Genomic DNA, 128,587 nt, shown 5'->3' on the forward strand with positions numbered 1-128,587 from the left:
AGCAACTCTAAACAGATAAACAGCACCTATTTATTACTAACTGACTATTTTCAAAGCATTGACGAGCTGCTTAAAATACATTCTTTTACAGCTTTTGTCCGCCATTCACAACATTCAACCATGCACAATAAAATATTAGGATATTTTGGGCAGTGAAATGTTTTGTTTATAATTTCATTATAGACAATAAAATAAATGTTTAATTCGATGACAGAGTTTGAGTATGAAGCTAAACTTCATGTTACGAGATGAATTTAGATGGTTATGACGTTTTATTTAAAAAAAAAGTATTTTATTTTATTTTTATTGTAAACCACCGGGTAACTTATGCGCATCTTTTTTAGCCTACATCTCTGACACTTTTGAAGGATAATTCTGTTAAATTTATGACTCAAAATTATTATTCTGCATGTTTTTGCGGTTAAAGAAGAGCTCAATTAAAGGTGCAATATGTAACAATTTTCATGTAATATTCACCAATTTTGCCAATGTGTTAACGGCTTGTAACGCAACTTAAAAAATGAGCCCTTCCTGGACTTCCTAGGTTGCCTATTAAAGCCCGTAGACTGATTTTCATGCGAAGGGAGTGGGTCGCTTTTGCCGGGAAAATCCAAAGGATGTGACGTTTATGCGTGCTCCCGAGAGCCTTGCCTCAGTAATTGCTTCTCTTCCGCTTTAAACAAACTGCAACACTAGGTAACGTTATCTTAGAGATGGAATCCAGCAAACGTCCGGCTCCCAGCACAACAACAACTCCTACACAAACTCCGAGTAAGCCAAAAAAACAAACATAAAACATTTATCTACTGAATCCAGTCTGGCTAAGCGGAAACGTGATCGTGGTCGAGCGAAAACTAGAGTGAACATCGGAAGGGCATTTAATTCCTGGAGGGAACTTCCATCGGTTTTGGGGATCAAAACCGACCCTGAAATGGCGTTCTTCTTACTGGACAGGTATAAGGATTGATCTGTGTAATTTTAGCTAAATTGATCTTGCCTGCACAGTAACTGTCATAAACAATGTTAATCTGTAATTATTCAGCAAGGTAAACTACAATAACACATTAAATGAATGCTAGACAATGTTCAAGATAATGCAAAAAGACCCATTCATTAGTGTAATGTAACTTGATTATACAGAAAATATATACAATCTATTATTATAAAACAGTAGCACATCGATATATCAAAATGACAGTTGTGATGGAATCACATCACTACTGAATTGTGTCAATACATTTATAATGTACAGTCTATTTTATAAACAGCTACTGTCATCATCTACCAAATTTAGCTAACAGCTATTGATAAAGCTGGCTAGCTAGCTAACGCCGACACAGTCTATCGTATAAATGCAGTCAAGGTATCATGCAAAGAAAAGTGATTATTTCAAACTACAGTCTCGCATAGTCAGACCTATATCCACACTTGTTTTAGCCCTGTTCCAGCACTGGAGAGTCAAATATAATACACAGTCTCAAAGTTTGTAGTAAAGCACTCATAACTGTGTAATTTTAATTACGCTACCTCATCTGTCAGCATGATGCCGGTGAATCATGTTGTCTCTTTGTACGTTACGTCATTGTTTTGGCCGATGTTCGCGTCCCTGTGGAGTGTGTGCATGAGCGCGAGCACGAGCAACAGGTAGCTGGCTGCAGTTCACTTAACTGCCACAGGTGTTATTATTAACAAGGGTTTCTGAATCTTACATACTACACCTTTAAATTTTCTTTGGTTGGTATTTAAAGATTGATTCAGACTGATTACAGACCAACGTGGCTGCTGCTCAAGCAAATATCAATTATTATTATTTTTTTATCTTCTGCGGCAGCTGCTGTGAGATGCACATGGACGCATCAGGGATTTAGGTACATGAGCAGCACGTAGAACTGCCCTGCATTGTGCGGTTTCCTGCAAATTAACTAGAATGTCCGTGACGACATGGCCCTTATATTATCAGTGGGCTTATCCAGTGTTTTTGGATGTAGAATTTGCAGTCAAATCGTGAGACGTAACTTCTCAGCGAGTACTAATTACTACTGTGTTGACTCATTTGTATGTACTGTGTTTTCCAAAATCAGACAGCAGATAGAGAAAAAAGATTCAGAAAGAAATCTCAGTATAGACTATTATTTCTTTAGATAAGGATAATTTTAAATAAAAACTAAATTAAAATTCGAAACATAATAACCTTGGTTGTAATGATTAATGCAGCTTTCACTTTCTTTAGTCTATGTTTGAGTGGAGGGGAAAAGCAACAAATAATTGAAATGCCAACAGAACGCAATAAGAATTGTGTTGAAGGACAGTTTTGTCTTCATACACCTAAAGCATATGCTTTCATTCTGAAACCACTTTGAAGTTTGTTCAGCAGGATCCTAATCAAACTGTTTTTCTTAGTTGTGAAGTTTAAAATAAGCTTAAAATATTGATGTTGAGTTTACGGTTACAATTTTAAAACAGATTCATTCGGACACGGATTCGACTCGGACTCGGCCTGTTATGGACTCGGACTCAACATGGACTCGGTTGTTTAAAGACTCGGACTTGACTCGGACTCGACTAAGGTGGACTTGGACCCAACACTATGTCATTGTATCCCAATGATCAAACTAATTTAAATATTCTTTAAACATGTACAGTATAGCAGATATTAAAAATTGGATGGCATGCCATTTTCTGCAGTTAAATTAATGTAATGTAGGCGAAGAGACGATGATGTGTGATGAACCCAAGTGCAGTTTTATTTACACACGTGATATCCAAAAAACATAACTCCATACGTGAACAAAACAAAAACATGATCTTGACTAAACTTGACTTGAACAAAACATAAACATGAACTTGACTTGACTTGACTTGACTTGACTATGAACTTGGCATAAACAATAACACAACGTTACACAAACAATACCTGACAATGGACAAAGGCAAACATGAGGCTTAAATACATGGAAAAGGGAGAAACTTGACAATGATAACCAATGACAAGACAGAACTGATAACAAGGTAACAAGACAATAAACCAATGAAAACAAGACACATGAACATGGAGGGCAACATGAAATCACATGACCAGGGGACCACATGACAAGATCACATGACAAGGAACAAACATGGCATGAAACAAAACACATACAACCCTGACAATTAATCGGTCATGGTTTTAAAAAAAAGTCAAATTGAGTCAGCACTTAATAAGGTGGTCCCATATACAGTGGTGTGAAAAAGTGTTTGCCCCCTTCCTGATTTCTTATTTTTTTGCATGTTTGCACACTTAAATGTTTCAGATCATCAAACAAGTTTAAATATTAGTCAAACATAACACAAGTAAACACAAAATGCAGTTTTTAAATGAAGGTTGTTATTATTAAGGGAAAACAAAATCCAAACCTACATGGCCCTGTCTGAAAAAGTGTTTGCCCCCTAAACCTAATAACTGGTTGGGCCACCCTTAGCAGCAACAACTGCAATCAAGCGTTTGCGATAACTTGCAATGAGTCTTTTACAGCGCTGTGGAGGAATTTTGGCCCACTCATCTTTGCAGAATTGTTGTAATTCAGCCACACTGGAGGGTTTTCGAGCATGAATTGCCTTTTTAAGGTCATGCCACAGCATCTCAATAGGATTCAGGTCAGGACTTTGACTAGGCCACTCCAAAGTCTTCATTTTGTTTTTCTTCAGCCATTCAGAGGTGGACTTGCTGGTGTGTTTTGGATCATTGTCCTGCTGCAGAACCCAAGTTCGCTTCAGCTTGAGGTCACGAACAGATGGCCGGACATTCTCCTTCAGGATTTTTTGGTAGACAGCAGAATTCATGGTTCCATTTATCACAGCAAGTCTTCCAGGTCCTGAAGCAGCAAAACAGCCCCAGACCATCACACTACCACCACCATATTTTACTGTTGGTATGATGTTCTTTTTCTGAAATGTGGTGTTACTTTAACGCCAGATGTAATGGGACACACACCTTCCAAAAAGTTCAACTTTTGTCTCGTCAGTCCACAGAGTATTTTCCCAAAAGTCTTGGGGATCATCAAGATGTTTTCTGGCAAAAATGAGATGAGCCTTAATGTTCTTTTTGCTCAGCAGTGGTTTTCATCTTGGAACTCTGCCATGCAGGCCATTTTTGCCCAGTCTCTTTCTTATGGTGGAGTCATGAACACTGACCTTAACTGAGGCAAGTGAGGCCTGCAGTTCTTTGGATGTTGTTGTGGAGTCTTTTGTGACCTCTTGGATGAGTCGTTGCTGCGCTCTTGGGGTAATTTTGGTCGGCCGGCCACTCCTGGGAAGGTCCACCACTGTTCCATGTTTTCGACATTTGTGGATAATGGCTCTCACTGTGGTTCTCTGGAGTCCCAAAACTTTAGAAATGGCTTTATAACCTTTTCCAGACTGATAGATCTCAATTACTTTCTTTCTCATTTGTTCCTGAATTTCTTTGGATCTCGGCATGATGTCTAGCTTTTGAAGATCTTTTGGTCTACTTCACTTTGTCAGGCAGGTCCTATTTAAGTGATTTCTTGATTGAGAACAGGTGTGGCAGTAATCAGGCCTGGGTGTGGCTAGAGAAATTGAACTCAGGTGTGATAAACCACAGTTATGTTTTAACAGGTGGGGCAAACACTTTTTCACACAGGGCCATGTAGGTTTGGATTTTGTTTTCCCTTAATAATAACATCCTTCATTTAAAAACTGCATTTTGTGTTTACTTGTGTTATCTTTGACTAATATTTAAACTTGTTTGATGATCTGAAACATTTAAGTGTGACAAACATGCAAAAAAATAAGAAATCAGGAAGGGGGCAAACACTTTTTCACACTACTGTATTCAGCAGGTGGTGAGAAATTTGGGCGTCTATTTTGGTACTAATTTAAATTTTGAATATAATGTCAGGAAGTTAGTTCAGTCTTGTTTTTATCAGTTAAGGAACATTTCAAAGGTTAGACATGTTTTGAGTTTTAGGGATACAGATAAGCTTATTCATGCTTTTATTTTGTCTCACCTTGATTATTATAATGCCCTTTTTTCATTGTTAAATCAATGCACTTTAGCATGGCTACAATCAGTGCAAAATGCTGCATCTAGACTTTTGACACATACTTGAATCATATACTATACTTTTAATCATATTACTCCAGTTTTAGCTTCTTTGCATTGGTTGCCAATTCATTTTAGGGTTGATTTTTAAGATTTTATTAATTACATCTAAGGCATTACATAGTTTGGCACCAGATTATTTACCAGAACTTTTAATACCCTACGAAACAGGTGTTTTGAGGGACACCATGCGAGAAGCAGACGTGTGAGCGACTGGCTCTGCGCACTTTGCTAGTTTTTAATTATTTTCATGTTTAATCCGGTGAGATACGATACACTCAGTTACATATTTGCTCTTTGAGGTAAACATGGCAAAGAAGTCAAAATCCTCAGACTCTGGAGACATTAAAAGACACTTACGCGCTGAAGATGATGATCAATTTGGATAGCACGTTGGGAGATTGAATCCAGTGTCAACTGTCCAACATCTCTGTGATGCTGACGAAGGTTGTTGCTGACTTGGAGAATCTCGCTGTAATACGTCGATCGATTACGGCGATGGAAACAAACTTCTCTGAGCTGGTCACAAGAGTCGCAGACGTTGAGAAACGAATCGATTATTTGGAGTTGTCAGAAAGGGAATTATCCGCTAATCCGCCCACATCCAAAACAGACTTGGAATATGTTTGGGAAGAATTGGAAGATCTCGAAAATAGAAATCGTAGGAACAATATTAGAATTGTTGGAATTCCTGAGCGTGAAGAGGGCAGAGATATGGTGAAATTCCTGGATGAGCTCTTCCCGAGTCTGCTCGACATAACAGGCCATAAACTGGAAATCGAGCAAGTTCACAGAGCCCCGGCTCGCAGAGGGAGACAGGCCCGGATCAATTCTGGCCAAATTTCTGAGATCATCCGATAAAGATCTCGTGTTGCGCCAGGTGAGGAGCAAAGGAAAGCTTTCTTGGAAGAATCACAATATTTTCTTGTTCCCGGACATTGCGAATGTGACAAGAGAGAAACGCGATCGGTTCAAGGAATGCAAGAAACTATTACATCAATGGAAGATCGCTTTTGCAATGATGTTTCCAGCCAAACTGAGAAAAAAAACAAAGGATGGTCGCAGGGTATTTACGTGTCCAAAGCAAGCAATATCTTATATAAAACAATGGGTGAGTAAGCCATTTGGGGTTTTTCATGTAGCTCCAGAGTGGATTAACTCGCTATACTTACTCTGGCTTTTCGAGGAAGCTGGGGCCATTTTTGTTTTTGTTTGTGTCGGTTCCGCCTAGCGGCTGGAGTTTGTTTTGTGGAATATCACTCCAAGAAACTTTTGCATGGACGGAAGATCGCTTTACACTGAAGTTCCCGGCCAGATTGAGAATGGATATTAAGAAGGACTGCAAAATATCTACATGCCTACACAAAGGATGTCTTTTATAAAGTTGACGGACTGAGTAAGTCATTGTGTATTTTGTTTATGCGACCTCCGAGTGATTAATACACACTTGACCATTCGAGAAACCAGGACGCCTGTTTTCTTCTTTTTGTGCTGGTTCCGCCTAGTGGTTGGAGCTTGTTTTGTGGAATAACACTCCTTCGGTATAGTTATGGATGAATCTGTTCTTTGTGCTTATGCCTCCTGTTGGCTGGAGTTTATTTTTATGGAGTATTTTTAAAGGACATTAGAATGGTTACGTCATCTGCTGCACTCATAACTGCCGGCTCACTGAACAATTGTTTATCTGTTCGAGGAAACTAAACAGCTTTATATCAGCTGGAGTATATTTTGTAGAGGAACACACCTTCAAGACAGTTCTGTGAATGAATCTACTCGTTCTTTGTGTTTATTCTGCCTGTTGGCTGGGGTTTGTTTTACAAAATATTTCTGTTATGTAATTTTAAGCAAAGGCAAAGTTGTCGCAGGGGCTCTCGTATGCGTACATGGACCTTTTGAGTTTAAAGGGATTGATGCCGGTTGGCGCTGTCTGTTTGTTTTGTTCGGGGGGAAGTTTGGGGTTTGATTGTTGCATTTATGGGGAACGTGGTCTGTGTAATTTTGTTTTTGACACACAATTTATTTTTTCTATTATATAAATATGTCAAATGTTAATATGAGTGGATTGTCTCTCTCCACATGGAATGTGAATGGGTTGGGGCACCCCATAAAAAGAAGAAAGGTTATTTCTTTTATTAAACGTAAGAAATATGATATAGTGTTTCTTCGAGAAACATATTTTTCCCCGCAGGAAGCTGAAAATTTTGGGATGATATGGGGTGGACATGTTTTCTTTAGTGTTGGCTCAAGTAAGAGCAGGGGGATCATTACATTGATAAATAAACATCTATAATTCAAATGTCTCAAACAGATTAAAGATAAATTAGGGAGAATCATTACTGTTTTAGGAGAAATTCAGGGGCAAAGGTTGATTTTGGCTAATATTTACGCACCTAATGCTGATGATCCGGGCTTTTTTATAGATCTCAAAGGGATGTTGCAAGCCGCTGGCACCCCTCATGATGTAATTTTGGGAGGAGACTTTAATCTTTTGATGGACTCAGTCCTTGATCATAGTGAAGCAAAATGTGTAAGCCCACTAGAGCAACACTGACACTTCATAGGATGTGTAAAAATCTTGGTCTTGCTGATATCTGTTGACTTTTGAACCCATCTGGTAGGGACTATTCATTTTTTTATATATCTAAGTCCCTCATCTCATCTGTGGTTGATTGTTCAATTGGAAACATTTTAGTCTCAGATCACGCCCTGGTGAGTTTAGAGATATTGCCACATACGGGAAAAAAAAAGAAATCACACAGCTGGCACTTTAATGTATCCCTTTTGCAAAATCCTGATTTCCAACAAATGTTAAAGACTGAAATCAATATTTATATGGAGACCAACTGGTCCTCAGTTTCCTCCGTGGAAGTAGCCTGGGAGGCACTTAAGGCAGTTCTTAGGGGTCGGATCATACAGTATGCCTCATTAACCAAAAAATCCAAAGCACAAGAACTTGTGGAGTTGGAAGAGAATATTAAAAGTGCAGAGGCAGAGCTGAAGCTCCGTATGTCGTCTAATGGCCTCAGAGAATTGACTCGATTGAAATACAGATATAATGCTATTTTGTTGAAAGTTGAGTTTTGGTTATTCAGGGCAAGACACATATTTTGAGTCAGGGGACAAAGCCGGGAAGCTTTTAGCTAGATATATAACAGAGAGAGTCTTTTTCTACCATTCCCTCAGTGAAATATGCTGGTGGTGAAATATTTACCTCAGCCATCGATATTAATAATGCTTTTAAAGAATTCTATCTTGATCTCTATAGTTCCACGTCTTCGTCTACTGATGAGGATATTAGAAACTTTGTGGAACCATTAAAATTCCCTAAACTGACGACGGAGCAAAAAAATTCTATTGATTCTGAGATAACCTTGGAGGAGCTTGACGAGGTAATTAAAGCCTTGCCTACAGGCAAAGCTCTGGGGCCAGACGTTTTATTTTAGATCTTATGCTACAGAACTGGCTCCACTTTTTTTAGAAATTTATACGGAATCATTAAAGAATGGAAAGCTTCGTCCAACCATGACACAAGCCCGGATCAGTCTGATTCTTAAAAAGGACAAAGATCCAAGCGAGTGTAAGAGTTACCGTCCAATTTCCCTGATCCAGCTAGATGTAAAAATTTTGGCTAACTGATTAAGTTATGACATCTCTTATACATATAGATCAGGTGGGGTTTATTCGGGGCCGCAGCTCTTCTGACAATATTAGGCGTTTCATCAATATCATGTGGTCAGTAGCTAATGATCAGACTCTGGTCGCTGCCATCTCACTTGACGCCGAAAATGCGTTTGATATGGTAGAATGGGATTATCTTTTTAAGATTTTGGAAATGTACGGGTTCGGGAATACTTTTATTGAATGGATTAAGTTACTTTATAGACACCCTGTAGCAGCGGTACAAACAAATGGACTAATTTCAGATTATTTTACTCTGAATAGGGGCACTTGGCAGGGTTGCCCTCTTTCCCCATTATTGTTCTGTCTTGCCCTGGAACCATTAGCAGCCACGATAAGAAGGGAAGATGATTTTCTAGGGGTGGTGGCGGGAGGTATGGCGCATAAACTTTTGCTTTACGCAGATGATATTTTATTATTCATCTCTGACCCCTCTAGATCTATGCCTTGCCTCCACAGAATTATTAATTCCTTTTCTAAGTTTTCAGGATATAGAGTCAATTGGTCTAAATCCAAAGCTTTGTCTCTGACAGCGTATTGCCCAGTAACGGCTTTCCAGCCGGGCGCTTTCCAGTGGCCCAAACAAGGCATTAAGTATTTGGGCATCTTATTCCCAGCAAAATAAATAAAATTTATTTAGAGTTAATTTTGACCCCTTAATAAAACGATTTTCGAGCGATGTGGACAGGTGGGCTTCATTACATTTATCTATGATTGGGAAAGTTAATGTTATTAAAATGAATTGTATTCCAAAATTAAATTACTTGTTGCAGTCTCTCCCTGTAGATGTCCCCCTCTCTTATTTCAAGCAATTTGATAGCATAGCGAATTCCTTCATTTGGAATGGTAAGCATCCCAAATTACATTTCAATAAGTTACATAGGCTGATTGACAAAGGTGGGCTAAGTCTACCCAAGATTTTATTTTATTATAATGCTTTCGGTCTCAGACATTTGGCTCATTGGTCGGTTCCACCTGAGAGAGCCCCTCCCTGGTTCTGTATAGAACAGGAAGTTCTTGCCCCTATTTCGCCATTGCACAGCCTCTCTATCAAATTAATTGGAGAAGTTAAGTTACATCCCGTTATCTCGCACTTGAACTCGGTATGGATAAAAGTGTCCAGACTGTTTAATTCGGACACTTTTTTAAATGTTGCCTCGAGCATATGGCTGAACCCCAAATTATGCATCAACAAGTCCCCTTTTTGCTGGTCAGAGTGGATTGGGAGGGGGGTTACTAAACTCGGTGACCTATATGAGAATGGAGTGTTGAGATCCTTTCAAAATTTGGTTCAACTTTTTGGGATTCCTAGATCTCAGTTCTATAAGTATTTACAGCTGCGCCACCTGCTCTGTACTGTTTTTGGGAGTGGTTTACACCCCCCTAAAGTGGCAGATACTCTGGGAGTGGTGATTACTGCTTTTGGAAAAGGTCATGAGGCATCAGTGTATTACTGCCTGCTAATTCAGAGTCTGGGGGATGGAACTTCAACTTCTCTTAAGAGATTATGGGAGAAAGATCTAAACTTGGCATTGGAGGAGGGAGTGTGGGCTAGGATTTTAAAAAACTTCATATCTGCATCTAGAGATGCAAGGGTTAGCCTTATGCAATTTAAGATTTTACATAGAGTCTATTGGACCCTCTCTAGATTGTATAGGCTTGGTTTTAAAGACACACCCACCTGCTGGCGATGTCAATCAGAAGATGGAGACATAACCCATGTCTTTTGGGGATGTGTTAAAATTCAAGAATTTTGGTCCAGAGTTTTATGGGCGATGTATTAGGTACTCAAATTTCATTTTGCCCCAGACTCTGTATTTTAGGTGATGGGGCAGTCGTTGATGTAGGGGATAAGAACATGAAGAATTGGATCCTGGCTGGTGTTATGATAGGCAGACAGGTTATCCTTAGAGGATGGAAGTCAGCTGGAGCCCCCTCATTTCGTGAGTGGTACGAGGAGATGGGCAGGGTAGCGGCTTTAGAGGAGTTGTCATATAGAAGGCTAGGCAACATGGATATGTTCATCAGGAGGTGGGGTGGCTATTTGGCCTTTTTGGAGGCCTCTCGGGGAGGGGCAGTGGAGGGAGACGTGTTGTTTTAAATGTGTGCGTTGTAGCTTTTTTGTTTTTGAATGTATACTTTCCATTATGTATTTCTAAATATTTTCTACTGTATTATTGTCTTTTTGTGTGTCTTTGTCAATTACGTTTGACCACTAGGGGATCTGTTCGTGTTGGGGGGGGGGTTGATATTCGGGAGGAAGGTTTGTGATTCTATATATTTTGTTATTTTTTATTATTATTATAGTTATATATGTTATATGGAATCAATAAAACTGTTAATAATAAAATTAAATACCCTACGAAACAGTTAGACCCCTTAGATCTTCTTGTCTAGTCATGAACTGTTGGCTGTTCTAAGATCCACATACAAAACTAAAAGTGATAGAGCTTTCAGAGGTGAAGGCCCCACGATTATGGAACAGCCTGCCCAGGGATATTAGATCTGCTGAATCTGTGTCTATGTTTAAATCTTGTATAAAAACTAATTTGTATAGACTTGCTTTTACTACTTTGTGACTTTTTGTTTTTACCTTGTGTTTTACTAAGTGTTTTGATTTAATGTTTTGTGAAGCATTTTGTGCTAAATTGCAGAAAGGTGCTATAAAAATAAAGTTATATATAAATGATGTGCTTGAGTTAACAGTTTAATATATCCAAATGCAATGTGTTGGATGTGCGTTATATGTAAACCCTAAAATGTAGTATTATAATGCTGCGGAGCTTGTTCATTGAGTTTCAAATATGGTTATATTCGAGGGGCTGCACAATGTTAGCCAATCATTACAGTGGATGTTTACATTGAAGTTTAACCCTCTGGGGTCTGAGGGTGTTTTGGGCCCTGAAGAAGTTTTGACATGCCTTGACATTTGTGCTTTTTTCAGTTGCTTAAAACATATTAATGGCTAAAGTCTGATAACACTGTATTCAGCACAAACTGGGCTACAATAATATGTGAACAACATGTATGTTCGTGTTTGTATTTGTGAGAAAATAATGTTTATGCGTGGTTTTTGAAAAAACAAAAATCTTAAGTCACTGAAATAAGGCCATATATCACATACTAAACATTTGTTCACAAGACTTTTAAGTCTTTTGCTACAAAATGATGTGAAAACCATCCTGATTCATACAAAACAATATAGTCATTTAACTTTTGTAAGACACTTTTAGTGTTAGAAAGGCCATATGCGAGGATGCGTGGATGATCATGAATATTGTTAATTAATGACTGTATGTATTGTTTGTAGCTTATTCACAAAATCAAGTTTAAGGTAAAAGAAGTAATCTGACTATACATTTTCTTTACATAAAGACTTTACTTAAAAACTTTAGACCTACACTACCGTTTAAAAGTTTTAGATCTGTAAGATTTTTTAATGTTTTTAAAAGAAGTCTCTTCTGCTCACCAAGGCTGCATTTATTTGATCCGAAATACAGCAAAAACAGTGATATTGTGAAATATTTTTACGATTTAAAATAACTGTTTTCTATTTTAATATATTGTAAAATGCAATTTATTCCTGTGACCAAAGCTGAATTTTCAGCATCATTACTGCAGTCTTCAGTGTCACATGATCCTTCAGAAATCATTCTAATATGCTGATTTTCTAATATGGGCATATTTACAGCACATTTTACACATTTACACCCGAACAGATATTTGCAAGAACAAGCTTCGTTGATGATAATGAGGCAGCATAAACACTAGTTAAAATATAATCTAAACATTCATATTATTTTTATATCATATTACATATCATATTTATATCATACAGCATACAATTTAAAAACCTGCTTTAGCCGAAACAACATTTAAATGTAACTAAAACTTGCCTATTAGGACATATTTCGTATATATGTACGTTTATATAAAATAGCATGTCAACTAATGTACGTAAAACTAAAAGACTTACTCATCCGAAATGGTATCCTTGGCAAACGTTCCTCGTCGGATTCCCCCTCATCTTCTGAGGAAAATGTGAACTCTTCGTCACTATCCAGGAGCTTCCTCACCTGTGTAGCGTGCCATCTTCCAAATGCGCAGAAAAGTGAATGAACTTGATGCTTTTTAAGGCATTGTTGGGGGCGTTTACCATTTGCATTGATCGCCTCAGCACATTACCGTATGAATAGCGCCCTCTGCCCGTGGGTGTGATCACATTAGCGATAATTAGCTGAGCCAGGAGAAACTGTACATCGCTTTGTTTCATACAGATTACATTTCAGGAGAATATTTGTTTTAAATTTGAATTGTTTTATTTAAAAGTAGACATTTTAAGCTTTCTTTAGACATATGTTTCATGTTGTCTGATAAGTATTTGCAGAGTTTCAGTTCATTTTTGTGACGTGTTTCAGAAGATGCTCGCGGAGAAAGAGACAGCTGAAAGCGCACTCTGTTTATTTTCTTTATTTTACAAAAGCACATGGTTTTGTTGTTATTGTGAGTGTACACAAATAAAAGTAGACCCTTTATAGTTTCTATTGATGTCTTACACTTATCTGTATGCCCAAAAATGACGGAGTATTTTAAGTTGTTTCCGCTGTTATAAGGAAAACATCCAGCAGGACACACCGGTGCGTCCGTCGACCCCAGAGGGGTAAAGGAGGTGCTTAGGACAAAACCGAGCGTTTCAGACAGAGGGCCACAGACAGGGTGGAAAATGTTCATATTTTTCTAAATTATGACTGTTTTGGTGCAAAAATACTTTACTAGAATTATCAGTGGACCTCAGGGAAGATAATAAAATTATAAAAAAAGAGTGTCATGACCCTTTTAAATACAGGTCTTCAGAAGTGATATGATAGGTGTAGGTAAGAATCAGATCAATATTTAAGTCCTTTTTTTCTATAAATTCTCCTCTCTGCCCAGTTGGCGGCAATATTCACAAAGGATGCGAATTGCCAAAAACAAAAGAAGAAGGATGTGAAAGTGGAGATTTATAGTAAAATAAAAAGGACTTAAATATTTATCTGTTTTTCACCCACACCATCAAATCACTTCTGAAGACATGGATTAAGCCACTGGAGTTGAATGGATTACTTTTATAATGCCTTTATGTGCTTTTTGGAGTCCACTTGTACAGCTACAGAGCTGAGATATTTTTCTAAAAATGTTTGTGTTCTTAAGAAGAAAGACAGTCATACACATCAGAAATGGCATGAGGGTGAGTAAATGATGAGAGAATTGTAATTTTTAGGTGAACTATTCCTTTAAGTTATTATTCACAGATAATCTTCCCTGTTGCATTCGTACTTGCATTCAATTAAAATATTGCACATCAAGATGCCAGGTTTGACATCAAAGATGTGTATCGCAAGAACAAATGATAGTTTTGGAACGACATGAGGATAAGTAAATTATAACATAATTTTTCTTTTGGGATGAACTATCCCTTTAAATGTGTATGTGTATCACTTAATTTAGCCACATGTCTTCTTCCTCACACTCCTTGTTGCTGTGGAGATTCATCAAGGACCATTAAATGACAGTGTTCAGTGACATTGCATTTTCAAGGCTGTATTTTGAGTGTGTTGATTCAGGTGTGTCCCTCATGATGTGCAAGAGCCATAGTTTTAACCCTGCAGCCATGGTTTGAACCCTGCTTGAGCAATCCAATTACGGGCTGTGATTTGATCATGGCTGGCCATCAAAGCTCAGGCCATGTTCTGAACGCTGTGTGCTGCTGTCTGGCTGCTACTCCAGTGCTCCTGTAGATCCGTATCTCTGTCATCATTACCAGACACATCTCCACTCTCCTGTTAAACAAAGGCCCTGGTTAATAATGGCAGATGTGCAATGCTAAAAACTCAATTTGTACATCAAAAGGAGATAAGTTTTGTGCCCGTTGCCTTTCTGTAGTACAAACTGAAACTTATTTAAACAACAACAACAACATTAAAGGAATAGATCACCCAAAAATAAAAATTCTATCATATCATTATTTTCACTAATGTCAATCCAAACCCATTTGACTTTCTTTCTTATATGCAACACAAAAGGTTAATGTGGAAAAAGTCTAGTCTGTCAAGCTTGGAAAAGACAAAGAAAAAAAAACATAAAACCACAGTAAAAGTACAGTCATTGATATGACTCGTGCACTCTATTCCAAGTCTAATGAATAGATACAATCACTTTGTGTGATGAACAGATCACATAAATCAAATATGGCAGCTACGTCGATAATGTCAAACTTCACTGGGAATCTCACCTTGATGAGAACCAAGGAGTTTTTATGTTATCAATGTAGCTGCCATATTGACAGGGATCGGCAACCTTTTTGACATGGAGTGGCATTTTTTATTTTCCTGGTCAATGACTGTGCTGAGCCAAAAAACAAAAAACAAAAAAAAAATGCGCATGTATGCGATTTCCCGAAGTTTGAGTCCGCTTGTGAAAATGTTTCTATTTTGCATTTTTCTAATTTAATCTTTTATTTTTAATTACAAATGATATTATCAGCATAACATTTTAAGTGAAAATTTTGTGCAAAACATGATGATTATGATATAATCATGATCCTGCATGTGAATTTTCACAGAGCATTTTGTAAAAGTGCTTTAATGAAATAAAACCTGTCCTTTTGTACAAAATGAGTTAACACAGTTAATGTCACAAATCTGCTTATTTCATTACTGATCACAAAATTTTGTGGAATCTTAAATATTTCTTATTAAATTCCAAACATTCTTCAAAATCACACAGAGGTGTAGTTACTAGTACGCAAGCAACAGCGAGAGAGGAGCAGGCTATTTTATTTATATTAAGTTTTCGCACCTGCATTCCAGTCTACATCTTGATGTAATCCTTCCTCATGATAACGCAGCGTGTTTTCATCAGCTGAATGGGAGGATAACCACTATTAAAGTGTGACGAGACTCACGCGGTGCGTGCAAGCCATTCGCGAATCACAAGCCAATCAACTATTTAGCCCTTTTCGGTGAATCGCACCTGCAAAATCCTAAAACTTTATTTCCAGGTTTAATTTATATTTTGAATAGACTCCAATTTTTGAACCCCACAATGTGGGTTTATGTTTTTTATTTTAATCGTTTAATGTAGCCTAATTTTGAATGTGACTGGTTTAAAGAGGGTGTGTACCTGTATGCTGGGTTGGAAACCTCAAGTATTAATAGTGGTGTTTTCCTTATTTCATCACGTGTTGATTTGAAAGCAAAATGAAACACGGAATGTAAGCTGTCATCCGCGCAGCCTGACCGAAGCAAAGCAGGAGCGTTTACCTGACATTTTAAGCACTGCCGGCTCGTGATGCGCGAATGACTTGCGCACGCTGCACAAGTCTGATCGGTATACTTAAGTTTTGTCACATTTTAACTTTTTGTTTAGCCTCACATTAGCTCAAGAAAACACGCTGCATGCTGGCACCCGTGCCATAGGTTGCCGACCCCTGGCCAATGATTTCATTTGAGTGTGTATAACGACTTAAGTTTCATTCTGTTCATCACACAGAGTGATCATATAACTTCAGAAGACTTGGAATATATTGCATGAGTCATATTAATTACTTTTATAGTGGTTTTATAATGTTTTTTGTATTTAATTTTTTTTCGAGCTTGACAGACAGGAGTCACTATTCACTTAAATTATCCCTAATAATAGAGTTGGAGTACTCGAGTTCGAACTTGGACTCAAGTCTGAGTCACGAGTCCAATTTTAATGGACTTGGACTTGTCACAGACTCGGATGCATTTTTACTCGGACTTGACTCGGACTCGGACTCGAGCCTTTGGGACTCAGTTCCCATTTCTGCCTTTAAACCCTCCAAAAATTGGCCCCATTCACTTCCATTGTGATTGCTTCACTGTAACCTCGATCTTTGCTTTTTTTTTAAGAAAAGGAGGGACGAGTTGAGATTAATTATTGTGATAATCAATATTATGCCACAAATGCTGTTGATTGAGCTTAACTTGTATTGAACCCGGAACATTACTTTAAATGTTGAGATGTGGGGATTGTGATTTGAATTTTAGGTTCCAGTGTTGTGAATTTTGTGTTAAAATGTGTACCTGACATGAGAAGTCTACTCATAATTACATATGCAATATGAAATTATATGGATAGAATAGGCTGTGGAATTTGTAAATTAAAAAAAGCTAAAATGTGGTTAAATAGTGAAAAACAAAATATAAAATAAAATATAAATTTTCACAAACTATATATTGCAGAAGTTTGCATACCACTTTTGTTTTAGGCTTATGAGTTTTCACACCCCTTTCAGAATGTATGCAAATATAAAAGATTAAATATTATATATTTTATGTAGTACTGCCCTTCAAAAGCTACATTACAGAAAATGTACTGTAATTTACACAAATCATCCTGTTCAAAAGCAGTGGCGCCTGAGCTGTACGGCCGTACGCACTGTGCGTACCATGAGCGCTCCAACTGACCTGAGAAATATTTACCCTCAGAATATTTTGCCAATCATGAAGTGAGTTGCGTATTTCTGTTGGCTGTTTAAAAGAACTAGCAATTCCCAGTTTGTGAATGAATAATTCTTTCGAGTCAGTTCTTTTCAGTGAAATGACCAAACAGGCTTGCAAAACTGTTTGAATCGATTCGTGATTCAGTACAATTCCTTCAGAGCACTCTCTGAATCATTTGTAGCGGTTTCTCACAGAGTAAAACAGTATCGGGATATTTACGAATACAGAGAACAAACAGCTCTGAATACAGGGGAAATTTATCTACAGTCAACTGAAACAAAATGCTGTCTTTTCGAGAGGTAACATTGAGAAACTTCAGCTAGTGCTGTGCCATGTGAACAAGCTGTTCAAACTGAACGTGTTTTTGCGTCTTTTGACAACTGTGTCACGCTTCACAGTGTATTTAACATCTCTCACAGGAACACTTTTAGACGCCATGTCAAGTTAAAAAAAGCTTCTCTAACTGATAAAAATGTGTCTTGAGACACTTGCGTTCTGCTCTATTCGTTGTGGTGCATTTTGCTTTTTTAGCACGAAGACACGTCTGTCTGAATGGTTACTGGAAGAAATGCTTTAGCCAATAGTTGCATGAATGCCACTCATTCTCGAGAAAATAATGAATGCTTATTTTAAAGTCATTAGAATTGAACGCTTTGGTGTTGTTTTTTGCAAAAAATAAATAAATAAAAATAAAATAAATCTCACGGTGGAGCATGCCCCTGGACCCCCCTGGATATAAGGTTTATTAGGCAGATTTAGGGTACGTTTACACGACAACGATGTACTAAAAACGGAAACGTTTTTCCTTTGCGTTTTTGAAAAGTTTCGTGTACAGATGACAATGTTGTCAAAACGATCCCTGTTCACACGGATCCGAGAAAACGACTAAAAACGCTGTATTATGCATGCCAGGCTAGTAGTTGGCGATGTCACTTTGTAAATAAACACTACGCGCCTGCGCACATAAGCATTCTTCCACAGAGCGGTGAATACAAACAATGAAGATGGAGAAAGCATCGAGCAATTTTGTTTGGACGTACGATGAGGTTGCTTTATTACTACAATTACTTTGCTGGAGAAGCGTCAATAAACTCTAAATCTTGAGCAGCACAAACACAGTCCTGTAGTCCGCCATTGTAGTTCTGAATGTCTCGCGCATTGTTTTGAAGTACTCGCGTGCATGCCTATAGACTGAACATGTAATACGCGTGCGCATGACATCATCGTTTTCATAAATTCACATTTTGTATGTTTACACGGAGACGATAACGGCATAATTTTCAAAAACTTGCACTTTGAAACTCATTTTCAAAAGTTTGCGTTTTCAGGCCCCAAAATGCCGTTGTCATGTAAACTAACAGCCAAAACGCATAAAAAGTTTTCCGTTTTTAGTTGAAAACGTTGTCTTGTAAACGGCCCCTTAGAGGTCTGCAATCTGGTGTGAAAGGTCCCTAATTTTGTCCGTTTGCGCGTGTCTGTGAGTGAGAGCATGTGAGCGAAACGAGATCGGTAGGCCTGTTTATTCTTTCATTAATTACAAACCTGTTGGGTGTTTTTGCGCACATCTGTTCTGTTATCCCATTGTTTAAACACTTGCTGAACGAATGTCTTTGACATTTGCACCGCGTCTCGCTTTTACTTAAGCATCTCGTGCAGGACCGGCACTTTTTAAACACCATGTCACGTTGAAAAGAACTTCACATTTTCAAAAACACATGTTGAGACACCTGCGCAATCTAGATTGATTTTAGCGCAGTTGTCACAAAGTTTCAACAATCTGAACAAGTTCAGGCTGCATAGAGGGGACTGTTACATTGATTCATATTATTCCAGATTGTTCTGCACCAGGTGAAGTTTCAGCAAATAAACAGCAAGGCAATGCTTTTTTCCCTTCTGCTCTAGTGTATTAAGCGGCTGCTGTGCCTTGTTAAAACTGTGTATGTTTACTGTTTCAATACTGTTGCGAATGTTGCCTATATGCTTACATAAAATACAGCTATACTAGGAGAAAATACTAGGAGAAGAAATTAGATAGTAAGCGATTTCGTGTCGGGTTCAGGCTTAAAATCTGATGGTATCTTTTGGGCCAGGTAGGGTCGGGTCACACGGTCTCGGGTTCGGGTTCGGGTTGGGTTCGGGTTTCATTTTAAGGCACGTGCAGACCTCTAGGCAGATTTCTGTGCGTACCCTCAGATTAAATCCTGCAGGTGCCCATGTTCAAAAGTTTGCATCCCCTTGGTTCTTGGTTCTTGTGTTGCCTTCTTGAGCATCAGTGAATGTTTGCACCTTTTGTAATAGTGTATGTGTCCATCAATTGTCCTAAGTGTCAAAAGATGGATGTCTATATCATTTAGCCACTGTTGAGAAGAACTCAAATGTGCAGAAGATGCTGGGAAACCAAAGAATGTACTGTATTTATCTTAAGAAAAGTGGGCAGCTTTACAGCTCAGGACAAAGTAGGGACTCAAGAACAATTATTACACAAACAGGCATTAATCATAGAGAAAGCAACACACCATATTAAAGGGTTTGCTCTTGTGCCAGTAGCTCTAAAGCTCGCGTGCAGTCTGTCTCATGAACACACACAGGAGATCAATGGTCGGTGACGAGATTCACTTAATAATACATCAGATTTCGGTTTGTTTCTCACCAAACCTTATCGTATTCCTTGAGAAGAAGGCATGAGTCTCATACAGTAATTAGTTAGACTTCTGAATTATACTTTTGTAAACTTTTGAAGCTTGAAGAAGTGGTCACCATAAACTACCATTATGTGACTTCACTGAGCACAATTTTTATTTTTTCACAATTTCTCCATTTGTGTTAAGAAAAAGAAAGAAAATCATATGGAGTTATAACAACACGGGTGAGTAAACAATGACTGACTTTTCATTTTTGGGTGAACTAATCCTTTTAGAACCATGGGAATGTAAACTTTAGAACCGGATCATTTGTTTAAATTCAGTTACCATTTTATCTTGTAGAATATACAGTATGTGAATATCTGTTGTCAAATAGCTTCTTCAAGGTAGTACTAAATAAATTATGATACCTCTTTTTTTTTTTTTAAACGATAACACACGGACGCATCAGGGTTTTAGGTGCACAAGCAGTGCGTAGATCTGCCCCACATTTTCCGTGAATTTACAATCATGTCCAAGTTAAATGGCCCTAATTTTAGCAGTGGGCTTTACCAGTGTTTTCAGATGTAGCATTTGCAGTCAAGTCATAAGATGTAACTTCTCAGCGAGTGCTAATTTCTACTGTGTTGACTCATTATTTTCCCAAACCAGTCAGCAAATAGAGACAAAAAAGAAATCTCAGTATATATTATTTCTTTAGATAGGGATCATTTTAAAGTACACTAAATTGAAAGGACAAATTGAAAATGAAGTAGAAATAAAAAACAAAATTAAAATTCAAAACAATAATAACTCTGGTTTTAATGACTAACGCAGCTTTCACTTTCATTAGACTATGTTTGAGTGGAGGGAAAAAATCAACAAATAATTGAAATGCCAATAGAACGCAATAAGAAATGTGTTGAAGGACAGTTTTGTCTTCATACACCTAAAGCATATGCTTTCATTCTGAAACCACTTTGAAGTTTGTTCAGCAGGAAACTAATCATAAAATATAGAGGTGTTTTTGTTACATTTATTTTTATTGTTTTCTTAGTTGTGAAATTTGAAATGAGCTTAATTTTGATGTTGAATTTACAGTTACAAATTGAATTCAGATTCATGAACAGATTAATTCGGCCTATTATGGACTTGATCTTGAGTTAGACTCGGACTCAACTCGGACTCGATTGTTTAAAGACTCAGACTTGACTCGGACTCGACTAAGGTGGACTTGAACCCAACACTTCCTAATAATAAATTGTTTGCCTTTAAAAATTCACCTTTTGCATTCCATTGAAGAAAGAAAGTCTAAATTGTTGGAGCAAGGTTAGGGTGAGTAAATAAAGATGTCAAAAGTATCTTGTTTACCTGCTACTTAGGCCACGACCACACTAATACAATTTCATTTGAAAACGCATTGATTTCGCTATGTTTATGCCTCCCATCCACACTAAAACAGTGTTCCTCCACTGAAAACACTTTTAAAACGCTTTCTTGGATCACATACTTTAGAAAACGAAGATGAAACTAAAAACTGAAAATATGTTTAAATAAAAAATAAAATAAATAAACTGTCAAATTGAACTTGGGTAAAACATTTTAGTATAATTACATATCTAAATTTTAAACGTCAGGGTCTCTTACTCAGCTTCATAACATCGGACTAATATTTTCATATCAAAACCATTATATGTCTCCTCTTTATATACATATAGCATCTTTTTGCACCCTTGTTGACATGCTACTCCTAAAAATCATTAATATCTTCATATTTACTGTTTAATAGCCCTTGTCAAACGAACACTGTTTGTTCCTGTGGAACAATATTGAAAATGGCAGACTGTTGCACCACACATCCATGTCATTAGAGTTTATAATTAGCAGAAAGTAAATGAGATTTATCTAATTAAAGAGAAACTGGCACTGTGGTGTTTTACTGGACTGTTTATAACTTTACTTTAGTCCTGTAGTACAGTGTATTTTATCACAACATTGAGGCATTCATTTATCATTAGCAGTTGTTGTTGATGCTGATAAATTTGCTTTCTTTGTTAAAGTGGCTATTTATGCAGCTGCAGATAAAAAAACCCATCTATGACTTTTTGAAAGAGAGATGTTTTATTACTTTTCTAGGTGATCAGTGCCCGGTTGCATAAAACACTTTCGGGCGGTTTCCCAGACAGATATTAAGACTAGTCCTAGACTAAAACGGCCTTTTAAACCAGATTAACAGAAATTTGCTTTCTTGGTCATGGTTTGAAATAGACCTAGACTTAGCCTCGTCCTGAATTTACTAATCTGATTTCCTGAAGGAACATTAGAGCTACTCCAGGACTAAATTGAGGCTTAAATTAAACCTCCCAGGGGGCAGGTTTAACTTCAGATTAATGTTGTTTGTCAAAGAAGACACATGGATTACTTGGACTATGTCAATGAAGATCAACGAGTACCACCAGCTAGACAAGTTCTTGCTGACAGAAGTGACCCATTGCAACATTTTGATGAAATTAGTTTTCGAGATCATTTTCGAATTCATAAAGTAAATGCAGTGGAGATTTCACTTTTAGAACCCAGACTTTCATCTGTGACCCAAAGAGGATGGCCTGTACCAGTTTGTCTCCAGGTGCTCATAACTTTAATGTTTTTGGCATGTGGCACCTTTCACTGAGAAACGGGTTTATGTGGTGTCAGTGAACCAACAGTATGTAAAGTCATTCACAGAGTATGCAGGGCTATTTGTGAATTAAGAGGACATTACATAAACTCCCCTGATGCTACGACCCAGACTAACTACAAGGTACAATTCCATGAATATAGTGTGGGGAAACATAGAATATATTGACAGATTAATTAAATTTTGTATAAAATTATTAGTAATTGTTGTTTAATTATTCAGCATATGCCTGTATATTTGTAGTATACTTACAGCTGTGCGATGAGTATCCAGTAGGTGGCAGTAGCCGGGAAGAGAATCCCAGAGTAGACCTAAAAGAGAGAAGAAAAGAGTTAGTAGAGAGTTAGTAGTTGTACACATTACGTTGACATGGCTGACAGTATTGTACTGAGCTCAAACTGTGACTAGATCTGTGAATGATAATGCAAATGATGCTGGCTGAATATAGAACCCAAAATGAATCACACGCTTGTTGAACCCTTCCTTCAATTGTAATGGGATCAGCGGTGCTGTAATGAGTGAGTTGTCAATGAAGACGCTGAGCATGGAGATTGAGCAACTGCAAGATCGGCTGAGCAAGGTGTTGCTCAGGCTGCGGCTTGATCAACTGCAAGAGGTGTGTGTACATGCAAAACTGTATACAGAGGGACAAAGATAAACGGCATTCACTGATCAGATTAATAAGTGAAGCGGTAGAGAGTGTTATAGAGACAGAAGATGGTGACGTAGCCTGCCAACATGTGAATGATTTGTTCAAGTTTTCCAGTGGGATAACGCAACGCAACGACCGCGCGGTACAATATGGTGGCGATGACGCAGACAGAAATTCGGCGGAGCTCGTGCATTTACAGAAACAGTACACAGAACTGCAGCAGTTTTTTGAGTCATCTACGAGCATGCTGAAAAGTGAAATTCAATGCTTAAGTATGAAAGTTCCTGATGTATCAAGCCCCTCCGTGTTTCCTCAACATCCTCAACAATGTCGTTCCTGAAGTCACTATTTGACGTGATTTTAAGATTAATGGCCAAATCAGAGAATGAGGACAGAAAGATAAATTGTCGTACAACAACTTGATGCACCAGGTTGACGCTGGAGTGAACAAGAGACACAGAGAATCTGAGATCACCAATGCTGTAATAAGAGCAGTCAGTCCAGGTATGAGCCTGCGTGATATGCTGGTGATCAAGACAAATTGAACCCTTTCTCAGTTTCGTACGATTCTGAAAGGCCATTATAAGGAAGAAAGCTCAACTGACCTTTACCATCGGCTGATAAACATAACTCAAGAAAGCCGTGAGTCACCACAAAACTTTCTGTTCCGAGCAATTGAATTGAAAGAAAGGCTTTTAGCTGCTGCAAGAGAAGCTGATGGAGAAGAATTTTACAGTCCTGATCTAATTCAGAAAAGATTTCTGCGTGCATTGGGAAAGGGGTTATCCAATGATCACATTAAATATCAGCTAAAAACCTGCCTTGATGATCATACAATCACGGATGAAGTTCTCATCACAAAGATGAACGAAGCTGCAAGTCTTGAGTGGGAACGACAACAAAAGTTCAAGAAAAGCGCTCACGTCAAAGAGACTAAAGTCAATGAAGTCCAGGCAGAGCTACATCAAAGTCAAGAAAGAATGGACAATGTCGCTGGAGGTAAAGAACAGTCCGCACGCACACAAGTAAAAGCTTTGAAAACCCCACAGGTCATGGACAAGAAAGACTCTGAGCTCTATGAGGTTGTCGAGCAGTTGAGAGAGGAGATCGGAAAAATGAGGAAAGTGATGAGCACTTACCGTTCAGTACCTCCACAGCCGCGAGAAAGGAAGCGGGGATGCCGTGGATGTCAGGAGAGTGGCAGAGGTGACCAATGCGACCATTGTTTCACATGTGAGCAAAGTGGACATCTTTCCAAAGGGTGCAATTTACTGTGGCCTGACCATCAAAGGGAACAGACTAAAAACACAAGTAAACTCCTGTGTGACAGCATGAAGCAGTTGGAAGCCCGGGAGGTAGCTAAGCAGAAGGAAAGCCATCTACAGCTTATCAGATCTGTAAGTGCTAATCAGCAGTCTACCAAACGTAATGCACAGTTACTGAACCTGATCATAGAGAAATGTTTTGTGAACTGTTTCTTCGATGGTGTGGCAACACAAGCGCTATGGGATACTGGCTCACAAGTCTGTCTCAGGAATGAAAAGTGGAGAAAAGAACACCTCCCACACACAACACTACGCAGTCTCGAAGAGATCCTAGGTGCTGGAAGCCTCACCGGTCGAGCAGTGAATCAAACGGTCATCCCGTTCGAAAGCTGGGTCAAAGTGACATTCAAGCTGGGAACAGGCAAAGCCACACTGTTGGGATTGGAGGTAGCTGTATTAGTATCTGTTGATGATGGGGTGGCAGAGAAACCCATAATTGGATACAGTGTCATCGAGTATCTTCTGAACAGTGGTGTAGTGACCTACCAGTGTAACGACCAAAGCCATGAGTACCGCACTTTCCTCTGACTGTAAAAAAACAGAGGTGCTGCTGAAATTAGTGAAGAGCCAAGACGACGGGTGCAGCGATGGAATAGCGAAAGCCGAAAGTTCAGTATCAAGAATTCCAGCAAAACAGGCTAGGACTGTGAAATGTTCAAATCAAATCAAATCACATTTATTGTCACACAGCCATATACACAAGTGCAATGGTGTGAGAAATTCTTGGGTGCAGTTCCGATCAATATAGCAGTCGTGACAGTGATGAGACATATACCAATTACAATAACATCAAATTAACACAACACAATTTAAAGTCTAATATACACATAATTACACACAACAGTATACAAATAATAACATACACTGTACAGTATACAATACGCACAATATAGATACACATTATTCAATAAAAATAAAAAAGTATAGGGTTATATATAGAATGTACAGTAGCCTGTATTGTACTGTATTGACATTCAGGCTGTCAGCTGATAGTAAGTTGTTAAGAGAGAATATATATAATAATAATATAATTTATGACAGTCCGGTGTGAGATATAAGAGTAAGAGTAATAAAGTGCAGTGCTGATGTATTTTGATCATGGGAGATCAAGAGTTCAAAAGTCTGATTGCTTGGGGGAAGAAGCTATCGTGGAGTCGGCTGGTGCGGGTCCTGATGCTGCGATATCGCCTGCCTAATGGTAGCAGTGAGAACAGCCCATGGCTCGGGTGGCTGGAGTCTCTAATGATCCTCTGAGCTTTTTTCACACACCGCCTTGTATATATTTCCTGGAGGGAGGGAAGCTCACCTCCGATGATGTGTCTGGCAGTTCGCACCACCCTTTGCAGTGCTTTGCGGTTGTGGGCTGTGCTATTGCTGTACCAGGTGGAGATGCAGCCAGTCAGGATGCTCTCTACAGTGGAGGTGTAGAACCGTGTGAGGATGTGGCGGTTCATTCCAAACTTCCTCAGCCATCTCAGGAAGAAGAGGCGCTAATGAGCCTTCTTCACAACGACTTCAATGTGGATGGACCATGTGAGTTCCTCAGTGATGTGGACACCCAGGAACTTGAAGCTGCTGACTCTCTCCACTGGTGCTCCATTGAGGGTGATGGGACTGTGTTCTCTGTCTTTTCTTCTGAAGTCCACCACAAGCTCCTTTGTCTTACTGTCTTTGAGGGAGAGGTTGTGCTCCTGACACCAGTGTGTCAGAGTGTGCACCTCCTCTCTGTAGGCTGTTACATCATTGTCAGTGATCAGACCTACCACCGTCGTGTCATCAGCAAACTTAAAACGGGCCCTTTACTATCTGACCAAGATGCTCTTTTTGTGCCAGATGAGTGTGTGAAGTGGCCAGACGGATTGATGATGGAGGAAAACATTGTCCGCCTCCAGAGAGGGATCTGTTCACATATCGGCATTCCAGTGATCAATGATACTGTTCATGACATCGACCTGCCTCCACGTGCAGTTCTGGGCCATATACAGTGAGTAAAAGCCATCTACCCTGCTGAGATGAGACCAGTGACAGCCCAGCTGTGTTACAATAGGAACTTCCCAGGAGTCATAAGCTGCATAGACGGAACCCATATCCCCATAAAACGTCCTTCTACTCCAGATGCTGAGGAATACAGGAACCGCAAGAACTGGTTTTCCATAAATGTCCAAGGTGTATGTAATCTCCAGTTACAGTTTTAAAACATTGTTGAACATTGGAAATGATTCCTGGATTTTCCTTTACTCATCTCTGTATACTCAATTTGAAAGAGATCATAATGGAATATTGCTTGGTGACTGTGGATATGCTCAGAAGAATTTTTTGTTTACACCATACTTGCACTCAACAACAGCTGAGCAATGGCGCTAAAAGCCGTGCTTGGAAGAGTCGTTTTCAGTGCCTTTGGAAAACACTTCAGTTCAAACCAAGAAGATGCTGCACTGTCATCATTGCAACAGCTGTTCTTCACAACTATATGAAACAGCATGGATGCCCAGATCCTCCAATAGAAGAGGATGACAGTCTAGATGTACCACCATTAACAACAGACCACAGAGAAGGACTTGCATACAGAGATGCTTTTGCATTGTGCACTTTAAGTAGATATATTTACATTATTTACCTTTTCATCCTTCTGCTCAGATCAGATATATTTTCACATGCAATGAGCTAATAAAATATATTTTAAAAGTTAAAGTTTATATTTTGTCTGGTATCTTACAGAAACAGCCATAACATCCAACAATATTTCACAGATTCATGTCATGATGTGACATTTGAGACAGTTGCATCTCTCTCTCCTTCATCTTCATTTCCAGTTCTACTTGCAGTATCTTCAATTTAATTTCATGCTCCTCCTGAAGATACTTTAACATATGTTCATGAAATTCTGTGGCAGCGGGGGGCGTGGTCAAGCATCTCTCCGGAAAGAGAGAAAGTGGTAAGGGCGCTTACACCTGAGGTAAATTATGTCTAACACCTGTCTCTAATTTCAGTGAGCACGGGGAGAGCAGCATAAAAGAGCCACACCGCCAGTAGACGCGGTGAGAGAGAGACTGGTGCAAGAAAGGCCACGATGTGTCATTCTGTTATATGACTAGTGTATTGAACTGGAAGTGTTTAAGTAAATGTTTGCCTGTAAAATTGACGAGTGTGAACTGTAAGAGTCAGAGTGCAAGATTAAAACTCCTACCTGAACCAGGAAATCTGCTTCTCGCCTCCTCCTTTTCACTAAGTAGTGTTACACTGGTGCCGAAACCCGGGAAAAGGTTTGAAGATGGACGGAAGTTGCCCCGTAGAGTCCTCCCAGTTGGCTGAGATCCTCCAAGCCCTCACTGGCTTACATCGGAACCACCAGCAAACCCTGCTTGAGCTCCGGCAAGATCAAGACCGCCGGTTTTTGGAGCTCATGCATGCTCAAGCAGAGGACCGACAGGCAATCCGGAGCCTCCTCAGCCAGGAGGCATCCCCAGCCGCGATCCCGGACACCCACACGCTGTTACCTCCACCTGCATTACAGAAGATGGGGACAGCGGACGACCCAGAGGCGTTCCTGGACCTGTTTGAACGCACCGCTGAGATCTGGGGCTGGCCGCTTGGCGGGTCTTCCCGCCCCTGAGCGCCCAGATTTGGCACAAATCCACCCCCGATGTGACAGTTTCCACAGGTCACAAGGACAGGCCTCTTCCTCCCCCACCCCAGGCTGTTCCGGGGTTGGTCACAAGGAGACAGATAAGTACTTCGATGTCCCTGAACTCAGCATGGCCACGACATGGTGTGGCACCTCGAGCTCCACCCGCCGTGAGGCCCCACCTGCCGGTACGTCTGACGAGATTGTCCCTTTGGTCCCCCTCGCGCAGAGCTTGGATGCGTGGTTTGCTCTTTCCAATCCGTCACGATGGCTGGTCCAGACCGTCTGACTCGGCTACGTGATTCAGTTCGCCAGGCATCCGCCCAGGTTCAGTGGTATCCACTTCACCTTGGTGAAGGATAAAAACGCTGCTACCTTGCGCATGGAGATCACCACCCTCCTACGGAAGGGTGTGATAGAACCTGTCCCTCCGGCCAGAATGAAGAAGGGGTTTTACAGCCCCTACTTCATCGTACCAGAAAAAGGTGGTGGGTTGCAGCCAATCTTGGACCTGCGAGTACGGAACCGGGCTTTACACAGACTCCCGTTCAAGATGCTGACGCAAAAACTCATTCTGGGGAGCATCCGGCATCAAGATTGGTTTGCGGCAGTAGACCTGAAGGATGCGTACATCCACGTCTCGATTCTACCTCGACACAGACCCTTCCTACGGTTTTAATTCGAGGGTCAGGCATATCAGTACAAGGTCCTCCCTTTCGGCCTGTCCTTGTCCCCTCACGTCTTCATGAAGGTCGCAGAGGTAGCCCTTGCCCCGTTAAGGGAAGTAGGCATTCGGATTCTCAACTATCTTGACGATTGGTTAATCCTAGCTCACTCTCGGGACATGTTATGAGCACACAGGGACTTGGTGCTCTCACACCTCAGCCGATTAGGGCTTCGGGTCAACTGGGAAAAGAGCAAGCTCCTCCCAGTTCAGAGCATCTGAAGGCGTTCAAACAGAAAACAGCGGTTCCACTGAAACTCTTTCAGAGGCTCCTGGGGCATATGGCATCCTCAGTGGTGGCCACCCTGCTCGGGTTGATGCATATGGGACCGCTTCAGCACTGGCTTCAAACTCGAGTCCCGAGATGGGCATGGCACCACGGGACACAACACGTGGTCATCACGCCGGATTGTCACCGTCTTTTCAGCCCTTGGACCGACCTCTCGTTTCTACGGGCAGGTGTTCCCCTAGAGCAGGTCTCCAGGCACGTCGTGTTCATGACAGGCGCCTCCAAAACGGGCTGGGGTGCTGTTTGCAATGGGCACACAGCCGCCGGCTTATGGATGGGCCCGCGACTGCATTGGCACATCAACTGCCTCGAGTTGTTGGCAATTCTGCTTGCCCTGCGGAGGTTCCGGCCATTGATCCAGGGCAAGCACGTGTTAGTTTGGACAGACAACATGGCAACGGTAGCATATGTCAACCACCAAGGCGGTCTGTGCTCTCGTTGTATGTCACAACTCGCCCGCCGTCTCCTACTCTGGAGTCAGCAGCACTTCTAGTCGCTGCAAGCCACTCACATCCCGGGTGACCTCAACACTACAGCGGATGTGCTGTCATGGCAGGTTACCCTCAGGGGAGAGTGGAGACTCCACCCTCAGGTGGTCCAGCTGATTTGGAGTCGATTCGAACAGGCACAGGTAGACCTGTTCGCCTCCCAAGAATCCTCCCACTGCCCGCTCTGGTATGCCCTGACCGAGGCACCCCTCGGCATAGACGCACTGGCACACAGCTGGCCTCCTGGCCTACACAAATATGCATTTCCCCCAGTGAGCCTACTTGCACAGGACTAACTTTACACTATGTTTTTATTTTAATATTAATGACAGTTAAAGTTTTTCTGTATCATTCATGTGTAAATTATTGTCCGACCACTCCTGAAGCAGCACGTAAACGGCGTTGTCACGTGTCACCTTTTAGTTTTCACAGCACTTTTTAGTATGCACCAATCACAGTCGCTTAGGATTACTGCATAAATATTTTTTCAAACTAATTTTCTGGAGGATACACAGGCGAATTTCCATTTGTATCTGAGGTACAATCCTCGAATTTAATCGATTCAAACACTTTTTTGTTTACACATTTTTCCTGTGTAAGCATCCTGAATTTCGCATGCAGACCAGTTAATTGAGGATTCTGCTTTTACGGCCTTTTGAGAAAGTCACATTTGAAAGACTGCCCAGTAAGAGTTGGATTAGAGGTGCAAGACATTAAGATGCTTGTATAACTGTGCAGAGAACTGATTGCCATCCCAAATTAAGAATATCAGTGGTCAGTAGGGGTGTAGGATATATATAAAAATTAGCGATATTTGTACAGTTTATAAAGATGCAGAGAGCAGGTAAAACTGGGTACACTTCTGGTTTGCGTGTGCTCCTATTAGATTGCCCTCCAGCTTGTTAGCGATTTCTCATATTGCGTGACCATCAAATCTATACTCCAACAACAACTGCAAACTTTTTTAATAGCTTAAATGGTCTAAACTGGGTTCTCCCTTTCATGAAAAATACACCTTGCACCTTATACTCTTCAATTGGTTGTATAAACGTAGCTATTTCTTCATTTTTATAAACCTTGAAACTCAACCTATACTTAAGGTGAAGTTTTCCTAACCTTAAGAAATACCCAAACACCCTTGCAACCACATAGCAATGCCCTAACAACTATCCACAACAAGCCTGGCTCTACAAGGGTGCCAGAGTGTGCCTGGCCCACCCAATCATGAGCTTCTCCCCACCTTGACAACCACACCCACCCCTCTAGCTGTTCCCCGAAACATCTGAGAGCTGGAGCCGGGCCTGATCCACAACACCCTAGCATGGTGGTGACGAGTTTTGCAAGCAAATGCACCACTAAGAAAATAACTAGTTCAGTAATGTAGTATAATAAAAATGTAATAATAATCTATGTATGGCTGGCAAGAAATGGATATGCTGTCATAGCACAACCCCAATGTTGGAGAGACAAGTTCCAGAAATTCAGACCGCAAGTAGACCTAACGGGTTATGCAGCACTAAATGACATTGCACACTTGAATATGAACATTGAGACTTACAGAATTATTTCTCATTACGAACATAAGGTTTTTACTGGCTGTTATTATCTGCACAAACGACCACTCTAAATCTCCCTAAAAGTAATTTGGAAAGTGTGAACTGTAATGAATAGAAGGAAGAAATCCAATTACAAGGACTTCAGTGCAATACATATCAGGGTATAAAGAAAGACGGTTCTGTTACAGACCGTCTGAAGATAATTTAAGGATGGCAGTTCTCCTAAATGGTTTCCCTAACATGTCCTATTATTTCCTGTCCTTGCGTTTTTTAAATGTATTGTTAGTATTTTATGATTTCATTAAATAATTAAATGCTAAAAGTAACTAAATTACATGCCAGTATCATCCAAGGTCATTGCACAAACAGTGTGGGACACATTATAATTATGTTTAATACTTAGGATTAGGGGCATGTTGAAATCTCTACCTCTAAGAATGATACTTGCCTTAGCAACACTATTTAGATTTTTTGAATATTTTAGAGACATCATGCTACCAGTAAGTAGTCATGTAGCATGGATAATATAAAGTATATCATCTCACTGTCACAATAAAATGCAGTACGTTTTATAAAATCTAGCTCCCGCAACTACAATGCATTTTTATTGCTTAGAAGATGAAGCATCCAAATTTACTTACCAACTCATTGAAACTCTGTGATGATCGAAGGTGGCATATTGCATCCTTGAAAGGCAGAAATCCATGTTTCTTCAAGAGGACTGTGGAATGAACAGATGGCTTGCAAGAGATATAGCAACAACTTTCTATGAGTATGTGTGTGTGTGTGTATGTGTGTGCTACACATTTCATGACATGAACACCTTCAGGGGAATGTTTGACACAGGTCTGAACTGAATCTACCGCCTGCTGCTGTGGACAAGTGCATGTTTGCTTTATTTATGCTCGACTGCTGTCATTTGCCAGATGGGTTGCAAAATAAACTGACTGTTAAAAAAGAACACACCTGCCAGTACAAGAATACTCAGTATTCATGAAACAGTGGAAGAATAATACTTGGATGATATATGTCAGCATGACAACAATGTCAACATGGTGGATGTATTATGTGTGGGAATTACATTACATACATACCTACATACCCAAAGAACATACAGTACTTCATCAATGCTTGTGCAGTAAGTTCTTCATTGAATTCAGTACATGCTATGAAATTATGAGCATTCGGATGGACAACGTTTCTGACTGCACATTCGTATCCTTATACCCAAGGGCATAAATTTGGCTTGAACATTGGGACTTGCTTGTTTTGATTATGGCCCACCTGTCCTTTCTTCTTTTTCACAGTTGATTGTTTTAGTCCCTGTTACCCATTACTCTTTTATATGCCAGTTTCTCCTTTGGCTGGTACTCTAAACCCCAATACAACACTTGCTTGCCTCTGATTCTGAGGAGAAGCCAAAGGGAGCTATGATTCAAATTTTGAAAGTTTTCCCGAGTATACCGTCACCTAGCAACTGCCTCCCTCCTTCATAGTCATGTAGCCTGTATCAGAATTCCAGAGTAGTAAACTCCAGGCCTGGACACTTGTGAAGTCAGTTGGGATGCTCTTCCACTCATGCCTCAGAGCCTTCGTTTTCACTGTTTTTCAGTTTCTTTTGTTCCCTTCTTTCACTTCAATATGTGCTTTGTAAGTATGAGATTCGGTTTATGATTGTACATGATGCCATTCCAAGATATGCTGCAAACAGACCCCACTAGAGGTCTCCATGTTCTGGGCAGCAAATATTACACAAATATTACACAAAGAGCACATATTATTACACAACTATTACAAATGCATTAGTATTACACAGATATTGCCAAAAAGCATGCATTATTATTACCAGGTTCGGACAATGCCAAATGGTTCAAGGAATGAAAACGAACTAAATTTTTTGCAAAATGTAACCGAAAACAGGAACAAAGTGATTTTCAATTGTTCCGGAGTGAAAACTTTATTTTTAAATGCTGGTAACCAGTTATAACCAGTTAATTTCGTTCCAACCATTTTTTCATGAAACCAAAGGACAAAGTGTTTATCAGAGTACATTTTTCTTCAACTACACCACTTCATGTTGACCAAAAAAATGAAACATGTGCTTTGATCCTGAAGGAAACTGCTGCATCACACGTTTCTTTGTCTAACTGCCCAATGTGGATGTCCCATTCTGTGAATGAAGACCTTTTTAACAACTGTGTATAATTACTACATATACATGCACAGTTAATCCAGATACAAGGAAAACATTATTAGAGGTAAAAAGTACATTCCTCAGTGGTTCCCAAGTCTTCACTGAATTATTGTTAGATATGATGCATTAATACAGATTTGATGCTGCCAGGTTTTGACTGAGAAGCAGATGTGTAATTAAAATTTTACTTACTGTAGCTGTTAATTAACTGTATGCTTGTTATGATTTGTATGCTGATAAATCCATCACAGAGGAAAAAAAAAAATATTGCTAATTTTTGCTTATTTTTGTGAGAAAAGTGGCTTATTTTAGGTTATTCTGGGCTTTCCAGACCAGGTTGCTTTTTTCTTTTGCGAGATCTGGCAACACGACAATTGGCATTTCACCCACCCCTTAGCGCAGAGTCATTTTAAAAAGAACATTATTAACTGTTCTTTTATTTAGTTCTAACCGGTAACCTTTTGGAAAGGAGACTTCTGAACTGGAACGGAAAAATATTGTTTATTTATTGTTTAATATTACCAAAAAGCATGCTTTATTATTACACAAATATTACACAAAGGACACAAAGTTGACTAAAAGGTTTCACCCAGTAGCACACTATGACAAGGTCAAAAGAAATTCCAGAAATGATGAGGAAAAAGTGATTGAAATACATCAGTCTGAGAAGGGTTAAAAAGCTATTTCAAAGGCTCTGGGAACTCCAAAGAACCACAGTGACAGCCATTATCTCCAAATGGAGAAAACTTGGCACAGTAGTGAACATTTCCAGAAGTGACCAACCTTCCAGAATTCCTCCAAGAGTACAACAACAACTCATCCAGAAAGTCACAAAAAATAGGAGAATGTTCTGTGGACTGATGAGTCGAAAGGGGAACTGTTTGGAAGACAGGGGTCCTGTTACATCTGGTGTAAATCAAACACAGAATTCCACAAAAAGAATATCATGCCTATGGTCAAGCATGGTGGTGGTAGTGTGATGGTGTGGTGATGCTTTGCTGCTTCAGGGCCAGGGCGACTCGCAATAATTGAGGGAAACATGAATCCTGTTCTCTACCAGAAAATCCTAAAGGAGAACTTCCGGTAATGAGTCGGTGAGTTCAAGATTATGCAGCAAGATATGAGACAAAGGCAGGCCTACATACAGTCATAAAGCCTGACTGAGGCCTACGTACAGCCTGATAACAACCATGCCAAAATCAAACAAAGGGAGTCCAAAACAGACTACAGATCCCATGAAGCCTTGCTCACTTTACACCTATGTGTGAAATTCTGAAGGATCAAACTCTCAACTCCTATTGGATGAGGCGCACGACAGAACGCGTCCCTCAGCCATGACGTCATTGGGAGTATAAAGACCTCTGAGATCTTTCTGCCCGTTGCTTCCAGCAACAGTATGTGCCATGTCTAGTTGCAGCCCTCCAGGTATAGCCTCGTTGCCCAAGGAAGTAATGTACGTACTTGAAACTTTGGCCATACAATCTCCCTCTCGCTGGATAAGTTGAGATTTCTCCGTGTTCCACCGAGCACACTAACGGATCCAAAGGAGACCGCCGAGCAGTCCGCTTCTTCACCCATTTGCCTGCAGAAGTGAAGAAAGAAGATTTTTCTGCCCTCTTTCTCCGCCAGCCCACTGAGAATCAGCCACCGTACCGCCCGCCAACAGAGCGAGGAAACGGCCTCCCATCATCACCCGAGCTTCGAGGAACCGAGTCGGTGTCAAACGATGGACGAACACACATTCTACCCACGTCCACATGCAATTCAGGTAAGAGGTTTACTTCTGGGTAGAGATAGATTGTTATTATAGTGTGTTATTCTTGTATAAAAACTCACCTGTCCCGACCCCAGCGGCTTCTAACGTGAACCACTCTAAGAGCTCTGTTTTCATATACCCAGAACATCATGTCACCCCTCAAACGTTGTTTTTACAGAGTTTCCTACCGGGGCAGGGGCCCCCCCGACATCTGGGGCCCCACGCAATTGCGTGGTTTGCGTGGTGGTTAAAACCGCTACTGTGCACACCTACTAAACAAAGAACATGCATTTGCATTATTAAACAAATATTACATAGAGCATGCGCTATTACACAAATATTACATAAAGAGTATGCATTATTACACACCCAATAAACAAAGATCATACAATATGAATATTACACACACATATTACACAAAAAGTGTATGCATTATTACATAGATATTACACAGAACGTGCTTTATTGCGCACATCTTACAAGAGCATGCACTATTACATGAATACCATTACACACATATTAAAAAAAGATAATGCATTTATTACACACTTACTAAACAAAGAGCATGCATTATTACATACATGTTAAGAAACATTTGTTATTACATGCCTATTAAACAAAGAACATGCAGTACCACAAACATATTAAAAAGAGAGCTTGCATTATTACTAAGTTATTGCACAAAAAGCATGCAGATTACTTAGATATTTCACAAAAACATGCATTATTACACAGATATTACACAGAGCCTGTATACACACGTATTAAACAAAGATAATGTAATGATTACACATAAAATTAACTAGGATATTATGGAAATTATATATAGACAATGAGGAAAAAATCATGCATTATTACGCAAATATTAAACCATGGGCATGCAGTATTGTACAAATATTAAACAAAAACATGAATAATAAGGCTATTACCACAGAAAATATAACAGAAAAGCATGCATTAAATTTTAAACAAAGCAAATAAAGACAACACAAAACATACAATTCATACAATCAAATCAAGATTCACTGACAGCTTTTGGCAAAAGTTCATGTTCTGTTACGCTGCATATGGAATTATTTAGTGCTGCATAGATTATAATGATACATTTACATTTCCCCTTAAAACCCTGTTTGAACTTCATGTATAAGCCAAAATTAGATTTTAATGCTAATTGATGTGTGTAGTCCCTTACAGCTAATACATTTTTATATCAAACATACCCATGGTATCTGCTGTGAAATTTAACCTTTGAATTACACAGTCAAATAACAAGTGCACAGCTTTGCTCTTTCTTAATCTTATGAGGGAATGTAGAAGAGATGCACTTTGTTCCAGTGACTGTCAACTCTCTGTTATAAAGTGTGCTATATTGTTAACATTAGCCCTTTTGATGTATAGTACTGAATGAATTCAGGTCACAGCCTGAGTGAATGGACAAACTGTAATGAAAGCTTGCTCAAATAACTGTGATATGCACACATGGAGTTCATTCCAACACACATATAGGTATCATGTAAATGGATTGAGGGGAGTGAGTGAATGAGTCAATTACCCTGTTGGAAAACTGTGTATGTTTGGGCTGAGAGCACTAAGGGTTCTTTCCCTTGGTGAAATTTTCCAAGGCAAACAGTGTTATGCCTCATTAGACACAGAATGTACACTTATCAGCTCTCATTTTAATGAAAAAAGGAGAAAAAAGGGGGTGTTGTTAAGGCTCCATCTCCAGAGAGACAGCGAGGTTGATCATACATCTGTGCTTCCATGGAACTGACTGCAAAATAGAAACAACAAAAACAAGATATTTATGTGAGGGATGGATATGCGCTGTGGATCTTGAACAGACAATCGTTAACCAGTCATAGCACCTGACTGAAATTAACACAGCAGTTTGTGCATTTCAGAGAGCAACACTTGCCAGGTATTGTTTTGCCACATTTGCAATCAGGAAAACAAGTTTGATAATACACTATTTGTATCATTACACAATTCCTGTGTTCAAAATCAGTGATTCCCAAATGGTTTTGCTGGAGGTCCCAGTTATTACATTGGACATCAAGCGACAACAATCAGAATCAGATTTATTGCCAAGTATGCTTACACATACAAGGAATTTGTCTTGGTGACAGGAGCTTCCAGTGCACAACAATATAATGCAGCAACAAGACAGAGATAATAATAAAAAATAATATAAATTAAATAAATAAAAATAGAATAAAAATAAAAATTTAATAGAAAATAAAGTATATACAGAATACAGAATAATATATATATATATATATATATATATATATATATATATATATATATATATATATATATATATATATACGTAGTGCAAATACAAATCTGTTATATACAGTGCATTGTTATGTAATGGCAGAAGAGGTAGGATGTGTTGGATAAATATAAAAAGACTAAACTGTGTATTGCACATAATTATTGCTCAGTTGGGTAGTTCTAACTGTTCATGAGATGGATAGCCTGAGGGAAAGATCTGTTCCTGTGCCTGATGGTTCTGGTGCTCAGAGCTCTGTACCGTCGGCCAGAAGGCAACAGTTCAAAAAGGTAGTTGGCAGGGTGATGGGGTCCAGAGTGATTTTTCCAGCCTTTATCCTCACTCTGGAAGTGTACAGTTCTTGAAGAAGGGCAGGGGGCAACCAATAATCCTCTCAGCAGTTCGAACTGTCCTCTGTAGCCTTCTGATATTCGATTTTGTAGCTGAACCAAACCAGACAGTTATTGAAGTGCAGAGGACAGACTGAATGACCGCTGAGTAAAACTGTATCAGCAGCGCCTATGGCATGTTGAACTTCCTCAACTGGCAAAGGAAGTACAACCTCTGCTGGGCCTTTTTCACAATGGAGTCAATGAGGGTCTCCCACTTCAGGTCCTGTGAGATGGTAGTGCCCAGGAACCTGAATGACTCCACTGCTGCTACAGTGCTGTTTAGAATGGTGAGGGGGTCAGTGTTGGGGTGTTCCTCCTAAAGTCCACAATCATCTACACCGTTTTGAGCATGTTCAGCTCCAGGTTGTTTTGACTACACCAGTGAGCCAGCTGTTCAACCTCCCTTGTGTATACAGACTCATCGTCATCTTGGATGAGGCCGATGACAGTAGTGTCATCTGCAAACTTTAGGAGCTTGACAGAGGGGTCCTTGGCAATGCAGTCATTTGTGTACAGGGAGAAGAGTAGTGGGGAGAGCACACATCCCTGGGGGGCACCTGTGCTGATTGTACAAGTGCTGGAAGTGAGTTTTCCCTGTCTCACTAGCTGCTGCATGTCCGTCAGAAAGCTGGTGATCCACTGACAGATAGATATGGGAACAGAGAGTTGGTGTAGTTTAGTCTGGAGAATAGCTGGGATGATGGTGTTGAAAGCCGAACTGAAGTCCACAAAAAGGATCCTTGCATATGTCCCTGGTCTGTCCAGATGTTGCAGGATATGATGCAATCCCATGTTGATTGCATCATCCACAGACCTGTTTGCTCGATAAGCAAATTGAAGGGGATCTAGAAAGGGTCCAGTGATGTCCTCCAGGTGGGCCAACACAAGTCTCTCAAATGATTTCATGACCACAGATGTCAGGGCGACGGGTCTGTAGTCATTTAGTCATTAAGGACTTTACACTGCTCCAGTGATCTACTGAAAATCAGTGTGAAGATGGGGGCCAGCTGGTTGGCACAGGATTTTAGACAAGTGGGTAAAGTGGGCCCTGTGCTTTCTTTGCCTTGTCTTTCCCTGTTCTTCACAGATCTTAAGTGCAGGTTGAGTAGCAGGAGGGGGGAGGAGGGGGGTTGCAGGAGGTGTTGATGTTGGTGTGAAGGTCAGAGCAGGTGTTGGGTGTGAGATTGGGCCTTTCAAATCTACAGTAGAACACATTCAAGTTGTCAGCCAGGTGTTGGTTCCCTACAGTGTTGGGGGCAGGAGTCCTGTAGTTAGTAAATTGTTTCAGGCCACTCCACACTGATGCAGGGTTGTTAGTTTATTTTAGCCACTCTGATTTCCTTATTCAGTGTGTTCCTGGCCTGATTGTACAATACTTTATCCTCACCTCTGTAAGCATCCTCTTTGGTCTGATGAAGCTGCCTGAGTTCTGCTGTAAACCACGGTTTGTAGTTGTTGTATGTTAAATAAGTCCTAGTAGGAATGCACATATCCTCACAGAAACTGATATATAATGTAACAGTATCTGTGAGCTCATCCAGATTGGTGTCTGTAGCCTCAAAAACACTCCAACCAGTGCAGTCAATGCAGGCTTGTAGTTCCAGTTCTGCTTCATTGATCAATAGCTTTACAGTATTTACTACAGGTTTAGCAGATTTTAGTATCTGCCTGTAGGTTGGAAGAAGATGAACCAGAGAGTGATCAGAAGTCCCAAAGCGCTCTAGGGACAGAGCGATATGCATCCTTTAATGTTATATAGCAGTGATCCAGTATATTTCTGTCTCTGGTTGGGCATGTAATGTGCTGTTTGTATTTGGGCAGTTCACATGTGAGGTTTGCTTTGTTAAAATCCCCAAGAATAATAATAACTGAGTCCGGGTATTGTTGTTCCGTGTCTGTAATTTGATCAGCCAGCTGTTGCAGCACTGCGTTCACACACGCGTGTGACGGGATATAAACACTCACCAGAATAAACAAAGAAAACTCCCGCGGCAAGTAGAAAGGCTTACAGTTAATAAAGAGCACTTCCAAATTAGGACAGCACATCTTCTTTAACACTGTAATATCTGTACACCAACTTTCACTGATGTAAAAGCATGTTCCACCGCCTCTTGTTTTCCCTGTTAAATCCATGATGCGATCCACTCTGAACAGCTGAAAGCCCGGCAGATGTAACACGCTGTCCGGAATGGCTTCACTCAGCCAGGTTTCTGTGAAGCAAAAGACAGCAGAGGTGGAAAAGTCCTTGTTTGTACAGGTGAGATGTATTTCGTCCGATTTGTTAGGAAGAGAGTGGAGATTCGCTAGATGAATACTTGGCAGGGCTGTTCGAAAGCCGCGCCGACGGAGACTGACCAGCGCGCCAGCTTGTCTCCCTCGCCTGCATCTCTTGAACAGCACAGCTGCGCCTCCGACTAAAATGTCCAGCAAATCATCCAAATAGTCAAAAACCGGGAAAAGATTGTCTGGTATGTACCGCTGAATGTTCAGCAGTTCTTCCCTGGTGAAACTGATTAGAAAAAGATTACTAAACACAGGACAAACAAACAAAAACAATAAAAGAATTGGAGCGCTGCCATCTGCGGCGCCATCTTGCTTCGTTTAACAACCATGTTTACTTTATGCAGTCTGTGTCATATTTTACCTTGCAGTCTTAATTTTCTGGATGAGGGCATGACATGCTACCTGGACATTTTGGCATCTACCTTATTTGAATAATTTGGCTACTCAGTGACACTAAGATTAACAGCAAAATAAAAAATTTGATTGCTCGCACAGCCTTTGACATCCATGATAAGCTAGTTATTATTATTTTATTTGAATTTTTTTGCTTTTATAACTATGCACATTTTTTATGGTTAGTTGCATTTTTTTTTTTACATTTAGCATCGCTTTTCCCTGCTGTTCGCCACCCTAGCAGAACAGACATGCAACCTATTTTTAGGTTGTGATCCACCAGTTGAGAACCACTGTGCTAAATTACATTATAATCATTATGGCATGTAATTGTAATTTTTCATGTTAACATACCTTTAACAAACCTCTTCCAAGATGATATAAATACAGTATACTGCCCAGATGCATCTGAGATGAGCAGTAGTTATAATTCTATTGATGCAAGCATTGCAGTCTGTAGGCTGTACCTAAAGGTGATTGAGAATCATCGCTACTGAGGTCACTATTGACATTATAGTGATTGAGAGCCATTGGTTTTGCCTGGAGTGCAGGATTTTTGCAGACGTGACCATTTTCCATGGCTGCAGGGATTACTTTGAGTGATTCGGTGTTTTTTTTACTATGCTTCTGACAAATGATGCTTCCTTACTTAAATCCTCTCTTAAGAGATTTAGGGACTTTATGAGAATGTATTTTTAAGTCTAAGTGCTTCTGGGTGTGTCCTTGTTATGATGTAAATACATAATTATAGTTCCCCCAAATATTGGGGGAAATTTTGTCATCATTAACCTCATGTCATTCCAAATCTGTATAACGTTACAATAACAGTGGAAAGGGAAAACCCCCAAAAGTGTCATAAAAGTGCATCATATTCTAAGTCTCCTGAAAGCATACTGTTAATAAGTTTTACCCTAATATCTAAATGCTGTAAAATAGCACCAATTCAAGAAACATTAAACGTTTCTCAAAGTCTAAGTGGGAGTTTGACATATTGAAAGAACTAGTGCACACATAGGTTGCATGTTCATTGCAATGGGTATTAAATCTATTAAACTCTCATCCTCCACAATATTAATAAGCTGGTAGACTGTGGTTATCTGCTTTCCTGCAGCAACCGTGAAGCTGCGTTCATGATTCACATCAGAGCGTTTTGGTGATAGTTAAAACTTGAAGTGCTTCTGTGGTAATTAAAACGCACCTTACATAGGTCCCATCTAGGCTTTTTTGTACATCAAATAGCATTAAGAGTTCCTTTCTCCATCTCCATCATTTCATGGAAGCACTGTTGTGTGTTTTTGTCCATCAGTGTAATGCCTCCAGGCGGACACATTACAAAGGTTCCACCCTCCCAAGAAGTGTTGGCTAATGCTGTATTAATGGTTAATGTGTTAATCGCGATTAAGAAAAATGTACGTGTTAAACTTTTTTAATTAATCGAATGCGTTAACATGTTAACGTGTTAACGCCAACAGCACTAATTCTTAGGTAAACTGTGGTTCTAACAAACATACATTTGCTTATGTTTGCATGGACACCAAAACGTAAAATATTTACATATTGACAGCATCTAAAACGTAATCACTTTATGTGTTAACAACTTATGTGCGACATACAAATGTTTACATATCCTTACTGAAACCATGAATATGGGATTCATGGAATTAATCAGTTCATTTTATTGCAATTTTAATAAATGAGATTAATTAAAAGTTCAATGCCATTATATTTATTTAATGCATGGACGTAATTTGACATACATTTTATTTGTGCGCTATAATCCAAGTCTTTAGATAGCTCTGTGTGAGGAATATACCTAAATTCAAACGTTTTATTCAGCGAACTTCCCTTGCATCCGAAAACGCTATACGCTATACACTTGTCATTGCACAGTTTACACATACCTTTGATGAGGTAGCTTTCTTCAGTTCCGGATACTTCTGGAACACTGTATTGTTTTAACTGAGTGTTCTTGTGTATGGGACTCTCTTTTTTATGTGTCTACTAAATCGTTACAATGTTACACAAGCACAAAACGCCCTGTGTTTTCTACCTTTTTTAAAACGGCGTATTGCATTCAACATTGTGTGACTTGAAGAGTTAAGTGTAAAAGTTATTTCCTCATCCCCAATAATAGGATACAAAGCAATATTATTCATTATCCTACTTTGTCTAATGCTGCTGACTTTATGACTCAATCTCGTCTTACTGTGAATTAAGTCAAATTTCCCTCTTGAAAGAAGAATAACACGAAACCCACATAGGTTTTAAAACCTGTTATTTTACGTGATAAGCTTGATAACATTGTGCAAACAGTATTTGGTCATTCTACAACTATCAAATAAGACATATGTGGTGATGGGGGCATGGCCGAGCGACGTCTGTGGAGAGAGAGGCCGAGAGAGATGAAACGGTAAGGACTGACACATGTAGGAAATCACCTCTAACAGCTGGTTGCAGTGAGAATGGAGAGGGATAAAAAGCGGCAATCCAGACTGCTGGGAGGGGAAAGAGAGACACACGAAGCTGTGTGTGTGTGTGTGTGTGTGTGTGTGCATGCTGTCATAAAAAGTTCTGAAAAAACTGTTTGGGGGTGTTATTAATTAACATTTAAAAGTTATTGGGGATTATAGTTATGTTTTAAGTTCCATCAAATGTTAATTATTTCGTTTTATGTCATGACATAGGTTTCTTTTTAGTTACCCTGGGTGAGATTAGTGTTCCTTTGAGGTAGTCTTGTTCAGCATTAGCCGTGAAGCTTTATTCAAATTATTTCATTCATTTCCTTAATTTGAGCAGAATTAAATTAAAATTTTACATTTTCAATAGCCAAATCCCCCCAACACGTCTATTTACGCAAACTTTGATTATATTCCCAATAAGGAAAAATTATGAGAAACAGAAATTATTAGTTCACCTCTGGAATCTTCTTGTCCGAGTCGTTCGTTCTTTTGTCAAGTGACAGCCGTATGTGCATAGCGTATACGCGTGACAAAAGAACGAACGACTCGGACCAGATGACTCGAAAGGTGAACTAATCATTTCTGTTTCCTGTGTGAGCAATGCATAGCGTATACGGCTGTCACGTGACAAAAGAACGAATGACTCGGACCAGAAGACTTGAGAGGTGAACTAATCATTTCTGTTTTCTGTGTGAGCAATGCATAGCGTATACGGCTGTCACGTAATAAAAGAACGAATGACTTGGACCAAAAGAGTTGAAAGGTGAACTAATCATTTCTGTTTCCTATGTGAGCAATGCATAGCATATACAGCTGTCACGTGACAAAAGAACGGACGACTCGGACCAGAAGACTCGAGAGGTGAACTAATAATTTCTGTTTCCTGTGTGAGCAATGCATAGTGTATACGGCTGTCACGTGACAAAAGAACGAATGACTCGTACCAAAAGAGTTGAAAGGTGAACTAATCATTTCTGTTTCCTGTACAGCGACTATGCAGTTTTCACATAACAAATGAACGGAGGTTGCGCAATGCACATGCACGGCCAACACAAAATCAATGAATCACTCTCTGAGACTACTCGTTCTTCTGAGTCACATAAAAGATTCATTCAAAATGAACGAATCGTTCATGAACGACCCATCACTACTGTCTTTTTTCTACTGAACACAAATGAAGAGTTTTAGAAGGCGATAGACCTCTGTCAGGTCCTTCTAATGCAAGTAAACGGGTGCCAGCACTTTGATGGTCCAAAAGTCACATTTAGGCAGCATAAAAGTAATCCACACGAGTCCAGAAGATCACTGAATGTCTTCTGAAGCAAATCGATAGGTTTATGTAAGAAACAAGTTGGTAATTACATTTTTTTTAACTTTAAATCAGCACTCTGTCCAGCGCTCTGATGTTGTTTGAAATGGCTTAACTCTCGTGTGACGTTCATTCTTCTGTTGTAAATAAGCGCCACTTCTGAATCCTCACGTGAACTCGCCGACGCGCTTCTGCTACTGGATGTGTCGACTGCTGGCAGGAAGCACTTTTTAAAAGTTAATAATTTTTTAATTATCAATGTATTTTTTACTCAAATGTATCAGTTTGCTTCAGAAGACATTCACTGATCGACTGGAGGCACATGGATTACTTTTATGCTGCCTAAATGTGACTTTTGGACCGTCAAAGTGCTGGCACCTGTTTACTTGCATTATAAGGACCTGGCAGAACTCTATATTCTTCTAAAAACCTTTATTTGTGTTCTGCTGAAGAAAGACAGTCATACACATCTGGGATGGCATCAGGGTAAATGAATAATAAGAGAATTTTCATTTTTGGTTGAACTATTCCTTTAAAGCATTTCAGAGCGTTGAATAAAATTATTAGGTTTATAATTCACCATGTTGAAGTGCTTGAATCACCACACACTGGCGACACCTGCTTGCGAACTCAACCATTTTTCACAAAAGGCAAATCGATGATGAAAACCGAACCTTCAAAAAAATACACAGGAAAATTTGCTTTTTATTTTCCATTCTTTTTTGTAGTGATGTAAAAAGATTTTGTGAAGTGTCACTGAACTGGCATACATGCATACAGTGCATTCTGAAAGTATTCAGACCCCTTTGTTTGTTTGTTTTTTCACATTTTGTTATGTTGCAGCCTCATGCTAAAATGCTTTAAATATATTTTTTTCTCATCAATCTACATTCCATACCCCATAATGACAAAGCATAACCCAGATTTTTTTATAACTTTGCAAATTTATTAAAAAGAAAAACTGAAAAATCACATTGACATACACTATATTGCCAAAAGTATTTGCTCACCCATCCAAATAATTGAATTCAGGTGTTCCAATCACTTCCATGGCCACAGGTGTATAAAATGAAGCACCTAGGCATGCAGACTGCTTCTACAAACATTTGTGAAAGAATGGGCCGCTCTCAGGAGCTCAGTGAATTCCAGCGTGGTACTGTGATAGGATGCCACCTGTGCAACAAGTCCAGTCGTGAAATTTCCTCGCTACTAAATATTCCACAGTCAACTGTCAGTGGTATTATAACAAAGTGGAAGCGATTGGGAATGACAGCAACTCAGCCACGAAGTGGTAGGCCACGTAAAATGACAGAGCGGGGTCAGCGGATGCTGAGGCGCACAGTGCGCAGAGGTCGCCAACTTTCTGCAGAGTCAATCGCTACAGACCTCCAAAGTTCATGTGGCCTTCAGATTAGCTCAAGAACAGTGCGTAGAGAGCTTCATGGAATGGGTTTCTATGGCCGAGCAGCTGCATCCAAGCCATACATCACCAAGTGCAATGCAAAGCGTCGGATGCAATGGTGTAAAGCACGCCCCCACTGGACTCTAGAGCAGTGGAGACGCGTTCTCTGGAGTAACGAATCACGCTTCTCCATCTGGCAATCTGATGGATGAGTCTGGGTTTGGCGGTTGCCAGGAGAACGGTACTTGTCTGACTGCATTGTGCCAACTGTGAAGTTTGGTGGAGGGGGGATTATTGTGTGGGGTTGTTTTTCAGGAGCTGGGCTTGGCCCCTTAGTTCCAGTGAAAGGAACTCTGAATGCTTCAGCATACCAAGAGATTTTGGACAACTCCATGCTCCCAACTTTGTGGGAACAGTTTGGGGATGGCCCCTTCCTGTTCCAACATGACTGCACACCAGTGCACAAAGCAAGGTCCATAAAGACATGGATGAGCGAGTTTGGTGTGGAAGAACTGGACTGGCCTGCACAGAGTCCTGACCTCAACCCGATAGAGCACTTTTGGGATGAATTAGAGCGAAGACTGCGAGCCAGGCCTTCTCGTCCAACATCAGTGTCTGACCTCACAAATGCACTTCTGGAAGAATGGTCAAAAATTCCCATAAACACACTCCTAAACCTTGTGGAAAGCCTTCCCAGAAGAGTTGAAGCTGTTATAGCTGCAAAGGGTGGGCCGACGTCATATTAAACCCTATGGATTAAGAATGGAATGTCACTTAAGTTCATATGCGTCTAAAGGCAGATGAGCAAATACTTTTGGCAATATAGTGTATGTATTCAGACCTTAACTCAGTATTTAGTTGAAGTACCTTTGGCAGCGACAACAAAAGTATTTTTGGGTGTGATGCGACAAGCTTTGCACACCTGGATTTTGGGGATTTTCTGCCATTTTTCTCTGCAGATTCTCTCAAGCTCTGTCAAGTTGTATGGGGACCCTCTGTGGACAGCCATTTTTAGGTCTCTCCAGAGATGTTCGATTGGGTTCAAGTCCGGGCTCTGGCTGGGCCACTCAAGGATATTCACAGAGTTGTCCCTAAGCCACTCTTGCGTTGTCTTGGCTGTGTGCTTAGGGTCATTGTCCCATTGGAAGGTGAACCATCGGCCCAGTCTGAGGTCCTGAGCACTCTGGACCAGGTTTTCATTAAGGATATCTCTGTATTTTGTTGCATTCAGCTTTCCTTCAACCCTGACCAGTCCCCCAGTCCCCCAGTCCCCCAGTCCCCCAGTCCCTGCCACTGAAAAACATCCCCACAGCATGATGTTACCACCACCATGGTATTGCGCAGGTGATGAGCGGTTCCTGGTTTCCTCCAGACATGACGCTTGGAATTGAGGCCAAACAGTTCAGTCTTCATTTCATCAGACCAGAGAATCTTGTTTCTCACAGTTTGTGAGTCCTTTATTTTTCAAATTCCCAGTGGGTTTTCGTGTGTTTTGCACTGAGGAGAGGCTTCCATCTGGCCACTCTGCCATAAAGCCCAGATCGGTGGAGTGTTACAGTGATGGTTGTCCTTTTGCAAGTTTCTCCCTTCTCCACACATGATCTCTGGAGCTCAACCAGAGTGACCATCAGGTTCTTGGTCACCTCGTTTACCAAAGCTCTCCTCCTTCAATTGTTCAGTTTGGCTGGGTGGCCAGCTCTAGGAAGAGTCCTGGTTGTTCCAAACTTCTTTCATTTTATAATTATGGAGACCACTGTGCTTTTGGGAACCATCAATACAGCCGAAACATTTTTTGTAGCCTTCCCCAGACCTGTGCCTCGAGACAATCCTGTCTCTCAGCTCTGCAGGCAGTACCTTTGACCTCATGGCTTGGTTTTTGCTCTGATATGCATTTTCAGCTGTGAGGCCTTATATAGACAGGTGTGTGCCTTTCTAAATTATGTCCAATCAATTGAATTTGCCACAGGTGGACTCCATTCAAAGTGTAGAAACATCTCAAATATGATCCAGAGAAATGGGATGCACCAAATTTATCAAAAACCTGGTTTTTGCTTTGTCAGTATGGGGTATGGAGTGTAGATTGAGGTAAAAAAAATAAAATAAAAAAATAAATAAATTTAAAGCATTTTAGCATAAGGCTGCAACATAACAAAATGTGAAAAAAGGGGTCTGAATAATTTCTGAATGCACTGCATATCCTGATTTTGTTTGGTTCTACACAGTGGTGGTGGTGTAGTGGACTAAAGCACTGAACTGGTAAGCAGAAAGTTGTTGGTTTGATCCCTATAGCCATTACTATTGTGTCCTTGAGCAAGGCACTTAACTCCAGGTTGCTCCAGGGGGATTGTCCCTGTAATAAGGGCACTGTAAGTTGCTTTGGATAAAAGTGTCTGCCAAATGCATAAATGTAAATGTAAACTGATATATGATGTCACAGTATCTGTGAGCTTGTCCAGGTCTGTGGCTGCAGCTTCAAAAACACTCCAATCCATACAATCGAAGCAGGCTTGTAGTTCCCGCTCTGCTTCATTGGTCCATCTCTTTACAGTCCTTACTACTGGCTTGGTTGATTTTAATTTCTGCCTGTAGGTTGGAAGAAGATGAACCAGAGAGTGATCAGAGAGTCCCAAAGCTGCTCTAGGGACAGAGCGATGATCCACTATGTTCCTGTCTCTGGTGGGGCATGTAATGTGCTGTTTGTATTTGGGCAGTTCACATGTGAGATTTGCTTTGTTAAAATCCCCAAAAATAATAATAACTGAGTCCAGGTATTGTTGTTCCATGTCTGTGATTTGATCAGCCAGCTGTTGCAGTGCCGCATTCAAACACACGTTTGGCGCGATATACACACTCACCAGAATAACTAGGAAAACTCCCGCGGCAAGTAGAAAGGCTTACAGTTAATAAAGAGCGCTTCCAAATAAGGACAGCACTTCCTCTTTAACGTTGTTACATCTGTACACCAACTTTCATTGATGTAAAAGCATGTTCCACCATCTCTCGTTTTCCCCGTTAACTCTGCGATGCGATCCGCTCTGAACAGCTGGAAGCCCGGCAGATGTAACGTGCTGTCCGGAATGGCTTCACTCAGCCAGGTTTCTGTGAAGCACAAGGCAGCAGAGGTTGAAAAGTCCTTGTTTGTGTGGGTGAGGAGATGTAGTTCACCCGTTTTGTTAGGAAGAAAGCAGAGATTCGCAAGATGAATGCTCGGCAGCGTTGTTCGAAAGCCCCGCCGACGGAGTGTTGGTTGATATTGTCAAAGATACAGACTTTAGCAGGTCTAAATATTCTTTCTCAGTTTTCATAAACAATAACCCTACATTGTATGTTTTTATTTTCAAAATTAATCAAAACCTATCTATTAGTTGAGGGTGTAAGGTCATATTCATTCTTCAGCCAGATCTTAAGGCATTTACGGCCAGACCTTGAAAGTGATATTTAAATACCTTGTTAGTTACAATAAAAGTGTTGGGTAAAATAAATACGGGAAAAAAAAGACCCCAGTTCAGTTTATAAAATCCCAAGTTTATTTACTTATTTAAAAAAAAAAAACACACATATAAAACATCAACTAATATGATATTAAAATGTGTTATCAATGACTTCATGCCTCATTCTATGAGTAGAATTCCCACGAGATCAGGAAAATAAACTGTTTTAACTACTCGATGATCAGTTAAAGTAATATGCTATATGTGCAGTAGATAATGTGTCATTTGTTATGTTTACCTTGCAGATTCATGTCCCTAATGTGCTAACACACTATACACAGCCATAATATGCACCAGTTACACTCTCTTATTGTAATTTATGATTACACTGATCCGACTTCAAAGATGGGTGTGTAAAAGAGTGTTAATGGGTAGAATACAGACAAAAGAATGATGATAGACATTTCTTACTTTGGGCAGATGTGTGAATGTCTTTTGGCTACAAATGGCACATGAGTGAATGGGCACTTAAGAGTATTTGAGTAGATTGGATTCTTTTTAGATTAATTTTTAAAAAAAAAATCACATGACATGTTATTAGGAAAAGTCTCTATGCAAACCATCCTACAAATTTAGGTCATATTTGCACCAGTTCGCAAATAACTGCACACCTATGTGTTCATGTTGACTGATCAATTGGGAATTAGCTGTCGGCCTCAAAGTAGGTGGAGCTCCAGGTCACACCTATTGATGATGTGGACCAATGGCAGTAAGAAGGTGTTTAGCAGCCAGTAAGAAGTTTTCCTGAAAGTTTGTGCTGGCGAGATGTTACAAACCACCGAAACAAACTCAAAAACACCTTCTTTTTTTGGCCAGATTTTGTTCTAAATACCGTCACACTCGTTCCTCCTTCGATTTCGTAGGAAGTGCGCTGGGGCCTTAACATGTATCGGCTTTTGGAGTGAGCAACTGTGGTGAACGTGCATGTGTGTGTTTAAAATGATGAGTGTTAACTACAGTAAACAGCCCATACAGTTGTGCTCAAAAGTTTTCATACCCTTGGAGAATTGGTAATATATGTACCATTTTTAAAGAAAACATGAGTGAGCAGCCAAAACACATTTCTTTTATTTCTTATGGGATTCATATTCATCTGTAGGTTATAACAGAATGGCACAATCATAAAACAAAACATGGCAACAAAGAAAAAAATGAAATTACCCCTGTTCAAAAGTCTGCATACCCTTAGTTCTTAATACTGTGTATTGCCCCCTTTAGCATCAATGACAGCGTGCAGTCTTTTGTAATAGTTGTCTGTGAGGCCTCAAGTTCTTGCAGGTGGTATAGCTGCCCATTCGTCTTGGCAAAATGCCTCCAGGTCATGCAAAGTCTTTGGTCGTCTTGCATGAACCGCGCGTTTGAGATCTCCCCAGAGTGGCTCGATGATATTAAGGTCAGGAGACTGTGATGGCCACTCCAGAACCTTCACCTTTTTCTGCTGTAACCACTGGAGGGTCAACTTGGCCTTGTGCTTAGGGTCATTGTCGTGCTGGAAAGTCCAAGAGCATCCCATGCGCAGCTTTCGTGCAGAAGAATGCAAATTGTCTGCCAATATTTTCTGATAACACGCTGCATTCGTATTGCCATCAATTTTCACAAGATTCCCGGTGCCTTTAGAGCTCACACACCCCCAAAATATCAGTGAGCCACCACCATACGTCACAGTGGGGATGGTATTCTTTTCACTATAGGCCTTGTTGACTCATTCATGACAGCATTTTCAAGGCTTTGGATATCTTTTTATATCCTTTTCCATCTTTATAAAGTTCCATTACCTTGTTACGCAGGTCTTTTGACAGTTCTTTTCTGCTCCCCATGGCTCAGTATCTAGCCTGCTCAGTGCATCCACGTGAGAGCTAACAAACTCATTGACTATTTATACACAGACACTAACTGCAATTTAAAAAGCCACAGGTGTGGGAAATTAACCTTTAATTGCCATTTAAACCTGTGTGTGTCACCTTGTGTGTCTGTAACAAGGCCAAACATTCAAGGGTATGTAAACTTTTGATCAGGGCAATTAGGGTGATTTCTGTTATCATTATGATTTAAAAAGGAGCCAAACAACTATGTGATAATAAATGGCTTCATATGATTATTATCCCTAAATAAAAGACAGTTTTTTTGCATGATCAGTCATATTTTCAAAATCAATGCCACAATTTCATAATTTCTGCCAGGGTATGCAAACTTCTGAGCACAATTGTACAGTGTAAGAAGGCGCAATGCTTTAATAAAGAGATTTTGGTTACTGGGCAGGAAAATGTCTCCCTTTCTTCTTCTGTTTTCTCCTACCCCTTCTAATTATCCTTTCCCTGCTCTGTCAGTGCAGTCCTCGCCTTTAGTCTCCTTTGAACAGTGCCCCTCCCGAGATGCTGAGTGGTATGTTCCTATCTACTACACACTGCTGCTCTGCCTCCCAGTTCGTCAGACAGCGGAGCACTCCGTGCAAGCTGTCTCCCTCCTCCACACATCACACTGAAGCATCACTGGCCGTGTGTAGGTGTGTGCAAGTGCGTATGCTTGTGTGTTACAGCAAGACTAAATGTGTGTGTGCATGTGGCTATAACCTTCCAGTGCTGTCCATCTAGATGTTCAGGATGTGTAGCAGGTGGTCTTTGCTCTGAACGGACCCCCTCTTTCACACAGAACCCCCTGCCCACTCTGGAACTCCCACTGCAAGACTCCTGGTCAGAGCCAGCAGTAGCTCCGGGATGTCTTCCCCAGGATCGGCCAGTGGCAGCAAGAGGAATTCCTGTAAGTGGTGACTCTCTCATGGTTTGTTTTATTGATGGTTGTTGAAGTGTGTTCGAGCAGCATTGACCCACAGTGCTTCTGTGCTTTTGCATGGGTTGTTTACAAATGAGTGTGCTGAAACAGAGCAGCTGTTGATCAGGATTTTAGATAGCAGTTCTGTAGCAGACTTGACTTATTTTATTCATATGTGGTTGGTGGAAATCATGGGTGATGTGCTAAAATGTCTCATTATTTCTTATGTTTTTGAATTACAAGGGCTGTCAATTTAATGCATTGTTTTAGTAGAATTGAATTGAATTGTATTTATATTCTGCTGGCTGATATGGAAGTCGACTTGAATGTCTACTGACACCTAGTGGTGAGGATGCAGCATCATTATAGATGCATTTCATTTTAAATTAGTGTAATCAGATTACAGTTGATTACACTGATTTTCAATTAATTACTTATTGTTGTACATTATTTAGGTTACACATATTTCTAAAATAATATTTATGTAGAATACATGTAAAACATGACTTATGTTCACATGTGCATGTGTTGCATTAGTGTGACAGCTAAAGAGTCACAAACGAGTCATTGTAAGGGAGAAACATGTGGTGCCAAGTGTATGATTTGAGTGTGACAGTGAAAAAGGAGGGTGTACAGACATTATTTTAAATTTGTTGAGTGATAAAACAAAAACCTTTCTGTAAAAAGTGTTTTAGAAAGTAACTTAAAAGTAAAGTAATTAGTAATGTGTAATGTAATTACTTTTACCATTAAGTAATTAGTAGTGTAATCTGATTACAATTTTAAAATAAGTACTTAGTAATTTGTAGTGGATACATTTTTCAGTAACTGACCCAAACACTGCACAGGACGCATTCTTGCATTCAAAAACAGTGGGACGGAGTGCAACAGAATGGAAGAGAATGCAGGGGTCTTGAGTTTTTCAAAGTTGAATTACATTTAACTTGACATGGTGTCTTAAAAATACTGTGATCATGCCGCGCGATGCGATGCTATGTCCAAAGATGGCCATCTGATATATGTGTACATAGACCAGCAATTAAATTATGCAGACAAAAACGCATTCTGTGTGTCCACCTTGGGCTGATTAACAAACTCGATTGCAAAAAGGATTGCAGTGTACAATGAATACGGAAACAAGTCAAAGAAAATATTGAGTTCAAAAGTCACTTTTTGAAATGTTTATTTAAAAATGTACTTTTCTGCAATTTAAATAATAATGTAAAGTCTTTGAATCATTGGTAACACACATTAATGTTCCCTATGTTAAGGGTTTACAGTATAAAGGATTTTATTAATGACTAATAATTAATTTACAAATGAATCAAACAAAATCTTAAAAAAAATACAATAAATATGTGTGGTTATAACAACATAAATAAAAAAGAGCAACTTTGACTACTTTCCGAGTCAATACTTACAGTAATGAATATGAACATATGAACACGAGGCAGACTGTATGAAATGACATAATTCCTCCTTTTAATCTCACTATAATTTTTGCAGCATTGTGACAGCATTGTGACATAAATCAATGTAATAGGGTTCAATGGAAAGGAGGAGGCGGGAGCCGGACGAAGCAAATGTTTTTAATAAACTTAAACACAAAGACACACAAACGTAAACGCATACAAGGCAGCTGCCTGTAGCTCTTTCTCTCTCTCGAACTGCCACATCTCGTTGCACTTATTCCCTCTCCTCTGCTGATTAGCCCGTTTGGGGGCCGGGCGTGTGTAGTCACGGCCCGGCACCACCCTCCTCCTTGTCACACTCCTCCTTCCTTTGCCTCAGGCCGGGATATCCCCGGCCCCGCCTGCTGGCAGGCCTTCCCTGCCTTCCACGACCTGGGAGGGAGACAAGGGGAGGGAAAGACAAAACAACAAAAAGAGGAGAGGGAAAGTCCAACGTGGAGCGACAGGGAGAGAGAGAGAGAGGAGAGAGAGGGAAAACGTACTCACTGGTTACTAACGTAACCGCTCCAGGCGGTTGGCAGCAAGCCCCTCCTCCCCTCGTGGACGGCGGCCGTTCTTCTGACTCCGCAGCATTTTGGCGGCGGGTAGGGAACTCCTCCGCCCCTGGCAGCAGCCCCACCGCTCCAGGCGGCCGGCAGTGAGCCCCTCCTCCCCTCGTGGATGGCGGCTGTTCCTCCGCATCCAGGTGGCCGGTAGCAACTCCTCTGTCCCCACGGCGGATGGCCGCGGATGGCTGCGGCTGCTCCTTTGGGGTGGATGATAGTGGCGAGGACTCTAAGATGGCGCAACGTAACAGGGTTCAGTGGAAAGGAGGACGCGGGAACCAGACGAAGCATCAAAGTAATGTTTTTAATAAACTTAAACACAAAGACACACAAACGTAAACGCATACAGGGCAGCTGCCTGTAGCTCTCTCTCGAACTGCCGCATCTCGTTGCACTTATCCCTCTCCTTGGCTGATTAGCCCGATTGGGGGCCATGCGTGCGTAGTCATGGCCCGGCTCCGCCCTCGTCCTTGTCACAATCATGAATTAGGGCATTTTATGTTTTTGATTAATATAAGTGTGAATAAATGTATTTAATAAGCATTCATAATATGTACGTTAAAATGCTCACTATTTGGCAGGTGTTGCAAGAAAGTCGACCTTTTTATTCATGTTGCTATAACCGCATATCAATGATTTATAATTTATAATATATTGGAAAAATGAATGTAAAGCATTACCGAATTCTCTTCATTTGGGGAGTTTTCTCAGCAAATATTGATACATGCAATTGTGTAATTAATTACATTTTTTAATCGATTGACAGCCCAATTAATTGCTGAATGTATTGTATAAAGATGATTCTTTTTTAAGAAGGACGAAAGATGAGAAATCTGGAGAAAAAAAGACCTCTTTGATGTGTCTTTTCTGTACTCAGCACATTTCTGTTTTAGTCCTAAAGCCACTGTTGCTACCTTCTCCAGCTGCTGCTCAAGCTGTGCCCAGTGCTGAAAAACGTTTGTTAATATTTAATTACATGTGAAGATTTTGGTGTGCCAGCGAATGGAAAATAGCAGCATCTATGAGTCAGTGTGAAGGCTGTGTGTGTGAGAGAGCAAATCCTCAGAGGACGAAATTGAGTACTGAGTATTGATGGAGCACCAAGACTATGATCACACACACACACATACATAAAGAAAACCTTGCAACTCTACATGTGAACAAGGCATGCAGGCTTTCCTGTGTGTTTTACTCTGTTGACTTTGCACATTGAATAGAACTGCTCAAGAGCAGTTGAAGTCTTGATCTTGTGATTATGAAATCCCCACCCATCCCCTCGTCCATCTCAGGATGTGATTTACCGTCAAGCCTTCAACGCTCAAAGCAAGGAAACATCATCCCAGCACACTTTTAATTACCCAACCTACCCGCTCCCTATGACCCTCAAACCACTCTGTTATCAAAACACTGTCACAGTGATGGCTTGTTATTTTGTCTCTACAATGTTTGGACACAGTAATTTTGCTATTAGATCATGGAGTTGATCCATTATTTTTTCTTTATGATCTTAACGACCACATGAAATGGTTTGATGAATACATTTTTTTCTTTTCTGTGTTGACATTGAAATAGGGAGTTATATCGGTATTGCTAGTAAGTAATATTGCTATTGCTAGTTTTGGTATGTTATATTACGGGGAGGGACATTTTCACAGACTGATAACACTGTGAATTCGGCAACAGTAGGTCAAAAGTATTGCTGCTGAAATCGGGCTGTGCTTTCACCACTGAGTTGTTAAAAATACAGTATGGGCACGTGTGAGCTCCAGTTTTCGGGTGAAATGTTCACAGGGTGGCACCAAAATCGAGTTGTGGTTTTAGATGTAATTAATGTAAAACGGTCAACAGGAATGCATATTTCACTAACCCTACTCTTAACCCAGACCCCAACCCTCAACCTAACCATCAGTGGAGTAAAAATTTAATTTTAGAGCGAAAATGCAACCTTTGAATTGTGCTCATCGTTGTTCATTTGAACGTGACTACTCCTGGTTTCCATGGGACCAGAACCCAGGTCTCAGAGGTTGTTCATGCAACACATTGTCAGTAGCACAGGAGGGAAATGTATTCACACTTGAATTGATGTAAAAGTATCTCTGTCAGTAATTTGGCAGAATATGGTTGATTTCAGGGTACATGAACTTTTGGAAGCAACATGTCGATTTCTTGTGTGATCGTGTTGTATTCTCATTCCAGAGAGCATTTTATTGGACAATTACTGTATTTTTGTACGCCTCTATGAAAAATAGGGATCATCAATAATTTCAGTCTATTTCTCAGAAACTAAAGTTGATCATTTTAAATATGAATCCTAAATGTGGAGTTTATTTTTTCAACTGTTAGGGCTAGGAGTACACACATAGATTGCCTTAAAGCTAACAGACATGGACGAAAAGCCACAAAACTCCAATTATGATTTCATGCGGTCTTTAAAGTCAATATGAAGTGCCATTCACAATCACATCCCATTGTACTTCCTTAATGTGACATTTTTTAGAGTGAAACAGGATATTCAATGACTATATAAAAAAAAAGAAGGTTGGGCAGGACTTGATTTTATCAGACTATTTAGCAGAGATGGGTCACTTCTATTAAAATAAATGGGAGAAATGGGAGCACTGCTCTAATCTCAGAGAGACTTTATTCTCCTCTCAGCCTGACCTCCCTGTTTTACTTCCTTTCATGCGTGTCTGCCAAGATCACTTGGTTTTACTTTAAAAATTAATTCAATTAAAATCAGCATGCGACAATAATGATTAGTGTCTTTTTATTGGGATCATTCAGTGTTTAAACACTATAATTATATAATTAGGTTGACAGTTGGAGACATGCATTGGATTTGGAGCCCTGTGCGTGTGCGTGTAAATTTACTAAATAATGATTTAGCTAAAACCTAAAAATGCCCAAATGTTTGGGTGAGGGTTAGGTTTAAAGGTAGGATAGGGGTTAGGGTATAAAGAATGTCGTTAGCTCAATATTAAAACAATAGAAGTCAATTAAGAGTCTCCATAATGATAGTAATCCCATCATGTGTGATTGTGTGTGTTAGATTGAACAAAAGGCAGCAAGGTAGAAGCTTGTTTAGAGTCTTGTTGTCATCAGTAGCACAAATTAAAATGAAAAACCAGATAAAAGGATCAAAGCTTTTCTTCATAAACAGGATTTACACATTGAGATTGTTTAATACGTACTGTATTAAATGGCTTTATGCACATCTATAGCTGTTATATCTTCTTTATCTAGTACAAATATCCTCTCTGGCCTTCAATATAATTTTATGAGCCACACAGTGTGCAGTGTTTTGTAAGTGACTGTCTTTAAATCACACAGATCACAGAGCAGGGATGACTCAGATCATTCAACAGCGGTTTGCCAGATCCGATCCGTTAAGTTATGTTGTCACATAACGAATGCGAAATAAATCAGATCTCATGCACTATTTTCTGTTTACAACAATAATCATGTGCAAAAATATCCAATCTGTGTCAGATGTGAGTAAAAATTTAGATTTTTTTGTGACAGTGTGAATGCAGAATAGTATGGTAATTTGCAAATCCAAAAATATCTCATGCAATTGCTATGTGAGCGACACAACTAGAATACTTCCATTATAAACAACAAAGCTGTCTATATTCCAAGTGTGTGACATTCCAAAGCGGGAGGGTGCAGGAAGGATCATCGTTGGCTCTCATGTTGCACTTTGTTCTCTACATGAACAGAGACTAACTACTTGTACTACATCACAACAGACAACAGTCATGTGTGGAATAGAGCACTGTCTGTCATGCTGAATTACACATACAGTAACTGGTCCAGGGAGGTTGGCACGGCAGCACGCTCTCATTTGGAGAGCACCTGGCTAAACAGGTGCTTCTACAGAAAACAAGCTTGTGCTGCTCAAACTACTTAACCTCAGTGTGAGCAGTGAAGTGTGCTGGGGGCTGAAGGGGTATGTAAACATTTTGGGGTAATGGACATGGCTAGTCGGAAAGAGAGCTTAAAATAAAAGAAGGTAAAAGAGAAAGATTTTTTTTTTAATGGAAGATCTCAGCTGCTACTAATTAGCAGGCAGTGGATATGGCTGAGAGGAGGACTTAGCAGGAAATTGTGGTGTATGTGTGTGTGTGTAACTGTTATGCTTTGGATGGAAAGAGGACGAAGACGGGAGTTGGGGTGAACCCAAGTGCAGTGCATTTAATGACAAAGCAAACAATATGCAAATCTACAAAGAAAACACTGAGCACTATTAAAGGTAAAACGAAGAAGAATAACAACAACAACTACTAATATATAAGGGATATTAGCAGTGCATTAAGGGATAGTGATCTGAGACGGGACTCGATAAGCATTGAGTGAATTAGGTGAGTTTGTATAAAGTCCTTGATGAGGTGATTGTGAACAAGTGTGGCTGATTAGAGTGCATGTGAACTAGAGCAGTATTTCTCAACCAGGGGTCTGCGGACCCTTAGTGGTCTGTGGCATAATTTCAGGGGTCCTTAGAAAAATTTTAAAAATATTTGAAAATCGCATTGTTGAGAGAGAGAGAAAAAAAAACAAAAAACAGATAAGATGCATCTGATCTGTGTATAAGTCGCACTGACAGAGATTACATAAGATCACATCTCCTGCTTCTCTTTATCCCTCTACCAGCTGATTGAGGCAACTCAGCAGCAGGCGTCCTTCCTTACGGCCCAGCCACGCCCTCCTCCTAGTCACATAACCCCAACGCCCGATTCAGGGAGCCATCTGGCCTGACTTAACCCCCCTTCCGGTCATTCCACCACTGGATGGTCTTCCCCGCCTCCTGGGAACATGAGCAGGGTGAGGGGAGGGAGAGGGGAGGGAGAAAGAGAGAGCGGGAGAGCCAGAGAGAGAGAGAGAGGGAAAAGGGAGGGGGGGAGTTCGGTTCCCAACCACGCCGCCAGTCGGTCCTCAGCCAGCTGCACAGCAGTCCTCAGCGATGCCGGGCGATGGCACTGGAGCCCTCAGCCATCCCTTTTGGCCGTCGGCTGGCACACTGCTTCAGAGCCACCGAGTCGAGCACTCCCTCTGCGTCGTGATCCTTCGTCAGCGGCAAGGGCTCCCTGGCGGCACATCTTCCTCCGACTTCCGGGTTTCGGCACCACAGTGGCAGACCTCTGCCTTCCCTATCGAAGTAGGAAGGGGGAACCGGGTGAACACTTCACATAGGACTTTCATGACAGTCTGTTTAACTTAAACACAACATAAGAATGCTTTTCAGCATACAGGAACGCCAGCACACAAACACACACAGCTCCGTGTGATGCTCACACCGTTGGCTGTCCTGGCCCAACGCAGAATGCACACATTTAGACGGCTGCATGCGCCTCTCTCTCTCTCTCCCCCTAACTGGTGTCTCCGGCTCCTTTTTATCCCTCTGCCAGCTGATTGAGGCAACTCAGTGGCAGGCGTCCATCCTTATGGCCTGGCCACACCCTCCTCCTCGTCACATCTATAAAGCTAAAAAAACTCTGAATAGGCTATTTTAAAACGCTACCGTCTCTATGACTGATGTTAATGTTTGTGCAGAAGCATATGTGTTTTGGTGTGCAGCATGTCTGACCGGCTTACTTCATTTACATTTCATCAAAATCAGGTTAAAAGTCAGGTTAATGTTTAATCTCTTTAAAATACTGATCAGTTACAAGAGAAATTTAAAGGTAATTTAAATTTGAATCCTTGTCGACAAATTAACAAACAAATGTAAGACAAATGGTAGGAAATTCAGTGTTATAATACTCTTTTGTTAATGAAATTTAATGTTTTGATTAAATTTGATATTGGATGAAAGTTAATGTCTTTTTTGTGATTAATGTAATTTTATTGCAATGAAAATATTGAAATGGTAATATAACAATATAATATAAATGTAAATGACGGTGCTAAATATACACTCACCGGCAACTTTACTAGGTACACCTGTACATCTATTTATTCATGCGATTATCTAATCAGCCAATCATGTGGCAGCAATGTAATGTATAATATAATGCAGATACGGGTCAGGAGCTTCAGTTAATGTTCACATCAACCATCAGAATGGAGAAATTTTTTTTTTGATCTCAGTGATTTAGACCGTGGAATGATTGTTGGTGCCAGACAGGGTGTCAGGGGGTCCTTGAGACTGATTTGAGATATGATGGGGGTCCAGTACTCAAAAAAGGTTGAGAACCACTGAACTAGAGCAGTTGATGGCTGGGGCGGTGGAGACTGAAGGGGGCGTGACAGTAACAGTTACAGCATGGGAGAGGATGTTTAATTCCATTTCTGTTGGACCCACACAGATGTATAGATATAACCGTAAGATAAATAACTGGTGAGGCATATCTGGTCAAGACTGGTCGTTATTTCATATAGGACTTTATCCAGTGACAGTGAAATGTAAAGGGGAGGAGATGGACCATTCGTGTAAATGAATGGGAGAAATCATAAGTCCTGCATTACAATAAAAGAGCCAATTGCCCTTTTGATAGAGGCATTGCAAAACACTCAATATAGTGGCTTTAGAAATACAGTTACATTTTATAGTTTAATCTCACAGTTAAAAGAGCCAATAGCATGTTTGTTTACTCTGGAATGTGGAAACTCATTAGCTGGACTAGCCTAGAAATTAGCATTTTTTGATGCATGATTTGAGCTGAAGAATTACAATTTATGATTCTGTTGTTGTCATATTTTATTCCTGATTTGAAATGTTATTTCATCATAATCTTTTCAAACAGTTTTAGAGATTTCAGTCTTTTCCTATTCAAGTAGATGGAAGCTATACTTATAGTACCAAAATTGCTCACAAATACGTAAACACTTACCATCAATTTGTCTGTGAAATTCTGAATTAAATGAATGTGCACCTATTTGTACAAATAGAGACATATTTGTGAATACAAAGTGTGGTGGAAATTCTGTAATAAAAATAAGTATTTAACGAACACACCTGCAGGCGGACTCAAAACCGTACAGAGAATTTTCTCTCAGGTAATGAGCAATGAAACCCCCAAACTCCCCAGCCTATATGGGCTCTAGGATGCAGCTGGGCTCAATCATCCTGCACCAATAACATGCTGACGCACACAGTATAATTTGTTTCATTCTGGGGTTAGCCACCCCCACCATTGTGACAGCTCTAACCTCCTCAACACTGTCTGTTTGAGTTACTTGTTAGAAAAGCACAAGGATGTGGGTGTAGCGCAAGACCACTCTTGTCTCCAGAAATGCAGAGTTAGTGTAGCTGTCACAGATACGTGTATTTTCTTTCTAAATATTTCAGTTACTTACTTTATGGAAAGGTATCTTGTTTATTATAAATGTTGTGTAATATTATGAATATTCATTTAGAAATTGTATATTTGAGTTGCATAATAATTGTGGTAATAGTGACACCTACAGGTGAACAAATGAGTAGTGTTAGTTTGAACCTGTTATGTGATCTGGCTAGCTGTGTGAATACCAGAACCACAAGGAGATGCACACAGACTAAAACGTGTATGATTAGAAAAATGTCTCCTGAATTTCTGATTGGAAGGCACACACGGTATGTTTGGTTATTTTTGGTTCTCGTTCGTTAATTTATAAGTTAATGTACTGTGTGTTGATGTTAGTTTAATAAGCTACCTCATGGACAGAAAACTCACTCACATTATGTATCTAAATGCAATTTGTATTTATTTTCAGTTTTTTCACGGTGTCCATATGGTGTTTATAATGTTGACTGTGCTGACCATTTGAAAGAAGACATTAAATATTAAGGCATCAGTTGAAGTGTGGTTTTTCTGATCAGAAGAAAATGTTCGGGAGCCGTTATAGTTAGTGAGTTTGAGGCAGAAACACAAAAACACAGTATGAGAGTATAAGTTTTCTTAATTCTTATTATGAATAAACATGTATATATATTGTAACATTTCTATTACAAAATGTAACACAATTTGTGTGTCTAACCAAAGAAACACATTTCAAATTGGTCTTGTGAAGCACTGAACGTGCATTTGTGGATTAAGTGACACATGTGCATACATTGACATGTTTTTGTGTCTATTCCGTTTTATTTATTTGAATTCTGAGACTTTTGTTTAGCTGTTTTTTACCATGGCCGACCCACTACCAATGAATAAGTCCTAAATTCATCCATAAGTGGGGTTACATCTACCCATCAATTTGGGAAAAATGTGTGTTATTAGCCTTAAATGTATTTTTATGTATTTTTTACTTGTGTCTGTGTAATTTATTATTAAATGAATGTGCAGCTATTTGTACAAATAGAGACATATTTGTGAATATAAATGTTCCCTTTTGTACAAATAAATCACAGTTTGTGTATGCAACCAAATGAAGATGTTCCAAATGAAACACAAAATGGTCTTGTGAAGGATCAAATGTGCATTTGTGGATCAAGTGACAAGCGTGCATTCATTGATGTATTTTGTGTGTTTTCTGTTTCATTCATTTGAATTTTAAGACTTCCTTTCCGCTGGTTTTGCCTTGCACGATCCATATGCAACTTTGTGTAATAAAAGCAGCTGCCATTAGATGCCGGTCTCATTATCATGCGGACCGTAGTTTATTCACAAGTTCACTCAGCATACGCGGTATACAATTGCCACTTCAAACAAACAGCTTCTCAGATCAGCAGAAAGAATCAAAGTTTTGTCTAGGATAATGTCCTGTCACATTGTAAAAGGCACAAAAAAGCCCATTTTAGAGTGTAAGTCATTTGTGTGACATGTCAGTAGCTTTCTAGCTAATAAGATTCCAACACCTGGACTTACATTCTATATCACGTTAACGGTATATATCACAATATGATGTTTTTTTCCTGGGGGAAAAAAAAGGTTAAATAACCATGTGATGGGGTGGGTGATATAAGCAATAAAGCATATGGTGTAGCAGCGGGGGCGTGGTCAAGCATCCATCCGGCGGGAAAGCGGTAAGGGCGCTTGCACCTGTGCTAGATTATGTGTAACAACTGTCTCTAATTCCAGTGAGCATGAGGAGAGCGGCATATAAGCAGCCACACCACCAGCAGAGAGAGAGAGAGAGAGAGTATGGCACAAGGAAGGCCACGGTGCTCCTGAAGCTGTTGCGTTTAATCTGTTGTGTTATGTGAAGCTAATGTGTTTAAAAGTCTACATGCCTGTGAAGCTGATGAGTTTGTAAAGTTGTGAAGTATTGAAGTGGCCGATTAAATGTCTTACCTGAGCCTGGAAAACCACTTCCCTGTGTTCTCCTTCCCTTCTTCTGTGAAGTTGTGTTACATATGGTAGGAGTATTTACATTTTTGGTCAATAATGATATGTATGATATGGAATACAGCCTACACATTTTGATGGAAGTGATTCAAAAACTTATGAATTTTTTTTTTTATTATTATTATTTAAAATGCTTCCCAATGTAACCTAATAGAAGACCTGTCATGTCCATTAAAATGAAAAACTTTATCAAAAAATAAATATAAAAAATAATATTTGATCTGCTTTATCTACTCTGCATTGCTTTTCAATACAAGCACAAATAGGCTTTTCTATTTGAATATAAGCAGTTGCTTTGATTCTGAAGCAAAGCCCTCAATCATGTATTTGTTTTGGATTTTGTCTTCCATTAGATACTGGAAACCATTTTGGTAACTATACAGTCTACTTGATATAAATGCACTGTTGACAAAGGTGTTATTATTAATTCCTGATGTAATTGCGATCGCTTCTTTCTCTGTGCTTGCTGGAGAACAGTCGGTAGGAAAGCTTGAAGGTGTCACAGGACTCTCATCCAATAACGCGAGACTGCACCTTTTAATGCAGAAATATATTCCTCCTGCATTTGACTTGTTTTGGAGTCGTCCTGCATTCTGTTTGTTCATCTATCTTCATGTTTGTTTGTTTATCTCTCTCACTATCAGTCTCACCTTCAGCCAAATGAAGCACTGCATGCACAGATATTTGCATACCACGATATAGAAACATTTATACCGATTTACACTTTATTTCTTTGCCACTTCGCCATTCTGCCCAGCCCTATTGGATACTACAACATTAAGAACTGTACTCATGCTTTGACTACACAAACAGATATTTCCCATTGTGTAGACAGGAATTTCAGTCTAGAAATTTAAGATTAAAATTAAAGTAGCAGACTCTAACGCTGTCCTGGAACAAAGACCAGGTTGGCCAGGTGTTGGAATCCTATTAGCTAGAATGTTACTGACATGTCACACAAACGTATTGTCACCATAACTTACACTCTGTAACAGAGATCGCATTCTCAGGGCAAACGGAGGAGTCAGGAGGCAGCGGAAACAGTCAATATGACTATTTTACTGCTTTTCAGCTTCGTTCACAAAACTGAGGGTACTCGGTGGCTGAATAATCACACACATACAAGTCAGTCAGTCTTGTTGCACACACAGGAAGTGTTTCTCTCTGGTCCCTCTCTTTCTGCCAATTGATGCTCTTTGTCGGCCTTTTCAGGTCTCCCACCATCACTATAACAAGAGACAGGTGTTAATGATAATGACAGCCCAGGTGACAAGCCTTACCACTCTCCCTCTCCTGCAGACAGACACAAGACCACGCCCCATCCCCACATTCCCCCACTGCCCGACTCAGGCTGGGGCAATATCCGGCCTGCCAACTCCTCCGCCCCCCCACATTTCTGGAGAGAAAGTCAGCCACAGCCATCTGTGCCCCCGGTCTGTGGATCACATCGAATTTTAACGGCTGAAATGCCTGGTACCAGTGGGTGACCCGTGCGTTGATGTCTTTCATGCGGTAGAGCCACTGGAGTGGGGCGTGATCTGAGCAGAGGGTGAAGGCCCGCCCCAGCAGTTAGTAGAGGAGAGTGAGGACAGCCCACTTGATCGCAAGACACTCCTTCTCGATGGACTGTACTTTGTCTCCCTCAAAGGAGCTTGTGACTTATGAACATTACCTGTCATTCCTCCCCTCCCACCTCCTGCGAGAGCACCGCCCCCAGCCCCCTGTAGGATGCATCCATCTGCAAAATAAAGGGGAGAGAGAAATTAGGAGTATGTAAATCGGCCCCCCACAAAGTGCGGACTTTACTTTTAGGAAAGCCTGTTGGCACGACTCTGTCCACTGGACCGGATTGGGGGCCCCCTTCTAGTAAGATCAGTCAATGAGCTGGTGACATCAGAGTAACTAGGCACAAACCTTCGGTAGTAGCCAGCCAGCCCCAGAAATTGTCTTACCTCCTTTTTGGTCTTGGGCCTCGGACAGGCCATGATTGCTGCGGTTTTGTTAACCTGTGGTTACACCTGCCCATGACCAAAGTGGAACCCCAGATACCAAACTTCCACCTGCCTAATTGCGCACTTATTCAGGCTGGCCGTGAGTCCCACCCATCGCAGCAACCTCAGGACAGCTCTCAGATGTTGCATGTGCCACCACTAGTCATTACTATATATAATAATATTATCTAAATATGCAGCGGCATATGCTGTATGCGGTCTGAGAATTTTGTCCATGAGACGCTTAAATGTGGCCGGGGCCCCGAACAAACCGAACGGAAGAGTCACAAACTGGTGTAAGCCGAATGGTGTGGAAAAAGCAGTTTTTTCTCAGGAGATTGGAGTTAAAGGGATCTGCCAGTAACCTTTGTTAAATCCAGTGTCGAATAAAATTAAGCCGCGCCCAACCGATCGAGCAACTTGCCAATCCGAGGCATTGTGTACGCATCAAATTTGGACACCGCATTCATTTTGCGATAGTCTACACAGAACCAGACCGTCCCATCACTCATAGGTACCAGAACCACCAGGCTGGCCCAATCACTGTGTGACTCTTCTATTACACCCATCTTGAGCATTGCCTCTAATTCTTCTTGAACAACCCTTTTCTTGTGTTCAGGAAGGTGATAGGGGCGGCTATGAACCACAACCCCCAGGGTGGTCTCGATATAGTGTTCTATGAGGTTTGTGTGATCGGGGAAAGGCGAGAACACATCTGCGAATTCCGCTTGCAACTTGGCCATGTCTGTGAGCTGCGATGGTGAGAGGTGGTCTCCACATGGGACCAGGGTGAATGAATTTGGTTTGAGAGTCACCTCCAGCCTGAGCTCCATCCTCTCTGGAACTGCTGTTGCCAAGGCCACAGGGACTGCCTTCCTCCATGATTTTAGGAGGTTGAGGTGGTAAATTTGACGTGCCCCGTCCCTGTCCGTTCACCTAACCTCATAATCGAGATCAGTTAGAGCTTGAGGTGGGCAGTATTACAAGCACTTTATCTCCCAGTGTGAATTCCTGTACTCGAGTGCCCTGTCATACAGTCGGCTTTGACGTCCCTGAGCTTGAAGCAAATTCTCCTGTGTTAATTGACCCAAAGTGTGGAGTTTTGCTCTAAGATCAAGAACGCACTGAATTTCATTTTACTGTTTGAAGGTCCCTCCTCCCAAGCTTCCCCCATCATGTCGAGCACGCCTTTCGGCCGATGCCCATACAGCAGCTCGAATGGAGAAAACCCTGTGGAGGCTTGTGGGACCTCTTGCACTGCAAATAACGGGTTCGAGCCACTTATCCCAATTTCTAGCATCCTCGTGTATGAACTTACGAATCATATTTTTTAAAGGTTTTATTAAATCGTTCCACTAACCCATCGTTTGTGGGTGGTAAACACTGGTGCGAATCGATTTAATACCTAACAACTCATACAGTTCACGTAGTGTTCATGACATAAATATAGTGCCTTGATCAGTGAGTATTTCTCTTGGAATTCCCACTCGGGAGATTATTCTGAATAGTGCCTCCGCAACACTATGTGCTGAGATGTTGCGCAGGGGCAGTGCTTCCGGATATCATGTTGCATAGTCCACCAGAACTAGTACAAAGCAATGCCTGCGTATGGTCCATTCTAAAGGCCCAACAAGGTCCATGCCAATTGTTTTGAAAGGGACCTCGATTAGTTGTAGAGGGCGTAATGATGCTTTTGGGGTGGCCGGTGGATTCACCATCTGACATTCATGGCATTCTGCACACCACTTGCGAAAAAAACAGGCCATTATTCGGTTAAGCATTTTCTCGTGACCTAGATGGCCAGCCATTGGATTATGGTGAGCTGCCTGGAAGAGGTTTCCCATTGGCTCTTCGTACTAATAATTGGGTTGTATTTTCTTTTGTTGAAGTGTCCTGGGTCACTCGATACAACCGATCTTTAATAATTGAAAATATGGGTATGTGAGTGTGATGTCAGGCTGGAGATGTTGACCATCGATGACTCTCACTTGGTCAAACGCGTGTTTGAGGGACTCATCATGTGACTGTTCTAGAGGGAAATCCCCCTCAGGGAACCCGCTGAGGACAGGTATTCCCCCTCTTGCTTCATCTTGACGCAGAGCAGACGTAGACGGCCCTGGCACTGCCTCCCCAGCATCGCACGTCACACAACGAGACAACATTTTACAGGACCCATCCACACATATTTCCCTTAATACTTTCCCGAAATCAGTGGATGGGTGAGGCGGAAATTAACTGCGGACTCTATGCTTTTTCCCCCTAAATAATATCTCAATGGGAACCACCAGATACCTGTGACTATCCACGTGTACACACCGCACACTCACCCATTTATTCATACCCAATGCCCCGCCTTGCACCAAGCGTTGGTGGATCGAGGTTTGGGTAAAACCTGAATCCACCAAAGCTTGATATGTATCCCCTTGTAAACTCACCGGTACCCGATACATCCCTGCCCGAACGGGGGCGGCCTGTGGAGAGTCAGGGATCTGGATCAGTGTCCCCACCTCCATTACTGGACACCCTTTGGTCGGGTGGCCATCTCCACACCTCGGCCATCTTTTCAAATAAGGCAAGGTAGGCCTCGAGATCATCACTCTGTCCCATCTTGATGAGGGTAACAGGGGTTGGGGGCTTCGGGGTTGCAGCTGCAGTCCCCTCTCTGGCGATCAGGCTCTGGAACACCCAACGATCCTCCGCTAGGGCCTGGAGCAGCAGTTGGAAACACTGTTCCTGCTCCAGGCATAAATCCATGAGGGCCTGATGTTGGTTCTGCTGGATGCTGGCGAGTAACTTGATTACTTCACCCAGTGGTGAAGGGTCCATGATGATGTTATCCTCCAAATCCCGGGTTTCGGCAACAGTGTGACAGAGATCGTATTCTCAGGGCAAATGGAGGATTCAGGAGGCAGCGGAAACAGTCAACATGAGTATTTTATTACTCTTCAGCTTTGTTCACAAAACTCAAACAAATAGGGCACTCAGTGGCCAAATAATCACACACAAACAAATCAATCAGTCTTGTTGCACACACAGGAAGAGTTTCTCTCTGGTCCCTCTCTTTCTGCCGACTGATGCTCTTTGTCTGTCTTTTCAGGTCTCCCTCTGCCATCACTATAACAAGAGACAGGTGTTAATGATAATGACAGCCCAGGTGACGAGCCTTACCACTCTCCCTCTCCCATAGACAGAAACACGGCCACGCTCTCATCCCTACACACTCTAAAATGGGCTTTTTTCACCTTGTACAATGTGACAGGACATTATCCTTGGTTGTATATGAGAAAAATTTAGACAAAACTTTGATTCTTTCTGCTGACCTCAGACATTGTTTGTTTTAAATGGCGCTTGTAAACTGAGCATACCATGGGTCAGCCATGGTAAAAACAGCAAAACAAAAGTCTCAAAATTCAAAGAAATAGAATAGACATAAAAACATATCAATAAATGCACGTCTGTCACTTGATCCACAAATGTACGTTCAGTGCTTCAAAAGGCCATTTTGTGTTTAATTTGGAACATGTTCCTTTGATTAGATATGCAAATTGTCTTACATTTATACAAAAGGGAACATTTGTATTCACACATATGTCTCTATTTGTACAAATAGGTGCACATTAATTTAATTCGGAATTTCGTAGACACAAGTTGAAAGGCATTTGTGTGTGGATAGTAAGATGCATGTATGACATTTATCGAATTGATGGATGTGTTTACGCATTTGTGAATAATTTTGATTCTATATTCATCCCATATTTAGCATGATTTATTTATTTTTTTCCCCCACCTGTATTCTGGTAGGTACCGCCTCCTCTGTTCAGATTGGCAACTAAGTGCTACTTACAAGCGGTCTGCGATTTAACAGTTAGCCTTAGTAACCATAATAAACAGAGGGACATTATATGCCAGAAGTTGCAGAAAAACAAACAGCCACTAAGTTCGAAGTTCAGTGTGAGTTTTAATTGGTTAACATCAGACAAGACAAAAGTATACATGCATATATGAATATTCCATTGTATGAATTTATTTTTACTCTCTTCTGTCCTATACAGCTGATAGACCTACTGACTATTAAGTATATTCCAAACAGCTCAATATATGATATGTAACATAAATTGTCGCTTCTATATCTATATCTAGATGTCCCATGTCTTTGGGCAGCAAACTTATTTTTCTCTAATTTAACATCGACATTAATAGTTATGTAAATTGCATGGTATCTTGTAATAATTTGCAACAGACATTTACTATTAATAAAAACAAAAAGGTTTTTCTACTGTCGCAACGGCAAAGTGTCAGTTATAGAATCACCCTAATGACTTATCTTGAAGGTGGCTACTTTTTTTCTGTATGGAGCTATCAATTATGAAATTACCAACAAAGAGATTTACCTGTTTTGTCCGTCTTTCCCCTGCATCTTCTTCCAACTGTTTTCGTTATTAAGCACATAAGATAACCATCCAATCAGAAGGCATCGTCAAGCCGGTGACGGATAGACAACTTTCGTCCAATCATTTGACGTCTAATTATATCAATAGCGGGAGTTGCCGGTGTCATGATAAATTGAGTCCGCCTGATAAATTGAGTCCCCATATGACATCACAATGATTCCATTGGCTCAAAGAGCTTGAAATGGGTACTCTATTCAGTGCCTGATTAAAAATCTTACAAATTCACTTTATGGTATATGCAGTTTTAAATATGTAAATATGACATTTAATGTCTTTTACATCATATGTTACACATAATAATATATAACTGAAGTTATAGATTGTGAAATTAAAGATGTGTCATTTGTGTTTTTCAGTTAGCCTAGACTTCAATGAAATGCTATCACGATAACATGATAGGTTTTTGCTCAGGCAGTACAAACGGTTACCCCCGTGGGGACTCAATTTACCGGACAGACTCAATTGATCATGACACTGGAATACGGGTGGGAAAAAAAATAATGCGACTGAAAATAGCTGCCTGGAAGCATTATCGACTTGGCCGCTGAGTGATCTGACTTGCCTTAAAAGGACTTTGATTTATCTTAGTTAAGGGGCGGTCACACTAGGCTTTGAGAACACAATTATTTTTTTGTTCTATTACGGGAATAGAACGGAACTGCAATCTTAAGTAAAATGAAGATGCAGGACCGGCCCGTGGGTTTGTGGGGCCCAAGGCGAAATCATGAAAATGGGCCCCCCGGTGTGAAAATTGTCACAACTTTAAAAAATCCATAGAACCACTGCAAACATGATGAGCAGATTTTTTAAATAGAAAGCACTAAAAAAGAAGCACTATACTGTATAGCTCGGTAGATGAAAAATAAAGTGTCCAGTAGTTTTTTCCCAATATGAAGATGTTAGGTTAAAATGTACATGCATGCAAGTACAAATAAACCAGTGTCTCAATTAATATGAGTCTATGGAAACTGCAAGTATGATAATTACTGGGTAACAGTATTATGTCTAAATAAAATACATATTTAAAATAGGGCCTATAAACACAACACCTCGAAATATATATATTTGTAAATAAATGTAAAAAATAAACACATACCTCTTAGAGAGCAGAGATCTTTGCAGATAGTTTGGTTATTTTCCAGATTAATTCACTCTATGCAAGTTTTTTTACGTCTTTATATCGGCAGTGTTTTAAATTATTATTCTCCAGAAAACGTGAAAAGCCATAATGATTTGACAAGTGCTGTTTCTGATGGAGCAATATAAGCTTTTAGAGGACTTGTGTTACCAGCATACATGCATTCAAGTCATTATTTTGCCAAAGACATGCCTGGAGTCTTTGGCCAGAAACAGTAATCTATGCAAATATGCATGCCATGAATGCCTGGCCAACAAATTGCAAGCGTGCGGCCATATTGTACAAACTTGACGTGTGTTCTTATGTAACTGTTGTGGTAATAAAACCCGGTACTCAAGAAAGTATGATATATTTAGTACCATAAACCGAATGTGTTGTTATTTAGGTGGCTATAAACTTGGCAAGATTCTCTTCAAGCTGTTGCTACTGTTAATGTAAACTACATGACAGTAGTTGACCTGAATGAGAAAACTCACCATAGAAGCAGTCAGTTTACATTAATGCTACTATTGCACACCGCATGGTAATGCTGAGAATGCAATGCGCACTTGAGTTATGAATTGTGTTGTGATAAATTTTGGAACGCAGTGATGTGAAATTGCATTTGTGTAGGTTGAAGCATCTGCTTTCACTTCTGAAGGATATTTGGGTTTTATTATCTGAATCTTGAGTCAAGTGATAATAGAAAAGACTTGTAAAATCTCAAGGTTTACATAAAATTCAGCGAAGTTCTGAAGTTAGGCCTCTAAGACTTACTAATAAATGCCTGACATTTATAGCTTTTTTTATGATTGTATCCTTAATTATTGACATTAATGTAAAACTGCACATTCCAGTATTGTCAACTACCAAATGAATATGTATTTCTAGATAAATGTGTTCCATGATTGTTATTTGCAAAATTGCAAAAGAATATGCAAATGAAGTATTCAAGGTTTATTGTTAAAAACAACATTAAATATTTGACAGTTGTCAGTTATTATTAAATGCAAATCTGTTTTTTAACTCTCTTATCAAACATGTCCAGACGTGATTTACTTGCTTGCTGGAATAATACATGCAAAAAAGTTGTTTTTAAATGACATTTCAGGCTAAAAGGATTGTTTTGTCCCCACAAACCTCATCTAAATGAGCAGCTGGGTCTGTCAAAAAATGACTTATTTCAAGTGATCTGAAGTCAAATCATATCAAAAATGTGAAGTATGTGGCAAGTCAAGTCCTCAAACCTGTCACTCAAATCAGGTCCAAATCTCTAACTCCCAGTGCAGGCAGATGAGATTCTGGGGCTAAGCCCTGATCCCAGACTCTCTCACAGAGGTTCAAATGAGAGACAAATCTGAGATGAGACAAATCTATCAGTATCTCAAACTCTCTTCATCTCCTCTCTACCATGTGAATGACATCCTGCCAGCATCTTTAGTAAAGCTTTTTCCTGAGATATATACTGTACATGTTACTGCTTTACCATCAAGGTTGGAGTCTGAAAGGCCTTTTTAATGCTCAAACAAAACATATCGTCGCTGTCCGATGAAAAACACACATCTCCACTTTTGGCAATTTTGACTTTTTACCATAGATAGAATGTGCCGAATTACCTCTTCTTACTGTTTGAACTGTGCATCGAAATGACCAATTAAAAGATGTTTAATCAGGCTGACAGTTTTTTTTTTTTTTTGGAGATACGTATTTTTCATTAGACAGCGACGATATATAAAATCAGGAAAAGTCAAGAAGCATCAATCTGTTACTTTAATGTTATGAGAAGTTTGTTGACAAAATGTCAACTTCATGTAACAGTTTTTTCCCTCTGTTTTCTTGTCTTATATTTGAAGTTTCTGTTCATAAATCAAGCTCTCTCAAGACCATGCTTATTTTCTGATGTTTTGTTTTGTCAGACTGATCTCACAGTGAAACTGGAAACAGTAAGTTAACTTTTCTAGCTGAAATTGGTCTGTGCTTACTGAAATGTGAAACACAGCCCTCAGTGGCCAAAGCAGTAAGTTTTGTTGGGAGCATGGGCAAATGTGAGCTCCATTTTCCAGGTGTAATGTCCACCAGGGGGCACCAAAAGCAAGTTGTGAAGTGAGTTATTTTCAGCTGTACAGGCTTTAATTCAGCAAAGAGGAATGCATATTTTATAAACTGTACCCCCGAAGCCAAACCCCTACCCTAAACCTAATCGTAATTGTAATGTTAGAGGGAAAAATGCAACCTCTAAATCACCCTCATAATTGATTATGCAAACATAATTACTTCCTGTTTTTGTTTTTATTATTTTATTTTATTTTCTCCCCTTTTTTATCCCAATTTGGAATGCCTAATTCCCACTACTTAATAGGTCCTGATGGTGGCGCGGTTACCTCACCTCAATCCGGGTGGCGGAGGACAAGTCTCAGTTGCCTCCGCTTCTGAGACAGTCAATCCGTGCATCTTATCACGTGGCTCATTGTGCATGACACCGCGGAGACTCCGTGTGTGGATGTTCATGCTATTCTCCGCTATCCACGCACAAATTACCACGCACCCCATTGAGAGCGAGAAGCACTCATTGCGACCACGAGGAGGTTACCCCATGTGACTCTACCCTCCCTAGCAACCAGGCCAATTTGGTTACTTAGGAGACCTGGCTGGAGTCACTCAGCACACCCTGGATTCGAACTCGCGACTCCAGGGGTGGTAGTCAGCGTCAATACTCGCTGAGCAACCCGGGCCCCCCACGTTGTTGATGTGACTTGCTTCCAGTCATGCCACAAGGGAAGGTAAACATGTTGGAGCTGATGCAAAATGTCTGACGGGAGATGGCGCTTGTCAGTGAGTCAGCATAATGTGGCCGATCCTAGGGTACTGGAACTCTCAGAAAACACATGCCGACTTCAGCTTGCCTGAGCCTTTACCTAAAAAAGTAGTCACCTGAAATTGTTACCTGAAGGATCCATTTCTATTTGATTTAACCCATAAAAATGAATTTTTTGGTGTAACGTGATTTGTCAGGATGATTTAGTCAGAGTAAATACAATTTTTGATCAAATAACACCAGTTAATTTAGATGTTACCACATGTAGCACAGTTGTGGGTTACCTGACAAGTACTTTAGTCTTGTTACGCTTGATAACATGTTTCGAGGTCCTCCATGAAAAATGTTTGAGTAAGTCTGTTTGTGGGCTAAGTGACCCCATATAAAACATAAAAAAATGCAAAGACTTTTACACATCTCCGGTGTGCCGCAGTGTTTGTGAAGTGTCATAAATCCACCTCTCCGCAAAATCTGAGTCTAGAAGACTAGAGACTAGAATTTGGATTTCTGTATGAGTTTTCAAGTTAGAAGTCCAACTTCAAGTGAGGTTCTAGTGCACGTTTCCAAGTAGGAATTTCCAGCTTTCCACGTGAAATGGAACAGCATAAGACCCACAACACACATACGCGCGCGCACACATACACACAGAGGGACGAAGCCAGGCAAAGCAAGCTGCCAGTCTGTAGTAAACAGCCTTTTAAGCAAATGAGATGTTTGATTTGGATGCTCAGCAGATGAGAATGGCATTAGTGTCCCTTCTGCAGGTTTATTACACATCAGAGCAGACCACACACACACACTGAGTGTCTCATGATTATGCCTGTCCTCATCCGACTTTCTCTGTCTTTCTCAATATTCATGAAGTTACATTGCCATGGTAAAAGTAAAAGCAGAGTTAACTGCAAACATCTGTTCTATTTAACCAGATATGTTATTATTCAGGTATCTTGCTATAAACATTTTGACTTTAACTTGATGAGCAAGATTCTCTTCAAACTGTTGCTCTGCCATGACAATAGTTGACCTGAAAGAGAAAACTGACTGTAGAAGACAGTTTATTTTAATACCCACTATATTGCCTATTGCAGTGGCAGTGCTGAGAATGCAACATGCGCACTGTTAAGAACTGCAGTCTGACACATTTCACATTTAGGGCCTAAGTCTTTCCCTGTGTGTGCTTGAGGAGAGAGTTTTTACAGTTCTAGCAATCTATAAAGTAGCACATCGTCGCTATCAGCTAAGCAGCTCTGCAGGATTATAATATACTGACCTGTAAAAATGAAATACAAGCTAGAATACAAAGTTCTTACAGTGCATGTGTGAGCTGTGATAGCACCCTAGCCCATCCAACCCATATCAAACAGCACACAAAAGTCTTTGACAGCCACAGGGAAGAGCTAGCGTATTGTAAAGGGCCAAAATAAAAGGAAACGTCAATAAAGGGGGAAGGGAAGATTGCTGAAGTCTGCTTTTCACAGCCAGCGGATGAGCAACAATAGCTCTCCTTCTAGTGAACCACAGAAGCATATCAGTGTCGCTTAATAATTTAACTAAGGCTAGAGCTTAGGCACATTGGTGTGACTCCTGTTTGAGAGAAAAAGAGACCATATGGAGCTCAAGACTAGAAAAAGGACTAGAGAGCCACTAGCTCCTAAAACAAAACCTTTAGGAGCCAAATGACTCTAGAATCACTTATTGTAGAACTACAGAATCACTTAATATGATTCACTTAATATAGGTTGTTTAGAAGCACTGCTGTCCACAGTTGCAGAACTAGACAATAACTAATACTATTTTTGTAACATTTAAATGTTTTTATATGGTTAGTTAACTAAGTTAGTCAACATGAATTACAATGAACAATACTTTTACAGCACTTATTGATCTTGGTTAATGTTAATTTTTCAACATATCATTTAAAAAAAAAATATATTATTAAAAGTTGTATACAATAACATCAATACAATATGAACTAACATGAACTATGAACAACTATATTTATAAAAATTGTAACATTATCTGAAATTGTAACTAACCAAGCATGCTGTTCATGATAACTAATGCATTAACCAATGTTAACAAATGGAACCTTATTGTAAAGTTTTGTCATTTTTTAATTCCATTTATTACAACAAAACTTTATTTTGAACACTATAACATGTGATACTGTGACCTTAATATGCTATTTCTACCTAATCTTATCCTTAAAATTGAATTTTGTTAAATAATGTAGTCAGGTTTATTCAATCAAGTTAAATAAAAATTTTGAACTGAGTTCATTTATATATTACCACTTGAAGTACATTTTCAGGTTACCTGACAAACATTTTTTTTTTATTTTTATATATATATATTTTTATGCAGCGGCGTAGCCAAGGTTGGGCTGGGGTGGGCCTGGGCCCACCCAAATTAGACCTAGGCCCACCCAGAATATTAGAGATTATTCTTCAAATATATATGACTAAAATAGTTTTACAAAATGCATAAATTCTGATTTCTAAAAGTGTGAAAGAACTGTTTGAATGCTCTGCCTTTCTGTTGTTATGGAAATTTGGTAAAAAAAAAAACAATTGGGGTGAAAATTTGACCCATCCATTTTTATTGAGGCCCACCCAAAAGTAATTTCCTGGCTATGCCATTGTTTTACAGTAAATTATTTTTTTATCTACACATTACTGCTCTGACTGATTCAGTGAGTGACAGATTCAAACCATTGTGAGTTTGTGATTATTTGATTGATTGTCAATCTGATTCATTAAAAAAAAAAAAAAAAATGCTTATTTGAGTCATTGATTTGCAATTTAGACATCACAAGTTGCACTGTTCATTGTTGTGAGGACAACAACGCAACAGAAAGATGCATATTATAATACATTTACCAGATCAAATATGATGAGACCGTATATCAACGCAAGTAATATTTGTCATCTGTCATTAGTGGCAACTAGATTTTGTTTAATTTCTTGTTGCATTTGTGATAATTTTGCTCACAGACAGGGGCTTTGCCACATTGCAAAGCTGCTCATTCCAAATCCTTTCCCTGATATAGCAGAGAGTTATTTTTAAAGACTTTTCATAACAGTAATACCTCACTATGTTAGTTGCATTTTAATAGGCTGCACCATTTACATTCTTACTGTCACTGACTTGAAGGGATTATGGGCTCAAGCCGTAATGCCTCTCCAATTAGAGGCCACTCAAAGAGGTCTTTGCCACACTGCAGCTCTCCATGTTGTGGCTCCTCCAGATGTGGCAAAACCCCTTTCAGCCCAGCTACAAATCCAGACTGACACCAAGGTCGCCAACACCTCCCTGTGCCTGTCATTCTCTCTTAGACACGCTTGTATTCTCTTTTCTGACATGTTCCCCCGTCAACCAGACCCATTAACAATAAAGTTAATGGTACAAGACTGGAGCACATTTGCAGAAGGAAAGCAAGATGCAGTTTCACCCAGATTAAATAAATTCTCATGATCTATCTACTGCAGTTTCTCAATAATAAAGTAAGCAAAGGCTTCAAGGTCCTTTTGATTTACTAGCTAGTCTAACAAGGCAGTGATTTATATAAAATCACTAGCTTCATTTACAAAAGTCTAAGCCAGAAAAATACTGCGGTTTCTTTTAAAGGTAAACTCAGTTCTAAAGTGTGAAATAAATCTGTTTTAAATGATTAATTGAAACAAAAATATATTTTCTTACAAAAATGTGCGATTGTAACCATAATTCCCTCCAAACTACCATAGTTACTACATTTATTGTCAAAACAATGAAATCATAACAAATGTAATATTTGATTTTCTTCAAACTGTTTAAGAAGCATTCAGAATCTTTTATAATGTTAAATTGCATTCCCTATCTGTCACTCACTCGACGTTGGTGTCGATGTAGTGACACTAGGGGTCACTCTTGGGAGCCCGAGACACCTCTGGTCTTTGATAAAAGGCCAATGAAAATTGGCGAGTGGTATTTGCATGCCACTCCCTCAGACATACGGGTGTAAAAGGAGCTGGTATGCAACCACTCATTCAGATTTTCTCTTCGGAGCCGAACGGTCATGCTCACTGAGCTGAATACTACTGTTCATTCACCTCTGCTGGATCTGACGGCGCATTTCAGCGGCTTCTCCCTCCTCTGCACTGGTGCACTGCAAAGAATGCCCCTGGGCACTTCGGCAGAAAAACTAGAGAGTATATTTTCTGAAAGAGCATTTTTCCCCTCTAAAGGAGTATATATTTCTCTAAAAGAGCGCACACACGGAACGTCTTTTTAAAGACGCGTCTTTTTAAAGATGCTTTTCCGATTGTGTGTTATTCCTGGTTGCGCTCGTTATCTCTCGCCTTCTGACGGTCACGATCACTGTCTTTCGTGTCTGGGCACTGCTCACGTGGAGACAGCGTTCGTGGATGGTCATGTTCTCATTGCGAGAATATGTCCATGGCAACGTTGCGGTCGCGGCTCGCCTTCGTAAGAAAGCGAGCCACCCCAGAGGCTCCCGCCTCGGTCCTTTTACCCACGGGTATGAGGCTAGCGTGGCTAGCACTAGGGGCGATTTGGGGACCCCAATGGGACCGCCTCCGCCGGGTATCCCCCCGTAGACCTCCCATTCCCCAACACGCTCGTCTGCCCCGATCGGGCTTCCGGGTGAGTATGCCGGCTCGTCTCACGGCGAGTTCGACCTCTCATTCGGAGCCCGTGAAAGTGATGAGCTCTCGAGCGCAGCATCGGAGAGCAGACTTGTCCAGTCGGAAGCCTCAGCTGGGCTCCTCCCTTCGAAGTCGATTGCCCAGTCACAGGCTGACGCGGAGATGACGACATGCTTTCCCGGGCAGCCGCGAGCGTCGGCTAGAGTGGAACTCACTGCTCTTCCCTGAACCCTCACGGCTCGGTGATTGGTTCCTGGGCTCGCAGTGCCACTCAAAGCCACGCCCCGCACCTTTTCCTTTCTTCCCGGAAGTGCATGAAGAGCTGACAAGGTCGCGGGAGGCACTTTTTACTGCCCGGTCCCGATCTTTTCAGCTTCCCCGCCCTCACTACCCTCGATGGTGGGGCGGCCAAGGGCTATTCAGCAATCCCCCGGTGGATAAAGGCGCTCGCGGTGCACCTATGCCCACAGAGCGCCGCCACCTGGCGCAGGTGCCCAAAGCCCCCATCCAAGGCCTGTAGGTTTACGTCGTCTCTGACATCCAAGGCCTACGGTGCCGCTAGACAAGCCGCCTCTGCCCTGCACGCCATGGCTCTCCTGCAAGTCCGCCAAGGCGCTAAAGGAACTGCACGAGGGTAGTTCCACCCCGGGATTGATGCAGGAACTGCGCTCGGTGACCGACCTCGCTTTCCAAGCGACGGAGGTCACGGCGCGGTCTCTCTGGCGGACTATGGCTACACTAGTGGTCCAGAAGCGCCACCTTCGGCTCAACCTGGTCGAGATGGGTGAGGCAGACAGGACACGATTCCTTGCTGCCCCCATTACCCAGGCAGGCCTTTTCGGCAACACCGTCGAGGACTTTGCCCAGCAGTTTTCGATGGTAGAGCAGTAGATGGATGCTAGCCAGCATATCCTGCCCCAGCGCGGCTCAAGATCCCGCACCCCATCTACTCATCGCCAAGGGCGTCCCCCTGCGGTGACTGCACCGGCTCCGCCGCAGCCCGCCCCTTCGGCCCGGCCCCGGCGTGGAGCCCACCGCAGGACGTAGACACCACCCGTCTCGCGGCTGCCCAGAACCCGTGAAAGGCTTCAAAGCACCCTTGAGACGGGCGACCCAGGGACAACGAAACCCGCTGCTCTGGAGCTGGTAAGCATATCTTTTTGTTACTTTTTGCATTTAATTGCGCTGCATGCCCAAGTGGTTGCAGTACTCAAGAGCTCAGCAAGAGCGGTTTCCTTGTTCCCTGGGTCACGTATCCGGTGTGTACGGCCGTCATCACGACCACCGTCCACCATTCTATTTGGCAGGTCTGGCGCTCCAATGGCGGTCTCCCACCCCTGAGCACCCAGCTGTGGCACAAATCTGCCCCCAGTGTGACAGTCTCCACGGGTCACGAGGACAGGCCTCTTCCTCCCCCATCCCAGGCTGTTCCGGGGGTGGTCACAAGGAGCCAGGTAAGTGCTTCGATGTCCTTAGACTCAGGATGGCCACGACGTGGTGTGGCACCTCGAGCTCCGCCGCGAGGCCCCACCTGCCAGAACGTCCGGTGACATTGTCCCTTTGGTCCCCCTCGCACGGAACTTGGATGCATGGCTTGCGCTTTCCAATCCGTCACGAGGGCTGGTCCGGACTGTCCGACTCGGCTGCGCGATTCACTTCGCCAGGCATCCGCCCAGGTTCAGCGGTGTCCACTTCACCTTGGTGAAAGACAAAAACACTGCTACCTTGCACAGAGATCGCTACCCTCCTACGGAAGGGCGCGATAGAACCTGTCCCTCCAGCTGAGATGAAGAAGGGGTTTTTCAGCCCCTACTTCATCGTACCGAAAAAAGGCGGTGGGTTCTGAACTAGGCTTTACACAGACTCCTGTTCAAGATGCTGATGCAAAAACGCATTCTGGCGAGCGTCCGGCATCAAGATTGGTTCGCGGTGGTAGACCTGAAGGATGTGTACCTCCACGCCTCGATCCTTCCTCGACACAGACCCTTCCTGCCGTTCGCGTTCGAGGGTCAGGCGTATCAGTACAAAGTCCTCCCTTTCGGCCTGTCCCTGTCTCCTCGCATCTTTACGAAGGTCGCAGAGGCTGCCCTTGCCCCGTTAAGGGAGGTGGGCATTCACGTTCTCAACTATCTCAAAGACTGGCTAATCCTAACTCACTCTCGAGACGTGTTGTGCGCACACAGGGACCTGGTGCTCTCACACCTCAGCCGACTAGGGCTTCGGGTCAACTGGGAAAAGAGCAAGCTCCTCCCGGTTCAGAGCATCTCTTTTCTCGGTTTGGAGTTGAACTCAGTCTCCTTGACGGCGCGCCTTACAAACGAGCGCGGCCAGTTGGTGCTGGCCTGTTTGAAGGCGTTCAAACAGGGAACAGCGGTTCCACTGAAACTTTTTCAGAGGCTCCTGGTGCATATGGCATCCTCGGCGGTGGCCACCCCGCTCGGGTTGATGCATATGAGGCCGCTTCAGCAAAGGCTCCAGACTTGAGTCCTGAGACGGCCATGGCGCCACGGGACACACCGCGTGGCCATTACGTCGGTCTGTCACCATCTTCTCAGCCCTTGGACCGACCTCTCGTTCCTACGGGCAGGTGTTCCTCTAGAACTGGTCCCCAGGCACGTCGTGATCAGGACAGACACCTCCAAAATGGGCTGGGGCGCTGTTTTGCAATGGGCACGCAGCCGCCGGCCTCTGCACAGGTCCGCGACTGCATTGGCACATCAACTGCCTCAAGTTGCTGGCAATTCTGCTCACCCTGCGGAGGTTTCAGCCGTTGATCCAGGGCAAGCACGTGTTAGTTCAGACAGACAACACGACAATGGTAGCATATGTCAACCGCCAAGGTGGTTTGCGCTCTCGTTGTATGTCACAACTCGCCCACCGTCTCCTCCTCTGGAGTCAGCAGCACTTCAAGTTGCTGCAAGCCACTCACATCCCAGGCAACCTCAACACTACAGCGGACGTGCTGTCACAACAGGTTACCCTCAGCGGAGAGTGGAGACTCCACCTTCAGGTGGTCCAGCTGATTTGGAGTCGATTCGACAGGCACAGGTGCACCTGTTCACCTCCCAAGAATCCTCCCCACTGCCCGCTCTGGTACACCCTGACCGAGGCCCCCCTCGGCATAGACGTGCTGGCACACAGCTGGCCACCTGGCATTCGCAAATACGCGTTTCCCCCAGTGAGCCTGCTTGCACAGACCCTGTGCAAGGTCAGGGAGGACAAGGAGCAGGTCGTCCTGGTAGCACCCTACTGGCCTGCCCAGATGTGGTGCTCGGACCTCATGCTCCTCGCGACAGCTCCCCCCTGGCGAATTCCCCTTTCTCAGGGAAGGGGCGCCATCTGGCACCCGTGCCCAGACCTCTGGAATCTCCAGGTCTGGCCCCTGGACAGGATGCGGAAGACCTAAGCTGTCTCCCACCTGCGGTGGTAGACATGATCACTCAGGCTAGGACCCCCTCTACGAGGAGCCTGTATGCCTTTAAGTGGCATCGGTTTGCTAAGTGGTGTTCTTCCCGTCGGGAAGACCCCCAGAGATGCGCAGTCAGATCAGTGCTTTCCTTCCTGCAAGAGAGGTTGGAAGGGAGGCTGTCCCCTTCTACCTTGAAGGTGTACGTTGCTGCCATAGCAGCACACCACAACGCAGTCGATGGTAAGTCCTTAGGGAAGCACGACCTGATCATCAGGTTCCTAAGAGGCGCCAGGAGGCTGAATCCCTCCAGACTGCGCCTCGTTCCCTCATCGGACCTCTGTAGTTTTTCAGGTTCTACAGAGAGCCCCCTTTGAGCCTTTGCAGTCAGCCGAGCTTAAGACACTCTCCTTGAAGACTGCCCTCCTGACTGCGCTCACTTCCATCAAGAGGGTAGGTGACCTGCAAGCATTCTCTGTCAGTGAAACATGCCTGGAGTTTGGTCCAGGTTACTCTCACGTGATCCTGAGACCCTGACCGGGCTATGTGCCCAAGGTTCCCACCACCCCTTTAGGGACTAGGTGGTGAACCTGCAAGCGCTGCCCCAGGAGGAGGCAGACCCAGCCCTGTCATCGCTGTGTCCGGTGCGCACTTTACGCATCTATTTGGATCGCACGCAGAGCTTTAGGATTTCTGAGCAGCTCTTTGTCTGCTTTGGTGCACAGTAAAAAGGAAGTGCTGTCTCCAAGCAGAGGAGCGCCCACTGGCTAATTGACGCAATAACTATGGCATATGTAGCCTAGGACATGCCGCCCCCGGTAGGGCTACCAGCCCATTCTACCAGGGGTGTAACGGCTCCCTGGGCCCTGGCCAGGGGTGCCTCCCTAACAGACATTTGCTGAGTAGTGTGCTGGGCAACACCCAACACCTTTGCAAGGTTCTACAATCTCCGGGTGGAACCGGGTTCGTCCCAGGTAGTGGCACGCAACACAAGTGGATAAGCCCGGGATAGCTGGCCGGGTGTATCACTTGCACATAGTGCCTTCCACCTCCCTTGGAGCTGAAGACGTGTGCCATTAATTCCCAGTAGTGTTCACAAACTTTGTTCCCTGGTTGACTTCCTCCGAGCCCTGTGGCAGTCAAGTTTTCGGAGAGACTCGCTGCCAGCCCAGTACATGTGCTAAGAGTCCTGTTCTGGGGTAGGTGCTCCGCATGTGGCGGTTCCCATTAAGGCTAACCCCATGCGATCTATATCTTCCACTAGTTCGTTTCCCTGCTGGCAAACTGCGTCTTCCTTGGGCAGAGCCCCTCTGCCCCAGTCTCCATGTTTGTAGTAACTCCCTATTGGGCAGGATCTACCTTGAAGGCTCTCCACTTGTTGGAAAGACCATTTGACATATTTTTCCACTTAAATATCCCCCCCTCTCTTTGGGCGAGGTGTGGTCTCCGCGGTGTCTTCCCCTTGGGAGGGACACCCCCCGACTAGACCTGGCGTCCCAGTCGGATAATCCCCCTTCTTTTTTAGGGAGTGGAAAAAGAGAAGGGGAAAAGAGGCCACGACTGGGTTAAGCCTGTCTCTATCTTTGGGTAGTCGACTTGTCCCCAAAAAGGGCCGTTCGACACTCATAACTGTGTCGGGGGAGGTTACATGTTGACCTGGTGTGCTGGCTATGAAGCACACAGCAAGTCTGCCCACCACACACCGCCAGTTCATGTAACACAGTTCAGCCTTGTGGCGTTTTGAATAGGGACCCCTAGTGTCACTACATCGACACCAACGTCGAGTGAGTGACAGATAGGGAACATCATGGTTACTGGTGTAACCTCCGTTCCCTGATGGAGGGAACGAGACTTTGTGTCCCTCCTGCCACAACGCTGAACTACCTGCTGAAATGGCCGGACCTCATATCGGATCCTCAGCATAAAACCTGAATGGGTGGTTGCATACCAGCTCCTTTTATACCCGTATGTCCGGGGGAGTGGCATGCAAATACCACTCGCCAATTTTCATTGGCCTTTTATCAAAGACCAGAGGTGTCTCGGGCTCCCAAGAGTGACCCCTAGTGTCACTACATCGACACCAACGTCTCGTTCCCTCCATCAGGGAACGGAGGTTACACCAGTAACCATGATGTTTTGTGTATTTATTTATGACAGTGGTGTCTAATACCAAATAGTAGAAACAATTACTCTTCTATTCTATTCTATTCTATTCTATTATGGTAATACCTTAAATGTTTCTTCATTTAAACACACAAAGTTACCCTGAAAACATTTGTTCATCATTTGATGTTATAATTATTCTTTGGTCAAATAGTTAAATGTTATCCTATAATCTGTTAAGTGATACACAACAAAAATTTTAAGAAAGCTTTTAGCTGCTTTCAAAGGGTTGAAAGCTGTCATTTTTTATTTCCTTGGTGAAAACTCTATGAGCATATAATAGTATAGCTTATTGCCAATATAAGCTGGTCTCATAGGACACAGACTAACACACTACTATCTGCTGTTAGAGCAGTATCTGTGTGGTGATGTCAGAGAATTACACCCTCTGGGTCACATCCTCCAGCATAGATGAAGAGGTCTGTGGTCACTGTTGAACACTCAACTTACAGTACATTTCAGGTCGGATCATGAGAGAAATGCATGTAGGGCTGAGTGCTAAGATATATTGAGCTGTGTGAGCTGAAATGTATTTGAAATTGTAATTAATATTGCATTGACCCCTTATATCTGAGACAATAGGATTGGAAGGCTTCTGTTTTTTGAAGAGGACTATTTGTAAATCTTTCTCAATATAGGGCTCAGCAGTAAGATTCTGGAAGTACAAATCCCATTCATTTTCGCCATAGAGAAACTGATTTTTAGTGATATTGTATAAATCTTATAGCTAGGGTGGCCAGAAGTCCCGTTTTTCCTGGGACAGTCCCGTATTTAAGCACTTTTTCTAGTGTCCTGACTTATACTGAAAAAAACTGTGTTTTATCCCAAATTTCTCCTCTCCTAAAATGTCTCTATCGCCTATGCGGCTTTCTCAGTCTTGTGAGTATTCTAATCAAAGGTAGCTAAGGATAGGCTTGTAAAACCAATAAAATCACACCGTGCTATTTGAAGTATATGATTGGATTAAACTATCCTATCACAATCCCCTATCAATAGACGTCCAGTTAGTGAACTGATTGAAGAGTCAATCTGAAAGAGCGCACAGATGAAATTGCGGCTGGAAAAATGTCAAGGAAGCATGCATGTACATTTAATGAGGATCTTCAAAAAGAGTTTAATTTCTAAAAAAGGAGTCACAGACAGAGCCTAGTAAAGTGAAGTGTGAGATTTGTGGAGCTCGCTTTTCCATCACCCATGGAGGCCACACTGACATCGCGCAGCATGTTCATAAAAAAAAATAAAAATTAAAAATTTTTAAAAAAGAGTGGATGTTGCTAAAAGTAAGTGTGCCACACCAAGTGTTAGCGATTTTTTTGTGAAGCAAAATTCAGAATCTGACAAGGTGCACGCAAGTGGAAGACTTTTTGCTTATCATTCTGTTGTGCACGGCCATAGATTTGCACATTCACGACCTGAGAAAAGTCTTGCAGGCCAGGCTGGAGGAAACATTCATACCCTCTGACATTAAAAAGCAGTTGGATGCCCTGGTTGAAGCTGGTGACATGCAAGCGGATGATTTCTTTTGTGCTGTCAGAAACTTTTATTCAGCATCGGTGGATTACCTCCAAAATTGGAGCCGCTCATTGAAGAACACAGACAAACTTGACTGGGCCCTATTGAGAGACATTCCAGTGTGGAAAGATATTCAGAGCAGCCTCGAACACTTCTACTCCAGAATCCCCGCTCTCAGTTTGATTGACGAAACCACACTCTTTGATGAGTGGGCTTACGTGAAAAACATTGTCACTCGTCACATCACTGAGTGGAACATAAACAAGACGGCCATGTCTGAGAGATGGACAGATGTTTTTCGTGAGCTGGAGAGCAAGACCATCAACTGTGTTGTTTGTTTTATGCCTGCCTGGGACATCTGCATCTGTGGAGCTTGTGATCTCATTAATGAACGCAGCATGGACACCGGATAAATGTTGACTCAGTGTAAAAGTCATGAAGACAATGCTTTTCATACGTCTTAATTTTGGACTGGACTGCTCTGCATTTTACGATAAACTCTTGAAAGACAAGTGCACACTGAAAAATAATTCTGCCAGCGAAAAGTACAAGGTGACAAAGTTACAGATGCGGATGCACCCTCTAATTCGCATTGATCTGCGCCCAGGTAAGGATACGTCAATTTCATATTTGCTGGGAGGGGTCTGGTCACCCTACTTCTAGCACAGACCTACCATGAACTTCAAGATTGTTAAGTGATAATATATGCTTCTGTAGAATCTAAAATTCAGTGTGAATTTAATGAAAAACATGAATAAAAAAATCTATAGCCGAATTATAAAATACTAATTTTAAAGGAATAGTTCACCCAAAAATGAAAATTCTCTCATCATTTACTCACCCTCATGTTATCCCAGATGTGTATGACTTTCTTTCTTCTGCAAAACAGAAATGAATAATTTTAAAAGAATATCTCAGTTCTGTAGGTCCATACAACGCAAGTGAATGGTGACCAGACATTTGAAGCTCCAAAAAGCACATAAAGGAAACATAAAAGTAATCCATACGACTCCAGTGGTTTAATAGGTGCCTTCTAAAACGATCCAGTCGGTTTTGGGTGATAACAGACCAACAAATAAGACCTTTTTCACTGTACAAGTTGCCATTGCAGTCTTGTTCATCATTCACTTGCATTGTGTGGACAGAGCTGAGATATTCTTCTAAACATCTTCATTTGTGTTCTGCAGAAGAAAGAAAGTCATACATGTCTGGAATGGCATGAGGTTGAGAAAATGAGAGATAATTTTCATTTTTGTGTGAACTATTCCTTTAATAGCCATTTAATAGCCAAATTCAGAGAGACAGACTACACTACCCATTATCCTGGAGAGAGCTCCACCAATCAGTTAAGAGAATAATAAAAATAAAAATTCTGTTATAATTTACTCACCCCATGTCTTTCCAAACCTGTATGACTTTTACGCTGAAATAAGTGTATTAAATATTCCGGTCCATCTTCTCAATACAATAACAGTTAGTAGTGACTAACTTTAGAGCTTAAAAAAGCAAGCTAAAGTGCTAACGTGTAAAATTGCATTGTTTAGTGCAAGTTCAAACATTGCAAGTTCTCGCATGAACATGCAAACCATTGTGAAGGAGCTTTTCGCATAGTGCTCATGAACACGCAAGGGACAGCAAGATTTTCACTGAAAAATTAAGTACATTTCGAGTTGTCTCTCATCAAAACATAATGCATGCCTTCAGAAGACTTGGAACATGACACACAAGTCGACAATTTTTTATGATAATTTTGGGTGCTTTTTTTAATTTTTTGTTTTATTCAAGTGTGGCACTGTCAACTCAATTTACTGAGAAGATGGACCTAGATGTTCATTTTAATTTAATTATTTTCCTTTTGTGTTCTGTAGAAGAAACTCATACAGGTTTGAAACACATGAGGGTGAATAAATGATGACACATTTTCCATTTTGTGTAGACTGTTCCTTTACAGTCTTGTACATTTGTCTTTTTTTTCTCTCTCTCTCTCATTTTTCACTTATTTTTTGCTTCAAATCAAAGTTGGTACCGTTGTGATTCATCTCAGAGCTGGTTGGTTAAGTTTAACACTTAGAAGTCTTAGTTTAAGATTTTTTTTTAAATCTTCAAAATGTATGAAAAAAAAGTAGGGAACCAAGGTTGCTGAAACAAATGTAGCTGCTACTGTTGCGTTCTGTTGCGTCATTGATTTGACTCCTTTCATTCTGAATTGCAGTTCTTCCCCTCGTGTGCACAATTATACAGTATAGCCTTTCCTATCCAGCCGGCCTCATTAACAAGGCGCCCACCAACAGTAATAGGTTCAAATGGCCAGCACTGGGACTTTAATTAACATTGTGGATTACACTGGTCATTCTCATTCTTTTCCTCATTGTTTCGATTTAAATTGCAGTTTTTTTGACCGAGTGAGCACTTTAATGGATTCCTGCTGGCAATTACATTTGTTATCTGCTCGGCGTATGTTATGTCATTGCCCTGAACTTTATAGATGTAATAAATAGTGCCATTTACAGTGGACAGTAGGACTGTATGCTGTCTTATTCTTTAGGTATGTGGGAACAACTGGCTGAGGAATCAAAGCATTTGCATTTGCACACTTGCCTTTGGTTAATGTCCCTTCCGAAAACTCATGGACATGACCTATGTATGTAAATGAATGAAATAATTTTTGTGGCTGAACTATTCCTTTAAAGAGCATTTCCTTATGTACTGGCCCTGCTGTTTTTTTATGGAGAAAAGTGACAGAAAGTGGCCATCTGATCTATTCAAGGGAAGACTCTATGTTTAGAGCTCCCTTATCTAATCATCTCCTTCTTGTTAGGCTGTCTTGTCCTTTCAGACAGGCTATCATCAGACTACTTCACATCTATCATATCATATTCCTGGGTTAAATGGGTATTTATAGCTTTATCCATACTAAAACACATGGCAGAATGCAGACAATAGTAACTGATACCCACTGCGGGACATGCATGTGCTTTAGCCAGTGGTTGTGTTAGCTAATTTAATTTCAAAAACACTTCTAGTCAGAACATCCACAAATCTACTAGCAGTGCTTATTGATGACACCATTAAATCAGAACTGCATTCTTTGTGGCTTGTAGTCCATGTTGGTAAGCTTTGAGGCCATGTACTGTATGGAAGGTTGTTAGACAATTCCAAACTCAGCTTTGATTTACATTTGACATTGCTATTTGATAAAGAAGCAACATGGAAATAAACTGTTGAAGTCAGAAGTTTACATTCACCTTAGCCAAATACATTTAAACTCAGTTTTTCACAATTCCTGACATTTAATAGTAGAAAACATTCCCTGTCTTAGGTCAGTTAGGATCACTACTTTTTTTTAAGAATGTGAAATGTCAAAATAATAATAGAGAGAATTATTTATTTCAGCTTTTATTTATTTCATCATATTCCCAGTGGGTCAGAAGTTTATATACACTTTGTTAATATTTGGTAGCATTGCCATTTAAATTGTTTAACTTGGGTCAAACATTTTGGATAGCCTTCCACAAGCTTCTCACAATAAGTTGCTGGAATTTTGGCCCATTCCTCCAGACAGAACTGGTGTAACTGAGTCAGGTTGGCCTCCTTGCTCACACATGCTTTTTCAGTTCTACCCACAAAATCAGATTGAGTTCAGGGCTTTGTGCAGGCCACTCCAGTACCTTGACTTTGTTGTCCTTAAGCCATTTTGCCACAACTTTGGAGGTATGCTTGGGGTCATTGTCCATTTGGAAGACCCATTTGCAACCGAGTTTTAACTTCTTGGCTGATGTCTTGAGATTTTGCTTCAGTATATCCATATCATTTTCCTTCCTCATGATGCCATCTATTCTGTGAAGTGCACCAGTCCCTCCTGCAGCAAATCATGTTATGTTGATATAGGATTTGTTTTACTGTGGATATAGATACTTGTCTACCTGTTTTCTCCAGCATCTTCACAAGGTCCTTTGCTGTTGTTCTGGGATTGATTTGCACTTTTTGCACCAAACTACGTTCATCTCTAGGAGACAGAATGCATCTCCTTCCTGAGCGGTATTATGGCTGCGTGGTCCCATGGTGTTTATACTTGTGTACTATTGTTTGAACCAGACTTGTGGAGGTCCACCATTTTTTTATTTTTATTTTTTTTTTTTTTTTTGGAGGTCTTGGCTGATTTCTTTTGATTTTCACATGATGTCAAGCAAAGAGGCACTGAGTTTGCAGATAGGCCTTAAAATACATCCACAGGTACTCCTCCAATTCAGTACACCTCATATCAGAAGCTAATTGGCTAATTGTCTAAAGGCTTGACATTTTCCAAGCTGCTTAAAGGCACAGTTAACTTAGTGTATGTAAACTTCTGACCCACTAGAATTGTGATATAGTCAATTAAAAGAGAAACAATCTGTCTGTAAACAATTGTTGGAAAAATTACTCATGTCATGCACAAAGTAGATGTCCTAATGACTTGCCAAAACTATAGTTTGCTAATATTAAATCTGTGGAGTGTTTAAAAAAATTAGTTTTAATGACTCCCACCTAAGGGTAAGTAAACTTCTGACTTCAGCTGTATAGCAAGTACAACACATGAACAGCATGTATATACAGTACATACTGTATGCAAGTGTATTCCAAAAATGTAGACAAAATAAACTTTCATTAGAAGGCTGGAAGTCTTTCTCTTTCAGGAAAATAGACACAAATACAAAGTGGTGCACAGGGTGAATTTTGTTGACTTTAAACCATTCAAGTAGTTTTACTGCTCCTACATTACTTGGTAAAAGATGCATTCGAGCTTGAGTATGAAGTTTCTGTATGCATTCACAAATTAAAACTGTACTTAAGAAGAAACCAAAGCACGTCTTAATTTGCATCATCTCATTTGCTTATGATGACCTTGGTACATTGGTAGAGCTGCAGTTTCCTCTCCAGAACACATCTCACAATCTCACTGGAAAATGTGTGGGTTGGCATGATGAGTGTGGCAAACATTTACCATGGCTGCATGTTGCCTCTGTTAATGGGGAAAACTCCTCTACAAGCCAATTCAGTCACTCAAATCAATGTTGACACAAGATGTACAAATACAAAGGGGTAAAGAAGCCTGAAGCACACACTTACATAAACATTTGAATCTATTTATTTCCTAGTGTCTTCCATCCCCCCTCTCATTCTTGTGGCCAAAGGCTTGTCTTCTCATGCATAACGGTGGCCTTTATTCAGTATATATATAGTTTGTGGCTCAGAGCACAGGCAAAAGACATTTTGCTGGCTTTAAAAAAAACAAGCACAGAGACAAACATTCAGGCAAATGTACGCAAGTAAACAAACAAAATGATTACCTGCTCTAGAGGTGTGTTCAGATTAGCATTAGTGAAATTAAAGCTCATTAATTTCAAGTTTATGAGCACTGTTGATGTCTCTCAAAGGCTTTTCAAATGATTTACTTTACTCTAAAGATTTTCAGAGCCCATTTGTGCAAACAGTGCTGGAGATAAATGTGTAGCCCTGCAGCCGATGCTCACATAATGTTTACCAATACCAGCAGAATCACTAAACCTTTGGGAGAGGATTACTTAAGCCACAAACTCTGTGCTCTTTCTGAGAGTTTTTGTGCTAAAATTGCCAACATTGGAAGAGTTACTTTAGAGCCAGAAGCAAACCATATTAAAGGTGATGTGTGTAATTCTTTAGATGTTAAAATACTTTGTGCTATCCCAGCTTAATATGCAGAGGCAACTATAAGTAAGCTACTGTCATGATGGTGTGCTATTGTGCAGTATATATTGCAGAAATATTAGAAGATTTATAGTAGTAATAGGCTGACCAGATTCCTGCTTGTGGAAAACAGGACAACCCCCTCCCAGCAAAAATGAAATTGACGTATACTTACCTAGGCGCAGATCAGTGCGAAGAAGAGGGAGAACGTTTTTCATTGTACGCTTGCCTTTCAAGAGCTTAGCGTAAAATTCAGAGCAGACCAGTCCAAAATTAAGACGTACGAAAAGCATTGCCTTCATGACTGTTACACTGAGTCGAGATTTATCCGGTGTCCATGCTGCGTTCATTAATGAGATCACAAGCTCCACAGGCAGGCATAAAACAAACTCCACAGTTGATGGTCTTGCTTTTCAGCTCACGAAAAACATCTGTCTGTCTCAGACACGGCCGTCTTGTTTATGTTCCACTCAGTGATGTGACGAGTGACAATGTTTTTCGCGCAAGCCCACTCATCAAAGAGTGTGGTATCGTCAATCAAACTGAGAGCGGGGATTCTGGAGTAGAAGTGTTCGAGGCTGCTCTGAATATCTTTCCACACTGGGATGTCTCTCAATAGGGCCCACTCAAGTTTGTCTGTGTTCTTCAATGAGCAGCTCCAATTTTGTAGGTAATCCACCAATGCTGAATAAAAGTTTCTGACAGCACAAAAGAAATCATCTGCTCGCATGTCACCAGCTTCAACCAGGGCATCCAACTGCTTTTTAATGTCAGAGGGTATGAATGATTCCTCCAGCCTGGCCTGCAAGACTTTTGTCTTGCATGAATGTCCAAAGCCACTTCTGTGGCTGATATGTGGTCTTGCTCTACTATCTCCAGTGCATGGTTAAAAGTGGCTGTTTGCTTGAGTGTGAAGCCAATCCAAAGTTTAGTGCAAGGATCGCTGCAAATGTGTAGTATTCTTTCAAGAGCTGGACCAAGAGAGAGGAAATGTGTTGCCATGCTGATAGTCCAGCAGCACAAAATCACAAAAGTCTTTGAGATCCTTCACACGCACTGTGTAGATATGGAAGTATTTTTACACCTTCACAGCAAATCTCTCTAAATCTATCGGAAGACAATCCACTGCTATTTGCAATGTGTTATGGATGATGTGTGCATTACAGCCAATCCCCAAAATTTCCCTTCCTAGCTTTGACTGCAGCTTTCTCCAGATATTGTCTTTACCAGCTCTGTTAACACCACCGAAGTTTGTGTTGGTGTTGTCGGCACAGAGGGCAATTAGTTTTTGATCAAGGTCATGTTTTTCAATGACGTTGGAAATGTAGTCAGTTTGCAAATCCGACGCCTCACCTGGCAGAGATGAAAACTCAATTATCTTGACTTTTATACCATCTAGTGGATTAAAATAATGCACAAGCACAGGGAACAATTGTATGTCTTTGTGGTTGGATGCATCCACAGTCAGTGTGACAAACAAGCACTTGTCCAAATCACTCTGAACTTCTTCCTCTGACAAAGGAGCAAGTACGTTGCATATGACAGCTTCAGATTTGGTGTGGGCTTCGGATCATACAATTTCTTGATCAATTTCGCAGTGCAGTCAGCTGATCGAAAACTATGGCCATGCACAACAGAATGATAAGCAAAAAGTCCTTCACTTGCGTGCACCTTGTCAGATTCTGAACTTTGCGTCACAAAAAAAATTGCTAACACTTGGTGGCACACTTACTTTTAGCAGCAGCCACATTATTTTTTGGATGAACATGCTGCGCGATGTCGGTGAGGCCTCCATGGGCGATGGGAAAGCGAGCTCCACAAATCTCACACCTCACTTTTCTAGGCTCTGTCTGTGACTCCTTTTTTAGAAATGTAAACTCTTTTTGAAGATCCTCATTAAGTGCACATGCATGCTTTCTTGACATTTTACATTTACAAATACGGGACTGTAATGGGTTCACGATGGGCAAAGAGGAGGCGGGAACCGGCAGAACAGTCAGCATAATTTTAATGACGTAATTGAACTTAAAACAACATTAAACACAAACACACACACAGTGACACACTCTCAAACTGGCACCACTGGCTCATCTTTATCCCCCTCCCGACTGATTAGCCCAATTCAGGGCTGGGCATGTGTCCTCACGTCCCGGCCCCGCACTCCTCCTAGTCACAGGGACAAAGCATGACTTTTTCTGAATAAGTAGAGACAGTAGAAAAAGTGCTTAAATACGGGACTGTCCCGGGAAAAATGGGACGTCTAGCCAGGGGCAGACTGGGAAGAAAATTCGGCCCGGAAATATTACGTAGAAACGGGGTGAGTAGTTGTTGGGCATTTGGGGTTGCTGTCCTTTTCTTCATACTGCTGCCCCCTTCCGCATATTGCAGTGCCATTTTGTGGCACGTTCTGCATAATGCAGCGGCCCATGCGGCCACATTTCACAGCGTGCCCACCGGGAAATGTCCCGGTTCTCCCAATGGCCGGTCCGTGCCTGCATCTTGCCATCCTAAGTAGTAAGCTATTCGGCAGTAAATACTTAAAAAATAGTAAAAGTCGTATGGTAGTATGCTATTCTGCAGTATATAATGTAGAAATAGTAAAAGTCGTATGGTAGTATGCTATTCGTCACTATATACAGTACTTCAGAAATAGTAAGAGTTGTATGGTAGTAGGCCTATGCTATTCTGTAGTATATCCTGCAGAAATAGTAGCCGTTGTTTGGTAGCATGCTATTCCAAACATTGTTTTTGAAATTTGGTTTGGAGATGCTAGTGGCACAGAAATTACACATTTCAACTGTAAAGAAATGACTGGTTAATGGATGTTGAATGCCACAGTGTGTTTGTGGTAAAGGAGCACAATTTGGTATGTCATTGTTGTTTATTTTCTGAATAAAATCAAATTAGTACAATTGTTTCCGTTGTAGTTTCGTTTGTATTCCATTGTAGTGTGCAAAACCTTTGATAACATCAAACAAATAAATACAAAATGAATAAATAAAAAATGAAAGTTTTGGAATATATCTGGTCAGTGCACCATTTATCAAATTCTCAATGCTGTCATATATCATTGGCTTGATAAATTAAAAAACCATCCCTGTGTTTCAGTTGGTACGGTCTAATCCTATTGGTCTGCCCAGAGCTGACACCTCTGATTTTTCCCAGGTGGGAGAATTATGAGATCCACTGGCTGTCACTAATGCATATGATTGATTGACAGCCTAATGTCATTATCACAACATTACACTTCTGATGCTACTGGATTTTCACTGAGCACACTTATCACGTTCACTTCTGATGGCTCTAAATGTGTGTACTCAAAGCTATAGACATATCTGATCAATGCACATTTTGAGGAAACCCTTATAATGGACTTTTTAAAAAATATCTCTTTGTATCTCAATATATAATTTGGCTGCACATTATAATCATTATAATATATTATTGCATTTTAGGGCTGCACGATTTGGTCAAAAATTCATATTGCAATTACTTTGAAAAATATTGCAATTTGAACTGATATGATAAACTAATTAAATTAGTGATTCCTTTTTAACAAAATTTGATAATGTTTTGCTCATGTTCGCCTGCCAATAAAAATACTTAGGCTACTCTTTAAGGGTTCACAAAAAAGAACTAAAATTGGACCTTTTTCACTTCCGCCACAACAAGTAAATAAATAAATCAGTGAAACAAAGAAAAAATACTTAGTATTCACATTGTACCTCTCCACTGTGTAACTGTTTTTGTCCTCTTTGTGATAGGGTCTCAGTCCACTATTCATCATCGTTATTTTTAAAACTCTTTCAACTTGAATACTGTATTATTATTATATTATATTGATTATTATTATTACTATACAATATTAATATATTTCTGTAATACAACCGTAACTTGTACAGGGTATTGCTATGCGATCCAGTTAAACCGGCAAGCTTTTATTTTGGTGGATATCTGTACGAATGGTTTGTGTGTAGCTGAATTCACATTCACAACTGCTATATAATGTGCTCTTCATTTTAACATCTTCTCCTCCTCTGTCCACAAATACCTGGTGCTATGGGGTGTATTAATTGTATTTGTATATCAACTTTGTAACGTTGTTGCTGGCACTGGCAATGACGAAGATGATGACGATGAACTACAGAACCCAAGTGCAAATTTATTAACAAAAGTGAAATCCAAAAACCCTAACTACAAACGTAAACAAAAAAACATGAACTTGACTTTAAGTTGACTACACAACCAAAGTTACATTCAACAAACAATACCTGACAATGGACCATGGAAAACATGAGGGTTAAATACATGACATGGGAGAACACATGACAATGATAACCAATAAACACAAAGAACTCTAAACAAGATAACAAGACAATCAACCAATGAAAACAAGACACATGAACATGGAGGGAAACATGAAATCACATGACAAGGGAACCACATGACATGAAACAGGAACTAGAAATTTCAAAATAAAAGACATGAAAAACATGTATCAACAAAATACATATGACAAACTTGTAGTGGCCAAACATATTTGGAATTAAGTAAAAGTGAAATTAAAGTGAATCTGGAGCGCTTTAAATATAATGCGCTCAACTGAGCAAATGGAACCGAACTCTGAGAACATCTGAGCACGAGCTGTGGAGCACAGAAACGCTCTGAAATCACAGTAATGCACTAACACAAAACAGACAGGACAGAGCAGTGCTATTTGATAGAGTTGGAGTACTCGAGTTCGGACTTGAGTCCGAGTCACGAGTCCAATTGTAATGGACTTGGACTCGTCACGGACTCGGATGCATTTTTACTTGGACTTGACTCAGACTCGAGCCTTTAGGACTCTGGATTTTTTGCTGAGTCCATGACATTTGTGATGCAATGACAAACAAACCAGCAAACAAATAATGTAACATAGGGTGACCATACATCCTTTTTTCCCAGACATGTCCTCTTTTTCAGACCTAAAAAAAGCGCCTGGCCAGGATTTCGAAATTGCCTCTAAATTTCCAGGATTTGGCTTTGTCTTCATAATGACGAAGACTCTCTACAGTTAGCACTATCATACATTTTGTGTATTTGATACTGCACATCAGTTTTCTCGCACATATGTCCTTACGTGTGATTATTCTGAATGAGAGTGGCAGCGTGCACTATTTCAAAGTACTTTCTCTCTTTCGCCCGCGTGCATACTGTATGTGTGTGTGCGCGCGAAAGAGATCGCCACACGTGCTCTGTCACTTACATCCAGAAATATCAATAACCTAAGTACACTTTTAAAAGTACGTTCCCCAACTCTATTAAATAGAACAAATGTTTTATCAGACTCCGGTTTCTACGCAAAGCCATTTCTAACTGAAAATATTGACTATATTGAGACAAAATCTTCTCAACTACTATGACGGATGAAATAGACCATGGAAATTGTACAACTCAGTCTGTTACATATTTGTAGCGCAACCTCTGTGTAAAGCTGGCACTTGCGTTTTAATGGCAAAAATGTCAGAAAATACAATGAAGAACACAAGTGAAGGGAGAAGTCTCTATTCACCTTTATCCATACTAAATATAATGTGAAAAGAATGGTATCAGATGGTAATACCATGATTAAGGTTGCCACCCATCCCATAAAATATGGGATCTTCCCGTATTTAAAGATGAAATGATGCTTAACGTATCGAATCATTACGGGAAGCGATCTGAATTTAAGCTGATCCGATGGTGTCACGGTGAAATCTTTCAAGATCGTTAACTTAACCTTGCTATTCGGTGGAAATTTTAACTAAGGTGGGTAAGAGACAGACTGTGAAAAGTCCAAAAGTTGTGATAAAATGTCCCCCCCTCCCCCATGGTTTTACTATGGTACATATGGCATTACATTTACAGCTGTGCTATTTCCATGTCTCTCGTATCACTTTGCGGTCTTCTCACATAATAAACATTTTATATCCATTAATTTACTGATTTGGTAAGTAACTATTGGAATAATGTAAAGAAACCTAGTCATTGACATAAATTACCCTGACAGGTGATTAGTACCCCAATGTGAAGCATATACTTATATACCACATTAGAGAAGGCAGCTGAAACTGCTTAGAGCAGCAGTCAGTGATCTTTATGTACTTGAGTGTTTACTCATTTGTGTACAACAGAAATACAGTGCTGTTCAAACGAGCTCATGAAGATATGATGAAGTGGGCGAGAGCAGGGGTAAGCTCATGGCTGCTGTGTTTTGTTGTTTGCTTGTTGCTTGGTTACCTGTTGAACATCATGCAGTGTCATTGCTTTGCATCTCTCCCACAGAATGTTCTTCAGTAGCCTTGAATGCAATCAGATGAACACAATCATCTTTAGTCATGGCAACAAATGCACCGCAGGAGTTACTGTAACAATATGCAGTTAACAGATGTGAAATCAGTAACAAAAAATGACCATGGTACTACCATTGTTTTTAGGCATACATCATGACAACACCATGTTTTTTGGACATGTACCATAGTAGTACCATGGTATTCTATGAAGTAGGAGTACAATTATGTTATACAAAGTTTAACAACAAGAAGTTTGAAAGTCCCCTGAAAGTACTCAATCAATCATTAGCCACTTTTCCAATGTTGGACCACATTAAGGCTTGCTAGTGTGTGCCAGGGCCAGTTGCGTTCCCACTATCACTTCTGGGGTTTAATCATGCCTCCTCAGGGCTTATTTGGGTCCAACGACCAATGGACCCTTGTGCCAAAAAAGGTTAGCTGAGGATTGAGGTGGATGTCAAAGGCGGAGTTTGCTAGGTACTCATGCTGTGTTTCATTCAAGTCGAATGTGGGACATTCCTACATTAATTCTCGGATCTCCAACCAGAAATGAATTCCATTGCCAGATGCTTGGAAAATGACATTTAAACAACCAAAACTGCAATGCTCCCGTTAGCATACCAGGGGTTTGACTGCCACCAGAGATGTCTCCTAGCAACCAACTAATAAAAAGTGCTGCTAACTCAAAAGAGAGTTTAATTTACTGTGTTTTGTACACCTGTCTCTGCAAACGTTTGTTAAACAAGCTTTAATATCTTGTAATGTAGGAACTTTGTCTCATTGATCGATATCATTTAATAAAAATCAAGTGAATGTTTATCACTAACTTTGAACATCTCTGGGCGCCGATATGTTTGTGTGACATCACGCACCTGCATCTCAGCAATACAATTGACGGCATATTACAAATCCGTTAAGACGCACAATGGACAAAGAGGTGCCCAAAGGAAGAACTTTCCATGGCTCGAGATCATGGACGGTGTGCTGGAACATCATCCCGCTGTTAGTGAAGAGACCACTCAAGACACCATGGCAGTCGGTGAGTTGTCAACATGAACTTATCTTGCTAGTTAGCTAACGTTTACATACAATATAAACTTGATATTCTAGATAACTAGATAACATGCGTGTTTGTTTTGGCTTGTGAAAAGGGCAGGTGTGTGACGTTTGCACCAAGGTGGTATATTAAGTGCGGGTTTTAGGGTAATGCTGAGGAGCTTTTTGCCCGATGGTGGGAATGCAGAGTCATTTAGGTCTTGCAGCTTGAGGTCCGAGGCTATTGGCAACGGCTGACCAGTTTATGGCTCTGGCTCACATTGGCCCAATAGTGGAAAAGCGGCTATTGATGGTTATACACTGGTGGCCAAAAGTTTGGAATAATGCACAAAATTTGCTGTTTCGGAAGGATATTGGAATTTTAATTCACCAAAGTGGCATTCAATTGATCACAAAGTATAGTCAGGACATTACTGATGTAAAAAACAGCACCATCACTATTTGAAAAAAGTTATTTTTGATCAAATCTACACAGGCCCCATTTCCAGCAGCCATCACTCCAACACCTTATCATGCTAAATTGCTAATTTGGTACTAGAAAATCACTTGCCATTATATCAAACACAGTTGAAAGCTATTCGGTTTGTAAAATGAAGCTTAACATTGTCTTTGAGTTTGTTTTTGAGTTGCCACAGTATGCAATAGACCGGCATGTCTTAAGTTCAATATTAGGTCAAAAATGGCAAAAAAGAAACAGCTTTCTTTAGACACTTGTCAGTCAATCATTGGTTTTGAGGAATGAAGGCTTGAAATTGCCAAAAAAACTGAAGATTTCATGCAAAGGTGTACACTACAGTCTTCAAAGACAAAGGACAACTGGCTCTAACAGACGCGTCTTTTTAAAGATGCCTTTCCTCACCGCAGGAAGCAGACACCACCCTTCTCACGGCCGGCTGCTAAGAACCCACGAAGGTCGTCAAAGCGCCCCTGAGACAGGTGACCCACGGGTCGACGAAACCCACTGCATTGGAGCTGGTAGTAAGACCACTCCATCCCCCGGTGGAGGGCCGGGTGGAGAATCTTTTGTTGCCTTTTTATTTGATTTCACCACATGCCAAAGTGGATGCGGTACCCAACAGTTCAGCAAAAGAGCGGTTTCCTCCTTCCCTGGGTCACATACCCAGTGTGCACGGTCATCATCACGACCACCGTCCACGGGTTTTTCCTTGCAGGATTGGTGCTCCAGCGGCAGTCTTCCCACGTCCAGCTGTGGCACACATCCACCCCCGATGTGACAGTCCCCACTGGTTGCGAGGACAGGCCTCTTCCTCCCCGTCTCAGGCTGTTCCGGGGGTGGTCACAAGGAGCCAGGTAAGTGCTTCGATGTCCCTAGACTCAGCACGGCCACGACATGGTGTGGCACCTCGAGCTCTGCCCCGCCGCGAGGCCCCACCTGCTGGTACGTCCGACGACGTTGTCCCTTTGGTCCCCCTTGTGTGGAACTTGGATGAGTGACGGCGCTTTCCAATCCGTCACGATGGCTGGTCCAGACCGTTCGACTTGGCAACGCGATTCAGTTCGCCAGGCGTCTGCTCAGGTTCAGCGGTATCCACTTCACCTTGGTGAAGGACGAAAACACTGCTACCTTGCACCCGGCGATCGCTAACCTCCCACGGAAGGGTGCGATAGAACCTGTACCTCCGGCCGAGATGAAGAAGGGGTTTTACTGCCCCTACTTCATCGTACCGAAAAAAGGCGGTGGGTTGCGCCCAATCTTGGACCTGCGAGTACTGAACTGGGCTTTACACAGACTCCCGTTCAAGATGCTGACGCAAAAACGCATTCTGGCGAGCGTCCGGCATCAAGATTGGTTCGCGACGGTAGACCTGAAGGATGCGTACTTTCACGTCTCGATTCTACCTCAACACAGACCCTTCCTGCGGTTTGCATTTGAGGGTCAGGCGTATCAGTACAAGGTCCTCCCTTTCGGCCTGTCCTTGTCCCCTCGCGTCTTCACGAAGGTCGCAGAGGCAGCCCTTGCCCCGTTAAGGGAAGTGGGCATTCGCATTCGCATTCTAGGATTACGATTGGCTAATCCTAGCTCACTCTTGGGACATGTTGTGTGCACACAGGGACTTGGTGCTCTCACACCTCAGCTGATTAGGGCTTCGGGTCAACTGGGAAAAGAGCAAGCTCCTACCGGTTCAGAGCATCTCTTTTCTCGGTTTGGAGTTGGACTCAGTCTCTTTGACAGCGCACCTCACGAACGAGCGCGCACAGTCGGTGCTGGCCTGTTTGAAGGCTTTCAGACAAAAAACAGTGGTTCCACTGAAACTCTTTCAGAGGCTCCTGGGGCATATGGCATCCTCAGCGGTGGCCACCCCGCTCGGGTTGATGCAAATGAGACCGCTTCAGCACTGGCTTCAGACTCGAGTCCCGAGATGGGCATGGCACCACGGGACACATCGCGTGGTCATCACACTGGTCTGTCACCGTCTCTTCAGCGCTTGGACCGACCTCTCGTTTCTACGGGCAGGTGTTCCCCTAGAGCAGGTCTCCAGGCACGTCGTGGTCATGACAGACGCCTCCAAAACAGGCTGGGGTGCTCTTTGCAACGGGCATGCAGCCGCCGGCTTATGGACGGGCCGTGGCTGCGTTGGCACATCAACTGCCTCGAGATGTTGGCAATTCTGCTCGCCCTGCGGAGGTTCCGGCCATTGATCCAGGGCAAGCACGTGTTAGTTTGGACAGACAACACGGCAATGGTAGCATATGTCAACCGCCAAGGCGGTCTGTGTTCTTGTTGTATGTCACAACTCGCCCGCCGTCTCCTCCTCTGGAATCGGCAGCACTTCGAGTCGATGCGAGCCGCTCACATCCCAGGCAACCTCAACACTACAGCGGACGCACTGTCACGGCAGGTTACTCTCAGGGGAGAGTGGAGACTCCACCCTCAGGTGGTCCAGCTGATTTGGAGTCGATTTGGACAGGCACAGGTAGACCTATTCGCCTCCCAAGAATCCTCCCACTGCCCGCTCTGGTACACCCTGACCGAGGCACCCTTCGGCATAGACGCTCTGGCACACAGCTGGCCTCCTGGCCTATGCAAATATGCGTTTCCCCCAGTGATCCTACTTGCACAGACCCTGTGCAAGGTCAGGGAGGACGAGGAGCAGGTCGTCCTGGTAACACCCTACTGGCCCACCCAGACATGGATCTCTGACCTCTCTGACCTCACGCTCCTCACGACAGCCCCCCCCCCAATCTGGCACCCGTGACCAGACCTCTGGAATCTCCATGACTCGCCCCTGGAAGGGACGCGGAAGACCTAAGCGGTCTACCACCCACGGTGGTAGACACGATCACTCAGGCTAGGGCCCCCTCTACGAGGCACCTGTATGCCTTTAAGTGGCGTCTGTTCACTAAGTGGTGTTCTTCCTGATGGGATGACCCACAGAGATGCGCAGTCAGACTGGTGTTTTCCTTCCTGCAGGAGAGGTTGGAAGGGTGGCTGTCCCCTTCCACCTTGAAGTGGTGCTATAGCAGCACACCACGACACAGTGGATGGTATGTCCTTAGGGAAGCACGACCTGATCATCAGGTTCCTGAGAGGCGCCAGGAGGCTGAACCCCTCCAGACCGCACCTCGTTCCCTCATTGGACCTCTCTATATTTCTTCAGGGTCTACAGAGAGCCCCCTTTGAGCCTTTGCAGTCAGCTGAGCTTAAGGCACTCTCCTTGAAGACTGCCCTCCTGACTGCACTCACTTCCATCAAGAGGTTAGGAGACCTGCAAGTGTTCTCTCTCAGCGAAATGTGCCTGGAGTTCGGTCCGGGCTACTCTCACGTGATCTTGAAACTCCGACCGGGCTATGTGCCCAAGGTTCCCATGACCCCTTTTAGGGACCAGGTGGTGAACCTGCGAGCGCTGCCCCAGGAGGAGGCAGACCCAGCCCTGTCGTTGCTGTGTCCAGTGCGCGCTTTACACATCTATTTGGATCACACGCAGAGCTTTAGGATCTCTGAGCAGCTCTTTGTCTGCTTTGGTGCACAGCAGAAAGGAAGCGCTGTCTCCAAGCAGAGGATTGCCCACTGGCTCATTGACGCCATAGCTATGGCATATCACGCCCAGGACGTGCCGCCCCCGGTAGGGGTACGAGCCCATTCTACCAGGGGTGTAGCGGCCTCCTGGGCCCTGGCCAGGGGTGCCTCACTAACAGACATTTGCAGAGCAGCGGGCTGGGCAACACCCAACACCTTTGCAAGGTTCTACAACCTACAGGTGGAACCATTTTCATCCCAGGTAGTGGCACGCAATACAAGCGGATAAGCCCGGGATAGCCGGCTGGGTGTATCGCTTGCACATAGCGCCTTTCACCTCCTCTGAGATGAAGACGTGCGCCATTAATTCCCAGTAGTGTTCACAAACTATGTTCCCTGGTTGACTTCCTCCGAGCCCTGTGGCAGTCGAGTTTTCGGAGAGACTCGCTGCCGGCCCAGTACACGTGCTAACTAAGAACACTGTTCTGTGGTAGGTGCTCCGCATGTGGCGATTCCCTGTAAGGTAACCCCATGCGATGTATATCTTCCGCTAATTCGTTTCCCTGTTGGCAAACTGCATCTTCCTTGGGCAGAGCCCCCTTTGCCACAGTCTCCATGTTTGTAGTAACTCCTCCCCCGTTGGGTAGGATCTACCATAAGACTCTCCACATGGTCGGCAAGACCACTTTGGTGAATAAAAGTACCAATTTCTTTCCATAAGGGCACAATCTGTACATTATTCCAAACTTTTGGCCACCAGTGTATGTCCCAATTTATGTGAAGCACTCAATACTAGAGCTGATCTGACTGAAATAACAAAGAAAAACAGAAAAAAGCCGATTTCAAAAGTCGTCAGTTTTGCAGAAAAAAAAAAAAGGAATGCTCTTTTCAGACTGGAGAGGATGTTTTGAGTTCCGAAACATTCAGTACTGAAGGTTTTTACAGTACAATGACCTCTTATACTGTATATCAATATATCATAATTTGAAAATTTGATTCCTCAAGTTTTTGGTGAAATGTTTTGCTTGAAAAGGGAGCTATATTTATTTAAAATAAATGCCACATTCTTTGATATTTCAATTTCTAATGTAATGAAATTCTTACATTTTTAAGTAAATACAACCATGTTTTTGTACCATGGTAATACCATGGTGTTCTTTAAAGTACCATGTAAATGCCATAGTACTATTCAGTACTATTGTAAATATCAAAGTACCATTGTAGCACCATCTGATATCATCACTGTACCATGGTACTACCGCCACATTATTTTATTGTAAAGTAGGTCAATTTATAATCATTTTGGAGATTTTAAATTAAGAAGGTCTGAAAAGTTTAATGGTTTTGTTCAGGATATCTAATATGGCTTTACAATGCTAAAGCAGTGCCTACAGTCAAAGCCTTATGATGACAAGTGTAACACCCAGGAATTTTGAGGGTAGGAAAGGTGTCATTTCTAATCAGTGCAAAAGGATTTGTTTTGTACTGCCTCTTTCTGTTTTTCCTGAGCAGCCTGATATCCGCTAGCTCTGGGGCGGGCATCATGGGTCCATTACATATTAAGACATAACATGCACACAGTTCGTGCAGTACGGATCTCGCTGACAGAAATGTGAAGTAATAGTCTGAGGCAGTACTTTGATCCTGGGCAGAGACATGGATAATACATTCTCTCAGAATGACGCATTAAATAACGCTGATCAAACCACAAGGCTGTTAAATTTTATACCATTAACTGAGGTGGGTTTTGAAGGGGGTTTAACTGAGAGGTAGTTAAGATGTCATAAGATGACTTCAGAGTGCTGCCTTTTTTAATAACCCTACTAAAGCAGTTCAAAGAGAGGTGTTAGGAATTATCTGGTGATGTGGCAAGCGTACTTGGTTTTTGAGTGTTGGATTGTATCAGGCTATAATAGATAGATAGATCCACCAGTAAATTAGCAGCTCGAAAGGACATGATATAATTTTGGCAAATAGCCTAATGGTGAGGTGGTCAAGCTCTTTATCCAAAAAAAGAGGCTGTGGATTCTTGAAGTGAATTAATACGACCTATTTCTCAGCACTGGATGGACAGTGGTCCAGACAGGAGCAGTGTGACTCAGTCTGCTCTCGGAGCTTCACACTCCTACGCTCCTTCACTGGAGAGTGCTGGCATGCAGTAATGCTGGGACACAAGAGCACACTCATCAGGCTAAATGAACAATGGCAAGAATACAGCCTGTGGACTTCTTCTTTGTGTGCATGCATCCAGCTGTGTGCAACAGTAGGGTTCCGGAAGTAAAAATTCCATTAATTTTCTCCATAGGAAAATGTTTTTTTTTTTTTTTGTGAAAATGTATACACCTTTCAACACAGACATAACAGGATCTCCTGGACTGTTAAGTGATGATGTGTGTTTCAGTAGAAGGCGCAAATCAGTGTTCAATATTAACTAAAAAAAAATCTTTTAAATAGTTTTTTCTTTAAAGAACATCTTAATTATGTTTTGCACAAATTAAATTTGCACTTAAGAAAGCCTGAATGGAAATGCATGATATGTGCATAAACTCTCAAAATTCACTTAAAAGTTTATGCAATAGGCAGAGGTTGAGTTTTGCATAAGTCAAAATGTGCATTAAGGTAATGGAAACAGTTTATTCGCAAAACGCTAATGTGTTTGGACCATTTGTGCATGTGTTTCCACTCCTTCTCACAGCAAAATTTTTTTTAAACATAGTCCTTGACATTCGGAAGTGTTTAACCCATAGCTGGTCATTAAAGTCGGTCCTCACAATCGACCTTAACACTTTTGAGCGGGGGCACTCCCAGATATACCGAGGCTGGCGGTGTATGAGCATAGCATCCATTTAAGCCCTGATTATATGAGATATTACACATTCTGCAGCGTCTCCTGGCACCCTTTAATAAAGCTATGTATGATTGCTCCAATAAAAAACATACATCTCTCCTTGAAGCAAGGAGGTCTTTAAGCTTCTCCATCATGACACGCCGGGCTCCCTCAAGATGATGCGCATTATGTAGTGGGTGGAAACGCACAGTGATTCCCATTTTCATTTTATAAATTTGTAGAAATGTGCTTAAAAATGCTAAATATTTGGATGGAAACCCAGCTGTAAAGAGGGTAGTAGTGTTATTAAGTAGCCTATTTTGAGGATTTTGCCTATTTTCATTTTATAAAACCAGTTGAAATATTCTGTCCACCATAACATTATTGTGCTAACAAACAGTCACTTAGGTTAATGAATAGAATACAGCATATTGTTTCACTCACAGACTAAAATGTGTTTATTTGTATACAGGTACACAGAGCAACATATGTTATTAACAGATGTGAATTATGCTTAGGTATTTATTGCATTAAAACATTTTCATAAACAAAATATGAAAAAATTATAACTTAAAGCAGATGCTCCCGATTAAAATTAGCCCAAGTACAACATAATACGATGTGTAAATTGTCACAGAGTGACTTGACATGCTAAGTAGTGGAAAGGAAGTCGCCAACTTCTCATAATGCCTGCCACATACAGTCTCTGTCAGGCTATCAGTGTGACTTATCAATGTTATTTTTCTCTCAACAAGATGATTTTGACCAGGTGCGACTTATATTCAGGTGCTACAATATTTCTGGAAAACATTTATTTTAGATTTATTTTAAATGGCTATGGAGAAAATGAACAGGAAAAATATTTCTGGAACCAGTGGTTGAAAAATTTTCAATGTTGACCTCTGAAAAAACAGTGTAGCTTTGCAGGCCTCTCATTGGTGAAGATCTCCCCTCTCCTCACTCCATGACACAGTAAAAATTAAGCCTGTAAGATTGACTGCTGAGTCCAAATGAAATGTGGATTATTGATATATGAAAAATCCAGTCACAATATATGCATATAAAGTACTGGGCAGATGCAGACAGAAAATCAGTACCGTACTGCAGCTCTCCTGGGAGCACTTCAATCAAATGACTCCGCAAAGTCTTCATTTATTAAACATCTTCTATCTCAGTCTGGAAGCATTAATAATGACGAGAGTAACTTCGGCAGTGAACTCATGAATAACACGCTGATAATTTTGACTTTCTCACTGAGCGATCGTTAGCTTTACTCTTCATATTTCTAATTACTCTCATTTAAACAATTGTCTCTGTCATCCATGTGCCATCAATTAGTGTCATTTACACTGCTTAGATATTCCCTAAGTAGGTCAAATGGAGCAAGAAGGGTTGCTCTAGCATTTACCCTCATGCTAGACTGTTAATGTCATCATGAAATGCTAAGGACCAATCAGGTAGCAGGGAGTCATATTTCGTCTCAACACCGGGACGTGGATGCTAAAAGTCAAGTTCACCCTTAAGAGCAAACAAATAATGTATCCAAATGGTAGGCTAATGCTTCTTTTTCAAATCTGTCATTATTTGTTATTAATGTTGTAACTTTTATTACATTAACATTAACTGGCATTAAATAACTGTGATAACATCCTACTTCATGTCAGCCGAAAAGAAATGTAGTTTCAGAGGCTGAGAAAGTTATTAATGTTTTATGAAAATTACAAAGACAGACATTGTTTTGAATGACATGCACTGATGAATCATACACAACAAGACCAAGATGTATTAAGAACGTTAATAGGGTCAATTTTAATTTCAAGTTGACTTTAAGCATTAAAGCAATTTAACCCTGAACGATATCCGTTCCGCAATCTCATTCATATGCAATTAAAATATCATTGTCATGTAACAGTGTAAACCTTTTGCACCCTGATGAAGCTTCAGAGCAAGTGTGCTTTGCTTTAAATGAATGTCACTCTCACCCTCTGCCTCACAATGCCTAAATAGTATCAGTCCTGGCCACTTCACACTTAAAACCACTCATGTAGCATGCAAAATGGCATGCAATCTCATGCCAAGACATTACAGAGCACTGAATGACACTAAATTAGATGGAGCTGGGTATAGTCACAGGTGCAGGTGTCACCACACAAAGAGTGAGATGTGAACTAAAGCTGGTGTGAATGAATCTTTTCAACAGCCCATATGGCAAAGCAAGCACATCATCTTCGATCAATAGTGCCTCTGCTCGCAGCACGTGTCTCTGTTGTCTCTACATCCTTACAATCTGTCATTACAATTACACACAGATGAGGCCATTACAAGAGCACAAACCAAGATATATGGAGTGTGTGTAGGGGTGTTCTGCAGGCAATCATTAATTCGCTCATTGTGGCATGACACAGTCAATAAGTGGATCCAATTAATTGCCATTAAATCAAAGAGCCAGCTTACTGCCATCAGAGCAACACCTATAAAGCATCCCTTTTCCCGCTATGTCCTTAAGAAAGAATAATCACAACAAAATAGTTTTCTAATAGCAAGACAGCAATTAGAGTAAATGGAGAGAACATGAAGAGTTTGGCTGAAGCCTCCTGCTTTTAGTTTTTTTTTCTGAAAGACTTTAGCAGTCTCACATGTGTTTTCTCTTGAGTTTCAGAAAAGATATCAAGACTTGGATTTGTCAGTGTACCAAAGTCTGCAATCAAAAGTCAGAGATTTCAGTATAGCTAAACTCAAGCTTTTCTCATCAAATTCTTTCAAGACCAAAATGTTTGCGCTATGCTATCCACTTTCATTTTGTATCATAGGTCTACACTCTTACTCTATGTCAGCAACTGTCTCACTTTTGTCTATTTTTATTTCTCCTATGGAACTCTTTCAAATGCTCAATACTCTTTGACTTAGTGTTCTCTTTCCTTTTGAATTCTCAGTATGCTTTGACTCAGTATTATCTTGTCCCTTTGAATGCTCATTATTCTTTTACTCAGTATTCTCTAGCCTGGTAAAAGACTTACTATGCTTTGACTAAATATTCTCTAGCCCACAAGAAGATTCAATATTCATTGACTGAGTACTCTTCAGTGCTCTAGAAGACTCAGTATTTTTTTATTCAGAATTTTCAATCTTCTTGCACACTCCGTATGCTTTGAATCAAAACACTCCAGTCCTCTAGAGGACTTGGTTTGCTTTGACTCAGTATTTTCTAGCTCCCTAACTGACACAGTATGCTCTGACTCAGAATTCTCTAGTCTTCTAGAATGCTCAGTATTCTTTGATTCAGTATTCTGTAGTCCTCTAGAGTACTCAGCATGCTTGACTCAGCATGTTTTGTCCTTTTTAATGTGCAGTATGCTTTGACTCAGTATTCTGTAGCCTTCTTGATAACTCAGTATGCTTTGACTCAGTTTTTGTAGTCTTTTCGAATGCTCAGTATGCTTTGACTCAGTATTTTCTTGTCCTTTTGAATGCTCAGTATGCTTTGAATCAGTATTCTCCAGCCCTCTTGAAGAGTCTGTATGCTTTTACTCAATAGACTCTAGCCCTCTAGAAGACTAAATATTATTTAACTGAGAGCTCTTCAGTCCTCTACAGGACTCAATATTCTTTGACTCAATATTTTCTATAATCTCAGTATTCTTTGATTCAGTAATCTCTTGTCCTTCTGAATACTCAGTATTCTTTGAATCAGTATTCTCTAGCCCTCTAGAAGACTCTTTATGCTTTGACTCAATAGACTCTAGCCCTCTAGAAGACTCTAAAGCTCTTCAGTCCTCTAGAGGACTCAATATATTTTGACTCAGTATATTCAAGTCCTTTCTTATGCTCAGTATTCTTTGAATCAGTATTCTGTAGTCCTCTAGAAGATTCTTTTATTTTGCAGCACTCAAGAGGACTAGTGTTCCTTGCACTAGCAATGCCAAGGTTGAGGCTTCAGTTCCCAGGGACTGCATGAATGGGTAAATTGTATACCTTAAATTCAATGTAAGCCACTTTGGATCAAAGCATCTGCCAAATGTGCATGAATCATCTCAGTATTCTTTGACTCAGTTCTCTAGTCCTCTTGAAGACTCTTCGATTGTTTTTTATTCAATATTCCCTAGTCCTCTGGAAAGTATGTGGTTCCCAGAGAAAAGCTGACTCTTTTGTGTATGTTTCAGGTCAGTGCATCTGTATAGCAGCAACAGACAGAGTAGCTCCTCTCAGGGGAAATAAAAGGCAGGAGAAGTGCTAGACTTCTAATACAAGCTGAACTGTCTTTTAAAACTCTCTCAGACTTTTGGAGCAAAATCAGTGAGTGAACAGACATGGGTAATGTCTAATATTTCAAAATGTCTCTGTGGCGAGCAGGGCAAGTAGGGCGTGGCAGAGCGGTGTCTGGGCAGAGCGTTCCAGTGAGGAGCAGCGGGAGTACTTAAGGAGAGGAGACAGTGGCAGACGGGGAGAGAGAGACACACAGAGCTGTGTGTGCACGTGTCGATGTGGTTGTGTGTGTCGGGAACCACTGAAAAGCAACCCGGACCTGTCTGTGTGTTGAATGTTACGGCTGAAAAGTCATACTGTGTGATAATGAAAAGTGTATATGCAATAAATGTCTCACATGGATTGTTCACCTGGCTCCCACTTCCTCCTTCATAGAAAAGGCAGAGGTCTTCCACAGTCTCATACAGGCTCATCTATCTACTGTACATCTCTTAGTCCTAATCCGATAATGACTGTGCACAAATTGCATGAGTAAGGATATGCACAGGGCATCATTTTAATCATTCTGATGAGGCATTCTATTGTAATAATAATTTGCATTATTGTGAGAGTATGTATGTATATGGATGATGAAACAGGAGGAGCATTAATAGGTTGTAGACATGTAAAATGATTACTGTGTGGGGTTCTGTTGTTATGGACACCCATATTAAAGATGACTGATGTTCTGTGGCACAGAGCAGACAGTGAGTCTACACCTAAAGACAGAGGTCTGTCAGATTCAAGTCTATAAAGAAGTAAATTGGAGTGTAGTGTGTTGTGTGTATTTTGTGAGCAGCACTTTGGTTAAGGAAAGTGTGGGATGATAACTCAAGAGAGGACATGTGCGCGTTGGAGCTCAACTCTTTGATGAAACACCAGAGCTCCTTCCCTCAGGATGACCACAGTCCTTGATTATTCCACACAAAAGACTAAACAAAAGACACACACACAAACAATATGGAGTCTTTTATATAAATATGAGCAGCCTTACACACAGTCAAGTTAAAGATGCTGCCATTAAAGCTAACTTGGAGTCATTCTATTACCCTCACTCATACACAATGTTGACTGTCAGGTCTCTGTAGCCCATTAAATCAGCTCCAGTCATCCACATGCACTCCAGCCCACAGAGATGCAAAAGGGAGCAAGTGAAAAAGAGAGACAGAAATACAAATTGAGAACAAAGAGATGTATTTAATGAAAAAAATTTGATAACAAAAAGTGAGACTTTGTTTTGAGATTTTGAGAAGTCGTTTCAAGAAATGGGTGGGTTAAGACATATTTTTATGTGACACCATGTTGTCGACCAGTTTTTATACAGTCTGTTTGTATACAAAAATTGCTTACACACTTATAATTAAAGTCTTAGGTTGACTTATGGTTCAGTGATGTGGTTTGTTTGAGCAACATTTGCCTCAACCAGTGGCGTGACTTTTGGGCACGACAACCTGTTTGTACAGTAGCAGATTGGGGGTGTGGCGGTAGAAGTATTTGGGAAATCTGATTGGAAACATTGCTTTTTTTATTACTATTATTACAACTACGCTTGGTGTCACTAGTAGCACAGAAAGTACACGCTTCACCTTTAACATAGTTTGTCTTATCTCCATATTCTTGTCCTCCAATAACAGCGGAGATGGAGCTGGAGCATGCTCAGAGGGTCCCAGAGGCAGAGCCTGTGCAACCACAGGTAAAATTGAAGGAAAGGCAAAAATACTTGGAGGAGGCTTTTCAGCAGGACATGGAGCACTACCTGTCCACAGGGTACCTGCAGATCGCAGAAAGGAGAGGTGAGTGATGCCCACACCCCCTACGCATACCTGAACCAGATCAACATGCACATTACACTCAGTAAATAAAAATGGAAGCAAATTAAATAAATGATAATGAAAATATTGTGTTTGTCCTAGTGCAAAGCTGTTATATCCCAGGAAAATGTCTACTCAGTCTAGTACAAAAACAACCAGCTGTCATCATTACAAATATGAGTGCCTGTCTGCTCCACAGCACCCAACATATTGGATAGAGCAGCATATTCCCAGCCCTGAACTCCATAAACTAAGTGTTCCTTTCATCTTCCTCCCCCTTTAATTTGTCTAAAATGACTCAGGAGGCACATGGTTGTATGATGAATGTATAAAAGAGAAGCTGAAGGGAGTTGTGGTGAAACAGCAAGCACACTATTACAAAGCAGCAAATGGAAAGGCAGTGAGGTCAATAAGAGGTCAGGGCTAGGGTCAGCCAGCAGGGGAAATATGCTAGAATCAAACAGAGGAATGGTTAATGATGCAATGAAAGGAAAAGGTCACCTAAAAATGGATATTCCTTCTTTACTCAACTTCATTTTTTTTCCAAACCTGAATGAATTTCTTTCTTCATTGGAAAACAAGATATTTTTGCTCTTTTTGTTTTCTATACAATGAATTTAAAAGGGGACAGAGGCTGTTGAGCTCTAAAAATAGCTAAAAATCTTAATAAAAAAAATAAATAAATAAAAATTCATTAACGAAAGTAGTCCACACAACTTGTGCACTGTACTCCAAGTCTTCTGAAACTATATGATAACTTTCATAAAAGGATGCCAATTAACTTGTTTTCCTACCATTGGAGAAATTCAAGCTTGAAGAACGTTTATACGAGCTATGTCAGCAAGGGGCAGTTAACCGCGCCTCAAAAAAAAATTCACAACCAGCGCAGTGAGAGAATGAGAGCCGGTCACACAGGACACATTCTTGACAGCTGGGCAAAGCACAAGAGAATGCAGGGATCTCACAGTTTTCAAAGTTTCAACTACTTTTAACCTGACACAATGTCCTGAAAATGTGGTGTTTATGAAGCTAAAAACCAATGAAAACTTCAAAAGCGCCTGCTGATGCATATGTACATAAATTGACATTTAAAAACAGTGCAGACGGAACGTAAAATCTCAATATATTGTTTGTTATTTGTTATATGGTAGGAAAATCAGTTCTTTTTTACAGAATTTATGTACGCCTCAGGTGGCATGATTAATAGCGTACATTTTTTAATGCTGCATTTTTTATATAATTACACAAAATCAACGGGTTAAATCAACAGCCCTTTTATATGTGTTTGTGTGTGAATTAAATTATTTCAATTATCATATAAATTTTAAATTGAATTATCTTCATTTGGGGCGTTTTCTCAGCAAATATTGAAATACGTGTTTAATTCATTGGTGTCAATTAAAAATGTGAATCGATTGACACCCCTAAATTTAATAAAATTCTTGTTAAAGGTTGTTTCACTGAAAAGAACTTGCTTATAACAGACATTTGTTCGGGAACTGGACTACACTGTTCGCTCTGTATGTTTCGCTCTGTAGATTCAAAAGAATCAACTTATAGGAGTCATTCATTCAGAATGACTCAACAGAAAAATTTGTTTAGCTAAGATGAAAGCTACACTACAGTGAAAGTAGCAATATACACTACAGGCTACATGCCAAAAGTAACGTACAACATTAAAGCTACTTATTTTTTATTTTATTTCTTTTTCAACCAGATGCATGGAGCATATTGTCATAGACAAATCATCTAAAGGACTTATTCACATGATGTTTCTCAAAGCCACGGCACAGTATAGTAGAGAATAGAGCATGACTTTAAATGCAGTAGTTGTTCACAAACTGCACACATGTTTGATTAATAAGACCTTCTTCGTCACTGGCAAACGATAGAACTAATTTGCAGGTTTGGTTTTTCATTGATTGTAAACAGTGGTTTCCCACAGGATTTTCTTTCAGCAGCGGTGCTGTTGTTCAAGCGTCCATGAGTCTGCAACGCCGGACCTGTATTTCTGCGTGTTGTTGGAGGAATAGCTTAAAACAACCTTAGAATCATTATATTATTATATTATTATAATATTAATATAAGATAATATATAAAAATATTATAGATTATTATATTATGCAGTATTATAATCATTACATACATATATCAGAATATTACTGTTTTATTAAACTGAAAGTCAAATAGATCATATAAACCAGGGCCGATTCTAGGATTTCAATCTTCTGAGGGATCCGTCCCCAATGACACTCGTTTAATGTATTCCAGTCTATTGCATAGATGGTGTTATGTTTTTAAACTGTGTTTTTACATCATTTAAGCTAGCCAGCGAACTTTTATTCAGAATATTGTTATTTTCTAAAATAAAAATTTATAAAGTTATAAATATAACCCAAATCACTTGAAGAATACAGACAAACCATATATTATTGTACCTGTCTATTGGCAGTAAGTTTCATCTGCCCTAATCATTCCTTTTTGTTCTCCATTTATTAACAAAAAATATTGAACATGAATCAATCATTTTACAATTTCTATAGTTTAAAGTTATATAAAACACCACAAAAAACTATTACTACAATAAATGTCAAATTTGTTTAGTGGAGTGAATTAACTCTAGATGATGTTTCTCTGTATGTCTTTCAGATTTGATCACTGATTTGTTCAGTGACAGTTTTTGAAAAACGTCTTATGTTTTGTGTCAAACCATTGATAAAGCACTCAACAAAACCTAATTATACTTTATTAGAATTTGCATATCGACTAATCTATTAAGAGAACACAGCAGAGTGTTTAAGCATCAGAAGCACTTTCCCCACAAATGACAACAGAGCATAACTATCATTTTGTGAAATGCTGTGCATAACTAAAGACAACAATTTTAGCCTAAAAATTATTATAAGTGATTTAATTACATCCTGTAATGTCATCAGTCACTCTTACTCATAATTCATCCAGCCATTTTCTCTCCTTGTTGAACGAGATTATCGAAGTACACAAATAACATACCACCTCCTCTCCTTCAGTCAGTCAACAGATTCTAATCCTTGCTCATTCAGAGTAGGAGTGTATTCGTTCAGTGGGTCAAACCAATGATCACAGTCCGCACTCGAATGCTATTGACTCGTACTATATTCAGTCTTTACAGGAATGAAAAGCCACCCAAGCAGTCTGCATTGTGCTGCTGATGAATGCTTATAGGGGAAACGCTGGTAAATAAATATCCACTGCAACCAGCGTTATCTTTATTGTACGTGTTTTAAAGTTTTCTGTTGTGTGGTGGCAAATGAGAAACTGCTCCACATGATTCAGCAGTTCACGTGAGCCTTCTGAGTCATTCAGATTGAATTGTGAACTGATTCAGACCTCTTTGCCATCACCTGCGACCAATTCATTGCACAGAATCAACTCAAATGAGTGATTCAACTGTGAATTGGACATCTTTAATTCTGATTCAGAACTGTTGACAGTAAACACCGGATACACGGCATGATATAGCGGTGTAGCTTTAAGATAGCTTTGCTACTAAAAAGATAGCTTTGCTACTAAAAAGCTACTTGAAGCTACCACATCGATACTGAGAAATATGGTTAAAGGTATAGTTCACCTAATCATTTACTCCCCCTCATGCCATCAAAGATGTGTATGACTTACTTTCTTTTGCAGAACACGAAAAAAGATTTTTAGAGGAATATCTCAGCTCTGTAGGTCCATCAAATGCAAGGGAATGGTTATCAGATCTTTATAGCTCCAAAAAACACAGTTACAAAGAAGTAATCCATATGACTCCAGTGTTTTCATCCATATCTTCAGAAGCAATATAATAGATGTGGGTGAGAAACAGATCAAAATGTATCCTTTTTTTACTCTAAATCTCCATTTTCACTTTTACATCTGAAAGTCACATGTGGTGCCTGTTTAGTTTCAATTTCACATCTGAAAGTGAAAGTTAAAGTGGAGATTTATGGTAGAAAAGACTTAAATATTCTTCTGTTTCTCACCCACACCTATTACTTTGCTTCTGAAGATATGGATTTAACCACTCAGGTCATATGGATTACTTTTATGCAAACTTTATGTCCTTTTTGGACTTTCTAAGTCAGGTCTCCATTCACTTGCATTGTGGGGACCAACAGATTTGGGATATTCTTCTAAAAATCTTCATTTGTGTTCTGCTGAAGAAAGAAAGTCACATCTGGGATGGCATGAGGGTTAGTAAATGGTGAGAGAATTTTCAATTTTGGGTGAACTATCCCTTTAAGCTAATAGCCTGGCTATTTGTTGTGAAGCAACTCTCCATTACTGGTTCACGCTGTCTGTTTTTGATTCACTAAAAGAACAGGCTCATTTGAGTAATTATTTTGGGAATCAGACTTCACTTCACTTCACTTCACTTTCACGATGTAGATTCAGTAAATGGCCAGCGCTGCTGAATTGCACTGATAGAATCACTGTCAGAGTATTTTAGTATGGTTCCATCTGCATCAGTGGTAAATATGGCACGTTCAGGAATCGTTAACAGAACAGAAAGACACAAAATCTTTTTTTTTTAATGGAACCAGTTTTGAACAAGAACAGGTTCTTAGTTCTCAAACCAATTTGAGAGCAAGGGCAGAGTGGGAGACTTTAAGGCCATTTTAAACTGACCAAACGTAAATTTGCATCTTAGTTTCACACAAAGCAATCACATGGCTTTAGAAGACTTGGAATATAGAGCAGAAGTCATTTGAATTGCTTTTATGTTGCATATTTTGCCATTTTTCAAACTCAATAGCCCAGTTCCCAAATTTCATTGTATGGAAAAGAGAAGTCAGGACATTCTGAAAAAAAAATATTATTTTGTGTTCAATGGAAGAAAGCCATTTGGATATGGAACAACATGAAAGTGAATAAATGATGACAGAATTTTCTCTTTTTGGGGGAATTATTCCTTTAAGTAGAGCTGGTTACCCCTCACTAAGTTATGGAGTATGGGCTGGAATGGTTTTGGTTCAAAAGATGTCAAAAATGTCATTTATTTCAGTGACACTCAGTGTGTATGAATGCAGTTGTGTTTGTATCCCAGTTCTATAAAAGAGGAGCTAACACCTCTCTCTCTTTGCTGTCCACCTCCCTGTGCCGCTGCGCTCTTACTCAACCTTGAGGTACGCAGCTCACTGATCTGCTAACTGATGTCACGCTTACACACGCACATGTGACGGGCATGCCTCACGCCGCAGTCTGTGTTTGTGAAGCATGCGCTAATGACATCACAGAGTCAACATGACCGCAAGGTGACGAATCCAGGAGATAGCTCACAGGATCAAATATCTGACTATTGGACAAGAGAGGACTCAGATCTCATCATAAGGGATTTTGTGTTCACAGAGTTGGCCACTACAAGTGTTAAAGACTTCAAGTTTTATGGCTTTTAGACCTAATCTATTAACTTTGAAGCCATGTATATGCTAGTGTTTAAACTTTAGCAGATATATACACATTTAAAATTGACAGTCTCTTCTGGAAAAACGGACCAAAAATATTGATGATTCATTTTGCATTGCACAGATTATTATCCAATCAAACACTCTCTAGAATGGGAATGTCCCACCCACTCAAAAAACAAAACAAAACAGAAAAAACACTTGCAAACAACTAGCAAGTAGGAAATTATGGTTTGTGGCTGAGACGTAAACTAAAGCCTATTTATATATATATAAAAGGGACGAGCCCTTAATTATGTCCCACTTCCTGCTTCAAAAAGAAATGTTCACACTGCTTGCAAGCCATTTCATGAGGTCTTTAATGTTCATCCTGGACTCAAATCCTTGATATACCTCAGTGTTGGGGTGTGAGGTCACAAAAAGTGATGTCGTTTCTCTTTCTTTGGTGTACAGAGACAATAGGAAGCATGTCTTCAATGGAGGTGAATGTGGACATGCTGGAGCAAATGGACCTGATGGACATGTCTGACAATGAGCCATTGGACGTCTTTCTCAACTCTGGTGGTGAGGACAACAGCGTGTCCTCAACGATGCTGGGTATACATATACACACAGACATTTCCTATCCATAAATCAATGGCTACGTTCATACTGTACAGTATATTTGGGATTGACAATTGTATTTACTTCTGGGTGTGACACTTGAACATCGAATACTGTCTGCATGAACAAACAACCAAAGTCAAACCCTTTTTATTATTATTATTATTATTCCTGTAATGTCTTTTTCAATTGGAGCCCAATTGATTTCCATAGATCACACTTAGCTAATGATGAATATGGCTCCCTGGCATCCCCTCCTTATGTTTAAAGAACTCTTTAGCTCCTGTTGTGCTGAGATGCCATTAAATTAGCGCTGACATTTACTGCCAAAGCCAATAGGACACGCTGAGATGATGTAGATGCTGTTTGATTTGATCCAGTGAAGAACAAACAGGTTTTACAATTATCACTAATTACATTGAGCTGCAAGCCAAGTTCTCTGGATTATACAGGCAACATCAGGACACTGCACTCCCTCACTCTGTTCCAAAACATTGTAAGTCACACCATAGACCACTGGCAGCTACATAGGCAGCTACCTTCTAAGGCAGCATCCTAGCCATCATGAAACATAATAAGTGAGAGGGCTACACTCAGAGGGTTTGTTACAAAACCTAGTGAGCTACCTCACTGTCTCCTGCCTACATAGGCAGCTGTCTTCTACGGCAGCGTCCTTACTGAAATTGTGCCTCATCAGTGAGTGATTTGGAACACTGTACATAGGCGGCAACTCCACGCATCATTCAAATAGCGCTCCTCACGCAGCGCACGGGACATGACTCGCAACGGTTTTCAATCAGAGATTATTTAGCAGAGATGGGCCACTTCTATTAAAATGAATGGGAGAAATTGGAATGCCCAATCAAGAAGCTCTAGCGCCCAACGGTCAACAGATGTAGAAAGGAAGTCCCGCCTTACAGGTAAAAGAGCCAATCACCTTTTAGATACAGACATCACCTGTCAATCAGCTCGAGAACGCGCATGCGTATTAGCTATACAAGCCGTGAAAATAGATTTTTTTAGCGTGATCTGAGGTAAAGAAGCACAATTTATGATACCAGCATTGTCAGATTTTACTGCTGATCTGAAATATGTTCTATGATTGTAATCTTGACCAACGTTTCAATACAAGTGACACAAGAGAAGCGACGCAATCATCTGAGCATAAATACTCACAGCACACACACATTTTGTGTAAAATAGTCAGTTTTGTGTGTTATTTATGTATACTTTTCCATAGTGGATGAATTATAAGTATTTTTAAACCTTCTATCACTTCGTAATCCATCTTGGATTTATTTTACACCGCGCTCATCGCGGTGCATTCTGGGATCTCCCCGGAGAAGGATACATCCGATGCTACCTTAGAATTTGGCTAAAACGAGATATCTTAAGATGAGCACACCTACAGTATGATGTCTTAAAATGATGTCCAGAGGACGCTCACTAGGTTTTGGAACAGTCCCAGAGTGCCCCACCACCCTCAAACCGCACAGAAATATAGACACAGATATACTGTATACATGTCTGATTTTTTGTAGCCTAGAAAAATATTCAGTTAAATGCTACTGTTCATCATTATGTTTTCAACTTCCGTAATATAAATTAGGGTTTCAAGTTTTATCAGTTGTTTTTAAGAGTAAATTTAACTGTCAAATAAATGAAGTTTAATTCAATTAAATTACATTTTATTAATAAAGCACTTTAAAAAACTATAGCATAGACCAAAGTGCTGTACATTAAAAATCAGTTTGCAAGACAAAGCTAATTTACATAAGAATAAAACAAAAGAAAAATATACACATTTACATAAAACACAAATGAGAAATACACAAGTAGGTCTGTTCAGCACACCGTTCCATTACGATGTTGTAAAGGCAACAGAGAACAAGTGCATCTTAATATGAGTTTTAAACATATTTTTAGAGGTAGAGGACCTGATGGAGGGCGGTAAACCATTCCACAACCTTGAGACAGCGACAGAGAAAGCGTGATACCATTTGCACTGTAAGCGTGACCGGGGAACATAAAGAAGCAGTTCATTGGCACATCTAAGAGTACGATTGAAGTTAATGAGTTCAGAAATGTACTCTGGTGCCATAATTAAACAATCAAGTTTAATGCTGTCACCCTAATTGAGATCCTTATTGTTTTTGTACCAGATAAAATGTACCCATTACTTTATTCACGCAAATATTGGGTGAAATAGTACACATTCAATTAGATGGAAGTATTTTTTATCAGTACTATTTATTATTGAATTAAAATTAAGTTTGCAGTACATTTCAACATTTCTCTTGATATTTCACTCAGTTTGATGCAATCCATTTTGGGATTGCCCTCTCTGCTAAGGATACATACTGTGTCTTAGAATGTGACCAAAACAAGGTATCTCAGAAGACAGCATAATTTTGTTGCCTACCTTTCAGAACAACCTTCAACCTTGGGAGTGTGCCTGTTTTACACTAGCACATGTTTCTAAGCTAACAAGATCACACATGTAAGAGTGCTGTTGTTCCTCATATGAGAACGGCTGTGATTCGGCAGTAGGCACAAGGCCGCAGGCTTCATACATTTCATTTAGCCAGCAAAAAGAGTTTCAAAAGAAGCCAAAGCATCAATTACAACTCAGTATCTACGCTGCTCTCATACTATGGTTTTGAACTAGTGGTGTTTTGTTTGCAAACAAATCCGTGTTTTTGAACTAATCTTTTAAGTGAACAAATTGTTCTTGTTCAATTACACTGTTTTAATGGTGAACGAATCAGTTGAGTTAATGACTGAATGGCTCACTCATAACAAGACGCTCATTTTTCACCACCTACTGGCATAAATATGCAGATCAATGAATGAAATGAAAATGAACGATACTTTTAAAATCTAGAGCACCATTTGGAAAGCGATGAACATGGAGAAGCAGACTGATCCATATAGTGAAACGTCCCAGTGCTGCTGGTATATCAGCACACTTGGAACACTGCTCATCCAATCAGATTCGAGAACCGGAACTAACTGTTGTATAAGCATAAAAAAAATATATATAGCATGCAAAAATATTGGGTAGAATAGTTAATTTTTAATTAGCTGGAAATGTTTTTATGAATACTTTTCATTATTGAATGGAATATATTTATAATAGACATTCATCTGCCTGCTCATGAGCGTGTAGCAATAATTTACAGGATTGGCTTATAAGCGAAAGATACATAAGATACTAGTGTAAAAATGGTCTGCAACATAATTTTGCTGCCTACCCTAAGGTTATGCTAAAAAAAAACAAAAAAACCAGCTATTTTCCCAGCATGTCTAGCTAATGCACATGCATGTTCTCGAGTTGATTGACAGGCGATATCTGTATCTAAAAGGTGATTGGCTCTTTAACTTGCAAGGTTTTCCACATCCATTGGCATTTTAATTGAAGTGGGCCGTCAGTGCTAAATATTCTCTGATTTCCTTTACGCAGAACCAAAGCAGCATCAGAATGGCATGTGATACTAGATGCTGAGGTGGGTCAGAGCAGGCAGAATTTAGTCTGGTTTTTATGTGGCATTGTGTATTTACACAGAATTTTGATCAGGTACTGAGCAGCTTTAACTCAGTGGTGTAAAGAAGACTTTAGAATCCCATTAGCTCCCAAGACTGATCTCTCATTTCTCTAGAAATTTGAATCCCTTGATCATCAATCTCTCTTTTCTTCTTGTCTAAATGAATCTCTCTCAGGTCCAGACGTGGAGTCGTTCACATCTGAGATCACTCTACAGGTACCCACCCAGACAGACCTGAGACACAAGCTCGCCTCTCTGTCTTCAACCTGCACAGACTCAGCCAGCCAGGACACGGAGGCAGGGGAAGAGGAGGAGGAGGAGGAGGAGGAGGAGGAGGATGATGATGAAGATAAGAGGGGACAAGTGGGCGTCCGCAGCTCTCCGCTTGCCCAGCCTGATCAAGAAGAGGCAGAGGTGGATGCCACATTAGCCGAAAGAGAACAACAAAACCAGCCAATCAAGAACTGTGAGAGCAGTAGCTCGTCCTGAACATAATGAAGATTGAACAACAGACTGTGAGAGGAGGTGATGTAATTAGCGGTGTGCTATGCACTAGTGTCCAAAGGAAGAGTGTGCAATTGTGTTTTATGAAACCCTTTCGGTTTTCGTAAACAAATTCTTTGTTATGTTCCGTGCAGTGTAAGCCTGATCCTGTGCCTGCCCTCAAAATCAATAAATATCTTCTATTCTATTGGACATTTCCTACATATATAGACACATCAGTAATGATTTTGGGTCTGTTTGCCCTTTGGGTCTGGGCCATTGTTGTCAGTTGCAGTGGTATGAAATACACACCATTCTCATTTTTATGTCTTTCAGTCTACAAGTCTAGTTTGTTTTTGTCTAGTTAGAGAATATAAAATCAATAATGCTCTTCTGGCCACAAGCTGACCAGAGTAAGATTATAATGATTATGATACAATAACACAAGATATTATTTGCCAGCATGTCTGTACGCATGTCAGGGAACACAAAACAGGGATGCAGGAACAGAAGTTTGCATTTAATAAGTTTAAAGTCAAACCCTAACCCCAACCCTACATTTTCAGTTTAACTTAAGCAGAATTTAAAAATCTGTTGTAGCAGAGCACTCATTGGTAAAACACTGCATGCTTTTAAATATCTGTCTAATTGGTGTATGGCAGGGGGTCTGTGGACTGATATGTAGAAATATATCTAATAAAATAAAAAAATACATAAAAAAATCTAGAGCATTAAACCATCATTAAACAATTTGTAGATCTCTCAAAAATGTTAAGCTCCAAAATCCACATAAGGGCAAAATAAAAGTAATCCATACGACTCCAGTGTTTTAATCCATGTCTTCAGAAGTAATATGATAGGTGTGGGTGAGAAACAGATCAATATTTAAGCCTTTATTTGTACTCTAAATGCCACCCATTCACTAACATTGTGAGGACCTACAGAGCTGAAATATTCTTCTAAAATTCTTCATTTCTGTTCTGCAAAAAAGAAAATCATACACAGTAAATAATGGGACAATTTTCATTATGGGTAAACTATCCCTTTAATAGAGCAGTGACTGCCATCTTGGTTCCAGAAGTATTTTTTGTTTTATATAAAATTTTGTGAATGATATAATCAAATTAAAAACGATGGACAAATATTAAACAATTGACATACATTTTACAACTATAGAAACAATATATTTTAATTTTGTTGCAAAATAATTCTCCTGGATTATGGGTAGTGTGGTTCTTCACCAGGAATTCCACTATTAAACATGATGTTTTTTAAAATGAAGATGAAATAACGTGGACTGATGGCTTCAGCAAAATCAAGGCCAGAACTCACTGTAGCTCTGTCTTTAAAAGTTTATAAGTTATCATTAAAAATCTATTTCCCTATGGACAAAATGAATGGGATTTTTATGTCCAGAACCCGACTGTTGTCCTCTATTGAGACAATATAGGTCAACATAAGTTTTTGTTATAAAGAAAATGTAACATTTTATATCAGGTTGTTCCTGGGTCAGAAAAGGTTAACAACCCCAGGTATATCACGTACTTTTGAAGCAACAGAAAGGCTAGTGACAAAGACAAAAACTGACAATGAATTGTCCATGAGTTTTTATTAAACCTTAAGTACAAATTGAAAAAGTAAAAAAAAAAATGAAACCAAAATAAAACTGCCAATATAACCAACATGAAATCTTTCCTCATAGGAGGAAAGGCTGAGACGCAGTGCTAATAAATTAACTTTGCCTGACCGTGAGCAAATCTCTCATATTGTAGAAAAAATGAACAAATACACCAAAAAATTCAGAATAAAATACATTGTAAGGCCATAAAAACTTGACAACCACCTTTTTTTTTTCTTTTTTCTTTTTTTTTTTTTGAAAACACCTGACTTGGTTTTCATTAAATACTCCAAAAAACAGTTCAGTCTTTCTGTTAAGGACGACAACCAACAAACTGGATTATAGTTATTTTTTTCCTTGACAGTCACCACTGGCAAGCTCAGTGCAACATGAGTAGCTACTACAATGTTGAATTTTCAGTAATGAAAATGTAAAAACCTTTTTTTTTTTTTTTTTTTTTTTTTTGTGAAAGTATTTTTTTGATATATTTTTTCCCTTTTCTTTAAAAAAGTAAACCTAAAAAACAAAACTAGGGGGAATTGCGACTCCATATCTTAGTCCTCAGTGATGTAAGCAGCACTTAAAATTTATACACGTTACCAGAGCAACCCTGAACGCCTCACACTCCCACCCGCAGATGAAGAAACTGAAATGTAAGGCTTTTCTTCACCTGCTATCCCTCCATCCATCTATCTATCTTTCCTTTCCTTCTGTCACTCCAACAAAGGCTCAAGTATTAAAGTCATTTACAGGTTTATGTACAAAAAGGTGATTTCTTAAGTTTCTTCAAATCAACTGATACTTCTGCAAAAGGGGAAAAGAGGAGGAAAAAATAGGCATATTTCAAACTTGGACTCATATTTCACATTTTAAACCCTCTGAATAGTGGCTCTAACTTGAGATAGCACATCAGAACAAAATAGGTAAAAAGCAAAAAACACAAAATATAATAATAACAATAATATAATATAATAATTAATGTTAACTTGTACAGATGAATCAAAAAGTCTGGAAGAATGGAATGTTGACACGATTGCACATCTAGAAGCGGAAAGCCTCCAGGCGTTTCCGTCCTGTGGGATAAGAAGACTAGCGGATAGTGCTTCTCATTTTTTATTACCTTTTTGTATTGATAAACAGTAAAAAAACAAACAGCACCAAAAAATAAGATCTCCCCGCTAAACATCAGGCACAGTTATCGCTCATAAGCGTTTGCGTGGGAGGTTCCCCTCGCACTAGCGAGACGATACCCACTCATTCATTCGGTAACACCCACTTTCTCAATTACAGCCTGACCCGCTGCCATGGAAACCAGTGTTACCTAAAATCCACAGAGGAAAGCATGAAACGAAAAACCAAACAACTTAAAAACACACAATACTTCCTCTTTTTAAAAAGCAGATATTAAAGGAACCGTTCCCCCAAAAATGAAAATTCCGTCATAATTTGCTCGCCCTCATGTCATACCAAACCCGAATGCGGAACACAAAAGATGAGGTTAGAGGAATGTTAGTCACTATAAGAGACTGAGGCTAACATTCTTCCTAATGTCTTTTGTATTGCACAGAAGAAACTAAGTCATTCGGGTTTTGGATCAAAACGGGGGCGAGTACGTTTTAATTTTTGGGTGAACTATCCCATTAAAACCCTAAAACAAGCTAAATTTCAAGTGTTTACCTTCTTTAAAAAGCTGCGTTTTCTGCAGCGGAGCTGCATGGGTACTAAATGAATCCAAATAAAAACAAACGTGATGTCAGAAAGGAAACAAAGTTCTCGGCAGCTCCATTGAGCACCAACATTCAACCAAAAGGTGGCCAGGAAAAAAACGAGGAGAGAAGCACCCAATTGTCCCAAGGTTTACAGTTCAGGATGAGTGTGTGTTTATGTGCAGTCAAAGGGGCCGAAGACGAGGAGGAAGAGAGTTCAAGGCAAAAAGGATGACATCATCATACTCACACCTGTCAGCACACCTGGGACCATGTCTCTTAATGCTATCAAACATCTGGTGAATAAAACGATCAAAACAAACTAGTGCACTACTGCAAAAAAGGCAGCCTGCTTTCAACACAGGTAAACTCTGCCCTGCTATGTGAGTGGAGGGGTCGGTAAAAGACAAGTGATATGAAGAGGAAATTGATTGGTTGACATAGGTGATGAATCACCCTCCTGTTTCTCATGAGACAGCAGCGGCAGCACTTTTGGACAGGTGGGTGGGGAGGTGGGTCAGGGACACCTCTACTGTGGCTCTCTTACGGGGGCCGCGCTTGGCATGGGGTTTGGTGGGGCTGGAGTCATTACAACCATCTATCACACTTTTCACAAGGATTTTCCCGCACACCTGATTCACCAAACTGTTGATCTGCTCCTGAAAAACCAGACAGAAGTCAAAAGAGAGAGAGAGATCATGGTAAATTATATTGATTTATATACTTTAATTCAATTAGGGATGTGTACGGATAGTAGGCATTCGGTTAACCGATCGATGCGCCACTATTTGAATATCAGAATCACTATTCGGTTATTCTACATATGCAATACAGGTCTGCAATCTGATGAGCTCGATGAGATTCGACAAACCGTCATGTTTTCCGGCTGGGTTTGGGTCAGTTTTTCAAGTATAGAGCGAGTTAGGGGCTGTTCAAACATGCTTTTGTGTGTGTCTGCCCTGTTTTTCTGTAATAGATCAGTGATACTGACACGCTGGATGAACCTCTTTGACTGTTGTGCTGACTGAATCTCACTTTTTTCTCTCAGCACCTCTCGCAGGACCGCCACATTTTTAGACACCAAGTACAAGTTAAAAAGACTTACATTTTTATAAACGCATCTCGAAACACCTGCGTTGTGTTTTATTCATAGTGCTGCTTTCTAAAGAAGAAGAATTCATGTGACTGTTACACCATTAAACATGATTCCAGTTTGTTTTTCACCAAACAACATTTCAACACTTTATAAATGGTAAGACGGTGTTTTTCCCTTTTGCTCTGGTTTGCATATTTTGTACAATAATTAGACCAGTTCAATGTAATTTTATTTTAAACCATTTAAAAATCAAAGCACCACGAAGAGGCTACTTAACAGCAGCACTGTTACTCCACGCACATGATAATATTTGCTTTCCCTGCCTCACGGATGTGTGAACCTGCCCGGACAGAGCGCATATACTTGCAGCGATAGTTTGATTGTTTTTGTTTGACTTCAATGCAAGATTTTTCATTTAAAGACGTATGTATTGTGCTACTTAGACTCATAGCTCACTTTGCACTTTATTTGCTGATGTTTTGAGTAGTGTTTAAGGAAATTACATTACAATAAACATCTTTATTCCCACATCCCGACTCCAGACGAGAAACCGATTAACAGTTCATGAAACTTTGCGGTTAACCGAATGTTAAAAATGGTAACCTAACCATGTACATCCCTAATTTCAACATTACACAAAACATATATGACTCTAAATAACTTGAGAAGTATATGACTGATCATATGATCTTAAAGGGTTAATTCACCCAAAAATGAAAATTCTCTCATCATTTACAAACCCTCATGCCATCCCAGATGTGTATGACTTTCTTTGTTTAGATGTATTTCTCAGCTCTGTAGGTCCATAGGCAAGTGAATGGGTGCCAAAACTTTGAAGCTCCAAAATCCACATAAGGGCAAAATAAAAGTACTCCAGTGGTTAAATCTATGTGTTCAGACATGATATGATAGGTGTGGGTGAGAAACAGATCAATATTTTACTATAAATTCTCCTCCCTACTCAATCAATTTCCACTTTACTTTCACTTTCCCACTCTTCTTCTTCTGTTTATGGTGATTCACATCCCTCTTGCATATCGTCCCCTAATGGGCAGGGAGGAGAATTTATGATAAAAAAAGAACGTAAATATTGAACTGTTTCTTTTATATCATTTCTGAACACATGGATTTAACCACTGGAGTCATATGGATTAATTGTATGCTCCCTTTATGTGGATTTTGGAGCTTCAAAATGTTGGCACCCATTCACTTACATTGTGAGGACCTACAGAGTTGAAATATACTTCAAAAAATCTTAATTTGTGTTCTGCAGAAGAAAGTCATACACATCTGGGATGGCATGAGGGTGAGTAAATGATGAGAGAATTTTAACTTTTTGGGTGAACTATACCTTTAATATGCCTGCCCCATGGGGTGACCCATTTCATACAGAATAAAACAGCTCTTTCTACTGATATGACTGGAGTCTTCATCTGATGTGACTGTACATAACGTCTAGAAATTTTTAATGAGAAAAAAAAGACCTTTAAAACAAATTTGTAGCATCCAAGAGAATTGTAATACACTCATGTTTACCAAAGGTTTGCCTGCAAATGCTGCTAATTTACTTCAAATATTTGGCCAATGAGCTTGCAGCACATTTGTGGCAATGTTTGCTGCTAGTCTTTGCCATGGCACAATTTAAGTAAGGGATAGCTACAGTCCAGTTACCCGTAGTGTGTTGTTGATGTTTCAGAACCCTAGAGAACTCTCCAGTAAATGTATTTCAACAGCTCCCCCTGCAGGTTTGTTTCTCATGTTCTGAGTCTTACCTCATCATAACGGTACATCATCTTGAGTCCACGACAGCTTTTGTGTTTCTCCACATAGTTCAGCGCACACTCCAGACAGAAAACCACATTTTCATTCTCCTGCACAACCTGCCAAACAAACAACAACCTTTAGATCAATCAAAATCATTACCCACATTAGAGCAAACACTGTAATTCTTTGGTACATTCTTGAAAGTGAAGTAGTCACTCTAGGATTTATATTAAAGCTATGCTTGATAGAACTGCTCAGTTCTATTCAGAAGACAAACTGAATCACCTGACTGACAACATAAAAACATCAAAGCACATTGAAAAATGTACTATGACGAAAATGGAAATCATGTTTTTAATATAGAAAAATATTGTACAGTTAATGTAATATAGTATAGGTTTAACTGAGTATTAGTATGGTATAGGATGTACTGATCAGTGCAATACAGTACAGTATGTACAATACAGCATAGTTAGTACAGATCAGCAGTGTAATATAGTATAGTAGTTCTAGTATAATACAGTATGATTAAGGTTGTGCTGAGTAATACTGTGGTATATTATGTAGTGAGCAATGTGGTATTTACTGAGCAGCAGTATGCTATACTATAGAAAGATCTAGTATACTATTGTAAAGCTTGTGCAGAGTAATACTATACTATACTCTGTATGTAGTAAGCAATGCAGTACAGTATAGTCTGTAGCAAGCTGCCATATAATATTGTAGTACTAGATCTAGTATAGTATAATAAATGTTGTGCTGGGAAGTAGTATGGTATAGTATGTAGTGAGCAGCGCAGTATGGTATAGTGAGTAGCGAACAGTCGTAAAATATAGTACAGTAAGATCTAGCATAGTATGATTAAGGTTGTACTGAGTAGCACTATGTTACAGTATGTACTGAGCAGTGCAGTATAGTATAACAGCATTGTATAGTATGTACGGAGCAGCAGAATTACATAGTATACTAAGATCTAGTATAGTTTTGTAAAGCTTGTGCATTAACAGCTTCACTGATTATAATAGGAGCAATCCAATATTCCCTACATTTCTGCTGAGAAAATTAATATG

The 128,587-nt window shown here is 40.7% G+C and overlaps 2 protein-coding genes across 4 annotated transcripts in view; one reads left to right on the plus strand and one right to left on the minus strand.

Annotated features, from left to right (window-relative positions):
• The first annotated feature begins 51,633 nt into the window (after positions 1-51,633).
• dtnbp1b (dystrobrevin binding protein 1b) lies at positions 51,634-121,671 on the plus strand. 3 transcript variants are annotated; one of them, XM_051663524.1, is made up of 5 exons: positions 51,634-51,700; positions 51,847-51,954; positions 111,100-111,258; positions 117,156-117,299; positions 121,026-121,670. In XM_051663524.1, the coding sequence occupies exons 2-5, from the start codon at positions 51,912-51,914 to the stop codon at positions 121,337-121,339; spliced, it is 660 nt and encodes a 219-aa protein (XP_051519484.1). In that variant the 5' UTR covers positions 51,634-51,700; positions 51,847-51,911; the 3' UTR covers positions 121,340-121,670. The 3 variants fall into 3 exon arrangements, with proteins under 3 accessions (XP_051519484.1, XP_051519486.1, XP_051519485.1); XM_051663525.1 differs by having other exon boundaries at positions 51,692-51,710; positions 121,026-121,659; XM_051663526.1 differs by having other exon boundaries at positions 51,634-51,954; positions 117,165-117,299; positions 121,026-121,671.
• A 1,243-nt stretch (positions 121,672-122,914) lies between these two features.
• Positions 122,915-128,587, minus strand: part of jarid2b (jumonji, AT rich interactive domain 2b) — a 154,239-nt gene continuing 148,566 nt past the window's right edge. Inside the window, exons 17-18 of the mRNA XM_051663517.1 lie at positions 127,526-127,633; positions 122,915-125,316 (exon numbers count right to left, since the gene is read on the minus strand). Of these exons, the coding sequence (XP_051519477.1) occupies positions 125,125-125,316; positions 127,526-127,633 (300 nt within the window). The 3' untranslated portion in view covers positions 122,915-125,124. The remainder of the gene's footprint in view (positions 125,317-127,525; positions 127,634-128,587) is intronic.

This window comes from Myxocyprinus asiaticus, chromosome 30 (assembly GCF_019703515.2).
Source record: "Myxocyprinus asiaticus isolate MX2 ecotype Aquarium Trade chromosome 30, UBuf_Myxa_2, whole genome shotgun sequence".
Lineage (NCBI taxonomy): Eukaryota > Metazoa > Chordata > Actinopteri > Cypriniformes > Catostomidae > Myxocyprinus > Myxocyprinus asiaticus.

Excerpts from the sequence above, each read along its gene's own strand:
- dtnbp1b (XM_051663524.1), top strand. The coding sequence starts at position 51,912 with ATGTCTTCCCCAGGATCGGCCAGTGGCAGCAAGAGGAATTCCT. Across the intron at positions 51,955-111,099 it reads TGGCAGCAAGAGGAATTCCT|CGGAGATGGAGCTGGAGCAT; the intron begins GTAAGTGGTGAC and ends CTCCAATAACAG. Across the intron at positions 111,259-117,155 it reads GCAGATCGCAGAAAGGAGAG|AGACAATAGGAAGCATGTCT; the intron begins GTGAGTGATGCC and ends TTTGGTGTACAG.